This window comes from Neopsephotus bourkii, unplaced genomic scaffold, assembly GCF_033783945.1.
Source record: "Neopsephotus bourkii isolate Nb327-2 ecotype Australia unplaced genomic scaffold, CSIRO-AGI_Nbou_v1 NB_234, whole genome shotgun sequence".
Lineage (NCBI taxonomy): Eukaryota > Metazoa > Chordata > Aves > Psittaciformes > Psittacidae > Neopsephotus > Neopsephotus bourkii.
This window is the reverse complement of record NW_026900744.1, coordinates 15,810,962-15,932,857: the sequence shown is the minus strand read 5'-3', so window position 1 is coordinate 15,932,857 and position 121,896 is coordinate 15,810,962. Positions and strand designations below refer to the sequence as shown.

Below are 121,896 nucleotides of genomic sequence, written 5' to 3'. Positions count from 1 at the left end.
AGGAGGCCGGCTACCTCGGCTGCGATGACAGCATCTGGTCCCTCCGCCACTTTCCATGAAGCGCCGTGTCCGGGGGCACCCACCCGAACCCATGACAGCAGGAGGCCGCCCCCATCGAGGCGAGCGGAGGCGCGGCGCCCCGCCACCGCCACCGCCGCCACCATCAAAAGCCTGCAGCGCCTGGTGGCACTTTCCCCGCCCCTCGCTCTTCCCGCGCTTCCCTCCCAAAGCGGTGTCGACCAACCGGCGGCGGCTCCGGAAGCGCTAGCACTAGCTTCCGCCCGTTGCTGGGCGACCTGTCCCAGCAGCTTCCGGGTGGCGGGGTCCATTTCCGGGAGCTCGGTGGCGTTATTGGGGTAGGGGGGTGGTGGTATCATCATGAGCACCATGTTTGCTGATACTCTCCTCATCGTTTTCATCTCTGTGTGTACCGCGCTGCTGGCCGAGGGTGAGTGCTGGGCCGCCGTGGAGCGGGCTGCGGCCTCGCTTGCTCAGCAGGCTGATGGGGACTGTCCTGGCTGGGCTCTGGTGGGGCGGAGGGCCCTGTCGGCGGGAGGCCCGAGCGGCTTGGGGCAGCCGGGAGGGGACTGGGAGGAGGCTGCTGCTCCTCGCTTGAGTCGCGCCGCTCCTGAGCACTGGGAGCGAGCGGCTTAAAGGCCGGAACGGAACAGAAAGGAAGGGAGACCGTATGTAGGGAAAGGAAGAGGGCTGTGAGAGTGTGCAAGAGGTTCGGTTATTCAGGACCGGGGGCTTGGTGATTGGAGATGGCAGTGAATAACTTCAACAAAGCCGACCTGTGATGAAGAGCAGTGAGAATTGGGTTTGTTTCCTCTAGGAGGAGGAAGGCAAGGAGAGGATGAATTAACAGTTCTTAGTGTGCCTGAAAGAGGACAATGGTGATTTTCTGTAGCTGTCGTGGGAAGGATGTGAAAAAATTGTCTGAGCTTGCAATGATGGTGACTTAGTCTGCTTGAAAAGGCTTTTTAAATGGTAGGGTATTGAAATAGGTGCAGCTTTTTAAGGATGTGTTGCATAGGTACTTTTTGGGGTAATCAAAGTCAGAGGCTGCTCTCTCTTTCAGGCACTGAGCTATATCACTATATCTCCTTCATCCCAGAGCTGCAAGACACTATCTTTAGGCATTCAAGGGCAGGGAAAGTCCCAGGTGAAATATGATACTTGCTTTTTTAGGAACTCTACTGCATTGCATTTGGGTTAGATGGTGTACACATCCTTTGCTTTTCACAGGATAAAGATGTGTCCACCTCAAGTGGCTCAGAAGCTTCTCTGCAGCTGGTGATCCCTGGGACTCAGCAGCACAGCCCTGTTGGCATTTTTTTTTTACCACTGCTTCTGCACTTGTGATACAACTTACTTTGATCATGTTTGAGTGCAAGGATTTTGACTGTAGAATCTCTTGAGGTCTGTTTAGCTTAATATCCGTTTGCCTTTTCAAAAGGTGATACTGCTAACAAGCAGGTCCTGGTAGGAGGGGGAATTAATCCTTAGGCCTTAATTAGGTGCTATGAAAATGCAGAACAGAAAGATGTTTACTGCCTTAATCAACTCCTGATTTTAAAGTGAGTAACAGCTGGTAAATATGAGCATGAAGAAACTGAATAAGTCCCAAGGAACAACAGTGCTCAGCAAGATAGCTGTTAACATCTAAGGACATTTATTTTATGGGCATCGTTGCTACATGGAACTTGAGAAGGGGATTTGAAAGAAGGTGATGATACAGCTTGCTGCATTATAATGTGGTTTTGTAGATGTCATGTAGATATGACGTATTTTTTGCCTATATATTTGCAAACTTGTATTCCTGTTATTGCAAGAGGTCTTTATTTAGTAACTTGCAGAGTATTTGTTTCAGGTATAACTTGGGTGCTGGTGTATCGCACAGACAAATACAAGAGATTAAAGGCTGAAGTGGAAAAACAGAGCAAAAAATGTAAGTGCACTAGAGAACGTCTTGCTGCTCCTGTTACATTTTGCTTTAGAAGATATAAAGTTGATTAATCGAGTATGTGCTCTGAGAAATACCTGTTGCTTTTTCTGTTGAGTGACAGAACTTTCTTCAGCTTGGTTTTCAGAGCAGCCTATTTCTACACGTTACACAAATCTGTACTGAGGGGACATATTTCTGTACTTAATTGTCTTTTGTTGGAGGGGAGGTTAGTATAAAGACCTGTGGTATTGTCTGAATTGCCCCTCTTAATGGAGGACAAGAGGGAGTAAGAGATCAATACTGGCATCTTCTTTTCTGAACAAGTAGCCAGTGTTTGTGTGAGCGAGGTGTCCCTGCCCATGGCAGGGGGGTTGGAACTTGATGATCTTAGTGTCCTTTCCAACCCTAACTATTCTATAATTCTATGTAGGTTCCTTTAGAAGCTTGAGATCAGTTCAGAGATGCAGTTTCTGCTTTTCAAGGGCAGTTGAGAATTTGAGATCTGAGGTAAGAAAGTACCAGGGTTGAATAATGAATACGATGAGAGGAAAGCATTGTACGTAAAGACAGAAAGTGATGATTAATGGGGGAGAATGAGTAAAGACAAAGCCATGATAGACAGGTTTGGGCTATCAGCTGATATAAAAATAAATTATTCTAGTGTAAACTGGAAACAGATAGAATTGAATAGGAAGAAAGTCTCAGGCTGCTTCCATAGAGAAGAGATCTGGGAGTGGTTGAACAAAGAAGGTAGGAAGGGGCAGAGGGAATTGAGGATGAGCAATCAGAAGATATGCCTCGGATATTGAGAGTAATGGTAAACAGGAGGGTCTGAATGTGGAGTGTTTCAATTGACCTGATTGTATCAGAAGCCAAGGAACAGAGAAGAAATCCGGCTGACCTTTCAAACTCAACTGCACACACCCTACACGAGTTGCAGCACACAACTGGGGCTAAACCTGGGCTGGGGTTATCTTAAAAGTATTTCGCCATGGTGTCAGTGTGCTTAGTGCAGGAGAGAACATATCATCAAAGCATGCTTTTTCCAGTCTAGCTTATCCAGCCTTCCCCTGGGCAAAATAAACCAAGGAATTGAAGTATAGTTATGCTTGTATCACAGCTGCTAAATTAGGGCCTTTTGTCATCACAGCAGTCTCAATGGGGGTTGCGTCTCTGTCTCACTTTATTCCCACTTGGCTGACAAAAATATGTAGGTTAGAATTGGACCCAGAAGAGCAAGTTAGAGAAGTAATTGAAACCCAGCTGAAAACTTTGAGTTAATGTCCTTGTGTGGTTTTGCTGTGGAACTCTGAAAGCTGTTAGCAGGGCTTGCTCTCTAGGGCTTAATGGTTGCTGTAAGAGTTTAGTGTTTTGTTTTTATAGCTCTCCTGATACCTAACTATAATCTATGAAGAGAAAGATGTGAGATTCCTGCATCTCAATTAGTTTCTAACATCCTTCTTTGATTTTCCCACCCCAAATAAAAAAAAAAGGCAAAGCTGTAATAAGGAGTCACTAAAAATGCATTGTTTGTTTTGTGTTTGTTTTTTTTTTTCCTTCCTCTCCTATGCTAAGGACAGCTGGCTGACCTGATGGCTTACAGACAAAGTGAAAAGTAGACTACTTGAGCCACACCTTTCAGCTGTTATCTAACACATCTGAAACAGGAAAAAACACATCTGAGATCTTTAAGCTCTCCCATGAGAGTCCCAGCAGTCCTTAGGATTGCAAAAACAAATGGGCCAAGTAGTGTGCTGGAGCAGAGGTTATTAATCGCGGTTCTTGGTTTCATCTCATCCTGTCCCCTCACTTCTGTTGAGAGTCACAGTATTGTCTGAAACTGCTGTGGAGGCCTTAGTAAGCATTCTGGGGTAGATGCAGTAAATTTGCAAGGCTGAAGGCTACCTCTGGAATTGCTGCTGTGTTGTGTATGTTCCCAGGGATAGGTTTGTGAGACTGCCTGACAGTTACTTGTTCTGCTCTAACCGTAAGGGAATTAGGGCTGTAGAATTCCTCGGGGTTGTCTGAAGTGAAGCTTTGGTCTACAGGAGCCCTTTCATTAGCGCTGAGAGTAGATAGGCCTGAAAAGAGTCAGTGTTCTTCAGTAGTGTTTAGAGTGGAGGCCATGGGTTTATGTGGGCTAGGGTTGGGTCAGACTGATCACGATTCCCCAGTAGGATCTGGAAAAAACAAGGTTTTGGAGAGAGCGCTCTGTAAGCACTGGGTGTGCTGTGTCATCTGGCACCTCTCTCTGGCATTCTCTCTGAGCAGACTTACCTGTTTTTTCCACTTGTGCTAGTCTGTCCATCGGAGATACGCTTGTTCTTTGGAAAGGCCAATTGTGTCTTACTACATTACCATGGAAGAGGTGATTTTTAGGTAACTTGTCTGGGCTACTGTGGTTTTCTTAGCAGTTGTGACTGACTCAGACATTTCTGAAGGCAGCGCTACAAATCCTTGTGTGACTTAGAAGGTTGTCTTATTTAACCTGTGCTTAGAAATAAAGTCTAGCAGATCTGTGCTGAGCTAGTACTCCATATGGGAGAAGAGTCCTAGTGCTGAGGTCTCTAAGCTGATTCTGTGAGCTAACAAGGAGCCAGGTCTACTTAATAGAATAGATATGGTACATATACACAGAGTAAAAAGGGGCTGTTATCTGTTGCTAGACCATGGTAATGCTTTATCATCGTCACATCTTGTAGTACTCTTGTAATAGCTCTTGTAATGTCTCTTATTTCCTGGAAAAGCTCTTGCTGTCAGCAGAGCATTTGCAGGTGAGGAGCCCATTTACTGTGTTATGTGTCCACTATGCTGTCTTTATGTTAGGCTTTTTTGCTGCAGTGGTAGTCATTTACTGATGCTTTGTGAGTGTCTGATTCAGGGTTTTAGTAAGTTTGAGCTTAATCTTCTGCTTTAAAATATCGGAAATGCTTCAGTACTAATTAATTGAAGAATGGTGAGGCTGAGTCTGACTTACTTGGACAGCATCTCCCCTGAGAATGCCTGCTTGTGAAGAAGGGATGTATAAGAACAGAGTCTTTCCTGTATTCTGCTTCCCACTGCAGATAATCGCTAGCAGAGCTTGCCACAAAGCTCTTTTCATTAGACTTGCTGAATCAAAAGTACTGTCTAGTATTAATGACAAATCAGCAAGGGTCATTTGAGCCAAATTTGTCTCCAGACTGCTCAGTTAACAATGTAGTGGGCTCTTGACAGAGTTTATAATAATCCCTTTAAATGTTCTGGTATCTCATCCAGTGCTTTGAAATGTTGTTATTAAGTGTTTGGTGGGGTCAGCCTTGACGGTTTATAAATTGTTGATAATAAATATGTTTTTAGTCTTGCCCACCTTTGTTTTGTGCCCCTGTTATCTAAAGCAATAAAATACTTAGGTGTATTGAAAAGGAGGGGTGTTATCCTCACACAGAAATGACAGTGTATCTTTCTTTTCCCATGGCAGTGGAAAAGAAGAAGGAAACAATAACTGAATCAGCAGGCCGACAGCAGAAAAAGAAAATAGGTAAGACTGGGAGAGGAGTGTGGTGCCCCAGGAGTAGGGGAAGGTTGAAAAACTTCATGGAACTGATTATCCTTTCCTTTCTTTCAAAACTGTTTATTTAAAGTGATACTAAAGCCAGTTTGTGGCCCGATGACTGGAATATGAACATTTTTGCCTTACCCTTTCAAGACAGGAGACATCTAGCCTCCTGATGGTGTTAATCAGATGCAGAGAAGGGCAACATCACTGAGAGGAGCAGCATTTCTTGCTCAGCTGGTTGCCTTTCTCTCCAGTTTGAGTCCTTATATCCATGATTATTACTAACTTCTGTTGTCAGAGCTCTGCTGCAGTGCACTGTCAGTTTGCAACAGCTACATGACTGTATGAGTGTGACTTTTGAATCTTTATTTCTTTTCTCATTTGAGCACTTCACAGCTGAAGGTGTTTGCATGATGCCTGCAACTGCACTAGATTTATTGCAAGTTTGATAATTTTGCTCAATTTTAGGTAGTGATTTATTTTTGGGTTTTGTTGTTTGTTGTTGTGTGGGTTTTTTTCCACTGTAAATAAATCTAAGTCTTTTGGGGTTAAGGTAACTCTTAAGTACTGAACTACACAAGAATAACATCATAGATGTTTAATGGGTGTGAGCTTCAGAAGGTTCTATTATCTAGAGGTCTCTAAAGTAAAACGTGCAGCAAAGCTCGGTTAAGTTATTACAGAAATCATGGTAGGAACTCTTCTGAGAGCTCCTGGGAGTTGGTTTCCTCATTCTTCTGTAGCACTAGGTAGCTGGATTAGCCATTTGATCTGTACACAGCTTGGGAATAATTATAAACATATCTTCAAACAGTTCTTCCTAGGTATAAAACCTGTTATCATTAGAATCCTTAAGGGACAGGAGCCAAAATTCTTCCTCTTGTGCATTTTCAGTTAATCTTGAATAATCTCTGCATGAGATGAATACCACTTGGTGGATATGCACCTTTGCAATGTTATGTGCTGTTCTTAGGTATGGTCACTTTTGAATGTGTGGAAATGACTTTTTTTGTAGGGCACCATCCAAGCTCTGTTCCTAGCACAGAATATTTTACTTGTGTTTGGACTAAACTAATAAACAGAATCTGAGGAATTCAGATAGTCCACTTTTTTTTTTTTGACACTGAAATAATCTTGTTTTGCAAATGAAAAACAAAGCACAAAGGGACTAACAACAGAACTTAGGAAATGACCACTGATTCTGCTTGCTGTGATGTTGCTGGCCAAGCCTGAGATACTGAGGCTGTTTTTTGCAAGTGCTGTATAACTTCAGTGTCTCATTTGTTTTCAGGCAAAGCTGAATTTGTAGTGTTTCTGAAAAATAAGGCACTAAATGTCAAGCTGGACTTTCAGAAAAAGACTCTTACAGCTGTTAAATGGTTTGGAAATACCTGATCCCTGTAATTTACTGGATGTCAAATCATCCTGTAAGATGTAGCATTGTTGTAACAGCAAGTTTACTTGTGCTGGAGTTCCTTTAAATTCTACCATTCTAGGTTTAAAAAAAGTAAAAAAGAGCTGAGGCTGTACAGTTAAGTTACAGCCATGCCTCAACTTGCCATCTGTTCTGTGCACAGAATATGGCAGGAGGCGTGTGTATGATGTTACTTGATTGCGTAAGGGATGAATCATGCATATGGACAAGGAGGTATGGTGAAAGTTGCATGGGAAAGCTTAATTTGGTGTTCCCTACTTATCAAACTTATTTTTAAGTGTGAAATGAACCAACTTCAGTCATGTTGTGTCCAAATCACCTTTTACACTGCTGGAACAAGACACCTTTAACATCATGGTGCAGCCTTCTGTCATTTCAGCTGAAGGAGTGTGTTTATTAGCTTAAACTTTGCCACTCTTTTTTGCATCCATGTGCCCCTAGAAGAAAAGACAGTGATATTCCCAGCAGTCCAGGAGTGCTGGGTAGACAGCAAAACAAAAACCAAGTTAAAAAAATCCAGCACCCCACCCACCAAAAAAAAAACAACACCCCAAAACCCAAGCTGGCAAATAAGGTTATTGCTGAATCCGTGTAACCTGGTTGTTTGTGTTCTAATGAGCAGAATAAGGCAGGTTTGGACTCTAGGGTGATGCTTTTTGACCCACTCTTCTTTCTCTGTGCCTCTACCCAGCTCTATAGCAAAGTACTTAAAGGCTGCTTATGTACGACTTGGGGAGAAAGGTGGTAGGACACCTGGAGCCTGTTTGTTTAGAACTTGTAGAAATGGGTGAGAAACATATCAACTATATTGGGAGACGATGGCTGTATTCTTTCCCTGTGTAACCTTTAACCCATCTAAACAGATGGTTAGTTATGTAGTGGGGCATGTGGGGGAGCAAGTATTGTTGCCAAAAGTGATTCCTAAAGAGCTGGCCTGCAGTTGCTGAAGTGTCCCAGAACAAAACTCTCCACCTGGATCAGGAAGCAGGTGTCTGGAAAGTTCCTGCCAGAGTGGATGGTATGTAGCTAGGAGCAATTGAAAATAGGAATGAGGATTCTAAGAAATTGAGTAGGGATGTTGCTTTTTTCATAACACTTACTAGGCATCCACGTATTTAGCAGGGGCTTGAAAGATAACTGAACTGGGCTGTGGGCCTCTTGTCCTGTGGATCCCTACTGAAGTTGCAGTACAACTTGCATGCTGGATAGCCCTTGGCAGTCCTTCTGCATTCCCCTTCTCATTATTCACACTGTTCTTCATTGTCCACATGCCTACTGTCAGTTAGGTATTGCTTCTAAGCCCTGGCTGCCCCTCTGGATCCTCAGTTTGAGAGGAGCACAGGGCACAAGGGATCATAGAATCATAGAATAGTGAGGGTTGGAAAGGACCTTAAGATCATCAAGTTCCAACCCCCTTGCCATGGGCAGGGACACCTCACACTAAACCGTGTCACTCAAGGCTCTGTCCAACCTGGCCCTGAACACTGCCAGGAATGGAGGATTCACAACTTCCCTGGGCAGCCTATTCCAGTGCCTCACCGCCTTCACAGGAAAGAATTTCTTCCTTATATCCAATCTAAACTTCCCCTGTTTAAGTTTTAAACCGTTACCCCTTGTCCTGTCACTACAGTCCCTAACGAAGAGTCCATCCCCAGCATCCCTGTAGGCCCCCTTCAGATACCGGAAAGCTGCTATGAGGTCTCCATGCAGCCTTCTCTTCTCCAGGCTGAACAGCCCCAACTTTCTCAGCCTGTCTTCATACAGGAGGTGCTCCAGTCCCCTGATCGTCCTCGTGGCCCTCCTCTGGACTTGTTGCAACAGTTCCATGTCCTTTTTATGTTGAGGATACCAGAACTGTACGCAATACTTCAAGTGAGGTCTCATGAGAGCAGAGGGGCAGGATCACCTCCTTTGACCTGCTGGTCACACTCCTTTTGATGCAGCCCAGGGTATGGTTGGCTTTCTGGGCTGCAAATGCACACTGAAGCCGGCTCATGTTCATTTTCTTATCAGCCAACACCCCCAAGTCCCTTTCTGCAGGGCTGTTCTGAATCTCTTCTCTGCCCAACCTGTAGCTGTGCCTGGGATTGCTTTGACCCAGGTGTAGGACCTTGCACTTGGATGATGGTAACATGGGACAAGAAGGGTAACAGATGGTAGATAATGGAGCAGTCCTCCATCAAGGCACATGGAAAATGCCCTCTTAGAAAACTGGGCATTGTTGAAGCTTCTGGTGACTTAAGGACAGACTAGATTTCCAAAGTAGTGTTTCAAAGTATTCTCTGCAAAACCAGTAATACACACATTACTGAAATTCGTGTAGAAATATCTTTTTTGATAATCTTCTAGGTGTGACAAGGGGTTGAAAAGTCATTACTAAGACCAGGAGGATGTTAGTGTTGCTGAGGCGTGGCTTCCAGCTCTGTGTGTTTTCCAAAATGAAGTACTTTATATAATGTATTTATAATGCTGAGTCTGGTGTGCAGCGAATTGAGACTGCTCTTTTTCAGAAATGTGATATAGAATCACTGTCTCTGTTTTCAGGCAACATTGTTCATGCTGCTGTGTTGGTTGAGTTAGCAAATTTGACCTGCGGTTCATTTCTTTCAAAAGTGCTGAATCTATGATTCTGGCCACTGCCTTCTCTTTTGTGGCTGCTTTGCTGCATGTGTCTGTGGTGGAGAAGCAGTTGGCTATGTCCAGTTCTTCAGTTCTACTGTTTGACATAGGAAGCTGGAGTTAGTTTTGGAAGCGTTGTTTGTTTGGCGAGCCAGAAAGGTTGAGTCTTCCTGGAAATGAAAACACTCTGTTTTCTGAGTTGGTAAAATTGATTGTAAGTGTTTGGTGGTTTTCTTTTTCCAGAGAGACAAGAAGAAAAACTGAAGAATAACAACAGAGACTTGTCAATGGTAAGACAATTAAAGCAAGTTCTCAACTGCTGAAGATTTCGGTGAGCTTTCCAACAGAAAGACTTTATTCAGTTGGCAGACATAGCAGCTTGTGCTCCTGAAAAGTTCTTCTGGATTGCTTTCTAATAGCTGCAGGTTTTCATATGAGCCTCTGAGTTCTCACCAGTTATTCCTTGATCTCATGCCCAACCTTAGCGATGTTCACCTTTAAAAGTCTCCATGATGCTTTTGAAGTAGAATTAATTTTCTCTTTTAAGTTTTGTCTTCATAATAGTCCCCTGCTGATTGGCTGTATAGGCTTAAGGAAAAAGAACAACCTGTGGAAGGTTACAGGACAATTCTTGAGCACTTTTTTTTCTCCTGAAGCAGCTCTTCACATCAGTGGTCCATTCTGGCTGCCTTTGTACCCAGCTGTTGACCAAACTTCTCTTGGAAGTTCTCCAGTCACTTTTACAATCACTCTGGCCTTCTGTGTCATGTTTTCTTTCTGTATTCCAGTGGTGCTGTACAAAGCCTATTCTTAAGGGTATGAGCTCATAATCCCTCAGTGTAGGACTGTTTTGATTATTTCTGACCTTTCTGCTTGCAGGTTCGGATGAAATCCATGTTTGCCATTGGCTTCTGCTTCACTGCCTTGATGGGAATGTTTAATTCCATGTAAGTATCAACTTTCTGGATTTTTCTTCAGTTTTCATAGTGAATCTACCTTCCCTCTGTCACCTGACGTGTTACACTGATAGAGTTCATCCAAGAAACATAACTAAACTGTGTAAAATGGATCAGTATTTCATAAGAAGATGCAGTTCTTTTGCCGCCCACACAGGCATTCTGCTCAACAGGGAACACTGCATGCTGGATGCAATCATAGAATCATAGAACAGTTAGGGTTGGAAAGGACCTTAAGATCATCAAGTTTCAATCCCCCCACCATGGGCAATAACACCTCACATTAAACCATATCACCCAAGGCTTCATCCAGCCTGGCCTTGAACGCTGCCAGGGATGGAGCATTCACAGCCTCCCTGGGCAACCTGTTCAAGTGCCTCACCACCCTAAGAGGAAAGAATTTCCTCCTTATATCCAATCTAAACTTCCCATGTTTAAGTTTGAACCCGTTACCCCTTGTCCTATCACTACAGTCCCTAATGAAGAGTCCCTCCCCAGCGTCCCTGTAGGCCCCCTTCAGATACTGGAAGGCTGCTATGAGGTCTCCATGCAGCCTTCTCTTCTCCAGGCTGAACAGCCCCAACTTTCTCAGCCTGTCTTCATACAGGAGGTGCTCCAGTCCCCGGATCATCCTCATGGCCCTCCTCTGGACTTGTTCCAACAGTTCCATGTCCTTTTTATGTTGAGGATACCAGAACTGTACGCAGTACTCCAAGTGAGGTCTCACGAGAGCAGAGTAGAGGGGCAGGATCACCTCCTTCGACCTGCTGGTCACACTCCTTTTGATGCAGCCCAGGATACGGTTGGCTTTCTGGGCTGTGAGTGCACGCTGCCGTCCCATGTTCATTTTCTCATTGACCAGCATCCCCAAGTCCTTCTCTGCAGGGCTGCTCTGAATCTCTTCTCTGCCCAGCCTGTAGCTGTGCCTGGGATTGCTCTGACCCAGGTGTAGGACCTTGCGCTTGTCATGGTTAAACTTCATGAGGCTGGCATCAGCCCACCTCACAAGCGTGTCAAGGCCCCTCTGGATGGCAATCCTTCCCTCCAGCGTATCAACCGAACCGCACAGCTTGGTGTCATTGCCAAAGTTGCTGAGGGCGCACTCAATCCCACTGTCTGTGTCAGCGACGAAGATGTTAAACAAGACCGGTCCCAACATAGATCCCCGAGGGATTAGATCTAGACAAAACTCTTAACGTCCTTTCTTTGTGGGAACATCTTGTTTAGGGCAACTTTGGTAAATGTCAGGTAAGCAGCTGCAGGTGTCAGCTTTTTTGGCTTTGCTGTAATAGTGGAAGTGAAGAATGCTCTCGCAAGAAAAAACTGGGTCGGCTCCCTTGCACTCAGAAGTGAGCTGTAATCGTAGAATTCATTGTTGTTGTACTTAAGGTGATCAGTCAAGATAGTAACATGTTCAGGCATGGGCTCTAATCTTCTTTTGCTTTAAAAATGACCTGGGGTGGGTCTAGTATAAAAACAAAACCCCAAAATCCCACAACAACAAAAACCTCTGACCCCCCCAAAAAAACAGAAAACGCCCCAAAAACCACCCCTCCCCAAAAAATCCAAACAAACCCAAACAACTAAGCAAAGACAAAAATGCCCAAACTGGTTTGCATGTGTATAGACAGCTTTGTTTGAGATATGCAAAACTGAGGGACTGCTTGACTTTCTAAACTTGGTTCGGTTTTGAAATGCAGGCTTCCCATTGTCTGATAAATCTGAAGGTGACATGAATATAATAATTATAATCTTTGGAAAGCTATTTAATATCTGGGCAGTATACTTGTCCTGTCAACAGTAATTTATGTTCTTCGGCACCAAAATCTTTGGCCTTTGGGCTGGCAATCCACAGGATACAGTCAATTGTTATTTTATTGCAGATCAGCAGGTGGGTAAATTGAAAACAGGGGGTAACGTAATAACAAAAGTGGACTCTATTCAGTTGTGTGGACTCTATTTGGCTGAGTCAGGCTTCAGCATTTAGCATTCTCTGGAATGTTGTGAAACTGAGCAGAGAACACAGCACTAAAGGACTTCAACATTTGGGTACAGTCTTGAGTCATTGATGTCTCATTTCACTGCACCCATAAGCAGGGATAGAGGTGCATTGTGAGTCATATGCCCAGCAACATAGCATGTGGGGGAGACAGGGATTTATAGTGCAGCACCTGAGATCTGCAAGTGTTTCCCTAGCTATTTGGGTGCAACACAAACACCAGCAGTGCTTCTGCCCCTGAAACAGACTTTAAAAAAAGCTCTAAAAAACCCCTCACCCTACTCTGCACACTTTCCTGGACCAGAAGGAGGCAGTTCAGAGTATGCTACGACTGACAAGTGGGACAGGGTTATAAGTTCATTAAGAGGAGTAGTTAATTTACAAAGGAATTGAATTTGGTTAAATCCTGTGTGGCTCCTCCTTCTGTAGATACTAACCTAAAAATCACTTTGCTGGTTTCTTCTCTTTTAGGTCCACAAAGTTTACTTGTCTTGTTCTTCTTTTTGAGGATTCCTACCTACAGAGACCATGAGTTTAGACAAAAAATTGACGAAGCTTTTGGGTGTATCTTTCCTTTAACTGTTTAGGGGGAACTCGAACATGAACAGGAGTATTCAGAGACAGCAGTGATTGTTCAGATTGAAATAGCTTTCTTGCTAACAGCTGAGGCTATTGAATTAAAATCTAAGCATGTGGTTCTCTGGCCTTTGGGGCTAGATAGTTACATTTCTGCTCCTGGTCTCAGTCCAAGGTAGTGTATTTGTATCTGCATGACATCTTTGGTGGGTTGTGTCTGCACTGTCTGAAGCAGATAGAATGGTTTCATGGAGCTGGTTCTCACATACTGCCATTGTCTTGACAAAGCATAAAGAGCAGCTGCTTGTCTCAGGAGGAGAGTACTTTAATTATGAATTCAGTAGGCTCTCAGCTTCCACTGCCAGTCATTCATGGAGGTGCTGTGGGTGTGGTATGAAAAAGAGGAAAAGGATGGCTGACACCTGCAGTGGCTGTACCCTCGTTTGCTTGCCTCTCCTGTTCTTGAATGAGTTCATTTCTCTGGGGGACAAAAAGGGTTGGAATCACATGGAAGTAGCATGGTGCTGCCCTTTGGACAAGTGCTGTGCAGACGCTGCTACCCTGTGGCTAGGCATCTCACCTTTGCCAAGTATTAGCCAAAATGGAAATTACTGTGATGACTGCCTCTCTTTCTTAGGGTGCCAATAGTAATAGGGCAGCAGAGTGGACCATGCTGAAAGGATATATAAATGTCAAGAAGGCTGGTTTAAACCTGAAGTGCAAGATACTGAAAATGAGCAGCTGAATAATTGTTGTGGCTTAAAAGGTATATTAAGGCAGTGAGAGCTGTAGTGGTAGTGGCCTCCAAGCAAGTGGGATTTCTTCTGAAAAGAAATCGGCTTCTGTGTGTTTCAGTTTTTTCTTGTCAGAAACTTCTTAATGCAATCAATTCTTTGTCTTACTCTAGGAGTTGTGCATTTCATAACTGTGGAAACCTGCTGGAATTGAAAGCAGGTACCTCGGGTGCTACTGCTGAAATACTTGTCATTCTCACAGCAGGAATAACGCAGAATTTTAAGCCACTGGGGGGATGTTACAGGGAGATAAACATCCGTTCCTGGCTCTTCTGCCAAACTGCCTGTGAGATGTAAACAAAGTTGGTGTGTGTTTGAGCTGTAGCTGTGTGAGTGCATCTCCACAGGAAAGAAGGCTCATTTAGGATATCTTGAAACAAGAAACACCTGTTAGAAAATCAGCACATGCAGAGGAAATAACATCCAAATATGCACATGCTGATGGGGCATCATACGCATTTACTTCAAAAGATTGGGTCTGGGTTAGGAGAAATCTTTGGAACTGGCCAGAATTCATACTCTGTCTGATGTCCTGGAATGTGGACCTGGAGGAGTTCCAGGAACAGGACAGGCCACTTGGAATATGCGATATTATCCTGCCTCTGCACTGTCTTTATCTTCAGAGCTAATGCAGAGAAAACTATGGGTGTTAAAAATCATTCTGTTGATGGCTCTCTTAAGCATCTTTCTTGTGCCAAGAAGTACAGTTCCTCTAGGAAAGGAAAAGGTGCCTTTGTCTTGCAGTCTGCTTATAAAAAGTGCTCTTGCTTAAAGCAAAGAATCTGTTGCCTTGCAGTGAGTGCAATACAGCGGGGTGTTAGTCATCCATCTTTTATTCAAGTTCTGGGAAGTGATCTGGACTGGTAATAAAATGCATCATTAAACTGCAGAACACCCAGTAAGAGTTTATGAACCATCTTGTCCACCTGATCACTTAAATCACTTTGAAACACTGGGTAATCCAAAACTGTTACTGAGTGAAGCCTGCTTAGCCTGTGGATGAATGGGTGTGGGGGGCTTTGTGAGAGAGGTGTTTTTTTTTAACTTACTTATATGCTTATATATGGTGTATATAAAGGAGGTCTGGAGAAGGCAGCATGGCTTTTTAGCCTTCCATGTGATCTTGTCTGCTCTGGTGGCCTTTTGAAGAAGCTCACTCACTCTTTCTATAGCCAAAGGCTCTTCTACTGTGCCCAGTTTTGATTCAGTGCTCTTTTTTTCCAGATTTGATGGCCGAGTGGTGGCAAAGCTTCCATTTATTCCCCTCTCATACATCCAGGGTCTCTCCCACCGCAACCTTCTGGGTGAAGATTACACTGACTGTTCCTTCATCTTCCTGTACATTCTTTGTACAATGTCAATCAGACAGGTGAGTACATTGCTATGTCTAGTGCATGCAGGGAAAGCACATCTCAATCCATAAAGAGGAGTCTATTACTACTGTTCAGTTTTGCATGTATAGCTTTTGATCTGTTTTGGATTTCTGTGTTTGTTTGTTCTTATGCTTCATATCCGAAGCAATTTTAGGTTGGAATCAAAACCAGCCACTATCCTGGACTAGTGTGAAAGACTTGACTGGAGGTTTACACCAGGGCGCTAGGACAATGGGTTCCTTCCTTGTGTGTGTTTGTAATTGAACTTTGCAGATTACCATACCAAGAGATTGTCTCTATGAGCAGACAATCTAAGAACTGCTTCTTAGTAATGATGACTTTTACAGTAATGTGGGAAAAGAGAAGTGTAGCATCTTTAGGGGGAAATTCCTTTGTGGCTTGAGGTTCTGTAAAGGTTAAATCAATCCACAAAGCTGCTGGGAAAGTGAGTAGAGTTAAACCTGTTGTTTTGGGTTTGTCCTTCCTGTTTTTGCTGATTGCCTGATTTTTTATTTTTATTTTTTTTCTTCCCCCAGAGTCTTAAGAACTTTACCTTTGGTGTCAAGGCTTTCCCAGTGCTAGGAGTCTGGGATGATAAGCCAAGGAAGAGTAGGTTATACATAGCTCTCCACCAAAGCTAGTTAGTCCTATCTTTTCAAAAGAGCAGCATCAGTGAGATAAGGGAGGTGCCTGCTCAGGAAGGTTCCTGAGCAACTTAAGTGACATAATGGCCAGTGAGGGCAAGTGGATCTTCTCATTGCAACTGGATGTTTACTTTGTTTTCCAAACTTCCCCAGAGTGCTGGGGATAAGCTACTAGGTTCTGGGGACTGGAGAATGCTGGTGAAACCAGCTGAAAATTAGCTGGTTTTCTGTATTTATATTTTCTTTTTTCTTTGATTCACTTCCTGAGTTCTTGCTGCTTTTCTCCTTGACTGACTTGTTGCTTTTCCTCAGAGGGTAACAAGGGACTTTGAAAAGCTTAAAGGAGATACGTAGGGGGAAGTGACATGTTATGCCAGCTGCTAAGAGAAGTTTGGATGAGCTTGATGGAGCAGCTTGATACTAGAAAGTTTATTTAGTCGCAAAGTGCATACTAGTGAACATAGGTATGGGGTGGTTGTTTTGAAATTAATCTCTGCCTGGTCCTATGCAAATCAGATAACAAATCATAGAATAGTTGATGTTGGAAGGGTCACCTAGAGATCATCTGGCTCACACCTCACTCCAAGCAGGGACTAGCTTCGGAGTACTAAAGGCCAGGAACTTCCTCATCTGGTTGCTGCAAGGCAAATACCGTTTCACTTCCTAGTGGGAGTGCGAGTGAAGGGAGCAGTGTTTGCTGCTTTGAAAGTAATCGGACTTCTTTAGTTCATGGGATCATCTTCCTGAATTTCTGGGAAGCTGTGGTCTGATGCTGTTCCTTCAGGCAATCTAGTCTGGTACTGCTCTGTGTTACCTGTTAGTGGAAAGACCCTTCTTTGCAATGTTGCAGATTATTATATGAAGCTAGCACTGTCAGCAAGACTTTTCTGCACCCTCTGGGTTGGTCAGGGAACTCCCTTGCTGAAATCCCCCATGGATTTTTTTCTGTGTGTGTCCGTCCAAAAATGTAATTCCTGTGGTTAGTTCTAGTCCTGGGCATTTCCTGATGTTTCCTATTGTCAAATCTGTAGATGGCATGAACTGAGTGCTGATCCAGTCTGGCTCTGGGCAGAAACGCCAAGCTGTTTGCAGTGGGTTGGGCTTTCAAGAGAAATTCCAGGAAAAAGTTGCCCTTGTGCTTTAGAGTTCATGTGCCTGGTCCTGTGAAGGATAGAAGTTACTTTATTGCTTTGGAGAAGGGTGGTTTTGCTCTGAAGTGTTAGACTGCAGTCTTAGTAGTGCTGCCTTATCTGTGTGATCATGGCTAACAAACCTACCGTTCTCCAGCTGCTGGGGCAACTGGGTTTCTTCCTGCTACATGGAGGAAGGGCAGAGAGCAGCCACAGTTTGCGCAAAAGGGAAGAACTGAAGCTGTGATAGCTGGCATCTGCTCTTGTCTTAATTACTATATGACAGAACTTGGGTGATAACAGCATTGGGAAGAGGACTTTAAAGGGGTGTGAGAGGCCAGGGGAGAGGGGAAGAGAGTAATCAAGGGCTTTAAAATGGTTCCAAAGACTTGCTTTTGATGTTTTTGATGACTTAAAGGCTGAAAGCTTTGTGACCCTTTGTGTTTCACTGTGTGGAAAAGGAGAAATCACAAGTGCTCAGCTTTGAAACAGGTGTTAGCCCAAGGGAGGAGAACTGATCTGGGAGCTAGTGTCTGGCTTGATGCTGCTGACACAAGAGAAGGAGTGGACATGTACTTAAAGTCAGGGAACAGGTTGTGAACAAGCTAAGGAGACCATATATTCTTCAGGCTTTCCTTAATTCTTGGAGCTGCCTGTGAAAGGATTAAGGGCAGAGAAGAGAGACGTACCTTTGGAGCTCAGAAGTAGAGGAACTCGTGTGTGTGGGGGGGGATTGTCTGGAAGAAAATTCAGGGGAGTACATGAGGGTAGGGAGATTAACTGGACTGTGATTAAAATTACATTAGTGGAATGGGCAGTAGCAGCATCAGGCAGTCTCTTCATGCAGTCCTCAGGCATGTGGGGGTGATAAACTCTTCAAACACTGACTGGGAAGCTTGCTGCCTGTGACCTCGCCAGCATCTCCTGAAATAGTCAACTTGCAGTGAGTAACTTCCTTTGCACTGTTCCCAGCTCTCCCTGGCACGTAAATCCTGTCCCCTAGTTCCTCCTGCCTTCCTGTTTGGAGAGAGGAGGGTTGCTGGGAGAGGTCCTCCAAGGGTCCTTGAGCTATTGGGTTTCAGCTGGGAAAGGCTATTGCTTGGCTGTGTGAGAGGCATAATGTCAGGGTTATATCCTCTGTCCCTCCTTCTGTTTCTGAGCTCCCAGCTTTTACCTGTGCTGTTTGTGAAGGGGGATATGTTGCTGTTCCTTAGGCATTTGCTGGTCTTCATTTCCTTTTCACACATGCCTGAATTGTAGATTAGGCTGCTTCTCTCTGAATGTGTTCCCAGTGGGGATCCAGCAATTATTCCTGCTGCCAGGAGTGCACTTTCCCACATGGTCCGATCTTGCGGCAGGGAGACAGTTGCTGCCTTGCTTTTGAGGCCCTTCTGGGTTTTGAGACAAAATCAGAAGCAGCTCCTGTCCTTGCAGTCATTTGAGGAAAGATCAGAAGAACTTAGATGAGGAATTTGGACCCTTAAGTCTTGCAGTCTTCACTCCCTGTTCCTGAAGGTGATGGCCTTGTTTGTGTTGAAAGAAGAATCTACACAATGCCTTATGCAACATGGCCCACAGATTTCTTCTGGACCTTGACTCAGCCCTGGTGTTTCCAGTTGTGTAGACTTCAGGACTGCTGACTTGTAAAACTTGCTTTGCAACTGGTGCAGGAGCCTAGCTGTCTTCCACAGCAAGGAGACAACTATGGAAGGATAATGCTGGAGACTGTGGTCTTGAATCTTGTGGACAGACAAGCTGTCATTTCTCTTTCTCATGGAACTGTTCAAGCAGATGTATTAAACTTTTTAGCACTACAGTTCTCTTCTCTCTTGATACTTAAAGGAGCATGGAGGAGGCAGTGCACACTTCCTTTCTTCCATGGATGCTCTTCTAGGATCAAAAGTGTTCTCCACAAGTGAGGCACTACAAACCTGGTAGGATCCTGATCCTGTCTGCTGCTGACTCTGCAGCACCCTCTGGTGTTGCTGGCTCTGTCTTTCAGCTGCTTTTGGTTTCTCCTTTCTGTCCATCTCTCGAGTAAGTTAGCTCCGAGTAGAGGAACCACACGAAGGAGTCTCCCACAGCTAAATGCTGTAATATATATTCAGTTGCTGAATATCAACCAGTGGCTGATTGATGTATGCCATGGACTAGACCTGATGTAATTCTTTTGTAAAGTAAGTGTTCCCCTCCCCTCCTTTACTTTCATGCTTGTATGTGGACTGAAACCTTCCTTTCCATAGTCTCTACTGGGAACAATTCCTGGTTTTGGTTGGTTAGCTGGTTTATTTAGTTTGTTCTCCTTCCATGACTGAAAAGTTAAAGACTCTATGACCCTGCTGTCTGACTTATCCTGACTGTTATTTTTGAGATGACACTAGCCAGGACTCAGCTGGTGACATGAGGGGGGCACAGTTGTTTTCTTCTTTCTCTTGCATGAGATTTTGCCATCTTGCCAGCACTGCATGAGCAGCATCTTGAGCTGTAGTTACTTATATGAAGGATGATACTGAAAAAACTTTTAGCTCTTTATATTTTGCAACAGTGTAACTACAAAAAGAATTTCACAAAAAGGGAGAAAAAATCAAATTTAAATCTCTTGTGAATTTTTAGTTGATGCCTGCTGCTTAGTTCTTTCCTTGTTGTTTTCCACTGAAACACCCTGTTCAGATGCAGATGAGGTCATCTTAATAGTCAGGTTTTGGGTTTTGCTACGTATGCCCTGTTACGCTGCATGTCTCCACTGAACTATTGTTCAGTTTGCATCACTAGCATTCATATTAGTTCTGTGTCTAAGCTCCTGACTTAAACTTGGCACATGCTCTGGTTGCCATGTTGCTGACCCACATTCTGTCTGCATTAGGAGAGAGCCTTCCTCACCAGCTTGCAGACCCTCAGGCTCTGATGGCTGCTATCAACAGTGTTTTCTGGAACTTGTGAAAACTGAAAGCTGATTTGGTTCTGTCTGTGGGCAGATGTTGGGAGCCTGTTCCTGTGTGTACACTGCAGTTAAGTTGCAAAGATAACTGTTGTAGGTTCATTTTAAACCAACCCATATGCAAAGACATGAACAAGGTATCTGCCAACTGACTGTGGTGTGTAGCTGAAGGTAGAAAAGAACAGTCATCCAAAATACAGATTTAATGATCAGAAGGCAGTTGTTGAGGTGGGGTAGAGTGGCCCAGCTCTAACTGTAGCTGTTGTGGATGATGGCTGTCTGACTCTGTGCCAACCTTTTTTGCATACATAGGGATAGAGGTCCAATATATGTATTAGCCAGATTGATAAGGCTGCATGGTAAAGAACCTGAATCTCTTGAAACTAGTGGCAAGCTGTATTTGTGAGAGTTGGGATTTCTGCTTTGCCTCCTTTATCACGGTCTGACACCATCCTGTTCTTCTGCTCTTGTTTTTGCAGAACATCCAGAAGATGCTCGGTCTTGCTCCTTCCCGGGCTGCCACCAAGCAAGCAGGGGGCTTCCTTGGCCCACCACCTCAGGCAGGAAAGTTCTCCTAAAGCACAGTTAACAACCTTCATAGAAGGTCTGACCAGTGCACAAGACTGCCTTTGGGAGGTAACAAGATGGGATCCTGTGCCAGGCTTCACAGGTCCGAAACCAGCCTATGCAGTATTGGCCACAGTCTTGGAAACATCTTCCATCTGGAGTATTCTACCAGCAGTTGTTTGCTTATCAAACCAAGAAGGTTCTCAGAAGATGACTTGACCTTTTCTTTCTGGTGTTTCTGAGGAAATAAATGGCATGGGCATGTTTATTTAGATGTCTCTTAATTGTGTGGTAGGACAAGTAGAAATACATTGATTTAGTGCAGTTGATTTAGTTCACAGCATGGAATTCAACTTTGTTGGCAAGAGTGACATGGTTGCAAAGTAGACAGTTTGGAAAATTTGGAATGATCATGCTGTGAAGTGACTCTCTTGTCTTAGCCATACCGGCTACAGTCCTGTGAAGCAGGGAGCTGGACAAGTAGGTGTGCCCTTCACAAAGCTTCCATCGTGGAGGGTGAGGTATTTTTTTTGTTGGCTTAGGTGACTGCAGGCAGCAGAACCTGCCCTGGTGCCAGCTGCTCTTGGAGATGCAGGTATTTCTGGATGTACTGTCTGCATGTGTCTTCCTGGCACAGTACAGCCCCACAGCATCTTTCGTGGTGTTCGGTGGCTTCTGTAAAAGTTGCTTACTTAGGCAGAATCCGTTCAATTACAGAAATAAACCTGACCTGCAAACTTGAGCGAACTGTTAAATTATGTCAGCACCATCCACTGCTACTCAACTCTTTATTGCCTAAGTGGTTATCACAGCAGTGTTTTTGCTCATGCTCCTTTACTGCTAAACAGACTGATGATCAGTACATCTCTTAAAAAGCTTCACTCTTGGGCCAGGAAGTTCTCCACACTGTCTCCTGCTTCACCATATAACTGTCTGGATCAATCTTGTTAGCTGGAACCTGCTCACCTTGTTTAAAAAGGGTGAATAAATCTTAGTGTGACTGAAGTTAGGCTGTAACCTGAGGGGCTATTGATTTTCTTGCTTCGATGACCAGAGGTTTATCATAGGGTATGATAAATACTGGGAAGATTTTTACTAGACGCATGGCAAGGGGATAAATCTGAAACACCTTATACAGCGTCCAGCAGGTGCAATACCATGTTAAATAGTGAATATTGAGTTAATTCTCGCTGTTTTATAGAGTACGCGCGCGTCGCATCACACCACACGCAGTGTCTTGGGGAGGGGAGCTAATTGCACACTATACTCCGTAATACCTCCGAGCCGCCAGAGGGAGCCCGAGCGCTGGGCAGGGTCGCAGGCCCCGCCACACCTGGGCGCGCAAGCAGACGTGCGGGCAGGGGTGTTGCGAAACCCGCGGTCCAGAGGTAAAAGGCGGCGGCGGTGGTAACGGAAGGGGGTGTCCTGGAGGCTGTGGGTTCTTCTCCCGTGGGGTTTCCCCCACCCACCGCATTCACCCGACGGCCCAGCCGATGTTGGCGCGGACCTGGTTGTCGGCCTTCATTCCTTCTCTCTTCGTGATCCGATCCAGACTCGCCATGAGCAGCGCTACCGGCACCGTCACCATCCACCAGCCCCTCAACTACCGGGCGGGCGCCCGCGTTCATCCGACCGACGGTGGGCAGGCTGAGGACGTGTATGAGCCTGCCACAGGTACAGCCCCGCTCTGTCTGATCGGGGTGGGGGGGGTTGACCCTGCGCTGAGACGCGGGGTCGGAGCCCGGAGTTGCCTCTTTGTATTTGCTTGCAAGGGTTGGACGCTTTCCGCTTCTTCTGCCGTCAGATGCTGCCTGTGAAGGCGTCCTTAACGCCGTGGTGGTCTGATGGCTGCGTTTTGCCTTCTGCAGTGCAGGTCCATTGTCAGACTTCTCAGCATAAATCAGCTCTGACTTGCGGTCAAACAAATGATCGAGTGGTGCCTGATCTTGGCAAATAACACGATTTAAACATTTCTAAAATTAATTTTTATTTTTTTTTTTAACAGGAGGTATGTAGGTTTCAGCAGAATTATTTCAAGGAAGATAGCGTTTAACTATGCAGAACAATGTGTAACAGAGCCCTGAGGCTGGTAGTAGAAGTATAACAAGCTCCGGTGGGGAACAGAGGAATTTTGTAATGAGTTGCACTAATTAGTAACCAGAACACGACTGTGGAGAATTACAGATCTTTAAATCAGAGCAGCTGAATTGCAGCGCCTCTTCTATAGCCAATTAAAAATCAGTGGAATCACAGCATGAAGTTCTGTAGCCTGGTAGAAATGACTGAAGTCTTTGTGTTTTGATGTAATATAAACTGCATTCTTCAGTGCCCTTTTTCTGAGACTTCTGTCTTATTTATTTCCTGTTTAAAATGTTCCCAGGTCGTGTGATATGCAAGGTGCTCTGCTCTGGGGAGAAGGAAGTTGATCTGGCTGTGCAGAGTGCAAAGGCTGCCTTTAAAATATGGAGTCAGATGTCAGGCATGGAGAGAAGCAGGGTGCTGCTGGAGGCTGCCAGAATTATTCGGGTATGTTGTGGGGGCTCACCTCTTCTTTTGGAGAGGTTCTGTCCCTGAGCTTTCTCACGGGTTAATGTGGCTTTCAGCAGGACTTCCTGAGCTCCATAAGGAACACAAGAATTAAAACCCACCTGTGACCAGAAGACAGGAGGCTGTCTTTGGCAGGGCTTTAGTCTGTTGCTGTATTCAAGACCAGTGTGTACCTTCTCTGCTTAATTCTGTTAAAAGACACAAAATTAAAGCCATCCAGTTGACATCTCTCAGGGCTCTTACTTTGTTTCATAGCTTCAAAGATAAAGCTTCACTGCTTGCAGTTTCAAAGTTGAAATAACTTTGCATAACTGTTACATTGAACTTTTCAGCTTGTCAAGACACTGCTGTCACGTGACTGGAGCAGGCCTGGTTTTAGCACTAAAAAATGTTGGAATGCTGACTTTTAGATAGCCGATAACACACTTGGGAGAGGATACAAGTAAGCTAGCTTTATCACAAACTCCTTTGTGAAATAACATGTTCTTAGATGTTAACAGTAAAGCACAGATTTGTAATAAACCAGGCTTTCTTTCCCTGGTATGTGTATGTGATGAGAGAACTATTCTTTTTTTTTTTTTTTTTTTTGCCAAACTTCCACAGCAGGATACTGTTTCTGCCTGGGATATGGTCTGTTAAAGGACAAGTCACAGCTGTGTTGCTTTGTTTATACTTCACTAAGTCCTCTGGTTCCATTTTGATCTTGCTGTTTGCTCTTCTTCCCAGTCCATCATTTGCCAGCTGGCTTCTAAGTTCAGGTTTGCTTATCTTTTAGATAAACAGGGATGGACAGACTGGACAAGCAGGGAACCTCAGTGTTTGTCTGACATTCCCCTGCAGTCAGTTGGCCCAGGGAAACTGATAAATAGCAGTTGGGAATGTACATTTTAGAGATGACAGTTTCTCACAGCAGAGGCTGTGACTCTCCCCGGGGGCCCCAGATTCCTATTGCCTCAGCAGGAGTCAGGACAAAGGAGGAGTTTGCTTTGGTAGATGAGGATTGGGTTAGGGATCAGCTGTGCAATCTGGACATCTATAAATCGATGGGTCCGGATGGAATGCACCCACGGGTGCTGAGGGAGCTGGCGGAGGTCATTGCTAGGCCACTCTCCATCATCTTTGGTAAGTCGTGGGAAACAGGAGAGGTGCCTGAGGACTGGAGGATGGCAAATGTCACACCAGTCTATAAGAAGGGCAAGAAGGAGGACCTGGGTAATTATAGACCGGTCAGCCTTACCTCCGTCCCTGGAAAGGTGATGGAACAACTTATTCTTGACTCCATTTCTAGGCATATCAAGGATAAGGGGTTTATTAAGAACAGCCAACATGGTTTTATGAGGGGGAAGTCATGTTTGACCAACCTTATAGCCTTCTATGAGGAAGTGACTAGGTGGATGGATGATGGTAGAGCAGTAGATGTGTTTTTTCTTGATTTCAATAAGGCACTTGATACTGTCTCCCACAGCATTCTCATAGATAAGCTAAGGAAGTGTGGGCTTCATGATCAGGTAGTGAGGTGGATCAAGAACAGGTTGAAAGGAAGAAGGCAGAGAGTTGTGGTCAATGGTGCAGAATCTAGCTGGAGGTCTGTGACTAGTGGAGTACCTCAGGGGTTGGTGCTGGGACCAGTGCTGTTTAATATTTTCATCAACGACCTGGATGAGGGAGCTGAGTGTACCCTCAGCAAGTTGGCTGGTGATACTGAACTGGGAGGAATGGCTGACACACCAGAAGGCTGTGCTGCCATTCAGTGAGACCTGGATAGGTTGGAGAGTTAGGGTGGGGAGAAATTTGATGAAATTCAACAAGGGCAAGTGTAGAGTCTTGCGTCTGGGGAAGAACAGCCCCATGTACCAGTACAGGTTGGGGACTGACCTGCTGGAAAGTAGCGAAGGGGAAAGGGACCTGGGGGTCCTGGTGGATAGGAGGATGACCATGAGCCAGCAATGTGCCCTTGTGGCCAAGAAGGCAAATGGCATCCTGGGGTGCATTAGAAAGGGTGTGGTTAGTAGGTCAAGAGAGGTTCTCCTCCCCCTCTATTCTGCCTTGGTTAGGCCGCATCTGGAATATTGCATCCAGTTCTGGGCCCCTCAGTTCAAGAAGGACAGGGAACTGCTTGAAAGAGTCCAGCACAGAGCCACAAAGATGATTAAGGGAGTGGAACATCTCCCTTATGAGGAGAGGCTGAGGGAGCTGGGTCTCTTTAGCTTGGAGAAGAGGAGACTGAGGGGTGACCTCATCAGTGTTTACAAATATGTAACGGGTGGGTGTCAGGATGATGGAGCTAGGCTTTTTTCAGTGATATCCAGTGATAGGACAAGGGGCAATGGGTGTAAACTGGAGCATAGAAGGTTCCACGTTAACATCAGGAAGAACTTCTTTACTGTGAGAGTGACAGAGCACTGGAACAGGTTGCCCAGGGGGGTTGTGGAGTCTCCCACATTGGAGATATTCAAGGCCCGCCTGGACAAGTTCCTGTGTGATGTACTCTAGGTTACCCTGCTCTTGCAGGGGGGTTGGACCAAATGATCTCTTGAGGTCCCTTCCAACCCTTGGGGTTCTGTGATTCTGTGAGGCTGGCTTACCTGATTGCGGAGTCTTGTTTGGGACTTACATGCTTGGGAAGCAGCTATCTCATTGTGGAGTTCTGCTATAGGCTTCTCTAACATGCCACTGCTCTGTGCCTCTCACAGGAGCAGAGAGAAGAAATTGCCACCATGGAAACCATCAACAATGGGAAATCCATCTTTGAAGCCAGAGTGGACATCGACATATCCTGGCAGTGCCTGGAGTATTACGCAGGACTGGCAGGATCTCTAGCTGGTGAGAATGTTAGCAGAGCTTGCTCTTTACTCTCTGTCCTGCCACTCGCATTCCCTGGTAACTTCATGGCACAAGACCGTCTTTGCTGCTGATCTCTCTAAGAGATGGACTGTTGCTTCTTTCTGAAGATCTTGGAGGGATTTTCAGAGACCTAATGCTGCTGTGTTCTGTTGCAACTTGCGTATCTTCTGTGAACTTGCTGGGGTAAAAGCCACGTATCTGTTCCAAATTAAAGTGAGTTCTGGCCCCTGAAGCTCTGATGAGACAGGTAGGGGCTTTATTTTTCTTCTGGCTGTTTCTTTTCTTTGCAGGTGAACACATCCAACTTCCAGGGGGATCCTTTGGGTACACTCGGAGAGAGCCCCTCGGGGTGTGTGTTGGGATTGGAGCCTGGAATTACCCTTTCCAGATTGCCTGCTGGAAGTCTGCCCCGGCCTTGGCTTGTGGTAATGGAGACACTGCCTACACAAGCTTCTCCTTGAAGCCAAATCATCCTGTGGGAAAGAGTGATTTGGGGGATGAAGTCTAGGATTACCTTGAAGGAGTTGTTAAAGGATTAGCAAAACCTTTAAGCTGCTACTCTGGCAGGAAGAGAAAAGAAATGGAAGTGAAAACATGGCAGATGCCAAGAGGGTGGGAGTGCATAAGGAGAAAGGCTGATTGCATGGCTTTGTACCATATAAGGAAGGTCTCTGGAAATGTCTGCGGTGCAGGATCAGCAGCCCCATCTTCCCTGGACTTTCCCAGCAGGAAAGTGCAGTTACTCTCTTTTGCTGGTTGCAGTGTTCATCTGAAACTGTTTCCCATTCTCCTGGGGGGAGATCTTCTGGGTTAAGTTGAGACAAACTCATTGTGTGGGGTGGGTTTTTTTTTTTTCCTCCTTTTAAAGCATTTCAGGTGTTAACCCCACCTTGCCTCTGTCTGCATTCCCCTAGGCAATGCGATGGTCTTCAAGCCTTCTCCCTTCACCCCCATTTCAGTGGTGAGGTTGGCAGAGATCTTCACAGAGGCTGGTGTGCCCAAGGGGCTCTTCAATGTGGTGCAGGGTGGGGCAGCCACGGGCCAGTTCCTCTGTCATCACCCAGATGTGGCCAAAGTCTCTTTTACGGGCAGTGTGCCAACTGGCATGAAGGTAAGGACACCTTTGCAGTCAGGGATGCAAGAGGTCTGTAGTGCTGGCCTTCGTGGTGTGTTGCAGATGCCAATACCTTCTTGAGCTTTTGTGCATGAGACTTATAAAGATGGGGTGGGAGTCAGCACATTTCAGCCTGAGCAAGGAGCTTGCACATACAGATGACACAACGTTAACTCTGGGGCTCCCATTAGCCCACTGGGCACTGGCTTGGGCACTCAGTCTTTTTAGAGGAACCCCATGGTCATCTTTCCTTGTGTAGACACTGATTGCAGTGAAGTCTCTGAGCTGCTACAGTCGCTATCTATGTGGGGAAGAGGGTATGTAAAACAGCAAGGCTAGGAAATTATATGAATGTTTTTGGCAGTAATAGTTCACTTTAGCTGCTTAGAGTCTACTGGTTTTAAGCAAGAGGTTACAGGATGGGCAGAGACTGGATTGAGAGCAGCCCTGAGAAGGACTTGGGGGTATTGGTTGATGAGAAGCGCAACATGAGCCAGCAGTGTGTGCTTGAAGCCCAGAAAGCCAACCGTATCCTGGGCTGCATCAAAAGGAGTGTGACCAGGTGACCAGCAGGTTGAGAGAGGGGATTCTCCCCCTCTACTCTCATGACACCCCATATGGAGTACTGCTCTGGGCTCCCTAACATATGAAGGATGTGGACCTGTCGGAATGAACCCAGAGGAGGGCCACAGAGATGGTGAGAGAGCTGAAGCACCTCTGTTGTGGAGAGGTGTTGGGAGAATTGGATTTGTTCAGCCTGGAGAAGGCTCCAGGGAGACCTTAGAGCAGCTTCTAGTGACTAAAGGGGGCTTACAAAAGAATGTGGAGAGGGGCTTTTTACAAGAGCATATAGTGACAGGACAAGGGGAAATGGCTTTAGGCTGAAAGAGGGTAGACTTAAATGAGATTCTAGAAAGAAATTCTTTACTGTGAGGCCGGTGAGGCAGTGGCACAGGTTGCCCAGAGAAGCTGTGGCTGCCCCATCCCAGGGAGCGTTCAGGGCCAGGTTGGACGGTGCTTGAAGCAACCTGGTCTAGTGGAAGGTGTCCCTGCCCATGGCAGGGAGTTGGAACTGAATGACCTTTAAGGTCCCTTACAACCCAAACAATCCTGTGAAATGTTGCCCTTGAGCACACTACATGTGTGTCCCTGTGGGGTGCAGTGACAAAGATGCAGTTACAGCTGTCCTCAGCTTACACTGAGCACAAGAATTCCTGTAAATGACTCCTCAGGTTTTGTTGGTTTTATCTTCAGAAAATAACAAGAATCAAACCCTCTGAAACCATCCCCAGTTTGAACTACACACATCTAGGAAACCCAGCTTGCCCTTTGTGCTGCTTCTGTTGGTGAAGGGTCCTGCGGGAACTCACCTTTTGGGTCTCTCTTCCCTCCCTCCACCAGCCTTCCCTTTGCCAGTGGGTCACTTGTCTCTTCTGTCCTTGTTTCCCTCAGATAATGGAGATGGCAGCTAAAGGCATCAAGCCAGTCACCTTGGAGCTGGGGGGCAAATCCCCCCTTATCATCTTTTCAGACTGTGCCTTGGAGAATGCTGTGAATGGAGCCCTCATGGCCAACTTCCTTACACAGGGTGAGGTGTGTGTCCATGCAGCAGGAATGATGGAACAGTGGAACTTCTCTAATAACCAGCACTCAGCTCAGAGCAGCTGTTCCTGTGCTGGTGTCCTCTGGAGGGGCAGCAGGTTCTAGTCTCGTGTGCTAAGCCACGACCCTATGGGACTCTCTCTGTCCCAAATTTGGGATCTCCACATGTGCTGCAGGGTTTTTTGAAATCCTGCTGGCAAATGGGCTTACCAGGTTCATCTCTGGTAATTAAAGTCAGATGAAGTTCTCTTCTGCTTGTGACTTGATGCAGTTTTGCCACCTGGTGGCATCAGTACTATTACGTCCATCATTGACTGTTCAGTGTAGTCATGAGCAGCAGGGTAATGTAGTCTTCTTTGTTCCCAGGGACAAGCTACCTCGTTTAGTAGCTGTGGAGGTGATTTCTTGAGAACCTTTATAGCAGGAGCCAAACAGGGAAGGATTGTGGAGTGCTTGTTGTGTGTCATGTACTGAACCACCTGTCCTGTATCTCAGGTGTGCTGCAATGGCACACGGGTATTTGTGGAGAGGAAGATACTGGATGCCTTTACAAAGGAGGTGGTGAAACGCACACAGAAAATCAAAATTGGAGACCCGCTTCTGGAAGACACACGGATGGGAGCCCTCATCAACCGACCCCACCTGGATCGTGTCCAGGGCTTTATCAAGCAGGCGAAGGAACAGGTGAGACTGTGATGCTGCCTTGTGACTGCCCTGAAATATCACTGTCTTGTTAGACAACCAGTCCAGAGCTGCTTTCCTGCCCCATGCCTTCCAGTTCAGCTGGTTTTATTTCTCTGTTGTGGTTTAATTACTCGGTAAATGCCTTGGGCCACTAGATACATAAGACTGTGGGACCTGATGAGATGCATCGTAGCATCCTCAGGTAACTGGCTGATGTAGTTGCCAAACCACTCTCCATGAAGCCTGAAAAGCCATGACAGTCAAGTGACTGGAAAAAGGGAAACATTGCACCCATTTTTAAGGAGGTTATAAATGAGGACTCTGGGAACTACTGACCTGTCAGCCTCACCTCTGTGCCTGGGAAGATCATGGAACAGATCCTCCTAGAAGCTGTGTGAAGGCATATGGAGGGCAGAGCAGTGATTCAAGACAGCCAATATGGCTTCACCAAGGTCAGGCAAGTCCTGCCTGACCAACCTAGTGGCCTTCAATGATGGAGTGACTACATTAATAGACAGAGGAAGAGGTATGGATGTTATTTATCTGGACTTCTCTAAGGCCTTTGACACAGTCCCCCACAACATCCTTCTTTCTAAATTTGAGGGGAGACGGATTTGATGGGTGGACTGTTTTGTGGATGGGGAATTGGATAGTTGCATCAGAGTGTAGCGGTCAATGGCTCAATGACCAGATGCAGGTTGGTAATAGGGGTGTCCCTCAGGGGTCTGTAATGGGACCAGTACTGTTAATTATCTTAATCAGTGATACAGGCAGTGGGATTAAGTGCACCCTCGGCAAGTTTGCTGATGACACCAAGCTGAGTAGTGCAGTTTACATGCCTGATTGATGGGATGTCATCCAGATGGACTTGGACAGGCTTGAGAAGTGGGCTCATGTGAACCTCAGGAGGCTCAACAAGGCCAAGTGCAAGGTGCTGCATATGGGTTGGGGCACACCCTGGTATCAATACAGCCTGGGAGATGAAGGGATTGAGAGCAGCCTTGAGGAGGACTTGCAGGTACTGGTGGATGAAAAGTTGGACTTGAACCCACAGTGTGCACTCGCAGCCCAGAAACCTGACTGTGTCCTGGGCTGCATCAAAGTGTGACCAGCAGGTTGAGGGAAGGGGATTCTGCCCCTCTATTCCACTCTTGAGACCCCACCTGCAGTACTGTTTTCAGCTCTGGGCTCCCCAGCCTAAGAAGGATGTGGACCTTTGGAGCGAGCCTGGAGGAAGGCCACAAAGATGCTCAGAGGGCTAGAGTACCTCTGCTGTGGAGACAGGCTGAGAGAGTTGGGCTTCTTCAGCCTGGAGAAGAAAAGACTCCAGACAGACCTTATTACAGTCTTCCAGTATCTGTAAGAAAAATGGGGGCAAACTTTTTAGGAGGGCCTTTTGCAACAGAACAAGGGATAATGGTTTTAAAGCAAAAGAGGGTAGATTCAGATTACATATATGGAAGAATTATTCACTGTGAGGGTGGTGAAACACTGGAATGGGTTGCCCAGAGAGGTGGTAGATAACCCCGTCTTTGGAAACAATTCAAGATCAGCTTGGATGGAGCTCTGAGCTATGCCAGCTGTGCAGGATGCTCCTCTGCTTGGCTCTTTTCCAGGGGGCAAAGGTTCTGTGTGGTGGGGACCTATATGTGCCAGATGACCCGAAGCTGAAGAATGGCTACTACATGCAACCCTGTGTGTTAGGTATGATGCTTCCTATTCATGGTAGTGCAGTCTTCTACATGGATGTTGTTGAGTTTCTTCTAGAGAAAACTGTATTCAGTGTAACCCATCTCTGTGTGTGTCCACAGTGTGGGCAGACACCCATATGGGTATCCAGAGAAATCTCTGCTGTTGAAGGGTCTGACAGGAATCGTGCAGTTTGTGCCTTTGCTGCCTTGAGACGCAGGATGGAGCTTGCTTCTTTGCTAGCCAAGCCGAGGGGGAGGGGGGGCTGTGCAGTGCTGAGTGCTAGCTTGAAGGCTGTGTGGGTTGCTGAATGCACAGGCTGTGCAACCTAGATCTTCCTCTTAAAGCACATGCGCTCTGCCATGCTTCCAGGGAATTGTACAGATGACATGACATGTGTGAAGGAAGAGATCTTTGGGCCTGTCATGTCCATTCTGCCATTTGACACGGAGGAGGAGGCTGTGGAAAGAGCTAATGCCACCAAATTTGGCCTGGCAGGTGGAGTCTTCACCAGGTATGACTGGAAAGTGTGACTGTTGTGGAAGCAGTCTAGGGAGGGGAGAAGAAGGGAAATACTGTGACAACTTGATGTTTGTCTTGCAGTCCCTGGCATACACATGAGATCCTCTTCCAGAAAAGCTGGAACAAGGGATTCCCAAGAGGGAACTTTATAAATGACTATGCATCTCCTCCCATTTTTTTCTGAAGGGATAAGTGGGCCCAGCTGTCCTTCAGACTCCTTCCAGCCTGTGCTTAGCCTGCTGCCTGCCTTCCTGTATCTCCAGGTGACATGCAGCAAGAGCCTGCTATGCTGCTGAAAGCATGCAAAGACAGCTGTTGGCTGTTTGCCACAGTCTGCTTTGCTGGTGTCCTTGTCCTGCCTTTTCAAGTCAGTTTTCAATGTACTTGGGAATAGGTGATGTGTCCTTCGAGCTGGCAAAGACAGAGTAGGGCAGATCAGACTCTGAAAACCACTGTGACCTGCTGACCTTTCTCTAGTGGTATGTTGGCTGACAGAGAAGGAGGGGATGAATGGGAAGGGATACAGCTAAACTACCCTTTTCCTGCAGGGATATCCAGAAGGCTCACAGGGTAGTGGCTGCTCTCAAGGCTGGTATGTGCTTCATTAATAACTACAACCTCAGCCCTGTGGAGCTGCCTTTTGGAGGATACAAGGCATCAGGTGAGCTCTGTTTGACCTTCCCTGGTATGACTACATGCCAGTTAGATGGGGGTATGAGTGGTACCTGGTATTGCATGGAGCTGTGTTCTCACTTCTGGCTTGTCCCTGCAGGATTTGGCAGAGAGAACGGACGGGCAGCCATTGAGTACTACTCGCAGCTGAAGACCGTCTGTGTGGAGATGGGTGATGTGGAATCAGTGTTTTAGTGCCTCTGGGGTTGGCTCAAGGGAGCATCAACCAGGACTTGCTTGTTAGACAGAGATACGGATCCTGTACACAGCAATAAAGTGCTCTAAAATTGTATGTAAGTGAAGTGCCTGGGAGGGGAGACAGTGCTGGAGCAGCATTTATCCACCCTCCCCCTGCAATATAAAGGCCTGCCTGGTGCAGGATAGGAACCTCTGAGTAGGAGGTAGCAGTGTGGCTTTCAGCAGCAGGTCATGCAGCTAAGTAGGTGTTACCAGAGGTTTATAAGTAGCAGAGGTCTTGCACAAGTTCTTTCTAGTGCAGCATGCACCTCCCACATCAATCAACTTTTTAAAAGGTATGTCCCTACTCAATGCACATATAAGCTCCTGGACATTGATGCCCTGTAGCTACAGGCTCCATCTAGTCTCTGACTACATAAAAGTCTTAAAGGTAGGATTGTTCATTTCCTCTAGCTCCCATAACACAAGTTTTGCTTTTTATGTCTGTGCCTCACTTCCAAGGTGGAACAAGCTATTGTGGGGTTGCTTAGCTAATGCCATCTAGGACAGGCATGGCCCTGAGAACCATCCCCACAGAGCAGGGTGCACAACCAGGGTCCAGCATAGGTTAAGAGTCCTGCTGCTCTTAAACAAATGCTGTTTGACTTCCTTCCTATAGGCTTACTCTTCCTTATAAAGATGATCAAGCAACAACTTGCCAATAGCCTTTTTTTTTTTCTTTTTCCTTTTTGTAGCATTCAAATAAATACCAACTCTGGAACATGTTCTTGTATTGTGACATGAATTGAGAGGTCCAGAAATAGGGTTGTTGCTGTATGGGTTAAACAAGTTGCAAGATGGCTTTTCGGTCACGGAAATCATAAAAGCTAGAACATCTCTGTGTGACAGGCAGATTTCTGTGAGTCTGCAAAACCAGAGTTGTTCTGGCATTCTCCAGGCTTCTTAAGAAAACCCTCTGTGTCTTTAGAATGAAAGTACGGAATTGACAACTTCATTTTATTGAATGAGGAAAGGCAAAAAGAACCCCAACAATAACCAGGAAATGTTCTACAAGAAAACAAACTAAAAATCTCTTTAATTTCCCAGGTAGCCATTAGGATGTCAGTTAGTTCTTGCTGATCCAGCCGAGGTGCTGGAAAGCTGAATACATGCCTGTGCCCACCATCCCAATGAGTGCAAGTGAACCAACGGCCCCTCTCATTCGGTTTTTCGGTTCTGAAAAAAGAAGACGGCATGTTTGGTCAGTTCATCAGCCCATTACTGGAGGAAGAGCCCATACTGAAAATTACAGAGGAAGCAGAAACTCAAATCACACAAGGCAAACCAGCAGGCACCAGCTCAGGTCATGTACCTACCATCAGTCTGCACTATTATCAGACTAGGGCTCTTCCCATCAGTAGGAAGAGCATACTGCAGCATTAGCAGCCTCTGGACCTGCACCCTGTTCTCTATACCCTGACTGGAAGCTTTATGCTGCCTCTTTGATGTGAGCTGGAGTTAAAAGGCTCTGAGGCCACTGCAGGAGACTTGAATTTCCAAGCACCTGCTGCGTGCTGCAGACTAAAGACCTACCTCCTGTGTAGTAACCATAGGCATAAAGGAGTCTTCCAATGATCCAGATGATGCCAAGCCCTGTGGCAATCCGCTAGAGAGAAAGGAGAAGCATTAAGGTTTTGGAGACATGCTGCTTGCATGTGCTTAAGTGTTCTAGCAGCCCTGCTTCAAAGAAATAACCAGCAATTGCAGCAAGGGTCCTGACCTTGCTAGGACAGCTGGGAGTCAGCAAGGGGGAGGTGATGCACTGCGCTAGATTGAGTTTTGTATAGGAGGAGTCACTTTCATGACACCTTTGGGGAGAGAGCATGCAATGTGCTGCTGAGCCTTGCTCTTGCAGCATAACTCCCAAGCAAGACATGGATAAGTCATACAGGCAGCAGCACTGTCCAATTAATGAGCAACACCAAGTACCAGGATCTTGGAGGCAGCTGTTGTCCCAGGCCCCACTTCAGTGCCTACAGGACATGGACACATTTTTCTGTTTTGGGTGTTACAAATTTCCACTTGGAACTTGCTGCAATGTGACTCCAGTTTGTCAGATTTGCCTAGCCTACTTCTTTCCCTCTCTGGAAAACGGTATTCAATAAGGACCTGATTTGTCTCTTGGTGGCAAAGAAAGAGCTACTGATTTTGGCCTCTCCCACATGCCTGCCGCCTCCTGAGTTGTCTACATCTTTCAGTGAAAAATAATGCAAGCTTTTTTTGATCCTTCGGTGGTGGCAGTGAGTGGGAAGATCACAGTGTTCCCCATCTATTCTTATCAGATAAAACTCCTCATGAAAGTGTGTTTAGGTAGGAGGGGGAAGCATTCTTGCTGAGTAGCACTAATGTAAGCCCAGCAGGACCCTGCAGGCCTTGGAAAAAACAGGCAGGACTGGAGGAACCCTTCCACTCACGGACTGGAGGCTGTGAATGCTTCTCTTTGTCCAACAAGCCAGCCTTAGGTGTAGGCAAGAGGTCTAATACCTGAAGTAGCAGGAACAAGTTTGTTAAATACTTGTGATTTCTCTGCACAAGACCTCTACAACTACATTTTCAAAAGGGGCACAGCTGTGAAGCATGATGTGGCTAGTGAAGCTGCCTGCTGCCTCACACCCTTCCTAAGTCAGGGAACAACAGCAAAGTTCAGTCATGCAGACCTGCACTGCAGTGTCACTTACTGGGTAAAAGAATCCATCGGTGGCTAAAAAGAACAGGAAGACAGGGTAAACTTCCAACCTGAAAATAAAAGCAAGGAGGTTATGTTTGTGCTCAAGTTGCTTACAAAGAGCAAACTCCAGAAATGCACAAGCTGTGAGCATCACCTGCCAAGGTGTCTGTTGGACCTGACTGTTAAAAGTCTCCATGCTTGATGCTGCAGCCACAGATGGAGGAAAAAAGAAATCTGAGCATGCACAGATTTTCTGTGCCCTAAGTCCCTGCTAAATACTACTTATCATCAGCTAACCTAGGAGTTGTTAACTTCCTGGTCTAGCATAGCTGGGTGGACTTAGGCCTATCCCCAGGGAGACCTGGACAGCACAACAGATCAGCAGCCCCCAGACGGACTCTCCAGAAACAAGATTTTTAGTGTCTAAATCCACCCATGGAGGCAAAAATACAGACACAGGGAAGAGGAGGCTGCTTCACAGCCCTGTCTCATGGTTTAAGGCATGGTAAACAGCCAGCATGGCCTTACTGCTAAGTGTTACGCAGCAGTGTGTCTTCCTCAAGCACTGGGGATGAACCTAAGCGTTTGGCAGCAGCAAGTCTCTAGCTGTAGGGCCTGCTCCACAATCTGGGCTATGTCCAAGGCCTGCATGCATACATGTTACTTACGTGTTCTGGTGTGCACGCTGGATGCAGTTGAACATATGTCCATGTTCAGGGTCTGTGCTGTACATGGTTGGATACTGCCAAAAAGAATAAAGTAGCAAAACATGATCAAGTGCAGTCTGGGCTCAGGAGCCTGTTCTCTAGCAATGGAGCAAGCACCTCTCTCTGGAAAGCCCAGTGCTCCCTGACTGCTTGCAGGACTGACTTGCACTGGCAAGTTAGAGCCTGTCTCCTGCCCTGCATCCCACAAATGCTTTGTTGAAATTGCTTGCCTCAGGCTGCTTCTTGAGCTCCTTCAGCAATATAACTGGCCCCTGCTTTGAACAGAAGATAGCCAGGCACTGTGTGACCTCCCTGTTTAAATCCCATCTCTGGAGAGGAGAACAAAGCACCCTTACCAAAGATGTGCCCCCACATCTCCTCTGAGGAGCTGGCAAGAGCCCATCACCCAGGAACAGCCCTGGGAAGACACGTTTGCTGTAACCGTGACTTCATGCAGTAGGAGAGGTGTCACCCCAACAGGCACCATGGCCTGCAGCACATGCCCAGGGCTGACCTTGTGCCCACCCCTGCTTATGACTCCCCATAAAGGCGCATTTGTGCTGGAGCCAAGTGGCACAGAAGCCTCTGCATGCCATCATCCTGACTCATGGACAGGACTGGCTGCTCCCACCTATCCCACAGCCCTGCCAAGCTCAAAGGCTCCTCAATAGATGCTGAGGGAAGGTCACTTTGGAAGACTTCTTATGATAGGGCTCACATGACCCCGAATTTGAGAAACCCTCCAGTCACTTTCTTTCCACTGTTATCCCTTTGCCCAAATGCTGCATCAGCCTTCTTTGCAGGGGAAAAAGAGATGTGCAGTTTCCTGTTCGTGATTCCAAGCTCAAAGCCTTGTGCTTTCAGCTGTATTGGCTTCGTGGCAATCACCTCATGTCCCAAACCCCAAGCTCTATCGTGCCATCTGCTCCAGTCTGGAAAGCCAGAATGGCATTTCCCCTTCTATACCCATGTGATGGGGCAGGAAACGTTGCCAAATCACTCAAAATAAGCAAGGTGTCACCTAGCTTGTCTGCAATATCCCCTGCAGACTGGCTGCAACCTTCCTGTTCCCTGAGCCTGAGCACTCACCTCCACATTGTACTTCTTGCGAGCCTTGCCCACTTTCACCGCAAGGTGCAAGACCAAGAAGAAGCTGGCAGCCCCTGTCAGGATGACGTAGCCATACTCCTTGGAGAGAACAGCCATGCTGGTGCTGTCAGAGCAAGAGAGCTTGTTACTATTTCAGGGCACGACTGGAGAAGTAACAGCTCAATACATGCAGGTATGTGTGTGGATGACTTGCTGAATATGGACCCAAGACCTCCCAGCACAGACTGGCTGAAGGAAAACAGAAACAGTGAGTTGAGGATTTTTTCCTTGGTGCCTGCTGGCTATTAAGCAGCACAAACCAAGGGCTCTCTGAACAATTCCTGTCAAGTAAGCCTTAAAATGGCGTAAGTGTTGGTGGGAGGTGGTGTATGGAGCACCCGAGTTCTGCCTCTGGCTCAAAGCATGACTACAGCCAACAGTAGGTTCCATCAGCTCTGGCTGTGGCTGGCTAAGTCCTATCAACTCACTGACACTGTGCTGTGCCCACCCAGACGTTCTGGAGAGGTGGACGGGAACTGATTGTTCACAACCACTTCAACGCCAGGGCTAGGGACTACCAAATGAAGTCAGGAAATAGATCTGAAAAAAGCCAAAAAGTGTTGTCTCATGCAGTGAAAAGCAGACCTGTGGAACACCCTGCTGAGGGATGCTGCCAGTGCAGGCAGTTTTCATAAACTCAAGGAGAAACTAGGCAAGCTCTGGGAATAAGAGGTAAATTGGGAATTATAATACAAACAAACACACATTGGCTCAGAAATCCCCTGAGGTGAAAGGAGCTGGGCTACATGAATAGTTAGTTTGTACCACTAAGGTCAACAATAAAACAATAATAAGCCCCACCACAATAGCAATATCCACCAAACCTTTCTGGTAAAGAGGCACTGGCCAGATGAGTGATGTTCAGCCCCATGGCTTCAAGTGACCCTCTCAAGGTCACAAGTCAGCGAACAGCCTGCTACAACATGCAGCTGCTGGCATTTACCAACATCTGCACAAGCAAGCCTGCCAGCCAGGAGATGCCAGGGCCCATGTGGTTTTCATTTAATGGTTCTGCACTTCCTTGTGCAGGCCTCATGCACAAGCATGAAGCACAGGGGGCATCCAGCAGCCTCTCCCACGCTGCCTGCAGCAAGGCTTTGTTGCATGCTTCTCCCTCCTTCCTGCTGCCCATTCTGCTGGTCCAGCCTGTGCTGCTGGGAACTGCTCAGCACCAAGCGCCTTGCCACCCTCCCTGGCTGCAAGTGAGCACAAGGGTCCTTCCCCATAACCGTCTGCCATGGGTCCTCTTGCACAATCCCAAACCCCAGATCTTGTCTGCCTGTGTGACCCAAGACAGCGCTGCATAATGAGCACAGCAGAAAACAGCAGAGACCTCTCTCCAGCATGGAGGTGACTCCCTCTCCAAGCCAAGCCCAGCTGATGCCTGTCTTCATCCAGTGCCTCCATGATATAATCAGGTTTTGGTGTCTCCTGCGCTATCGCAACAGCACAAACTGTCAGTGTGGGGAAAAATGGGCCACCTCATGGAACCGGTGCAAACAGCCTCCCTACTGCAGCAGCACTGGCCCTCCTCCCCTCCAAGGGATCTTAGGAATCAGAGGGGTTTATTTCTCATTTGCAAAGGGATTATTATCAATGGAGCAAGAGGAAGACAACAGCTAGCTTTGTCCACATGAAGTCTGATACACAATTATCAATAAGAACATTGAAATCCTAAAGTAACAAGTCAGCTGAACTTACACGTAATAGAGGTTAGCACCTGACAGATGGCACACTGGAAATAGAAAGCATTCCCACTCAATAAAGTAAGTTGATTGTCACGTTTCTCTTTCCAGATTACAAGGCTGGTGGAGAACACCTGCCAGCCACAAGAACCAGGCACTTTATCTTCACAGTGCTAAATTACAGAATGAAGTTTCATCTTCGCAGCAAAGGCCACAGCAAGCATTAAGCCAGGTGTATTATAAAGTCGCTACTCTTACCCTGTTGGTATAAATCTGCACCTGAAACCTTTGCTCTAGTAATTTGAAGCTGCATTAAGCACTCCAAAGTCAACAGGACTTTTACCATTTCTCTGACTGCATGCCTAGTGCCTGGTTCTGGTCCCTCGAGTATTTCAGCAGCCTTTGTCTGCAGTTGCAAGGACTCTGCTGACAAGCACTGGCATGGCGCACAAGACTGAAGTTATATCTTCCATGCAGGGATGCTTCAAACCAGGGCCACATGACCAAGAGATTCTGGAGCATGACACCGCTGACCGGGAGCTGTAGCTGAATTGCTCCTGGGGATGCTTTTACTCCAGATCAAGATCAAGTTTGCCATACCCCTACAGTTACTATGAGTCAGCAAACCTCAGCAAGTCGCACCGTGCAGAAGAGCGCTTGGGTTCTGCCTGCACTACCCGACAAAAGCTGAGGCTTTCAACTCAGGAGAGCCTTTCGACCTCTGTCGGCAGGCGAGCACGCAGGTTTAGCTCCACAGGCAGTCTGCAAGCCCCGCGGCTAGGGTCCGGCTCTGAGCAAGCTGACCATGCTGGGGTGCAGACAAGGCCCCGCCGCATCCCGCTCACCCTGCAGCGCTTCTCCCCGAAGACTGCTCCCGGGGGTAAATCAGGGAGGAGGGTCACGGGGCCCGCTGTATTCTTTCTGTCATCAGTCAGGACAGTCACATAATAAATAAGCATGCATTCGGAGCGCTCCCTCCCCGCCGCGTTCCCCGCTGCTGGAGGGGCGAGCTGGGGCCGGCGGCCCGCACTCACCCTGCGGTGCCGCGCAGAGGAACTTAGCGAGGAGCGTCCGAAGGCGGAAACGCAGTCGCGCCCAGGGCCGGGTCTGCCCGCGGCACCGCCTGCAGGCGGGACTCCGCAGTGCCCGACCCCTCGCTGCAGGCGGCGCGGCGCGGGGCGGTGCTCACCCACTTCGTGGGGCTCTCGGCTGTGGTCTGAGGGGTGAATTGAACGCGGAGCCACGTGGCTCTGCGGAGGGTTCTCCCGTGCAAAAGCCATCATGAGGTTTGCTGAGGGGGGTACCTGTTCTACCCGGTAGTTCTGCATATGCGACCCCAGCACACTGGCATGCACTGCTGTGTCCACTCCTAATCATTTTTGACATACCGATTATACCCAAGACAAAGACCACAGCTTTGATTTGCAGTCTACAGTTTAACGTCCCTAAGAGAGTATACCATGCTTCCTGAAACCTTCAGCTTTTTCCTTTCTGTTTCACCAGATCCTGCTAGTACTGGATGAAGAAGCAGTATTTCACATGTCAACATACTTGGTCATGTAAATAGATACTTTTCTTGGCAATTGCCAGTGTTAAGAGATATGAAGGATCTTATTTAGCATTTTCTCTGGTCTGTGTATGGGACTTTGGCATTGAAACACAAGCCATTTCCAAGAATACTTAGAGTGTGTGTAAGTCATGTTTTTTTACATTAGTTTTTGAGATACATGATACAAAACTGAAGCTGAACTCTGCAGTTCTGTCAATGTTCATAACAACTGGTGGAGTTACAAGGGGTGCGGCTGCAGGGGGACAGATGATGTCTTTCGCTGTCACCAGTGTAATGGGCAAGCAAGACCCGGTGGGATCCTGGGCCCCTAAAAGTACTGGATTTAACCTCTTTGCTCACGTACTTGCCTTTCCACAGCAGAGAGTTCTTGGATTCCCTGGAGCTCCAGTAGGCTATTTAGGCTGGTCCCAGTAATCTCTGCTGGGCTTTCTGGCCAGGGGGGGCTTGGTGAACCCTGTGGCTAGAGCGCAGTGCTGGGGCCTTTCCCATGTCTCAGATCATACCTCTTCCAGCAGGTCCCTATGGCCCTGCTTTTCTGTGGCCTCATGTTAAAGCAGAAGTGTAAGTGCCTGGCACTGTCCACACCTCTCAAGCACTGCACCCAAATGAATATTTTGCAGTGTCCTGGTTGTGAGTGGAAGAAGACAAGTAGAGGTAGCACAGTGAGTGGAACTGGGGCAGACTTTCTTCTCTTGCAGTTTTATTTCACTTCAGGAAAAAACAAAACAAAACAAAACAACACAAAAAACCACTGAAGTGGGACATCATGTGAGAAATGAGGCAGGAAGGACCTGCCTTCAGTTCCCATGAATTCAGAAAGATTTGTAGGGTAATCCTAAGTGACTGTGTCTTCTTCCTCCTCCTCCTCCTCTCCCTTTGAAATGTGGACTTCATAGAAGACAGCACAGATGCCAGCCAGCCAGGCTGCCATGGTGCCGGCAAAGAATATGCAGAAGCCAGCGAGACACAGAAAGATGTAGTCTTGCTTGTACAGCTGGGTCAGACAGTTGAAATGGAGCTGTGCTTCCACTGCAGGCATTTTCAGAGCACGCAAGCTTTCTGGGGTATAGCAGGTGACATTGTCAGCATCTGCAGAGGGAAAAGCAGAAGCAAGACTCTTGCCTGTGTCTTAAGTGTTAGTGAACAGGAGTCCTGCCAGAAAAATGATGGAGGAGAGTGAAAAGTGTTTACAGATTTCACACCCCTCTCTCTCCATGGTTGAGGTAAAACCAGACAGGCAGATCCTTGCCAAGCCCTTGCCCGACCACAACTGCCAGATTGCCTGAATGATTTTTGTGGTGTCGTCTGCATACATAGGAACATACTGCCTGTTGGATTGTGCCACTGTGGCAGACTGCTGTCCCTGCATTGCTTATCTCTGCTGATTAAGCACTTTTATTTTAATATGAGAACTTGTGTGGGTTTTTTTAATCTCAAACACCTTCTGAAGGGATACGGTCTAAATTATGCTGGAATAACGAGGCTTGTGTGCATTTGACAATTAGAGTGTTTTGCAGTTAGGCATGAGAAACTAGTGGTTAGTGGTTTGCATGAGAAACTTAACGTGAGCCAGCAGCGTGTGCTTGCAACCCAGAAAGCCAGCCCTATCCTGGGCTGCATCAAAAGGAGCGTGACCAGCAGGTCGAAGGAGGTGATCCTGCCCCTCTGCTCTGCTCTTGTGAGACCTCACCTGGAGTACTGTGTGCAGTTCTGGTGTCCTCAACATAAAAAGGACATGGAACTGTTGGAACAAGTCCAGAGGAGGGCCATCAGGATGGTCAGGGGACTGGAGCACCTCCTGTATGAAGATAGGCTGAGAAAGTTGGGGCTGTTCAGCCTGGAGAAGGCTACGGGGAGACCTCATAGCAACGTTCCAGTATCTGAAGAGAGGCTATAGGGATGCTGAGGAGGGACTCTTCATTAGGGACTGTAGTGATAGGACAAGGGGTAACGGGTTCAAACTTAAACAGGGGAAGTTTAGATATAAGGAGGAAGTTAGGGTGGTGAGGCACTGGAATGGGTTGCCCAAGGAAGTTGTGAATGCTCCATCCCTGGCAGTGTTCAAGGCCCAGTTAGACAAAGCCAATATGGGGTGAGGTGTCCTTGCCCATGGCAGGGGGGTTGGAACCTGATGATCTTAAGGTCCTTTCCAACCCTAACTATTCTATGATTCTAAGGCTGAGCATGGTAAACCCACCATCTCCTTCTGGTGGCTGTGGAAGCACAGGGCTCTTGGCTGTAGCTCTCCCCTTGCTGGGCAGGTTTTGTGTTCCCCAGAGCAGACCCAGGCTGGTCACTACTTGATGCATGGGATAGATGGGCCTGAGGGAAAGGGAGCAGTGGAGAGGAGGAGGAGGGTTCAGTGTGTTATCTCTGATCTTACTGCTAAGATCAGTAACAGTACTTTATACTGTTCCGTAACTGCCTGAAACTTGCATGTGGAAAATAAGAAACTTTGCTGCCTATAGGGAACTTACTACATCTAATAAGCCACAGAGATGTCCTTAATTTGGTTCTGTCTTAAGATCAGCTTCCATTTGCCCTTCCCTTTTTTCTCCTTGGGCTCTTTTGTGGCCCCTTCTTACTCAATGGACAGACTTTTTCAAACAGTTTCTCTTTTGCTGATTTATCTCTATTGTGAAAGACATTTTCTGAAATGGCATTACTGAAAGGCAAGCTTTCTTCATCAGTATGTGCTCTGCTGTGCTCCTTGGTGGTTTGGAAGAATGGAGTTCATGTGCAGCTGCAGAGCAAAGCTTTGCCCTTGGGACCAGTGTTTTCCTGGGAAAGGGAACTGACAGTTATCCTGCCTCATAAACACTCAGTGTCTATGGCCCAGTTGCAGAATCTCTCAGTACGGCAGGAAACAGCTGATTTTGGGATCCCAGGTGATGCGAAGAAGTCTTAGAGACTCTCTTTTCAAGAAATAGCTTTTGTTCAGCAGCAAGCTGCACTGTGCTGCTGCAGCTCATGGGACTCAATGCTCACTTGCATTATGCATACATTTCTTATTTTGGAAAAGATAAAAGAGTGCAAATTTCCTTTGAGGTGCTGGAGGAATAGTGGGAACCATATGGAGCCTCCCAGACATAAGGATACAGATGTTTTTCTCAGCATAATTTGTGTTCTGTTTCACTCTGACCATGAAATGTCAGCAGGGACCCAGACCAGAGCTCCCATGGGAACAGTAAAATGTCCTTCTCTGACTTCCGAGCATTGGGTCACATTTGGTACAGAGAATCAGTCAAACGTACCTGCTCTGAGGGCTGAGGAGCACATTCACAGCTGGAGGTTGCAGTATTTGTAATTTTTATCTGTCTTAGCATAACAGCTGCTATGCTATTAAGGCAAAGTACTCTTCATGTATGGTAAAGGGCCATCAGGGATAAGGGTGTGATCACAGCACCATAAGAAGTCAGCAGCAAAATTCTCACTGGCTGCCACACTACTGCAACTTTTCCCAGAGACTATGTCAGTGAAAGATGACAGCACAAGAGCTGACTGGCTTTCAGCCTGGCTTTGTTTTCAGCATTGAGTGGAATTGCTGCTTGTAGACGTTGTGTGGATGAGGTCTGTCTGCCAGGGACACTGTGTGGGAAGAGGCTCGCAGAAGGTGTTTGGGGTGTAAGGAACACTGGTGGATGATGAGAGGTCAGGGCTGGAAAGGCTGCCCCGAGTGGATCAGAACAGAGGCAGCATTTCTGCAGAGAGAGGGGGCTTAACTGATCGTTACACACAGCTGATGCTGTAGCAGCACTAAGCGATCAGAGCAGGAGATGAGGCAGAGAATTCAGCACCAGTTTTCCTAGTGTTTATTCCCCAGAGCAGTGCTGGGTTTCTCATTCTTGGCACTGCTGTGACTTGCAGGCACCTTCTGAGGCTGAAACCAGCCATTTTAAAGCAACAACAATGTTCTAGCTAAAAGGTCCACTTTCCTGCCTGTCCTGAGGGTGTGAGCAAGTGTGGCTCTGTGGGTGGAGCACATGTAACTCAGCTGCTCTTGTTTCTGTTTTGTGCAACACCAGAGGATGGGACATGCAGCAGCACACACCTGAGCTGAAGTTTTGGGAAAGAGAACAGAGGGCCCTTTCCATTCCACAAAGATCTGCAGTAGGGAGAAGAGAGGTCCTGTTCACAGAGCCCTCACCTGGAAAATGAATGTTGCTCTCTGTCATCCAAGCGACGAAGTCCAGAAAGGAACAGTTGCAGTGCCACAGGTTGTTACTGAGCCCCAGAAACCTCAGGTTGCGCAGGTCTTGGACAGTGCTGGTGTCTAGGAATGTTAAGCCTGTCCGGCTCACATCCAAGTGCCTCAGCCAGGTGTTGTTGGCAAAAGCATCCTTCTCAATGGCCACAAGGCTGGGATTGTTTGAGATCTTCAGTACCACCAGGCTGAGGAGGTGTGAGAAGGTGCTGAAAGTGACCTGTGTGAGACTGTTGAAGCTGAGGTCCAGATAGACAAGTTTGGCCACACCAATGAAAGTGAAATCCAGGTCATGCCCTAAGAGGTTCTTCTTGCAGTCCAGATAGACCAAGTCAGTCAGGAAGCTCAATTCCACTGCTGGCAGGTAGGAGACATTGTTTTCTGCCAGAATCAGCTGCCTGGTATCCAGCGGGATAGCCTCAGGGAACTCCTGCAGCTGCTGCCCTGTGCAGTTCACTTCCAGGTACTGACAGCTACAACTTCTTGGGCAGTTGATCCTCTCTGATGCCATCCCCATCCCTAAAAGAAACATGAGGCTCAGGGGCTGTGGTCTACCTGAAGGAGACATGGTCTCAGACCTTGCAGACTGCTCAGCCTTTTGGGGACTGCAAGGAGCCCTATGGAAGCTGCGTTACTGTCACAGCCATGCCAAGGAGATGTCTGGCTGCAAGGCTGTCAGGAAGCACTTTGTGTCCGTGACTTACCTGACTCTTTGGCAGGGCGCCCAGCTGGAAACTGAGCCAGGTTTCTGGGGCAGAACAGTGGCTGGAGCTTCTCCATATCACCCTTGGTGCCAGTTGACACCTCTGTATCAACAGCTTGCAAAAGCTGCCTAGCTTCAGGGGCAGTGCTGCGACCTTGCTGGCTTAGCGGGTGCTGCTTTCAGCTGGAGCTGCAGAAGACACGTGCATTGGATGAGAGCATCAAAACTGCGCAAAACATGCGTGTACAGTGCAAATTTTGTCACAAATGGTGTCAAACTGCAAGAGCTGCTGACTGGTACTAATTAAGTGAGAGCCCTGTGCAATGCTGCACTGGATTGGCCTTGACTCCTCTGAGGAGTCGGGAGAAGGTAACTAAGGAGTTTTTTTCAGAAGCATTTTTACCAAGGACAAGTTTTCCCCAGGTGCCTCAGTTCCCTCTGACTGGCCATGCTGCTCCTCTGCCTGCCCACCCTTACGCAGGAGGACCTGCCCTGCCCCTGGGAGAAGGCCTCCGGTGGTAGGTACCCTTGCAGCGTTTAGCACCACAAGCCGGCTGCTGGCGGCCTTCCAAACCCCCTAGCCAGAGAGGTGCGAGGCCACCACCGCTCCCCCGGCTGCCACAGCCATGACAGCGGCTCTGCGGCTGCAGGGACCCAGCAGCTCCATTCCCCCCAACCGCCTCAGGCGGCCCCACCCCAAGCCACCAACGGCCGCCGCGCGCTGGGGCCTAACCAAGGCCCGCCCCCTCCCGCCGGCGCGGTCGCGGATTGGCCATCGGCGTATTGCGTGTGACGCGGCGCTGTGGCGGGGGAGTTACCCGCCATATTCAAGCTGAGGGACCGTTGGCGGTGTTGTGATAGCCCTGCGCCGGGATGGAGATGCTTACTTTCCCTCAATACAGCCCCGACGATATCATCACTTACCTCCGCGGCCTCATCCTAACCGGCGCCGAGGCCCGGAACCTGGTCAAGGGCGACGTGTTCGGCAACCCCAAGGTGCGTGAGTGTGTTTGGAGGAGGCTGCGGCCTGCGGTGGTGGGGCGGGAGTGGCAGGAGGAGCCCATCCGTGGTAGTGCTCAGGGTCGGGTTGGACGGGGCTTTGGAGCAACCTGGTCTAGTGGAGTGTGTTCCTATCTGTGGCAGGGGGGTTGGAACTAGATGATCTTTAGGGTCCTTTCCAACACAAACTATTATATGATTCGAAATAGCCAGGATGATAGGCTAGAAAGTTGATAATTACTTTGTTACGGTACCAGGTGCATGGGAATTTGCTCTGCCTGTTATGCACATCAAGAAGAGACAGATTACATCTTATATAGCTGTATTATGCACGTATTAATCATAAGTCCATGAAGTGCCCATCCGATTCTTGTTACTCATTGCATATGATAATTTGGGTAGATAAGGCCGTGGTGCAGGTGCTGTGAATTTGAGGAGTGGTCTCTGAGGATTGTGGTAGACTACTGGGGAGAAATATCCCCACTCATTTTACCTTTATTATGGAAACCTGTTAGTTAAGAACATTGGAAGGCTTATTTAGTTTTGCCAATTAAGGACATGTTCTTGTTTGGGTGTATTTACCACCCTGAGAGGCTCCTTTAGCTGTTTTCTTTTGCAGCTATTTATCTGTTTCTCAGGCCTTATCAAAAAGAGAAAGACCCACATTGATTCGAAAGAAGACATCTGGTCCTCTTGTTCTATGCCCTCATTACTTTGAGAGTCCTTACAGCCTTGCCCATATGTCTCTACACAATGAAGTACTTGTTCAGTTTGTTATTAGGTGTTTTCCCCAGCTTGCATGGTCTTTGGTGTGAAGCAATGCCTTCTAAGTGAGGTGATTTGCTTTTCTGATGCGGCAGGTTAGTCTTGTGAGAGTGCCAGGGTTAAACCTACAGCTCTCTTCAGCTTGAGAGAAGCTTGCTCAAGTCTCAGCAGGAAGGGGGTGAGGGTTTGAACATGGACATACATGGAAGTAAACAACCTGTCTTTCTCGGTTCTGTGGGAACTAGGTTAAAATAGCTACTGTTTAGTACAGTGTCATAGTTTCAACAGCTTAGTTGATCACCTAATGCTTTTCAACCAATGCTGTAAAAAAAAAAACCCCAAAACCTCCCCCAAAACCCAGCCCCTCCATGCTCCACCTTTTTTTTTTTTTCTTGTATCTGTCTGACTATTTGTGTTAGAACAGACTTCTAGTGTCCTCAACAAAAGTGAAGTGACTTTAAAGTTGAATTGATGTACTGTGTGATTCCTTGTGCTGTTAGGTAAGTGCTTGTGCCTGCTGGAGGAGGCTGGCCCTGCTTAGTTAGGGAATGATGGGGTGATTGTTTTTAAGAAGTGAAATTGATTTGAATTGATCATGGTGAATTCAGTGCTGTAAATGAATAACTGGTTTGTAGGTATTTTCTGCCACTCCATTTTAATAACATGATGAAGGGTGCCCTTGCTAGGGGATTTATACATGCTATGACCTTTTTCAGAATTTGGTGTCACCTGTTTTGAAAACTGCTCCGTGGGCAGCAGTATAATGAGAAACAATGCATAGCTGTGGTAGGTAGGGCTGTAGTTGTCCAGGCTGCTTGCTGTCTCTTATAACTGTATTATGAGATAGTAATGCTTGAACTCCAAACTATTGGAAGGTAAAACTTGTTAGTCTTGCTGGCTCTTGTCATAAAGACTTGTCAGTCTTCATGGCCTGGTCTGGAAGCCCTGAATAATAAATCATATGGAATAAACAGTATTTATTCATTAAGAACTGTAGTGATAATATAAGGGATAACAGGTTAAAACTTAAACAGGAGAAGTTTAGATTGGATATAAAGAAGAAATTCTTTCCTGTTAGGGTGGTGAGGCATTGGAATGGGCTTCCCAGGGAAGTTGTGAATGCTCCATTCCTGGTGGTGTTCAAGGCTGCCAGGTTGGACAGAGGCTTGTGTGACATGATTTAGTGGGAGGTGTCCCTGTCCATGGCAGGGGGGTTGGAACTTGATGATCTTAAGGTCCTTTCCACCCTTAACTATTCTATGATTGTAATACTGATTCATGTCTTCTTGCAGCTTGAAGTTTTACATATGATTTACATGAGAGTCCTGCAGAAAGTATGTGGAATCCGCCTGGAGCATTTTTACATGGTATGTTGGTAGTGGCAGGTGCAATGAGATGTGAAAGAAATAATTGCACATAATAAATTAAATGTTGGCTTCATCTTCTCACTATCAAATTGGAAGTAGTTTACTGTTCTGTATATTGTCATTGCATGAGTGGTATCTTGGTATGGGTTGTTTACCATTGGTTGTTTACCAGGTTGTAAACAAACCTGGGAGCATCATGTGTGGGCTGTTGCTGGGGCCTTGCTGATCATGTCTGAGAAGTTGCTTTGATCATTGTTCCTGGTGTAGAAGTTGGCTTCAGCTCAACATACTTGTAGAAATAGTGGTTTTGTGGGTGTGCTGCCTCTGGGTTGTTTGTTTATGTATTATTCATGGAAAGGAGACTCCCTTTTCCACTAGCGAGATTAGTGGGCATGAAAAGGAGCTCACTTACACTGTTGGCTATAAGGACAGGCTTTGTGGAGACCCCTCTCCTGCAGTTAAGCTGTGAAGCGGGTGCTGGAAATGTCTGTAATGTCCAGGAGGGATTGGACAAGCTTATGAAGGAACACCATCTCTGGCCTTGAAAACATGTACTTGCTCCTTAGGCATCTGCCTTTAGTTCTGGCTGGAGGGAAGATCTTTGCTTTGCTTAGGTGTTAGACAGGTATACGAGGAAAGTAGATATTGCTTTTAATGTTTTATCATGTCCACTTTAACTGAGAGGAAAATAAGGAGAAGTGCAGCTGGATGTTAACTGTTACCTTGTTGATTAACAATTTATCTTCTGTCTGTGTTAAACAAGAACTGATTCCTAAGTGAGGATAAATAGTAATGTCTTACGCCATTTTTGAATAAACTGAGAGGAAAGATAATATATGCACAAGATGTCATTGCCTCTAAAGAATCAAGTTATTAACTGGGATACTAATACAGTATGAGGCTTAAAATATGAGAAATGGGTAGCCATGTACCACTCCTGCTGCCTTCTGATTTCTTAATAAAACGGTTGAGTGTGTGAATTTCAGATGCTTAAGGGAAGAGCTTTTTGGTGTTAGGTATGTAATGCTGAAATTGTTCTTCTGCACCAGTTTTGAACAAAATAAAATGGAGGGTTTCGATTGAATTCCAGAGTTTGTAATGTTGCTGCCTCAGTTACTATTGTCATCTTACAATTTGACCAGCCAAAACTGACACTTAAAATAGTTTGCTGGTTAACTTGATGGCGTTCTTCAGCCTCTAACTTGTGTTCCATATGGAGATGGGGAGACCATCCTTGGTGTTTAACCTCTTTGAATTATCTTCTGTTTTGTAAACAGACCTGTGTAGTTTTTGTTTAAATATTCTATACTTATGCATTGACTCTTCATTTTTTAGATGCCACTCAACACGGGTGTAATGTATCCACAGATATTTGAAGGCTTTCTACCCGTTTGTAACTTGTATATTCACATGTAAGTAGAAGATGCTGCATCTGTTCAGTTGCAATTCCTTTTAAAGGTCCAATTTACCAAAAGTAGTGGGGCTTTATGCCTTTTTGCTGATGCTGGTTCCACTGTTGGTTCTGAGCAATGTGAAATTTGCAGATGAAGAGGGGAGAGCAGTATTTAATAGACTAAAATTCTCAGCAGGCAGCTACCTTGTCAAAATGAATGTGTTAACTAAATAATCCGGCCTTGCCAAGATGGATATACTTTGGCTAGAAGTTCATCATTACGCCTAGAAGAGGGATCTTAAGTACCTATTGTTTAAACTTGCTGCCTGAATCCTGTGTAGATTCTTTGTTGAAATGAGGTGAATGTTAGACTTTAAGCTTAGTTTCAGTTGTAAAGGGAGAATTGACTAACAGTTAAGTGTAGGAATTCTTGATTAGTGTAAGAACATGTTCTAAAGGCAAGTATTTTGTCTATAGCAAACTTTGTGAGATGATATACAAATTTTTAATGCTGATCAATGTGTGGAGTTCTACTGTGTGATTCTTCTGAGACTTAATGTGATCTGTGCTTCCTGTATGTATGCTCTGGGGTTAGAGGGACAAGATCCATTTTGTAGTAAGTGGATATAGCACAAAAGCAGAATAATGGTTATTGCAGATAAAGTTATACTTTGTTTTCCTTGCAGGGAGCGGTTACTTCCAGTGTGCCAGATTAATGATTTTCAAATTGCTGATGTGTTAAACCCAAGTAAGCAAGAGCACTGTAATCTTTGTGTGTCCTGGGGTCTTAGGTGTTGCTTGATCTCCAGTTGCTTTATCTCATATGGCATAGCCAGATGGGCATCTAGTATGGGGAACTGTTCATGGCTTCCATCTTCTGATGGTTGCTGTGGCCCTTAGACAAGCTGGTTCTAATGAGCAGTTCTTCTCTTTATGTATGCTAATCCAGTTAAGTAATTGAGGGGAGTTTTGAACGCTAGAAGTCTGTTTAACTGCTGGCCTAAAGAGTGGACTGTGACATACTTGAAATGCTGTAAGAATAGATGATAATTAAAATTACCCTTGCAGCTATGGAATGCCATAGGATTTATTATGCTGATGCTTGTGTAGGAAGCAACTGAATTTTTGTTTCACCCTTTTCAATATCCAGCTGTGGTAATTCAGGTACAACACAAACAAAATAGAAAAGGCTATCCTGAGGAACTTCTGGCTCTGTACTGTCTAAGACATCCTAGGCCATTGTAATCATATTCCACAAAGTTTGCTTGGAATAAAGCCAAAGAGTTCCTGCAATTCAAACTGCTGTCTTTGGTTAGCCTGAGAGTTACAGTGATGTTCTGTCTTCAGAGTTGTAGTTGAAGATTGACACTCTTTCTCCCTAACCTCTGTTTTAGTGGGAGGCTGTATGTTAATAGGTAGGGCAACTAAGATGATTAAGGGAGTGGAGCATCTCCCTTATGAGGAAAGACTGAGGGAGCTGGGTCTCTATAGTTTGGAGAAGAGGAGACTGAGGGGTGACCTTATTAGTGTATATAAATATATAAAGGGGGAGTGTCACGAGGATGGAGCCAGGCTCTTCTCAGTGGCAAACAATGATAGGACAAGGGGCAATGGGTACAAATTGGAACACAAGAGGTTCCACTTAAACTCGAGAAGAAACTTATTCTCAGTGAGGGTGACAGAACACTGGAACAGGCTGCCCAGGGAGGTTGTGGAATCTCCTTCTTTGGAGACATTCAAAACCCACCTGGACACGTTCCTGTGTAACCTTATCTAGGTGTTCCTGCTCCGGCAGGGGGATTGGACTAGATGATCTTTTGAGGTCCCTTCCAATCTCTAGCATACTGTGATACTGTGATACTGTAGTTTCTAAGTTGCTATTTCTGTTAAATTGCATAAATTGCTAGGACACTGTAAGTTCATAGCTTGGTGCTAGGTTTTGTGTAGTCTATGAAACCTTTGCAAGGTGAGCAGGAGAAGAACTAATTTGGATTTTATTGTTCTGTAATTTTTGCCTCTTTGAATTAAGTTTTTCCAACTTTTCCTAAGCAGTTGCAGTGCATGTGAAAACCAGCATAGTGATGGCTTGCAATTCCTATTTCAGAAACAAAGAGAACAGTTCGCTTCTTGAGTGGTATTCTCAACTTCATGCATTTCAGAGAATCCCGACGTGAGGTCTACTTGGAGTTACAACAGAGCTATGTAAGATTAGGTGCCATGTTGCTCTAGATACCTACTTAAAGATAATTAATGTTAACCGAGAGCTGGGAGCATGAAGGCTGTGCTTTCTAACTGCATGTTTATGTAACACATTGGAATCTTAAATATAGTTAAGTAATACAGGAAGGTACCAGTTTAATATTACGTGAAATTTGTACAACTATATTGCATATTATAAGCATACACAGCTATTGTAAATGGTTAAAGAAGAGCCTTTGCAAAGCTCCTAAGGAAACTTGTAAGTTTAGAAGAGTGGATGAGCTTGTCAATGTTGTAACAATTTCTTTATGACCATGGCTAAGTTATTTCTTGAGCTATTATCTGATTTTTATTTTTTTTTCTGGTAACTTATTTGATAGTTTAGCCTGATAAGCAAAGGTCTCATACCCTGCATTATTTTGAGAAAAGATAGATGTACAGTCAGTGGCCTGAGTTGCTGATGTCTCCTCTTCTGAATATCTCAAAATTTCATAGATGGTGCATTTCATGTGAAATAATGATGAGCAGGGCTCTAATAGAAGCCCAGAGAAAAACTATATTCCTGTAAAATAAAAAATTATCTCTGAATATTTAATTTGCAGAAAGCAGCTATGGAGAAACACCAACAACTGGAGACTGCAAATCGGGAGGCAGCAGCAAAGCTGGAGAAACTGAAGTGAGTAGGAGGAATAAGCACTGTGAGATGTACTATGTGACTTTCTTCTTCAGTTCACACTTCCTGGGCATGCTGGATAGGTGGGCTCAGGCCAGTTGTATGAGGTTCCTTAAGTGCTGATGCTTGCACTTGTGTCCTAACAACCCCATGCAGTGCGATAGGCTTGGGGAAGAATGGCTGGTGGAAAAGGACCTGGGGGTGTTGGTTGACAGCTGGCAGTGTGTTCCGCTGGCTGAGAAGGCCAATAGCATCTCTACTTGTATCAGAAACAGTGGCCAATGGGACTAGGGAAGTGATTGTCCCCCTGTGCTCGGCACTGGTGAGGGTGCACCCTGAACATTGTGTTCAGTTTTGGGCCCAGGTGCTGTCTTGTACTGGAGCAGGTCCAGAGAAGGGCAACAAAGCTGATGAAATATCTAGAGAACAAGTCTTATTAGGAGCAGCTGAAGGAACTGGGTTTGCTTAGCCTGAAGAAAAGGAGGCTCAGGGGAGACCTTATTGCTCTCCACAACTACCTGAAAGGAGGCTATAGCAAGGTGGAGGAAATGGCCTTGAGTTGTGCCAGGGGAGATTTAGATTAGGTATTAGGAAAAACTTCTTCCCTAAAAGGGTTGTCAGGCATTGGAACAGGCTGCCCTGGGAAGTGGTGGAGTTTTAAAAAATATGTTAGATGTGGGGCTTAGGGATGTGGCTTAGTGGTGGACTTGGCAGTGCTAGGTTAATGGTTGGATTCTATCTCTTCCAACCTAAATGATTCTATATGGGGTGCCTAAAAAGCAACTGAGTACTTAAGCTGTGTGATTTGACAGAATTGTTTGATAACTACTGGAGGAATGTTTACCTTGAGCAAACTTGACTTGTCTGTTGCCCCTTTTCTGACTGTGGTGGTGGTTAGCCTGCCTGGGAAATAGGCTAGAAAAGATAGAGGTGTTGCTGTTGGGTTAGTTTAGGGTTAATGGAAGTAGCTCTACTGGCATTAGGCTAGATGAGTTGCTGGCAGAGAATAAAAATATGACTTTGGGAGTATATGGTTTCTTTGAGAGGATACTGTTTTTTGGGGACTATGGTGAAGCCTTTTGCTGTTATAGTTAGTTTTTGCTGAGATGTCTTTTTCTGCAATAGCTGTAGGAAGGCCATCTCTAAAAGATGCATGAAGTTCTCTTCCTTAGTTATTTGACATGTTTGCCCCATTTTTCATTTCAGGCCATTTAGTTCTTCCCGTGTATTTGCATTATGTTGTTGTTTTTTTTTGTTGCTTGTGGATAATAGGATGATGAAATGGCTAGTTTCCAAGTTAACTTTCAAAACAATGAGATTTTTCTCCTATAGCTGTTCTTGGTATGTGCTAGACAGGAGGTTCTCTAGCTAGCTGTAGGTCTACTCTAATACAAGCTGTTTCAATGGCAAGTAATACGCAAATTTTGTAAATGAAAATCACCACAAAATTGGTCAAAGTGTTGTTCTCTTGTGCTTTGTTAAACATGATCTTTAAATTTAGTTGTATGTTACGCTTTGTCGTGGTTTAAGCCCAGCTGGTAACTTGGAACCACACAGCTGCTCATTCACTCCCCACTTTCTTCCACCCAGCTCCCAGAGTGATGGGGAGGAGAACTGAAAGAATGTAAATCCCACTGGTTGAGATAAGAACAGTCCTCCAGTAACTAAGGTATAATACAAAACTACTACTACTACCACCAATAATAAGGGAAACAATAAGGGAGAGAATAAAACTAAAAGGAGAAAAGGGAAAGAAAACAATAAACACAAATGATGCACAATACAATTGCTTGCCACCTGCTGACTGATACCCAGCCTGACACGAGCAGTGATCTGGACCTTCTGGGTAATTCCCCTCAGTTTATATACTAAGCATGACATGCTGTGGTATGGAATACCCCTTTGGCTAGTTTGGGTCAGGTGTCCTGTCTCTGCTTCCTCACAGCTTCCCCCACCCCTTCTCACTGACAGAGCATGAGACTGAAAATGTCCTTGGTTAGAGTAAGCATTATTTAGCAACAACTAAAACCATCGGTGTGTTATCAGACTGAAGTTGAAAATACAGCACTGCACCAGCTACTAAGAAAGAGAAAAATAACTGCTACTGCTGAACCTGGGACAGTATGTACCACTTCTTGCCAAAATAGCTCTTTAGATTATGCTTCAACTATGGAATCTTCCAAGTAAAGGAAAATAAAATGTGTTACTTGGAGACTGTCTTGACCTGTTTACTGAAGTTACTGGTTGTAAACTATTTGGAGAGAGTGATTGCTTTAGCTACTGTGCTCTGTTGACCTGACTATAATTGTGCTGAAACTGTCCAATATCTTCCTTTTTTGCTTAGTACTGTTCCAGTTGAACATCAAGCAGAGGTCAAGCAACTAACAGATAACATTCGAGAACTGGAACAACTACTAAGGCAAGACTATCGTCGAAAACAAGTATGATCTTGTTATACATTTCTCTCAAGTGCTGCTATGGCTTCTGATCATGGGTGTTCCTTATTTCTGTTGAATTTTTTTTTTTTTTTTTTTTGTTTCCTGTCCTTTACTTTAACAAAGAATAAAGGGAACTTTTCTGATTTAAAACAAATGTCATTGCAACTCAGTGTCTTGTCTAACACCTAGCACCAGCCCTTCATTTCATTTTAAGGAATGTGAAACATTGTGGAAATTGGAGTTAGAGCTGAATATATACTTTTTGTACTCCCTTTCTTTTTGGAATGCATAATTGCAATGACTTGGGAGATACATGTCACACTTCTGAACAATAACATGAGTACATTTCCCTTTGTTTTCCCTATGAATTCAAAGAATTGGATCTGGAGGTGAGCCATGGCAGGAAATGAGGCCTAAGAAGGGTCACCAAAGGAAATACCTAGCAAAAAGAGTAGGGTTGATTGCAGGGTAACTTTCCAGCAATGACAACTTGCCTCTAAGGTCTAATATGTAACTTTTTCATCTGCTTCAGAGAAAACAAAAAAAAAAGCCCACAGAACAAAACACTAATCGCAGATATTTTTTGTTTGTTTGTTTCTGTTTTGTGGGTGGGTGTGGGTTTTTTTTTATTATTTATTTTTTATTTTTTATTTTAGTTTTAAGGCATGTCTCTACTATTAATGTTATTAAGCATGTGACCTCTATATTATTTGGGACCTTGTATTAACTTAGATTTTTCTCAGGAATAGTGACTCTAGTGAAGAAGATTGTGTGTATGATGCTGTCAGGGTCAGCATAGACTAGAATGAAGTAGTACTCTGTCTCTTATCCCTGTTCCTAGTTACCTACTGTTGGCTGCATCCCTAGTGCTCCCACTGGCTTTTGTGACAATGTTCTTTGTCCCTGTCTTTTAAACCTTACAGGCTGCATTTTTGTTCGCCTGGTTAAACTACTGCAACGATACCATAAATGGGATTTTACTTGTAGACAGCTCTGTGATAGAAAGGTAAAAGAGGCAGCAGTTGTAGAGATATTTATTTAAAGCTTGTTGATTAATTTTTTTTATTTTTTTTTTTTAGGCAGCTTTGCAAGAAGTGATTGCACAGAAGAAGTCAGCTATTTCAGAGAGTACCCGAAAACTGGTAAGTACACCTCTGTGTGGGGGTAGGCAGTTGCTTGCATCTCAGATCAACTAGTAGATCATCTTTCTTTCTAGGATCAAATTATTCTTGGAGCTAGGTAATGTTTAGGTGGTGACTATTACTATATATATATATATATATATATATACATATATATATATTTATTATTTTTTAAACTGATTTGGTGTCATACCTCCCTGCCCTGAAGTTTTACTGGCTTGTTTTTTTGGTAATTTTAAATGCACATCTCTTCAATGTAAAGCTCTGTCTGTGTTCAGGAAGCTGACCTGTTAAAGGGCAAGAAATCTGGATTTCTAAGATGCTATGGGCTTACTTTCAGTGGATAGAATGGTTAATGAGGCAGCCACTGACCTGGTGGGGATAAACCAGCAGGTTTTTGAGAGATTGCACAGGAAGCTTGTAGCTCTTCTACCAGATTGATATAGCTGTCTCTGAAACTATGCATGGGCTACCTTGATTGCCCTAGGTGAGGGGTTCTGAAGGAGAGCACTGTTGGTAATGCATATTAGCTGGCAGGCCTTTTGTGGAATATTAGTTAGGCACTGTGCTTGTGACTTAGTTTTGCACCTGAATAAGCATGTTCAGGGAGCAAAATGGACTGTTTACTGCTTTGATCTGAAATATTAATGCTGTTTAGGGGAAATTAATTTTTTTTAATTTCTGGAACTAGATGATCTTAAGATCTTTTCCAACCCTAACTGTTCTATGATTCTAATTAAAGAACAATTTAGAGAAAAGTATTTGTCTCGTTGCAAGACCCTGGCAAACCATGCGTCACAATTCCTCTTTGTTCACCTAGTTGCTGATATTGAAAGTGTGTTTCTTGTTAACTAGAATGAACTTAAAGTGACAATGGCTACTTTGAAAGAAGAACAAGAGCAGCTAAAATCAAAAATTGTGGAGAGTCCAGAGGAACTGAAAAATTACAAAGAAATGATGAAAGAGACTGTTAAGAAACTGAAGAGTTCCAAGGTGAGGTTTTTCTCTGTCCACACAAGGAGGTATTCTATTAGAAAAGGCACTTTTTACTGAACTGTCATAATCTAGAACTGCTGCTTGAATGACTTATACTTTTAGTGACAAATCAACAGTGCTTAGTCTGAAATTAAATCATCTTCAGAGAAAACTGAAAGTTGGTTGTGTGTGTGGCTTTTTTTGTGTTGGTCGTTGGTTTGTGTGGCTTCTTATTTTTTTAATTTTTATTTTTTTTTAGATTGCAGTCACTGCTGTTTTGTCCTCAATGAGTAACTATTTATTTATGAAACCAGGTGTAGAACTCTTGAATTTATATTGTATCTGTCTGGCTGTTTGCTCTCTAGAGTTGACAATATTTTGCAGCTTACAAACATCCTTGTATTTGGATTATATTCTTCATAGTATTTCTGTTGTTCATTGTTTCTAGAATTCATGTCTGTCTTCACTAGTATGCTGAACACTGAGTTATCTTTCTAGTTGCTTTGGGTTTTTTGTGGTTGGTTGTTTTGTTTTGTTTTTTTGTAGTAATGTTCGGTTTTGAAATGTTTGAAGTTCATGATCACTCATACATCAGTGAAGCTTGCACTACTTTGTCTCTTAGCTAATTTTGTTCCAAAGGTGGAAGTGTTATTGCTTTAATTCCAGACATCTGTTTTTACGATGCTGTATGTAACTCTGGTTTTACCAGTATAGAATTTCTTTACTGTACTGTGTGGTTGTGCTTTTTTTCTTTTTTTTTTCCTTTTTCTTTCTTCCATTCCTGAAAGCTCTTCTAACAAGCTTGTTAGTTCAGTGTAAAACACTTGTGTGTCACTTTGTCTGTGCTTTACAAATAAACGTTTATTTACAAACTGAAGATCTTATTTCAGGAACTATTAAATACTACTTCTAGTGTATATTAAACAATGAGGGAATGGATACAAAAGTTACTATGCATTAATACTATACAGAATAATAGCTGAGCTCTAAAGCTATTTGTTAATAGTCTTTTCTCTTTAAAGCAAGAAGTTATTGAGAAATATGAAGGTTATAGAGACTTAGTTGAGGTTCTGCCATCATGCCAACTGGAGGTGCAGTTATATCAAAAGAAGATGGAAAGACAGGGAGCAAATGTGGAAAGACTGACCAGTGTATTATCAGAGGTTAGTATTATGCAAATTTATGTCAGGGTAGGGGAAATTAATGACTAAGCAAGATAGGTGATTGTCAGTAAATGTCTGTTTCGAAAGTCCCCATCTCTCCTCTTCCCCAAAAAGGAAGAATTCGGATAACTTCAAAAATCTCATTCTCAAAAATGTCAGTAAAACATAGCTGTGCTCGTGTACTATTGACCACTTTTAATAGTCAAAAGCCTTTGTTGCCATAGAAACCTGACCTAAAATAGTTTGAACTGTCTTGGGATTATTGGTAGGAAATGATGGAAGAAGAGAACTGAGATCCAGTTTCTTCTGCCTAGAAACTAAGAGCAAAAAATTATTACTTCAGAAATTGTTATGGCTTAAGTGCTTTTAACTTATTACTAAGCCAGCCTTTCCATGATGAAAAGTTTGTCACAGTACAGTACCTTGCTATTTGCTACTCGGTTTTGAAAGAATAAAATTGTTAGGAGTATTTGAAAAATGGTATGCAGTCTTTTGGGGTATTTGTGTAGCTTATGTTCAAATTGCCCTTAGCTAAGAGCTATAGCAGAACTCATAATTTCTGAAAATCATTCTAAGTGATGGGATCTTGTCCAGCTGAATGCATTTAAAGTCAGATAAATACTAGGGAACTGGGATTTAACTGAGAGAATTTGTTAGCATCAGTTATTCCAAAAGCAAGGAGTTAGTTACAACCTTAGTAAACCAGTAGGGTACGCGATTTTGATTTCCCCTTCCCCTCCCCGCTACTCAATTCATTACAATACTTCTATACTCTAGGTCAGAGATCTGGAGGACCAGCTTGAGAGTGCTCAGATGGAGCTGAAAAAGGGGAAGACAGATGAAACGTCCTTAAAGAGACTGGTCACTGCAAAACATGAGAAGCTGTCTACAGCTGAAATAAGGATAAAAAAGAAGCGTGAAGATGTTGAGCAATATAAGCATACTGTATTTGAGTATGGATGAGTTGACATTTCTGTATGATGCTTCTTTATGTCTTTGTTAGGTGCTACTAAAGTTCACGTCTGATACAAACATGTACTTTAACAGTGAGAAGAAAATGAGTGATGTGGGATAGCTTTTCATGAAGACCAGTAATGCTGCAGGCAGGGAGTTGGGGTCTCAAATCAATAATTGCAATGTGACTTGACAGCAATTCTTTTATTGGAGCACTAATTTAATTTATAATGCTTATTCTTGATTCTTTTATCTTCTTAAAGAGAATGTCACATTGGGATAATTTTCCAACTTATCAGACTTCAACAAAGCCCCATTTGCCTTTCATGAATTTTTCATAATTTCCCTTGCCACTTTTGCTCATTATCAAAGATGTTCAAGACCCATGGGGAAATGGGGCTCATATCTCAGAGGAGTATTATCCTGACATGATGTGTCTAAAACAAAAGGGGAAGTGTCATTTGATCAAAGCCTCTTAGCCCATCTACCTTCCTATCATATGCTGAAGGCAAGCTGCAAGGCTGTGTTTACAGCGCAGCAGTTACTTTCTGCAGCAGCAAACTGTAATGTTGTGGCTTCAGTGCAAGATTAGAGGTGCTGAACTGTTACAGAGAGCTTATTATATAACATTTTTTTGTGCATAGATAGGAAAGGGAATATAGAAAACTATTGGCTAGGTAGATTAACTGTAGTGGAAGAGAGCTTTTTCCACAGAGTTAAGAGAGTCGACTAAGATATAGTCACACTAATAAAACTTGTATGATGTGTAGAATGGCAGCAAGGTTCCCAGGCTTTCTTTGCTCCTCATCTAGTGTATTGCACCAGCTAAATAAGGTCGATTAAAAGCTACTTTTCCTTCAAAATAATGAAAATAACAATCTAATGCTCTTTTATGTTAAAAGTTGCTACAAATTTATCTCTTTGTAATGTGTTAGATATTTCCCTTAAGTGATAAAATTGAATGTTTTTGATAAGAGGGGAAGGGAGGTAACCATGGTTTGAAAACAAGGGATTTTACTGGTGAATGTGAGAATATGTCCTGACTGTTCCCTTGATTTAAGAGGGTATAAGTAGGCTATTGCTATATATGAGTTGAGCCATTCTTTAGCAAAAGCAGCTGCTGGAGTTTCAACTGTAATTATTGTACAAATGCTTAGTATAAACTGGTAGGTCTTTTTGCATTTGAAAAATAGCTCTCCTGTTTTCACACTAACAGCTTTGCTGATTATATAGCAGCTCACAGCTGGAGCTATCTGAATTTACCTATAAGATGGGGAAATATTATTTAGTCTTTGTTTGGAATGCAATTAAATGATGGACATACGTAGATGCATGGGCTTAGAGCTCTAATTTGGTGTGAGGTGATCTGGGGCTAAGGAAAATGTGTGACTTTTAATTATGCTGAAATATCAAGTTTAGTTACTACCCTAATGTGCTCCAGTGAGTTAGGCAGGGCTCTTTGTTGACACCTGAACTGTATTGACCTGTACTGCATTAAGCTAAGGCAGGAAGATGCAGTGTCCAGCTCTCTCTTAGGTTGTTTCCACTGGAGTCGCTTGAGCTGCCTTGATTGGCAACAACTGAAGTTCTTCAACATGCTCCTCACATTGTTACACTTGCGCGTCTTGTAGCTGAGTTGTTCTAGTTTCAGAACTGGACAAATTTCCAAGCAAGTAAATTATATATAACATTGCTTCTGGAAGCTGCTAGTTTCATGCTCATAAAATTTAAGCTTTATTTGTGGTGGGGTTAAGTTTAATATGGAATTAGTCAAATAGCTCAGTACTAACTTCCCCCCGCCTCCTCCCCTTTAGATATTGTAACAGAGTTCAGGAGAAGAGGGATGTTGTATATGATAAAGTGTTGGCCATTCAAAAAGAAATCCAACAGACAAGATTCAAAATCCAGCAACTGAATGATAATGCTGAAAAACAAGAAAGAAAAGCTAAGGTGAGTTTTTTGTTTTTTTTTTTGTGTGGGTTGTTTTTTTTTTTTCCCCTAAAGGAATCCTACTTGGTATTATCAAAACTGATTTTTAACTTGGGCTGTATAGATAAAGGATCACTTATTGGGCCTAAAAATGAGTAGGCTGTGCAGGTGGCAGTTTGGATGGATAGTGGGAGGAAGAGTGCTTCTTGCCTGTGGTCTCCCTGGGTTGCAAGGGCTTGTTCTTGTCTCTGCAGGCTGTACAGGTGGCCCACAGAATTGAGCTTTACAGACCAGAGAGAAAAGACTGGAATGTAGTGATAGCCCAGTATTTTAGGAGGCAAATTTTAAACTTGTCTTCCCAACGGTGCCTATAGCAGATATTATGCTAGTTGCATGATGCCAGTTTTTGTATCATGGTGCTCGATTTTTTTATTTTTTTATATTTTTTTTTTTTTTTTTTACCTTGTCTGGGACCTGACCTGTGAGACTTTACATTTGTGTTGTAGTGATGGGCAGTACAAGAATCCTCTCAACAGTCTCCCTCAAATACTGGACCACTTGCAATGTCACAAACACTTTCTCTAGGCTTTCAGGAAAATGACTGTCCAGCTCAGCTTTCAAAAGAGACAGAAATCCTAATGGGTGTGGAGTAGGGGATCATAGTCTGCCTATCTCTTCATTACTGAAGTACTGTCCATGCTGGGAGGACAATGGTGTCAGTCACAGTAGCAAAGACCTTGGTGGCACAGGTTAATGCAGAACGGGGTGGTAGTAGTGTGAATCCTGAGCTAGTGCTAGTTGTTTGACCATGTTAGTATTTTGACTGTTTGACTTACAACAGAATCATGATATTGGGATTTTGCTTGTGGCTGCTCTTATTCTTCTGGGGTTTTGTAACTTTCCTGTGCTCTGTTAATGCTGTTTCTTAAGTAAGGGATGAAGTATGTTTGAAGTCACTTGAGACCAACAGGCCACTCTCACTTAAATCCTTATAAAGCATAAATACTGACTTGGCTTGTGGATATTCCATCTACCTTTATCTCCTCTTTCTAGGAAATATGCCTGCATCTGAAGGCTTGTTTGGAGAAGCATCATGACTCTCTCATTAAGACAGCAAGGAGTTACACAGCCTCACAGGAAGATAAAATTGCTGAACTGGAGAAGGGGCTGCTTGGAGTTCAGACTTCTGGAAGTAGTTCATAGACCTGTTGTCACTTGTATTCCACTTCCATTATGTTTATCCTTGTATCTGAACTGAAGGGCTTGTGCTTTGTGGCACGGATAATTAATAACTTGATTTTTTTTTTCCCCACAGTGTTTATAATTATTTCAAAAAATAAAATGGTAATTTTTTTAAATAGTTGATATAAGGATATTTAACCCTCTCTCTTATGTCTTTTCTCCCTCTCCACTCTCTCCCAACTGACTTTGCATAACGTTCCAATTGAAAACTTTGGTTTGGACATTTGTAGGAATGTGTACTACTAGAAGGGGTTGTTGTTGTTGTTTTTTTTGTTGTTGTTGTTGTTGTTTTTAATAGCGAAGGCTGGATGATTCAAGCCTGTATAGAGAATATCTTTCTGGTTTTATTCTTCAACTTCTCTTATTAGCTAGAGGTGCTAGCAAGTCAGTTAGGGCCAGCAGGTGATCAATGCTTCTAAAGCTTTTACTGAGGCATCACAAACTACTAAGGTCTTGCTTTGAAGATTTTTCTTACATTGAAGCATGTGAGACATTTCAGTGAAAGTCTGTGTTAATCTAAAAGTCTTAACCAAGTACAAAGCTTCTCATACAGATTCTCCATTTCCACCAAATATAGTTTGTGTAATGATGGGGTGTGTGTATCATAACTTCATGTTTTTCAGTGAGTTCTGTTATCCCAACAGTCTTGCAGTGTTGTGCAGCAGCATCTAGTGTAGAGATCAGTCAAAGTCCATCTGCTAAGGCAGGTGATTTTTCCAAGAGCTAAAGATGTTAAGTACATGCAAGGCACAGAAAAGTTCTTTATGGATTCCATACTCTAAACCACACATAGAGTAATTTGTGGTGTTTGTTTGTTTGTTTGTTTTTAATGAATGTCTCCTTTTGTGCTGTGTTAAAGCATTATGTTCTTCATGTGCAGTGTACTTCATTCCCTTTGCCATAGCATGGATTCTAGCATGATACAGATATTATCTATGGGAAGATGTTGCTTCTCATTGGCAGTACTTGCTAATGAGTTTGATGTCTGTTTAAAATGGTGTGATAATTTTCAGGTATTTCCAGACTTGCAATACTACAGAATTCTTCAATACAGATGGCAAGGGTTGTAAAGAATTTTCCTTGAGCTTTCTTGAGATACCCCTGCTTCTCATGTCAGCCTAGCCTATATCCCAGCTTGACAAGATACTTTCTTTTAATTTCTCTGAGAATTTTGGGATTGTGACTTTTTTTGGTGATGCATAAAGATTTAAAGTAAAATCATGTGACTTGGTATTCTATAGATATAGTAGTAGTATCTGCTCTTTCATAAAGACTTGTTGGAGGCTGTGCTCCACAGCCTGGTCATTACAGCAGCTTTTTGGGAAAGGGATTTCCAAAAACTTCAAGTAGTTACTGCAAGGGATTACTCCAACCAACAGATGACTTCGACAGGATAAACTTTTTTGCCTCAGGAAAATGCATGTAAAAATTCTTAGGCTAGAGATTATGCTTGTGAGGTCGGTGATTAGGAACTTGCAGAATAAAGAAAATGCTGGATTCTGATTCCTGCTCTCATTTTTGCAACACAGTCTGTTGGGTAAAATAAAAGGCCACAATTCACGAAGAAATGAAATTTCTGATTTCTGGGGACAGGTTTATGTGTTTCAGATAGATTCTGTGCCTTCAGAGTGGCCTATTGGTTTGTACCTAAAATACCTATAAATAAAAGCTAACAAAACCTAAATTTTATCTAGAGATAATTGATTTCCTAGGTGTGAGTCTACTGCTGCTTTTCAAAAACTTCTCATCTTGAACCGTATGGCAAGCCAGTGGGGGAGTGCAAGTATGACCTGAATAGGAGTGAAGGGATGATGGCTTTGCTGAGGTGACACAGCTCAATTTCCCTCAAGAGGGCAGTGCCATTCAAAATCTTGTTTAGGTGTTTTGGTAGTACTTCTGTACCAGAGCCCTCTGCAAAGGCCCAAATCAAACAAAACCCTTTATTTTGAGACATAGTTGTGAAATAACTGAATTACAGGTGGACATTTATCATGAAGCTGATAGAGGAGAATAGCCAGGCTAGACTTTGAATGAAGAATAAAGCCATCACACCCTTCCCTATAGTCTACCTGTGAGAATGATTGAATGGCAGTAGCTGCTATACAGCTTGGTATAACACTGTTTAAATATGTGGTTTGATTTTTTTGTTTGTTTGGTTTTGTTTTCATTTTTGTATGTAGTATATTAAATACACTGAAGTACATAAAGTTTGTAGCAAATCTGCATTGTATTGCTTGGGCTGGTTTCATCTGTTTAGTTACTAACAATAATCTGTCAACAATGATGAATGTGGGTCAAATGATATTTTTCGAGGAGTTTCAAACGAACCCAAAACTCAAGAAGTGTCCAGCTACCAACCAACTACCGCACAGCTGCTCCTTCATCTCTCTGGTGGAATGGGGAGAAGAACTGGAAAAAGGTAAAACCCCATGGGCTGAGATGAGAACAGTCCTCACTGGCAGAGCACAAGAAACTGAGAAGTCCTTGATGAGGGTACACACTACTTAGCAACAACTAAAACATCAGTGTGCTATCAACATTGTTCTCTGACTAAATCCAAAACTCAGCATTGTGCCAACTACTGTTCTGGCTGAAACCAAGATAACAGTGGTCTTCATGACTAAATCTTACAGCCAGCACACTGATTAATTCAAGGTGAAGTCTTTAGCAGTACAGAAATACAGACTGTATTTGCAGCTAGATATTATGTTTAAAGAGTAATATGAAAAATATTTTTAGCTCCCAATCATGTAAGCAAGCTACTGAGGTGAGAGTGCTCAATATAAATGTATTGGTCTAGTTACATATGTAAACTGTCTCCCCTTTTCTGAGTGCATATGGCATTAAGTTAATTTTGGTTGGCCACCAGGGCAAGAATAATTTGTTGTAGCAGTTTCAGTGAAGTTCTTAACTCTCTTATGGTATTGATGCTGCTTATTTGATTTTTAACCTTGCTACTCTTGCCGCTTACTTTTTCTAGCAGAATTCAGATGAGGAAAAGGTACCTTGTTCTCTTTTGGTCATAAAGGCCTGTTGTTCCCTACAAACTTCTTGGGGTGAGGAACAATAACATCATGCCTCCTTTCCCCCCCCCCCCCCCAGTGTTGAAAGCAATGTAAGTGTTAGGGAATGTGCTATTTTGCATATTGTTGAATTGAAAAATGTTTAATTATGATAGTTGCCTGCTAGGTTTTAGTTTTTTTTTTTTTTTATGGTCTTTCTTTGGGGGTTTGGTGGTTTTTGTTTATTTTTTTTTCCCTAGCTAAAAGCTCCGAGGGAAGCAGGAATCTTTGCAGTGGTTTCATGAGTTGATCTTGGTTATTCACTCAGTCTGGCAAACCTCTGTATCAGCCTTCACTGGCTGATATCAACCTTACCACTGGCTGTACTTCCACTTTTGACCTTTCATCTTGCTGTAGTCCTAGTGTCTGTTCTTGGGGAGATTAACAATCAGAGTATTTGGATGATGTGATGCAGCATCAGTAACACACCACATTCAGTGATTCATGTGTAATCATGTGGCTTTCTTCTGTATCTGTATTCTAAACATCTAGTGCATACAGGAAGTCCTGGTTCTGAATTTCTGTAGCTAGTACCAGCAAGACCTTTTCTTTGTTTAGTTGTCATGTAGATCCAGTTATAAATGCTTGTCTCAGGGTCAGCCTGAAGATGCCAGGCCTTTTCAGAAGAATTAGTTCTGTTACAGTCATACGTAGACAATATGCTACTTATTTCTTCTGTAGAGCAAAAATATTATTGTAGCTATATAATGATCCAGAATGTCTTTTTAAGCAGTACCACTTTCCCTCCGATGCTAATAATTGTTAGATATTTTACTCTAAGACAGGGTTGTTTAGGATATGTCTTGTTTATAACTCTTTTGTTGGGCCATATGTGTCTTCCATGGGTAGAAGGCCGTATGTGTATTGCCTCTGGTGATCTTTGGGAAACCAGGGCAGGATGTAGCTGTGATAGCAGCATGCTAGCCTGTGTGAGAGATTTAATGCCTACACCATCTTTGTATAAATACCCTGTAAACTTGGCTTTACACCTCTGCTTCTATGCTAGAGTAACCCAGTAACTCTGATGCCAATTCAGGTTAATTTAGAGCAGAGCCCAGGCACTTTCTTTATGCTCTGATTTATCAAGGTCTGGGTCTTACTAGAACTTTTCTTTAGGGAACCTGCATAGATCAGCCAGTAGCTTAGATCACCCAAAAGTTCAGTGTGAATACAGGGTATCACTCAGAAGGTCCCTTTCCAGGAGTAGGAAGTAGAAGATGGGGTTTGTCCATCAGGTTGTCCATAGCCTATCCCCAAAACTCCATTTTTTTTAGGGTAAACAGTTTTAGCTTAGAATTGTAAAAAAATATGGATGCAGGGGAAGTGGGTGGAGTAGAGGAGGGGCATGGAGTTTATCAGAAGGGTTGTGCAGCTGCTGTACTGCTGAGAGAATGTACATTGACACTGAGATGAAAGTACCTCCACTTACAAGCTAAGACATGAACATCCAGAATATATGTATAGACAGCACAGCTTGAACTTCCAATTGTTTGTGACTTTGAGTATTTGCGCAGACTCTATGCCAAAAACTACTGAAAGGAAGGTAGGTGTCACCTGCCCACAGGAATAAGTTGTCCCAAGAGGGAGGCCAGGGCTTTGTTCCAGTATTTTTAAGAATTTAAACCAACTTTGTTATTTTTGCAAGTAGAAAAGATAGTAGTGTGTAAGATGAGAAATGGGTGGGCAACTTAGATTATGGCTTAGCACAGTATGTGAACATGAGCAAAAACTGTAAGAGATTTTTGTGACACGTCTTTCCCTGCTTGTATGCCTTGCTGCTTCCTTCCTTGTGAAGGAAAGAAGCCTCTTTTCCATTTCCTTGTTTTGCCTTTAGTCCACAGTCTTGCTGGAAAGAAGATCTTCAAAACTGTCTCAGAAGCCCTCTTTCTTTTAGGCTTTGGCATAATGAGTAGGGTTAGATGAGTAAATTCTGTATTTTTTAACAGAGCTTCGTGAGACGTTTCTGCTTTGGTTGCAGTTATGTGGAAGAGAAGATCTAGCTGTGTTTGGCCACTTGGTGGGGCTGTTTGCACAGGTAGTGATGGTGAACGTACGTTTTCTTTCCGTCGCGGCTTTGCTGAGGAAGCCATAGGAAACTGGCTGAATCTGCAGCCCCAGAATAACAACTTTGAAGCTTGACATTCATATATTCTAGTACTAGCCAGGACCAGGTAAACGAAAAGGTGTTTTTTTGGTGTTTTTTTTTTTTTTTTTTTTTAGTATTTTTTTTTTTTTAATATAAAGGTTTTGGACAACTGCTGATCAATTTTGAGGGAAGACTATCCAAACAACTGCAAAGCCTTCTGTGTCCTTCTTGGTGTCGTCTTCCAACTGAAGGATATGAAGAGTGTTTTGAGGTTGCTAGTACCCATGAAATCATGTTACATTATACAGAGTGGGACTCAGTTTTGAAGTGCCCTTTTTTACCTTTAAAAAAGCTTGCTTAGGCACTGAAGCCACCTTAACTGGTGGTGAGTCTCCAGAGCTTACTGACAGATGTTCCCATCTAAGGATGCAACCATTTATGCTACTGAAGTAAGAGCTAGTCCAGAGAAAGGAGATAATAAAGCCCGCACTTGGTAGTCACTTTCGTGTGGTTTGTGGAGGTGATTACTCTAGGTGAGGCAAAGCACAAGTGTGAAAGGCATGTACACGTGGAGCTGTGTTTTGATGTTAAGGTGATGTGTGTGTGTAAATTACGAGGTTGTGAGGTGCAGAACAGAAGGAATCTGGCAGATAAATGCTTCTGTGCATCAAAGTCTTCTATCGAGAGGGACATTTTCCTTTTGGAAAGATTCTCTTGATGTTTCCATGAAACTCATTAAGGCTAATCCTTCTTATTGTTATAAGAGTAAAATGAATGGCCAGAGATGCCCAGAAATAAAAGCAAGGAAAACTTTTGCAGAATATCCACGTTCTTGTTGCCTGAAAAATGCTTCCTTTTCCCAATGCTAAAAAGGGAACAGTTTCTTGAGACCTCTTAAAATGGAGATAACTACAAGTGACATGGTGAAACTATACTATTTCATGCTTAGCTAATCTCTTTTTTGTGGCATTCAATGGACCCTCTTAATTTGTGGTACTTAAAGTGCTAATGTTTCCATGAAAATGCTTGCAGAATATTGTTAATGGTGGACTTTCTTGATACCAGGGGATACAAGAAAACAAATAGTAGGCATGTATCAGCACTACTGCAACACACTTCTACGTCTTCAACCCAAAAGTTTGGGTGCTCTCTTGCTGTTCTACAGCCTATTGCTCAATAACAGTAGGGTCACTCCAGAGTGACAAACCCAGTAGCAGTTCTGAAAAACTGCACTATGTCTTGCAAGGTAGAGACCAGGATTTGTGCATGACTTGCTGGGAATTGTGTCAGGTTTGTTCCTCTTGGTTTTTATCACCTTGTGTCACTTTCATTTCTGTAATGGTAATGGGCCAGAATCAGGTTTGACTCTTGCAGTCCTATGCATTGTGTAACAGCCCTGGTAGTCTTTGCCTCTATAGTGCTGCCAATCTAAAAGAGACAATGTGACAGGTAAGCTGAAATTACCTTTCCAGTACCCCTTCCTGTACACAATTCTTTGCCAGTTTGTAGTAGTATTGTTTGATTTTCAACTGGCATCCTCAAGTTGTACGTGATGAGGCCTGGGCTACCTAACACAGAAGAATCTACATGATTCTTGCTTTGTTTCTTGCTATGTTCTTTGCTTTGATGTGGCTGGGTGACTATTGCAAATATAAAGTCAATTTCTAGGGGTTTTGGGTTGCTTCTTGGGTTTGGTCTCATTTGCTACATGGAAAACTTGTGGGTAGAGCTGTTGCTCTTCGGGAGTAAACACCTACAATGCCTAGAGTGAGACAGGTCCTTAACACTGTACTAAACTTACACTGTACTAAACCACAGTTGCTAGAGGTGCATGTTGCTGACTCTGTGAGAAGGGAGGTTGTAGGTATGGGGTTTTTTTCCCTTGAATGAAGTCCAAAAAAGCTCAGTTTATTGCCATGAGGCTTTTCTCTCTTTTCACCAAGCAGAAAGAGAGTGAAGTGTTCAGGAGCTGAGCTTCCAAATCCGTGGCAGATTATACAGTACTTATTGCAAAAGAAGAGGTGAGAGTGGTCAAGAGGTTGTGACAGTGATATTGTGCAAGGCGATGTACAGAAAAACATGCTTGCCAAGAGAAGTGGACATCATGGAAAAAAAGTCATTTTTGCAAGCCCAGCTACACAGAGTGGGAGAGGCCAGTGCTTGTAGAAAATGAACAAACAAAAGGAGGGAAAACCCAGGTTATGTTGAGGTTTCCATAGCAACATAATACTTTTCCTGGAAATCTCAAATGATAAGATCTAATCTATTCGCTATTTAACTCTTGCATGCAGAGCCCTTTCTCAGCTTACCTGCATCCTTTTTAGTGATGGGTATACTGTCAATATGCAGTGGTGGTCTGCATGGGGAATGGAATTCCTGGGACAAGGCTATACCTCTTCTGTTCTCCCTTTTCTAAAGCACAGAAAAGGCAAAGCTTATGAGGCAGAGGCAGTGTGTTTATGATGGGCTGTGTGTAGGAATGACTTCCTGTCTGTGCTGATCTTCTGTTTCCCACAGATCCCAGAGAGGATGTGTTATGCTGAGACTGAGGGCAGAGTTGCCAGACAGGTACGTTGCCAAGGTGTTCCATGGCTTTCAGTGTTTATTGCATAAGGATGTGTCTTTCTTATTGGAAATGACACGGCTAAGTACTTGTTGGAGATATACAGACTATGCGGAGAGTTCATCAAAGTAGCCTCACTTAAATGTGTACTCAACAGTCTGTTGAGTCTCAGATCTGGGGAGCAGAAATTGTTGATAGCATGAGAGGGTTCTTGTGGAGGAAGGTGGAAGGCTGGCAGTTTTTACCTGATAAAAAGGACAACTGAGAGAGCGGGCAGCATGACAAAAATCCATGGAATTACTAATGGTCTCAAACATGTGGAAAGGAAGTGTCTGTTCTTCCTCAGTTGTAGAGAGAAGCCCTGAGTATATGTGAAGTTCTCCATCCCTGTAAAACAGAGGAAACAGATTCTGTTCTCTGCCTAATGCTCACAGTAGCAACACCCTTTGCTCCATTCCCCTTCTTACTTCTGACATAGCCAATGGCAGGCATGACAGAACAAGCTTTCCAACAGGGGCTGTTGGAGGGGAGAGATGTCTGCGGTGGGAGGTGGGATGGTGGTGCTAGTGGAAGGTGAAGAATTCCCCCCCCCCCCACACTGTATCTGAGGTCTTCTGCATGGTAAAGAGTTGCAAGGAGAGGGTGGCAAGAGAAGGCAAGTATTTTAACTACCCCCATATTTGCTGGAAGACTTGCACAGCAATCATTTACAGTCTAGGAGGTTCCTCCAGTGCATTGATCATAACTTCTTAATGCAAATGGTAGACAAACCAACTAGGAGAGGAGCGCTGCTGGATCTAGTACTCACCAACAAGGAGGATCTGGTTGAAGTGGTGATGGTCAGTGGCAGCCTTGGCTGCAGTGACCATGAGATGGTGGAGTTTAGGATCCTGTGTGGGAGGAATAGAATACCTAGCAAGGCCACAGTTCTGGATTTTCGAAGGGCCAACTTTGGCCTCTTCAATCAATTGCTAAGGGAAGTCTCGTGGGAAAGGGTACTAGGTAGTAAAGGGGCTCAAGACAGTTGATCAGCATTCAAGGACCACTTCTTCCAAGCTCAGAATCAGAGTGTCCCAATGGGTAGGAAGTCAAGTAGGGGAGCCAGGAGACCAGCATGGTTAAACAAGGAACTGCTGGGCAAACTCATGCGGAAAAAGAGAATCTATGGGTTATGGAAGGAGGGGCTGGCCACTTGGGAGGAATATAGGACAGTTGTTAGAGGATGTAGGGAGGCAATTAGGACAGCTAAGGCCTCTTTGGAACTTAATCTTGCAAGTCAGGTTAAGGACAATAGAAAGGGCTTCTTCAAATACACAGCGGATAAAACTAACACAAGAGGCAGTATAGGCCCACTGCTGAACGAGGTGGGTGCCCTGTGGACAGAGGATTTAAAGAAGGCAGAGGTGCTGAATGCCTTCTTTGCCTCTGTCTTTACTCCTGCAGACTCTCCCCGGGGGACCCAGATTCCTGTAGCCCCCAAAGGAGTCAGGATAAAGGAGGAGTTTGCTTTGGTAGATGAGGATTGGGTTAGGGATCAGTTAAGCAATCTGGACATCTATAAATCGATGGGTCCGGATGGAATGCACCCACGGGTGCTGAGGGAGCTGGCGGAGGTCATTGCTGGGCCACTCTCCATCATTGGTAAGTCGTGGGAAACGGGAGAGGTGCCTGAGGATTGGAGGATGGCAAATGTCACACCAGTCTATAAGAAGGGCAAGAAGGATGACCCGAGTAATTATAGACCGGTCAGCCTTACCTCCATCCCTGGAAAGGTGATGGAACAACTTATTCTTGACTCAATTTCTAGGCATATCGAGGATGAGGGGGTTATTAAGAGCAGCCAACACGGTTTTACCAAGGGGAAGTCATGTTTGACCAACCTTATAACCTTCTATGAGGAAGTAACTAGGTGGATGGATGATGGTAGAGCAGTAGATGTGTTTTTTCTTGATTTCAATAAGGCGTTTGATACTGTCTCCCACAGCATTCTCACAGATAAGCTAAGGAAGTGTGGGCTTCATGATCAGGTAGTGAGGTGGATCAAGAACAGGTTGAAAGGAAGAAGGCAGAGAGTTGTGTTCAGTGGGGCAGAATCTAGCTGGAGGTCTGTGACTCGTGGAGTAACTCAGGGGTCAGTGCTGGGACCAGTGCTGTTTAATATTTTCATCAACGACCTGGATGAGGGAACTGAGTGTACCCTCAGCAAGTTCACTGATGACACTAAACTGGGAGGAGTGGCTGACACACCAGAAGGCTGTGTTGCCATTCAGTGAGACCTGGATAGGTTGGAGAGTTAGGGTGGGGAGAGAGATAGGGTGGGGAGAAACTTGATGAAATTCAACAAGGGCAAGTGTAGAGTCTTGCATCTGGGGAAGAACAACCCCATGTACCAGTACAGGTTGGGGACTGACCTGCTGGAAAGTAGTGAAGGGGAAAGGGACCTGGGGGTCCTGGTGGATAAGAGGATGACCATGAGCCAGCAATGTGCCCTTGTGGCCAAGAAGGCCAATGGCATCCTAGGGTGTATTAGAAAGGGTGTGGTTTGTAGGTCCTTGGTGAGGCCGCATCTGGAGTATTGTGTCCAGTTCTAGGCCCCTCAGTCCAAGAAGGACAGGGAACTGCTTGAAAGAGTCCAGCGCAGAGCCACAAATATGATTAAGGGAGTGGAACATCTCCCTTATGAGGAGAGGCTGAAGGAGCTGGGTCTCTTTAGCTTGGAGGAGACTGAGGGGTGACCTCATAAGTATTTACAAATGTGTAACGGGTGAGTGTCAGGATGATGGAGCTAGGCTTTTTTTCAGTGATGTCCAGTGATAGGACAAGGGGCAATGGGTGTAAACTGGAGCATAGGAGGTTCCATCAGGAGAAACTTCTTTACTGTGAGAGTGACAGAGCACTGGAACAGGTTGCCCAGGGGGGTTGTGGAGTCTCCTACGTTGGAGATATTCAAGGCCCGCCTGGACAAGTTCCTGTGTGATGTACTCTAGGTTACCCTGCTCTTGCAGGGGGGTTGGACTAGATGATCTTCTGAGGTCTCTTCCAACCCTTGGGATTCTGTGATCCCAAATGATGCCATGTATATTAAGTATATACCTTTATAACTGCATTTAGGGTGGAAAAGTTCTTAATCTTCGAAGTAACGAAACTTGAAAACTACCTTGCAAGTGGCTGTTGTTTTACCCCTTTCTGGCATGGTATACAAGCTGAGGGCATATAATGATTTGGAGAGACTTTTATCTGTTTATAGAAACACTGTTCTGCATTTCTGTTGGTGAAAGCTGGTTTGTTGGTGGTGCTTTGTCACATGTTGTGGGTTTTTTGTTTTGTTTGTTTTCTCCCCTGCAGGTCTTAGGACTTTGGGTGAAGTTCTGTGGTCTGTAGTGTCTGCTATGCAGGTAATGTAGGCTATTTTCAGTCTCTTCTGTTAGAGACCTGTTGCCTCTCTGGCCATCAGCACAGCATAGGAGGTTCAATAGCCTGATGTGATCTCCCTGGTTCTGTGAGTCTTTGTGACTTTGAGGAAAGACCAGTGCCTATAGGGTATGATGTACAGTATGACATAGGGTTTCTGTATTTAGATGCATTATGTTATAGCCTTGTTAAAGGCCTGACTATGGCCAATTTCTGCAATATTCAGCAGAAGCAATATTCTGTTTTAATAGGTGGGCTTCACTGGTTTTGGTTTGGTTTTGGATGTTTGTTTTTTTTTGTTTGTTTGTAGTTTGTTTGGGGTTTTTTTGGCTCTGACTGTTGTTTTGTTATTAACCTGTTAATGCTATTGAGCCCTGAAGATTTGTGGATAGAAAACAAGCATCACTGCAATATTTAGAAGAAAACCAACTTGGAGGGGTTCAAAGAGCAGTAATCCAGGTATGTGCCAATAAATAGGAAGCAGTCCTTTAATATCCCTTAGCAAACCATCCCCCATCTTTACACATTTATTATATTTTCTCATATTTCTCCTGACAGCCACCTGTTCAACTTTGGACCTGTTTGTAAAAATCTGCACACCATCTATCAGAGGGATACACACACTTACAAACTTCTGTTCTGTGGGCACTGAGTAAATTATTTCTTTAAGATCATATGGCAGATCTATAATTAATTAAACCCTCCATGATATTAGCGCAAAATAATTTAGCCTTTCTAAAAAGGTAAATGTAATTTGCCGATCTGGTATTTGGAAGAATGCTTTCCCCAAAATCAATTCCTTTAGTTTCCAGAGAATAGAAATGAGAAGCAATCTCATTTTAATTATATCTCTTTATTGCTAACAAAGGAATGATTTATGCAATTAAATTAACTGGCTAGAAAATTATTCTCAGCTGGGCTGTCCTAATTCTTTGCTTTCTGAATTGCAGGCTCTTACAGTTCTCTATGTAGATTAATTTTTCTGATATGCAAACAATGCTCCTTGTGTTAATTTTTAACATTTTTTTATTCACAGCTCCCCTTTTCTTAGTGTCATTGACATGAGTAATATTTGTGCACTGCTGGGTTCTGATTCAGGCCTTTTTATGTAGAAAGATTGGGAAAAAAATCTTTTCTTTTGAATCTCATTATTGCCAGTGCAGAGCAAGGTTTTGAAGTTTTCTTATCTATTACTGAGAAACAGCAGCAGGAACATGGAAGGACTGCAAAGATGTCAAAGGATGCAAACTTCTGAAGGAGAATATATCAATATTGAGGAGAGAGGTGAATTTACAGTTAATGTATTCTTCTTAAACCCTTGGCTTCTTGCAGCCAGGCAAAAAGCTGAAGTGCAAGGGAAAAACATATAAAAATCTTTTATGTTGTACACAGACTTAATAGGGAAAGAATTTCAATCTTCCAGTCTCTAACATACTGTGTAATTTGGGGTTTTCTTTCTGCCTGGGATTACCTTGCAGTGGCTGGCCAGAACATTAGCTGGTGATATTTGGGCTGAGGGAAAAATTACCATGTAACAACACATTGTGACCATGTGCCAACGCAGTCTGACATCTTCTGAATGGGGCACTGGTGTAATCTCCTGTTTTAAAACAGCAGTGAACATATTGCGGAGCACGTGTTCACTCTGTCTGAGCTGTCCTGCCCAGTATCAGTAGAGATGTGTCAGCTGGTCAGTGTTTGCTGCGTTGGCACTCTTGTGCTGCTATCAGATGGTTTTGGAATTAAAAAAGAAAAGAAAGAAAGAAAAAGCAGTGTTTTGTCCTGGTTGTTATACAGTGCTTTGTGCGTGGAAAGGTTTATGCCTTTGGTATTCTGAAGGCTTTTGAACTGTCAGATAGGAAGGGTCAAGCTATGATGATTTTGATGGAACAAAAAAGCCACTCTGAGCCTTTTTCTTTTGTGTGTGTATCATCCAAAGGGAACCTTCCTCCTGGACTGGGTAGCTGTTGGGTGGGGAGTGGTGGGGTAGCTAGTGCAAGGCCTGTTGACTGCAGTTTGTGTTGTTCTTGAGGATACTCCCCTAGAAACAGCACAAATGGAATTTGCTTAGAAAGTGGGATCACACTTATTGGAAGAACCTTTCTCAAAGAACAGTCGCCCTTGGCTTATGTCAAAGAGTGATTTTATTTTTTTTCCCCTCTTCCCTAGTCCTGCAAACTCTGCACTGGCTGGTACAGTTCTGCCCCATGAATACCTTGGCTCATACAGGAAAGGATATAGTCATACAGTGCCTGAGAAGGATGCTGCCATTTGGGGCAAGTTTACAAGCAGTCTGTAGAGCAGCCTTTGAGTTTAAAATGATCTATGCTGAAGGAATGGTTAGAAATCAAAATGAGATTAATGACAAACATTACCTTTAGGGAGGATACATCTGATTTAAAAAAAAAGAGAAACAACTGCTTAGGCAAGCAGTACTACAGGATTTGGGTTCATAGTGACACATAGGTAAGTGAGTTAGTGATGGTCCTTTAAAAGGAAATCTCATTCTTGTAAGTATTAATAGAAGTGATGTGTAAAGTGTGGGCTTGGAGGAGAGATACAACTCCGTGTTACTGGGTGAACTCTAGTAAGCTGGATGCATGCTAGCTTTTCATGGTGCATTTCAAAAGCTCAAAATGGAAAAGAACTGGGAAATCATGGCCTGTGGGATAAGTAATGACAAGTCTTACAGAGGGAGAAAAACAAACTTCACTTACAGCAAGGGGGAATTAACCCAATACCAGGAAAACCGTAATGATAAACTTCAATGCCTACCTATCAGCCTGCCAGAAAATAAACCTTGAGCCCACTGGATGTGTCCTTTGGTACCCCACCGTCACCTGCTTTTGTACTTAACAGCTTTCTCCTACTCTGTGGTTGCCCTGTGTTCCTACAGTCTATGTGCGTAGATGCTTTCATTCTTCTTCCTTATCTTCACTGAACTCCTGTTCACCACTAAGTATTTCATTCTACTTTGCCAGAGAATTCCAGTGGTGCTGGTGCTGAAAGCTGCCTCTAGTGATGACTAAGGGAAAGGTTTCACTTCTCAGTGCCAGAAATCTTCCATTCTTTTTGGATTAAGCAGTGCAAGTAAACATAAAAAGAACAGAGTAACCAGAAAAATATGCTCGTAGTCGAAGGGAATGAAAGATGAAGAAGGGAAATTAAAACCAAAACCAACACAAATAAAGCAGCCACAAACATGAAAACCCAACCAAATCAGAAAACAGCTCCTTAACAGCTCCTTTCCTACATCTGATAACAAGATGATGCTTCAATGGCATCTCTGATTCCCTTACAAAGGGCATACTTTGGACCACCAGAAGGCTTTTAATGAGGGCCAGTGTAAGTTGCAAAAACAGAACAGTCCTTTGTTTCATCGTATGGAAAGAAAGGAGGTGAATGCTGCGGTATCAGGAAATGTCCAGTCCCAGGTATGAGATCTCCATGAAGCCACTATGGGTGGAGAGCCAAAGCAAAGCCTTCAATGTTAGGAAATGCAGAATTTAAAGTGCACTTCTTACAGGTGCAGCCACATGGTGATAACTAAGTCAATGAAAGTGATAGTTTCAAGGATAAGCTCCAGAAGAAACCGTTACCATCTGAATTTTTGACTCCTTTTCTGTTCCTCAACAAAGAAAATAAGACTGAGTTCCCTCCAGATCCTCTAATAGAATTAATCACCTCTCCATGGACCATTTCCCAAATGTGCCAGGATTTAATTTTGCGGTGAGTGGTATCCAGAAAAAACCCTGCCTTTGTTAATACATAGGATTTCTCCTTCTGTAAAGCAGATCACTATTACAGGTGGCTGTTCTTGCTTTGAGATCCTTACCCCTGTGCCTGGCTGACAGGAGAATGCCTTTTCTCTCAGATAACATTTAGTGCTTTGTGAAACTACTGTCTGCATGCGCTGTTCTTCCAGATGAGATACTGCTGAGATATTAGTAAAATAAACAGGGGGTTAACCTGGTATAAGACAGGTGTGTGGTTCAGTGAGAGGTGTGTGGTTGGGATTATGTGCTCGGGAAAACTGGGTGGAATTTGAGGACCTTGTCTGTTTGTCCACATTCTCTTTAGAATAGGAGAAAAATCACTAGAAGGCCCAATTTTTCTCTTACTTTGTTCTTTATTCTTTGCTGTTATGTTTGCCCAGGTTTTTTTTTAAGTCTAATATCTTCTAATTTTATTTCTGCCCAGGTTCTTGTGAAGCAGGTCCCAGACAGAAAGACTTTGGACTTGCTAGCATCAGAGTGGGAATGGTATGTGAATAAAAGTAATTGTCTTCCTTTTTTTTTGGCGTATAACATTAAAAATTCATGAATATTTTAATAAATATTTTAATAAATATTAAATGAATATTTAATATTTCATTTTAAGTAACATTTGTTTATATTGGATTCCAGGTATCTGAGTGCTAAAATTGGAAGTTAAAATAATCTGGCTTGCTATGCTGAAAGAGACTAGTACAGCAAAGCTTTATGTTGGCCTTGCATCCTCATTTTTTCTGACTTTTCATTATTAGTCCTTCACATCTCACAGTAAATTACTGAGAGATACCTCCTAGCTATATCTTGTGAGCAGCAGAACAGATGAAGCAATGTAAAATATAGGTAATATATACTGAACAGTACTGTATGTAATTAGACTATATAACTGTGTATGTATGTGGTCTGTCTTATTGCATTTCAGAGAGAAACAGTGTAACAATAAGATCAAGGGGTTTATCCTGTAGCCTGTCCTGTTATTCTTGTAGTCTTAAAGATGTAGTTTGGAGCTGGGTGATCATCTTGAGGTCTCTATGAAGATCTGTATGGCTACTGTGTCCAAATTGGCAATGGCTGCATTGCTTGTGTGAAGCTTTGTACTGAAAGACAAAAAATAAAACAGCTTAGTAGAGGTATTTGCCTCCAAATGTCAGCCTCACTGGACTCTCTGAAAAGCAGTCCCATCCTCCAGCATATGGACTTGCCCCCACTGTTCTGGTGTTGTCCACTCCCTGCTGAGACAGCTTTGTCCCATCATAGAGGTTGCTAATAACGCCATTAAACAGCATTGATCCCAGCATCCATCCCTTAGGGATGTTACTGGTAATGGACCATGAGTTGGAATTTATTCTACTGATCAGTCCCAGCCAGTTTTCTGCCCACTTTATTTCTTAGTTCTGCTCATTCTGAATTTTCTTCTTGATTTCCCCACATTTTGATCCAGATGAACTCTTTCCACAGGAATCTCAGTGTTTAGAGTTGTATCAGCAAAGAATTGGTCACTCCACTGATTCTAAAGGGGTTTTGCAAAATTTTAAATATGCAAATAATAATAATGATTATTGCCCCTAACAATGTGACCAGCAAGGGAATTCTTTATTATTATTTTTAGATTTCTCTGTCCTCTGCAGATGCTACTTTAATGCAAATCAAACTTTGTGGATTGTGTTACCTATTGAAAAATAGTTTCAATTAGAAATTCAATTACACTGTCTTGGGGGGATGGAACTGACAGTTTCTTTGAATTCTACATGTTATAGAGGGCTCCAAAGTGCCATAAATCTGCTAATTGATTTCTGTACCTGTAATGTTTGATTAGGTGTATTTTATTGTCTTCTTGGTTTTAATTAACCCCAGGCTTGTCAAAATGCTTCCACTGACAAAGGATATATGATGAACTGAGATAAACTCTATTAACAGAGGCTGACTTTTGTCAGTAATTGCTATCATGCATAAGAGTTATTAGAAATTATCGCACACAAAAAGAAACTGTACTTTTGGTAACAACTTTTATGGGCTGCTATAAATCTGTTGATTGCCCCCTACATGCAAGAGATAAGCAACTGTGAATGACAAGGGGTCTGAAGGAAAATCAATCATTTGCTAGATGTCTTATAAATATTAAGAGTGACAAAATGAGGAGAGTTATGAAGTCTAAGTGCTGAAAATTGAATGGATGCTAATGTGCCTAAACTTGTACCCATTACAGATTGTGAAGGCTGTTGAGACAAGGGTATGACTACCTCAGGAAGCTTTTGGTTTTATTGAAGCAGAATATGTTACCTTGGCTGTGGATTTCTGAAAGACTGAAGTGATACTGAGTCTTTGGCTTCTAGGTCCTTGGTTGGAGTCCAAGTCTGGGCTGTTAGCACTTGGCTGTCCATTGCCTCAGAGGACAGGCACCCAACAGGGTCACATCACCAGCGTTTGGGAACAGGCAAGCAGAAGTAATGGCTTGATGGGCTGATGATAGTTGAGACATTTTTGCTGAGCACAGAGGTACTTGGTGATGCTGTTTATATGGTCTGGTGTTAGAAATGTTCTATCTAGTAGTAACAGACAAACCATCTCTTAAAACAGGAAAGAAGGGTTGATATCTTCATTTTTACTGATGTCTCTACCTTTAAGGACTTGGCTTATGTAAGATCTTCAGATAGCAACATGCGCACAGACTTCTGCATATGTTTATATAAGTAAATTTCACCGAACTGCAACTTCATAGTTTGCAGATCTCTGCCCTTGTTTGCTCTCTGGGCCCTGTGTTTGTCTGGAGCTCTGTATGTGTTGATGCAGGTATAGTCCTGTGAACACAACTGATATAATATTGTGAGTATAAGTAGAGCAGTAATTAAGCCATACAAACTTGTAAAAGTATAAGGCAAACTTTCTGCACCATAGTTGTTAAATTTGATATGACTATTTCCTAGAAACTCCACGCAACCTGATGTTTTATATTGGTAAGGCAATGTTTGTAAATGCCTTTTTTTATTATTTTTTTTTAATTTTAAATTATGTGTGGGGAGAGTACAGATGAAGCTCAGGAGCTGCAGAGACCTGTTCTCTATTCTCTGAACAATTTGTGTCTGAGCTTTGGACGCTCTTGGCTGCTGCAATTTTAAAGTTGCTTAACAGATCTTCTGTCTTACTCAAAACCAGGTAATTTCAGTTAGACTTTTTTGTTTTCTTAAATCCACAGCTGAAATAATATTTTATACTGACCTTCATTTCCTTTGCTGCTTGTTGTAAGAATTGTCATAATGGCTTAACGGTACAGCTCCGTGAGTGTGCATGGAGAACGAGCGGAGCCTTCCCATGTAGAGGTTACATGAAGTCCTAGAAGCTGATTGATCTAGTTATTGGGATATTTAGCTTATTATTAACATCGTTTTTGGAGCTCTAAGACATCTCTGGAGCTTGGAGGTGCGAAATTCTCACTTAGTTTTAGTTTAGCCCAAACCAGATCTTCAAACGCTTGGGGCTTTCTGGAGCAGGGCACTGGGCACCATAGTGTTCAAAGTGGCAGAAGCAGCTGGAGAGTGGCTCTACTGCTGTGTGTGGGTATGCTGGGGTGGAGAGGCACAGCTGGTACCAGGGAAGCACTACCATGGGCACATGCATCTTTCAGTTGCCAGCAAGAGAAAAACATTTGGCCTGTTGATCCTCACTTATGAGCCAAGGAAGCACATTGTTCTTGAATCCCAGTTCTTGTGGAACATTTCCATGCAGGACATAGAGGGAAGGTATTCTGTAGCATGCTAGGTTCCTAAGGACCATGTGTCTTTCAGGGAGTTTGCTAGGGTGAGAACTGTCACTGGTTTCTACAGCCCAGCAGAGGACCTTGGTGCTAGACCCCTGGTGATGGTATAGGTGGAATTGCCTGTGGGATTCTTATCTCTCAGCTGCTGTGAGAGTAAGGAATTCTAGTAGCAGAGTTGTGATCTGGCTTGATGTTTTGTGGACTATCAGAAAAGTCCTAGACATCCCATAACTTCTGCTGTGGCAATGTGAATTGAGACTAGCACTGGAGAGGGGTACAGAGAGTGTTAAGGATGCCCTATATTGAAGAGCTGAAACAGACTTTTTAGGCTTGATATATTGCAAATGATTCTGTTGGCTGGACAGTTCAAGCTGGCTTGGTGTATGTGGTGTCAGAGTGTTGCATTATGGTATTGCAGCTATCCTACCACACTTGCTACTTCTGCCAGATTTTAAGGAGCAGTTGGTATGTTTAGTAGCTGAGCCCTTCTTTTTGTTTGTCTTGGTTACATAGCTCTCTTTAAGAGTTTCCATGCAAGTCTCGTGTGTGTGATAATGCACATATATCTATATTCCCTCTTGGGTGTGCTGAAAACAATACATTTAGAAACCAGGTGTCCTTGTCTTTCTTGGCATCTGGTTAAATATCAGCCAAGCAGGAGAAGGTAAATCCTAGGATGCTTTAACAACTGCTGGGTCTGTAAAGCCCTCGGCTTCATCTGATGGGATTTGAAGGTCATGGTGGTTGCCCACATGTGAAAGATGTGTCCTTACTCCCCACAGATAAAACAGACCAAAATGATCTATCTTAAGGTCCCTAAACTAAGCTAGTAAGAGACTTTTGCGTTTCAGTCTGCTGAGACCAGAGGTCGCTGTTGAACTGGAAATGGAGACACCCTTGCTCCTCCACAACCACCTTTTCTTTATTTTGCCCAGTGCTTAACCTGCTCTGTAATAGCTTAGGCTTCTTTTTCCTTACAAAAAGATTGTGCTCTCAAAAGCAAAGCACAGCACTAGACTTCTGAGTATAAGGGACTGAATAGATACAGCTAGAGGAGAAAGTAGGATAGTGTGGCTGAGCTCTATTTCTCTGCAGTTCAACTCTTGCCCCATACACCTACCAGTATATGCTGTAAATACCTCTCCTAATCTGCAGCTCTTCCATTCATTCCTGATCCGTGGCATAGCCTTGTTTATAGCAGACATTTCTTCTTTTAGCCATGGTGGCTGTCTGTAAAAAGAGAAACATACACAGTGATGAGCAGCAGAGTAGCAGCCAAGGCAGTGTGACAGTGATGGTGTAAGGACGAGAGGAGCATGGATTTGTAGGAAGTATGATTTCTCTTCTGTCTGCAGGTCTGGAGGAATGAAACTGGTCAGAACTAGACATACCTTTGGGTAATATGGCTATCCTGAAAATGAGTAGCTGTTGGAGGGGAGCACATACAGGAGCAGTGCTCAGTGTTTATGTTCAGGTGGCCATACAGTATTTTCTGACTCTGGGGTATGGGCTGCCTCCTTCACACTATTGTACTGAACTGACTGCGCGTGAGGAAGAGATTTAGCGAGGCTCAGAAACCTTGCATATGGACTCTGAAAGTGAGTCTATCTCGGTGATACTCTGCTGGAACAGCAGCATGTCAGGCATGTGTTGTCACATGGACAAGCGGTGGTTGTGTAGGTCCTGGTGAAAACTTGGACTGAGTAGTAGCACTGCAGGGAACGATATTTTGAAGCTCATTGAGCCCCTTTTGGCTGTACTGGAGGTTAAATGCTCTTTCAGACAGGTATCATCCTCTTCTGGGTAGGCCTTGGGCAGGAGACATATTGCTGCATCTTTGTGCCCCAAGGCTGAACCACTGAGCCCAGATGATCCTGACCGGCCGTGAGCACGTCTGCACCAAGTCCATTCCCAGACAAGGAGAGCTGGCTGAAAATCCTCAGTTCCTTTTATGAATCTCCGTGAAATCCCATAGGTCATAATATCCTGCAAGCTGCACAGGTGAATTAGCATCTTATGTTAGCATTCCTTACTGCTTGAAAACCCCTTGGCTTTTAACTTCATTGCTTTTCTCTAGAGAAAAAGCAAATGAGAGCTTCCTTCAGAGATGATGAACACTTGTGCCTTTCTGCAGGAGAATGGTCAGGAATGCCTAGAATTCAAAAGATGGGACATCTATGGCAGCAAGAGCCTGGGAAGCAAACAAACTGTGCTTCACATCACTCCAGTAATTCAGTATTCACAGCAGACTGAGATCCAGCAGTATATTCTCAATTGGTTTATTACAGTCAATACTTATTATTAATAGATATGAAACAGACAAGATCTGGGCCTTTTGATGTTGTGAATCGATATAGATCTGTTCACTCCCTGAAACTTCAGGCTATTCTCAGCAGAGCCACAAATCCTTAGTTAAAACTTGAGTCTTTTGCCCAGACCTGTAAACTTTATGGATACCTTTGTCTTGGCAGAAACGGGTCTTTCATTAGTCCTGCTACTCCAGTATGCATAGGCAATAAGCTATCCAGCAGAAGGCACTATTTGGCTAGAAAGATTAGTGTGGTGTGGTTGTTTTGGCAAATGCCGTGCAGGTAGCCAGTACAGTCACAGCAGCGTAGCTGTCAGGTTGAGCATTGCCTGGTTATGTTTGGACTTGAGCTGTGCCGCTCTTCGCTTGAGAGCAGAACTCTGCATTCGAAGCTGTGGGAGTGTATGAAATACTACAGTGTCTAAGTAACTTGCAACATCCTGTAATGTTACTACACAAAAGGTCTGAGTTAATGATCCAGTTGATTTACAAGTCAACTGTGTGACAATAGAAATTAATATTCATTGATGAGCCAATCTGAAAAGCCTTGATTTTTATTATTTTTTCCCCTTTCTAATAGTTTTGTGTCAAATCTTGAGTGAGTTTATATACTAGTGTATGGATCAGAGGGTACCTGGGGATAAGAAGCATTTAATTTTTTTCCTACCCTAGAAAATACAGCGCAAGATATCTTGTCTGAAACTGCTCAAGTAGAGTGCCATTCTGAAATATCCTTCTAGCACCAGAATGAATAGATGGAAAAGGAGATTCCTGATCAAATGTGACTTCATTTAGGGGGCAAAATGTAACTAGCTGAGGCCAGATTCTGCTCTCTTTTTCTTCTGATTCATACGCAGTTAAGCTTGCACCACTGTAAAATCATAGTGAGAAAAAAAGCTGTGGTACAGGGGAAGAAGGCTGAACTTTAACTGACATGTAGTTAAAAACAGGCTTTCTGAGTGAAAGATGCTGGCTGTAGCAAGTCTGCTCCCTGCAGCAGAAGGCTATATGGAGGGGACTTCTGTCTAGCATGTTGGTAGTCAGAAGTGGCTATTTAAACTGTTTATCCCAAAGAGCCATAGTGTCAATCACCTGCCCAATACAGAGGTGGGTGTTGGCTGGCTGAGAGCAGTTCCTTGGCACCTTTGGACATCTCTGCTTTTGTTTCTGACTTCTTCCTTTTCTTTTTTTTTTTTTTCTTCTCCCCCTTCCTGAGATTGGGCTGAGCTGAACTGACTGATGTCCTATGCTGTGCCTGAAGCAAGAGGTTGCATGAACCTCATCAACCGTGGGATCAACCTATGTATGAGGTAAGGACCTCCAGGGGTGCACCATCTTTCCTCCCTCCCTGATGAACATACCTTTTCCTCAGAGAAAACAAGCAGATGAACTTGTCTGACCTTTGTTCTGTTGTTCAACATTAGCAGGGAATGGGTGCAGATAACTTGTCAAAGGGGCATACGATATGGAGCTCCTCGTCCTGCTTTTTGCTCTCCAAGGCCCAGTAAGTTCCGTAGCATCATCAGGCTGTCCCTGTCTTGTAGCTTCTCTCTTGCAGAGCCAGTACGTAACAAAACTCCTCTAATAGCCTTTATGGTCTTAACCCAATTTCCTTCAAAACTGACATATGCTGTGAGCTTTGAGAGGCATTAAGAACTTCAGAAGGCTGCTTATTAATATCCCATGGAAAGGAGGGATTGTGGCATTCTGAGTGCCTGCAGGCAAGCAATAGAGAAATCCTATCACTTGTTTTGGGGCAGAAAAAACTCATGCGTTTATCAAACTTAAGACTGCCTCCTTCAGCAAGAATATTCTTAATTGTGGAAAATGTGAGGAAGCCTAACTTCCTGTTTTGTTGTCATATTGGCGGGTGCTCTGAGAAGTTTCTAAAGCTTGTGAAGAAATGAGATCATGCAGAGAATGATGAACTCCAGAGAATAACTAGATGCTGCAGAGATGGAGCTGAGCCTCCTGCTGAGTAACTGCTTCTCTCCATATCAGCATGAGATCTATCTTGGCTGTTAGGAAGACTTTTCAGGGTGCTAAGCCAGCCAGGTGCTGTCTTCTGGCACTGCTAGGTCAGAGGCATCCTCCCATCAGCCACACTAGGAAGTTGGTGAGCTCAGCTTTAGTCTTGGAGGGCCTAAATATAATAGGCTCAACTTTTTCAGGATTTGGAAAGCAGTGATAAAATCCATTGGCTGTCATGGAGTGGGACACCCTTCTTTCCAGATGGCGCAGTGCTAATGTGTGCTGGTCCTCAGTACCGATCAGCATGTTGAGGCTCTGGTGACTGCCATCTGGAGCTAAGTCCTGCCTGGATCAGGACAGGGAGCAGTGCCCTATGGCCAGAATGCCTCCATATGGGTGAGAAAGAAGAGTCTGTCTGTAGCTACGGTAGATTTTGTGCAATAAAGCTGAAATGCCAGAAGGTGGCCATTTCATATGCATGTGTGGATTATCTGTCCACAGTGCACAAACAGATTAAAACTGGAAGTATTTTTCACCTAGAACACCTGATCTTTGATTCTGTGGGTTTTGCGGCCCTGTGCAAGGGGTGTTACATCACAGCACTAATGAGTGTGATAGACCCTGTCTCCTGATTTGGAGGTCTACAATTGAGTTTATTCTGCATTTGGAGAGTTCCTGAGATCCTTTGTTGCAAGCTGTGTTTGAAGGACCAAGTGCAGCGATGGAAACTGCTCTAAGAAGCAGGATCCAGAGGTCAATTAGTGAATGAGCAGGGATAAGAAAACGAAGGTTGAAAAATAGTAAAAGATATTTACAGCCTGCATGGTCTTCCCTCTCCTGATGCTTTATTTTTAATGGCTTGCTGCTTTTACCTCTCTTTGTTTAATGAATATATTGCTGAGTTATTGGAAGCGCAAACTGCATCCAGAAGCAGGACACTCAGGGTTTATTATATTCATATAACTCAAAACCAGCCAAATTGATTTCCCCTCCATCCTTCTCCACTTCATCTTTAAATTTTGCAGTGTATTTACAGGTAGTGACAGATGTGAGACTGACAACACTGGAGACACAGAAGCTGTGTTTAGGTAATGACCCCAGCAGTGAGTGGGGAGAGCACCTCTCTTTGCCTGATGCTTACTCCTTGCCCAGCCACCTCTCCTTGTGGCTTGGGGCAGATACAGTCCTTGGCTGCTTGGTTGATATGCTGGTCTCCACTGCTGGTGGAACGGCTTTGAGAAGGTGGGCCTATCTTTTCCATCCAGTTACCAGCCACTTTCATGCCAGTGTGATCATCTGCTCTCATATAACCAGAGAGCTGAGGTAGCAGACATTCTCAGTTATGACAGCACAGAGTGTGAACTTGCAGCTCTGCAAAGGCAGCTGGACTTGAACCACTGAGGGTGACTTCAGCTTCCCTTGCTGTGGGAGATGAGTGGCTTGTGGGAAGAAACATAGGCAATGGTTGCTTGGGGTGGACTTTTTATCTAAGCATCTCTAGGAGTTTCCATTGATTGTCAGGCTCACTACACATAATCCTTTCTGTAAGCGGCAGAGAAAATAGGTGGTGGTTTCTACCTTCTTTAGGGCAGCCTGCATAGACCTGTAGTCTGCCTGCCCGCCCCCTCCTTGGGGTATTCTCCTCTTACTGGAGCAGAGGTGGACATGGCAGCAAAGTGTAGGGCAGTTCTTGGAGCCACGCTAGCTACTGGGCCCTGGGACTTTGTCCTGCAACTACCTCACCTATCTGACAGGAGAGTAGCACCAGTGGGCTTCAGAGGCACCCCTGCCCTGTCTTCACAGGATGGCAAAGGGGCAGATGAGAAAAGCAGGAGGTAGGGAGATCTCTGCTCCTGAAGAAAAAATAAAGGACTTCACCCTCAGTATGAAACAGCAATCGGTTTTCATCTCAGCCCTGGTTAATGAGGGCATTTTGATCTACAATTGTTGACTGCAGAAAGAGCCTCCCTGATAAAGAGGGAAGGGATGTCCTAGGGGAGAGGGTCGCTGAATATGCATGGCCCTGAGTCTCTTTGTTTAGCTGATATCTGACTATATTTATTCTTCTAGATTACACATTCTGACTGCGGAACAAAGGGCTGGCAGGAGCTGCTCTCTTGTGCTTAATAATTTGAGTAAATTTACATTTCAATGCAGCCCTGTGCAACTTCCCACCCCCCATGGAAAGAGCAGAATTTCCCTGTTGTGGGGAGGGGGAAAAGAAACTACCGCCCCAGCGGCAAGGCTGGGAGATTTATGGCTATTCCTCTCTGAATTTATTCCTCATGAATCCTGTATGTGTGCCCACCTGCCTGATGCAGAGGTGTTTTCTTCCCTGCTACCTTTCTACATGACTTGCTCAGATAACACTGTTTGCCCCACCTCCCTGCTGAGCAGTGTGATTCATTGTCAAGTAATTAACCATCAGCGGTACAGAAAGTACCTGGCTAGGCAGAAGTGTGAAAACACATCTACACCTAATGGGAACTGAACTAGAAGATTTCCAGTTTGAGTGACACCCAGAGAGCTGCAAAGTGACAAAAGCACAGTTAGCTATTGCCAAAACTCCACAGAAGTGGTCTGGTTTCTATGCAACATTCTTTTCACTCTACTTTGAGGCCTGAGAGTGCAAGAAGTCTTTTGCTGAGTCGGTCATGGGTGATTTAGAGGTGGCACTTTCTTACTTTTCTGTCTGTCCAGGCTTGGATCCTGCCCATAGCAAATTGTTTGACTAGTTTCATCTCTTGCTTCTAAACTGAATGTTTCTGGTTTGCATCCCCAAATCTATCCATGAGTATCATTTTGTGTCCCTGCATAGGTTCCTGGGCCTTGTGTGCACGAGTGTCCTGTGTTAGCTGCCACCGGAGGTCACTGAGCCACAGTCCTGCCGTTTAATGTTAGGACAGCTACATACTTTGTTTCTCACGTGCCTGATGGTAACCTTGCAGGGACAGGTACACTGATGACCTCAGCATGCTTCACTGCATTTGGGTCTCTTACCACTACTGCTCTGCATTAGCCCATTATAACAAACATGTAATTATAGGAACAGATCCTCAATGCTATTTCTTTGCTTTTCTCGAGCCCCTTAAGAGATGATTGTGAGCCCACGAGCACAAGAGTTTCTTGGGTGGGATCTGTGTGTTGAGGTGTAGATCAAGTAATACCTTTCCCATTAGCTCTCCTGCCTAGTTCAATGTGGTCTCACGTGATGCAAAATGAGATGAGCCCTCACTGCTCTTGAGACTGAAGAAGCAGGGTGATGGGAGGAGTAGCCTCAGACATATGTGAGTCCAGCAGCAGCCTCTTTTAGAAGCTTATGATATCTGCACTGGCTCCTTTGGGCAGCTAGAGAACACGTAGTCTTGTCTTTAATACTTTCCTTGCCAACCTTTTCCTTCTTTTTTAATCTGTATGAAGGCCTGCGTGTGGGAGATGTGAGTTCTTGAGCTGAGCTGCAGGGTGCTTCTATGTGCAAGGAAAACCTGTTTCTAGACAGCTCTAGATATGTCATCAGTGGCCTTTAATACATTCAGTTCAAGCCTTCATTCCAACCTAAACTGCAGAAGAACTTAGAAATGGGTCTTATAGCACTTCTATATACATTGAAATGTGTCAGTCTTTCTGTGGCTGTGCTTCCCTATGCTGCTTAGAGTAACAGGGCTGAATCCTTGGCTCTGCAGAAAGCAGTGCAATGATCCTCACCTGACCAGTGCTTATTAAGTAAGAGCTTGTACATGTGTGATGCTGCTCTTCTTACTACTACCATTTCTAGATGTAGTTTTTAAGTATTACAGAATGCATATATAATGTCCAAGGAATGTGGGCAAAACCAGGACCTTGCACTGTGTCATACAAAGGAGGGAATTTCCTGTCCTGTGGAGCTTTGGTCTAATGGGTGAAACAGTGGGTGGTTTTCAGAAATTCTGTCTGGAATGCCTGCTGGAACAGGTACCTGGGTTTATTTTAATGGATAAACATAGACATTAATGATTTGTCATTTATTTTGCATTGTATACATGCATAAATGTGGAAACATACATATGTATCTTCCATACCACATATATACACAATCTGTAATATACATGAACACAATGCAGCATTAAATCAGGGGTTTGCACTTCTCTTAATTACCTAATTATATTGATTTTTACATTCTGTACAACTTGGTTTTATCTGAACTTTACAGAAGGTGTAAGCAATACACATCTTGTCACATCCCATTTTCACACTAGCGCTGTTGCTGTATGAACCATTGCTAGAAATAAAACATGACTAGAATAGTCAGCCATCTGTCTGGAAAGCACATGCGGTCCCAGATGGCAGTTTCTCTCCCGCTCGCTGGTAGCAAAGTCCTCTGTCTGAGGAACACAGCAAAAATGTGTAACAGTTCAGCAGGGAGATGTATAATGAGCAGCCCTCCCCCAGGCTGGGGCTGGGGGCCCTCCAGCAACAGAAGAGGAGGGAAACTTTGAGCACAGAGTCCATCCCTAAGGGGGGCATGTGCTCACCTCCTGTTCATCTCAGCATCCCAAGTTAGTTAACTCCACAGCAACCCCCTCCCATCTATCTCTGTGCATGAGTATTCTTTTACAAGGGTACAGTGGTGAGCAGACAGAAGAGTCAGTGGGACCTTGGCAGGTCTCCCCAGCTGGAGGGAGATGAAAGCCCACGAACTGTTCTCTCTGGCATTGCAGGGTTGTTCATAGGAGAAAGGAGTCTCTCTCTGCTGGAGAGCTAGGTGCTTGATTTTCGGACAGCTTGGCCACCTAGAACTGACACTTGCCAACCACAGACCTGCTTAGACTACCTTCACAACCAATTTCCCTCATCCAAGGAGCTCCTCCATATTGTTCAGAACAATTGCAGTGTGGCTTTGCTGCCTGCCCTTCACTGGTGCCACTTGTGAAGAACAGCATAGGAATGTCTTTCCTACCAGAAGAGGAGAATGGGTGATAAAGCACTTCTAGTGAGCAAAGCATGGTTGTTTCTGCTAGACTGAGCCTTTAAGGGTTGCTTTCACTGGTCAAACTAAGCAGAAAAAGCCAAAGAATGTGAAAATCACCAAAGTTGGTGAGTGACTCTGTGAGAAAACATCTTTGATATTCTTTGAACTCTTCAATCCTTTGTGCAGTTTTAAATCTGACCTGTGGGTAACAGAATAGGTTTCTATGGAACTGAGAAATACAGAAGAAATCATTACAAAAAGAATTACGGCACTCCATGCTTTTGGGAGAGGCACCCAAAGCCACCAACATCTTGGCTGTGGCTTTCACTCCTGCCTTCAGAAGAGCTTAACGGTGGTCCTCTGAAACAATGCTGAATTTGAATGTTTTTCAAGCCTGTCTCCACTCCCAGAAAAGTCTTTGTACCATTTATGGACTTTTTAACTTAATGATACATGTCCCCACCCCATGTTTTCCTCATGTGTGCTGGTGTACTGCAGAGGTTGGTGCAAGTCCCTTTTGTAGGGGGGAAGCTGCATTTTGGGCTTTCTGAAACCTTCAGGAGACAGCAGAATTTTGCTTCAATCCCTGTCCTGTGCTGGGTGTTCTCTGTCTGGACATCAACTAGTTATTTGCTCTCAGTGCTGAGCAAGAGCTGGCAAGGTGCCCTGTCACTTCAGTGGTATGGTGATGATGGTGTGTGCAGGAGGCGTAATGAGTTGTGTGGTCCTCTAATGCAGTGTTTCCCACCTCCCTTCTCGGGGCCTTTGCAGGAGCACCAGAGATGCCCAGCCTGCTGCAGCTACAGAAGACAGCAGCCACTGGAGCTGCAGATTTCTGGCTATCCCCTTTGCACTCACATGGTCAGGAGGCAAGACAGTACATCAAGAAAAGGTCCTGCTGAGACTGTGCAAAGGGTCACACTGTTTTGGAGGCAGGAGAAAAACAACTGCTTTTTGCTTCCTCTCAGAAACAATTTTGCCTTGGCCCAATTTTTGCAAAATGAAATTAGAAAGCCATGTGAGATTTGGGAGCTGGCGGGAGCCATCATTCAGCCAATTCCTCATACTGGGAGCCTGATACCTAATAAATGCACTAAGTGTCCATCTTTAACTTGCTTCTGTGCCTCCCCACAGAGTAGACCCTGGGCTGCAGCTTAGGAGAAGTCACCCTGCCTGATAACAGGTGATGTCAGGCCTGCTGGAGTGATAGCTGTCTGGCTTTCCTCTCCCGATCAAGGGCATGCCAGGGGACAGCACAAGCTCTGCAGGGCAAGGCTGGGGGGAGTAGGTTAAGGCATGAAAACCTCATCCTATGTAAGTCAGCCCTCGAGGCAGTGTGGCCTGACTGATTTCTGCAAGTCACACAGCAGGTTTTGGTAGGGAACATCTAGGGTTTCACTTTGTCATGAAAAGCTTCACATCTTTTCTTGACATGCTTAAAGTGTGATCTTTCCAGTTTCATTTTAAGTGCATGAGGTGATGGACAAAACACAGCTAGAGGGAGATGCTTAGGAAGTACATGAGGATGCTGAGTAGTGGAGCATAGGGTGATGTTCTCCTGCACTGAGAAAACAGCTGTGATACCAAGAGGACTTGGGGCTAGGCATGGGGTCAGAGAAACTCAAGGGAAGTGTGTCCCAGGGAACTGCCCATCCCACCTCCCCTGCTGTACTGCAGTGGGTGGCTTTTCTTACTTAGGCATGTGTGGTGAGAGGTGATCCTGGATGTGACAAGTCCAGAGGAACGGATCCTTTTCTGACCTCAGGGAAATGCAGATCCCACGTGGCACTCAGTGGGAAAGCATGGACTTACAAGGGCCTTTGATGGCATCAGGCAGCAGGGACTGAGCTAGAAGCTCAGTTTCTCTGGTGGGACTGGGAACAATCCCAGCTGGAGGAGAATGCAGAAGGGCAGGAAACAGGGACTCCTGTATACCCTGAAAGCAATAAGGACCTGCCAGGACATAAGCTCTGGGACCACCGTCTGGGACAGATAGCTCCCTGCGCTAACCATCTTCTGTCCTTCTGGGGATCTTTCCAGGGCACCCACCAGAACATGGGGATACTGCTTTCCATTGTCTCTGCTGGTCCTGCCCATCCAGGCTCTGAGCACCCACTGGCAAGGAGGTCATTATCACAGGGCCTTGCTCAGCAAAGCAGGGAAGCCTGTCCCTATTTGTCACTGAGCGTCAGGGCCTTGGAGGTGAATCAGATGCACTGTATTAATAGATCTAATCATCTCAAGCCTTGGTCGTGCTGTATGTAGCAATCTGTTTCCTGGCTGACAGCAAGTTTGCTGCTAGCAGCAGGGAGGGATGGAGGAAGAAGCATTGCCCGTCTGCAGCTCTGCGGGGCAGGACCTTGAAGGTGGCTGAACAGAGTTTCTTTTCACATGCTGGGTGGGTGAAATCCTGGTCTTGTGTTTGTTGATGGCAAATCTGCTGAAGAGGGCAGATCACGGCTGGGCACACTTAGATTTTTGGAGAATTTCCTGTGCTTTCTGCACATGGGCTTCTCTTTTCCTTGGGTATCCTTGGACAAAGAGGTCTGCTGCTTCTTTTAGCTTATTGGCAGCCTCTTATTTTTTATTCATCTTCCTTGCTTCCTACCATTTGCTGCCACTGCTGGCTGCTGTTCCAGACTAGCCTGAGATCAATAGGGGAGCACTTGCTAGCATCATATTAATTGAGTCTTATGCTGAGAGCCCTTGTGCTATTGATTGTAACAGTAACTTCAGCTGGAATTTGGGAAGCACTTACTTGAAGTCTAAAAAATGAGAAGAAAGCAGAATGCTGGGTGATTGGATTGACTTCATTTCCAGTGGATTACACTGTAATAATTGAGTATGTCCAGTCTCCTCTCATTACTTGTTCCTCTAATAAAAGTATCAGGAATGCTTTCAAATTTCAATATGCAGGATTACAGGGCTTGCTTGGAGCAAGCACCAGAATATAGTGGATGGGAGCAATATGAGAGACTTTTATCTTGATAACCGGTAGAAGATACCCACTCACCCTGCTGTCTGCCCCATTCACATCCTTTTCTTTGCTTTCCTCCCTCTAAAAAAGGGAAACAAAAATGCCAATTACTGACTGAGAACATGAATTTTTCATTGGCCTCCTGTAATTCCCCACAAAGCTGAGGAGCCTGGAAGGTAATGAAATGAGATTTCTTTGAAGAACAAATAAGAGAAGATGCCTGAACCAAAAGCTTGGTGAGATGAGAGCATCACAAGGGCCTGCCTGTGGTGTGGGGCAAGGACAGAGATACTCTGGGGTCAGAAGAGATGAGAAAGGGGTGGCTGGAGGTACGCCACACATCTTTGTTTTTTACCTCCCAGCCCAGGGGTAGCCCTCTCTAAGCAACTGCTGAGACTATAGGATGATGTGGGATGCCCTGAGAGGTCAGGGTACCCTTAGCATGAACATGAAGGGCTGTTATATTGGTTTTTTTCTTTTCTTTTTCTTTTTTTTTCTCCAACATACAGCCTCCTACTATTGATCTTGGTGTGGGGCAAAGTGTCCCAAATGAACCCAGGCTCAGTGCACCTTGGGTGTCAAACATCTTGGCTTGTTTTGCAGTGCTTTTTCCAAAGGGGGCCTGCTTGGTCAGGGCCCCAAACTTGCTGGGGTGTTGCCACCATGCTGGGATTTTCTAGGACTTTTGTTGTCTTTAATATGCAGCTTTGAAAGAACACAGCAGAACCTGCTCTCAAACTCATTTATTATTTTATTTCATTTTTAATAAAGCTCCTTCCCCCCACCTGTTTTTAAAAGATGCTGTCAAATTGCACTTCTTAAGATTCATGGTGGATCTCCTCTGCCTGACTCTATTACCCAATTTAAATACACAACAGCAAGAGGGGTTGAATGCCACTATGTTAACATGGTGCCAGAGACCTCTGTGAGGTTGTTTGTTAAAAGCAAATTGTACCTGTTACGGGGCCTGGGAAGGGGAGCACAGCTGCTGTTAACTGCTTTACCAAATTGACTCTGACTCATTCGTTTCAAATGAAAATTGAAATGCTTTTGACTTCTTCCTTTTTCTTCTTTTTTTTCATCCTTCCAGTGGCAAATTTGCTTTACTTAACGCTAAGTGGGGATCATTTCTTGTGATTACTGAAAAATGCATCATAACTTTTGATTACGCTGCTATTAAGGATGCAGAATGGCAATTGCTGCTGCTTGCAGAGAGGGGGAGAGAGGAAATGCTGCTGGAAGAGCTGGTGTAACCCTTTGCTATGCTGAGTGCTGTGGACAAGGTGTAACTGCTGTTGGTCTGGGGCTGTAGGCTGGTGGGGCAGGATCTAGGGGCTGACTTTGTGCTGGGTGCAAATGAGCATGAATGCAGATGATCTCAGAGGGACAAAGTGGGGGCTGCAGCATCGCTAAACTGCTGTGGCTTCCCAGAAGTTTGCCTTTTGCAGTGGCTAATAATCCTCTCTTTAAATGGGAACACCCTGGGACAACTGTTTAGAAGAAGGGAACATCTTTGGGAACGGAGAGGGAGTGCACCTAGCAGTGAGATAAAGGACACACATCCCAGAACTGTAGAGACCCTTTGGTGTGATAGAAGTTTCTGGTAGGGGGATTCTGATTTACAGTGGTGGAATGGTGTAGACAGCCTGGGAGATGCTGCAGCAGAGAGACTGTGGAATGTTTAAGGACATTGCCTACAGTGATTGGGAAGCTGAGGTAGGGAAAGAAGGTAGGTGGGTGAATTGGTTTACATTGCATTGTGTTTTTCAGCAGCAAAGACATCACCTCAAGAGGAGTGCCAGTGAAGCTGGTGTATTACTGGAGGTAATACCTGCTTGGATAGGGAAAATTCTGGGCCACTGCAGAGAGCCCTTTCCTAGCCAGGAAAGGTGTAGTCAACATTTTACTCCTGCTGTTCATCATGGTGGGCTATACAAAGAGCATGTGTGAACTAGTGTAAACCTGTGTGTGTTCAGCGTTGCACAGGATTTGGGCAGTTATCTGATTTTGGAGTTGAGAGGTGGGGAGATACTGATTTTGCACTGTCAGCCTACAGGCAGCTCATCAGAGGGGCCACTAGGAGAGAGGCAGGGAATTTCAGTAGCTGGTCTCTTAGTCACTTGCTCCTTTGCAGCCGCTGGAGAGGGGTCTTGCTTCACTATTTTCACTGCCTCTTTTGTAGCTCCCCCAGGACACCACGAGCCCTCTGGGGCTGCTTTAGCCCGGTTTTTCCACTGGGAACTACATTTCCCAGAGTTCCTACTCTTAAAGGACTGAAGTGCTGGACAGCGCTGACCTGCTTCTGGTGAGACAAAGAGAACAAGAAATGCTGGAAGTAAGGCTGCCCTTAATTAAATAATAAGCATAGAAGAGCAGTTATAGCAGACATTTGTAACAAATTGGGAAGATGAGGCTCTCTTAAGAATAAGGGAAGGAACCCTTTCTACTGCAGTCCTTGTTGCTCTGGGTCATGCTGCCGCCAGCTGCAAACAGCTGGTTCTGTCTTTTGCCTTGGAACAGCAGAGCTGTTAGTGGGAGTGAAAGCACAGGCTGAGTTACCACTTATGCTTGCAAGTGAGCACCATGAGGCTTTGGGCACACTCAGGAAGTGGATTCTGCCCTAGCAATAAGGCAATAATTTCACTCTCTCTAAGCCTCCTAAAAACAGGAGCGGTGCTTTGCTAATACTGAAAGGCTGGAAAGTTAAAGTTGTATTGAGGACAGAGATGTGTGGAATGATTGGATGCAGAGATCAACCTGCAGAACTACAAAGGAAGAAATGTAATAGCTACTAGTATTGATGAGACAGCCAGTGCTCTCCATGGAGAATTATGATTTCTGCTTTTTCTTCCTCTTCTCTGTGCACCAAACTGAGGTAGATAACGGAAAATGCTTGCCTGGTCTGTCCAGTGAAATCTGGTTACATGAATGGGCCTTCTTAGGAAGCATTGGCAGCTGTGTGAGTTGGATTTCTTGGCTATAAAGCTCTCAAAGGATCATACGTTTACCAGCTCACCACTAAGCCTATCCCTAGTTGGAAGGGACCTAAACCAGACCTTGCAGTCTATCTACCTCCCAAATCTAACACGGACAAATAGGGGTTGGCTTTGTCTTAGGAGAATGGTGATCCTTGTGGCCAGAGGCTGTGGTTTGATCATGCACCAAAAAGGTCAACCAATCTTTGCATTCCCAAAAGTATATGCATGCATAGTTATACATATACATATATATGAATATGTGTGTGTGTATATATATATATATAATACGTATATATTTTTTTGCTGGCAGCTGAGATAAAAGGGATATAATGAAAATGTAAACGAAAAACTTTACACCAGGCATGGCCTGACAGAGGGAAGATTGATATCCCATGATGCTTTGTCTTGATGAGACAATGAAAAATAACCACCACGGCAGCTGTGTCAATATCAGACTTGGTAATGCACCACTAGCTGTGGGTTTTTATTTAATCCGCTTTGCTTTAAGATGATAACGGTTGTTACTTTTCAATGCCTGTCTGTCAGCACCCTGGCATTGCAATATTCCTCCGCAGCTTTGCGAGCGGGTTTCATTTATTTTAAAATACCATTTCACACACTGCTGACTTTTAACAGTGTTCCATGTGAGTTTGGGAGATTGAATAGTGACAGAAACAACACTTTTTATGAGAATACAGAATATTAAAAATGGGGCACAATATACAGATGGCAGTTTTCACTACAGCTTGTTTTTCCCCCCCCCAACCTGCTTCTGCTACTCAGCTTCCCACTGAATGCATTTGTAGTAACACCATAAATGTCACTTTCGCTGACTGCCTTTTGGCATTTTATTTAAATGGGAATTCGGCTCTTGCTGCTACTGCCACTGCATTGAGCTTGTGTTTTGCAGGAGTGCCACTGTGCACGGTCCTCTTGCATCCAGTGCATTTTCGATCAGCTCAGATCCAGGGACTGCCAAAACAGCAACCCCAGCTGTGGGAGAGCCATGGTGTGTGCAGCTGTGTATACACACCTGTGTATCTCTGGCAGGACTCGGAAGGTCACTGCAAGCCATCCAAGAATGGTGAAGTACTTTTCTTTCTGCTTGGCTTTTCTAAGACTCTCATCTTGCCAGCAAAATGCAGAATCATTTGCTACTGTGATGGCACCAAGAGGCAGATGATATCTGGAGTTAGTAACTCTTGGTTTCAACTCCTGGGGCTCTTTTGGCTGCTTTCTGCCTAAAATCTGGCTGTTGCTTTATCTCAGTTCTTGTATTGAAAAAGCCCTGTTTCCTCCAGGTTTCCTGAGGCAAATAACAGTAAAGGCTTCCCACAGGGTCCATATAGTCCTGATATAGCCTCATGACACATCCGTCTGTGGGCCTGGCTTGTGCTACTGTAGCTGTGTAGATCTCAAAGATCTGAAAAGCTTGGTATGAAGGACCTTGATGGGTAACAATCCTTGGCAGTCCTGATCTGGCTCCTGCCACGGGGCTGGACACTGCTGTTGTTCTGCTTTCCTGGGGGACCATATAGATTGGAAAACATCAGGGCGGGGAATGAACTGAGGACTTGCTTTGATTTGCTCTCCAAAACATTTGTGTCTTAGGGGAGCCGGACATGACCAGTAACCTCCTGAAGCATCCCTCCTCGTTGGGAACAGGCAATGGTTTTTCTGGCTTTTACCCCATCGTGGCCCCCAAGGGAAGAGAGTGTGAGCCACTGTGTGATCTGGATGCAATAGCTCACCTTGCTGACTCCTGCAGCTCTGCTCCCTCCCTTTCCTGCACTTAGCTTTTTGGGCTGTGATCCTATAAATTCAGGAGGACTCTACACCCACTGCTGTACACAATCTCCTGTTGACACACAGTTCTTTCAGCATTGGGAGGAGAAGCTGGTGCAAACCTTATTCTTGTATTTCTTGTTGCTGTTCCTCTGCCATCAGCCCTATTGATAGTCTACACTCTGTGATAACTTGTTTTCCTCTCTAAACACAGCTGTGGGAGGGATGGGTTACAGTCCTATCTTTGTCTTACAGTTCTACAAGACACCAAAGTGTGTTTGAAGACTGCCTGGTTCCCCTGTTCTTTGCGTGTCTTCTGAAATGTCTGATGTCCTCTTCACATCTAGGCTGGAACGGTCTGACTGAGTTGTAGGGGACAATTGTGGCAGAGCCAGGAATCCTGCAGCCTTATGACCAGAATAAAATGTTTTTGTTTTAAAATGGAAATATTTATGTTGCTTAAAATGGGAAAAAGGATTATGTAAACAATGTTTTTGGGTCTTTGTCATTTTGAAGCAGTGGCTGATTGCAGAGAAGTATTTATTTGTTTCCTAACTCTGTACTCTGTAGAGGTCCTTGATGTCACCAAATGCTTCATAAAGTTCTTTTAGTGTATTGGAAAATGGTAGGCGTAGGATTATTACTTTCATCTCCATAAAATGCTTTTATTTTAATCTTTGAGCTGGGGGTTCATCGTACAGGTATACAAGGATATTATATAAAATATAATGACCTGAAACAATGTAGTTCCATCCTTCTTGTGATATTTTTGCAGTTCCAGATTCTGTTACTGCAGGACTAAGTGCACCTGAATACCTTGAGCCCTTCTGGAAGCCTGGAAATTTGTCCTTTTTATATGCCACTGGGACAAAGCTGCTATTTCTGGCTATCTAGGTTGCAATGGCATCAGACTCACAAGCAGTGATATTTTAATGTACATAAAGCTGTTTTCCAATGCAGGCTGAATCTTCTCCCCTCTTGGCCCCAAGGGAGTGTGTAGTAGGGGGTGGGAGGAGCAGAATGAGCCATTACTGAACAGGTTGACTTTCTAAAGAAAATGTGAGCTGTTTGAAAATGCTCTTACATGTGCAATGTTCCAGGCAATCCTGGGAGATGGATGAGCAGTGAGAGTGCAGGTGAGGCAGGCAGAGGCACTGGAGAAAATGTTACTTTTGTGCCTTTGTCCCAACAGGAATGATTTCCACATAAATAGCATCTATCTGTTATTTAACACTTAAATCATCAAAGTGTCCATCAGCATGGGGCTCTTTCATGCTGGGTGCTCTACAAGTATAAAAGTGTGTGCATGGGGAAGTGTGGAGATAGTTTATGGCTCCTGTTTTAGAGCAAAAACGTAGTGCAGGTGACCTCTTCAGAGCCCTTACACCCTATTATCTATTCATCATCTGTTATAACTCTTCCTTGTTGCACGAAGTTTATCCTATGTTTCATCAGGTAAGAGCCTGATGCACACAAATCAGTTCTCTATGGTCTGGTTTCCTTGAATTAACTTAGGGAAGCTAAACTTCCCTCCTGGTGTCTAGGTAAAAATCACTCAGCTACACTTACCTACGTGTTGGTTTGTATAAATCAATAGTAATGCTCTATTTGCATGATCCTTCAGGTTAAAAAAAAAAAAAGGGAAAAAAGAACCATACTTTTAGGCTGATTCTTTCTGGGCTTTTGGATACAAGGCAAGAGGGGAACAGGGAAAACAGACTTCATTAGAAGAATGAAACAAACCCAGTCTTCATTAGAAGAATGAAACAAACCCAGTCTTCATTAGAAGAATGAAACAGCTCTGCATGTTTTGGCCCTACTCTAGCATTTCCTAAAAATGTTGCTTTCCTGTTTCCCAGATCCACAGTGTTTGCATAGTGCAATTGGTTGCCAGTGGTTCCCCAGCCTTACCTGGGATAGGTGTGCTAGGGGATTTCACTGCACAGCATGCCGTGTGTAGTGTATGACTTGCTCCTCACAGCTCAGCAAAGCAGCTCCTTAAACAAGCAGAATGGAATAGTTAATCTGAGATAAAGAAAGGAGGTTCCTTGACATCTACCTCCATCTAAACATTTATTTTCTGTGGGGGTGGGCAGTGACACTTCATGTAAAACAAATGGGGAAGTGCACTGGGTAAGGGGATATTGTTAAGGCCGGGTGAATTATAGTGGTGTGGGAATCATGGGTCACATCTGTGTCTCAACTGTGCACCTAAGGAATGTGTCTTTCTAGTGACAAATGGCATGCCTTGTGAGCCCTGGAAACCTGTCTCTTAGCTCACACTGTGGCATTTATTGAGCATCAAGGAAGCAGGAGCAGCACCAGACAACTGGATTTTCTAGGACTGAGTGAAAGGGATGCCAAGGCCATCTACTGGTTTGAGGTCTCTCTGTCAGTAGGTGCAGTTTACATCAGCGAGGTGGTTATAATGGGTTCCCTATATGTTAGGGATGAACACGGTTTTGCTGTGTTTTGCTTGTCATGCAAAGCCCTGTTTCATCTCTGAGGACATTTGTTCTCCTTGGAGGAGCCATGGCAAGTAGCAAAGAAGTTTGTCCCTTTGCATTATTTCTTCAACAGGAAACAGTTTTTCTAGCACAGAACTATTGGTGTTAGGATGGTAGGTTAGGATTTGTGAAAGTGGGTCTTAGCATTCACTTCTGCATGAACTGCTGGGTTTGTGGGTACAGGATGACCCTGACAAGCTTCATTAGGCACTTCTGATGCCTATCTGAACAACACTGTGCCTCCTGCAGCATTCTGGCTGCCTACTTCTGCTTATCCATCCCAGCCCCTTTAGCATAGGTCCTGTGGGTTGTTATTTTTCACAAACATAGTCCAAGACCATTTAGAGGTCCCAAGCCATCTAATGACAGTGTCTGCCCGGGTGGCAGCAACAGGGATAGCCAGCAAGCTCTACATAGAAAAAGCCAGCTGTCTTCCTATCATGCAGGTATACAGCTGCACGGATGGCCTCCAGATTTTACAGGTGATCAGAGGGCAGTTGAACTTTGTGGTGTTTCTCTTCTCTCTTTCCAGCAGAATGTGTTCAGGTGCACCCACTGAGACAATTCACCACTGCTTCTAAGGAATTAGGTTTGCATCTTCACAAAGTGGAAGGAAGGATTTGCTTTCAAACTTAGTGTTTGTAATATTAACGTAATGCTCCTGTGTTTCCACTGTGAGCTGGCAGCTAGCTGTTCGTGTACCTGTGTTTATTGTGCCTAAGGGAGATGGGCATCTTGTTTTCTCTATTACATCACCTAACCAAGCTGTCTTGTTTTGTTCTTTTCCTGCAGTTGAAAGTATCTCATGCCTGCTGCTGATCTGCTGTGTGCTATAGGGCATGGCAGGCTTTTCTGCTCTGCAAGCCTACCTATATGCTCTGTTGAGGTATGTCCCTGCTATTGCTGGGAGAAGACAGCTTTTTCAAAGGCTGTTGTTTCTTGGATCTTTGGAGAATCTCAAAAGGAAGTGTGTAAATCACAAGTGTGTGTGTATTGATAGCATGGTCTGCCATGTTGGCCTTGGTCTCTGCTTTGTGGCGCTGACACTGAGTCTTCTCACAGTAATAGTAATCTCTGCTTTTTTTGGGAGATGATGATGAAACTCCTGCTGGCTGAGACGTTTGCAGAGCTAGGCTCTCAGGGCAATAGACTTGGACATAACTGGCCTTCACTAACTTGGGTGCTGAGGTAATGTCTAGTGAGGCAGGGTGGTATATGGAAGAATGTCCTTTGTAATTACTGAGAACTGGAGAAGCCAGGACGTCAATTCAGTGTGCATGTTGGAGTGGATCTAGGATGGGATATGATTCTTCCTAGCCCCCAAGCCTGGATCTGTGCTGGGATTTCTGGGCAGACGGTGGCAATTCATTCCACGCCTCATGCTGCAGTTGCTGACTTTCCATCTCTTCTTCATTTATGCCCACTAATTTTGCTTGGGCTATATAAACTATAGGTGCTAAGCCTTGTGCAAGGATTCTCCTTGTGAGGAGATTATTGAGTGAATCAGCTGGTTGGGTGGGTGGGAATAACCCTACTCCTGCAGTTTCCATGTATTGTGTTTGCCAGGTGAAAAAGTGGTAGATAACTGTGCAACAGATCCTCGCTCTGAACGGTTGGAAGATTAGCTGCACTATGGTCCCTCCACTGCACCTCACCCCCCTAGCATCCCATGGGAAATTCCATGCTGACTGTCAAAACCATAATGTGTGGACAAAGGCAACCTGCAAGGGTCCTGAGCTGTATTCAGGGGTTACTAGCTCTCTTTGCAGAGAATTCAATACCATCGGTGGTTTCCAGCGCTTCTGTCTTCTGTTGCAGTACTGTTGTTATTATGGATAGCAATATTGGTACCCAGTAACTCTTTGTGGCAGTTGCTGTTTCAGAGGCTATTAAGCTTGCAGCTGAACAGTTCTTTGTCTAAGGTAGCACCTAATCTTTCACACGACAATATCTTTACAGCTATACCCATCTGGAGTCTGAGTCAAAATCAGATGCACTTTCTGTTAAAACTGCAGATTTGGAGATTTGCACTGTGTCAGCAGGAAGCAGGGAGAGATTTTTTGGTACATAGATGAGCAGGTACAGGTACAAAATACAGCTGGTTTTGGCTAGGATACAGTTAATTTTCTTCATAGTAATTAGAATGGGGTTATGTTCTGGATTTGTGCCGAGCAGTGGTGATAATACAGGGATATTTTTGTTATTGCTGAGCAGTGCTTACACAGAGTCAAGACCTTTTCTGTTTCTCACACCACCCTACCAGAGAGTAGGCTGGGGATGCACAGCAAGTTGTGAGGGGGCACAGACAAAACCGCTGACCCCAACTGACCCAAAGGGTATTGCAGACCATATAGATGATGATATAAAGCTGGGGGAAGAAAAAGGAAAGGGTGGAGGCAGGGGATGGTTTTGGTGATGGTGTTTATTCTCCCAACTAACTGTTAATGCATGAGGTAGCCCTGCTTTCCTGGGCATGGCTGAACACCTGCCTGCTGATGGGAAGCAGTGAGTGAATTCCTTGTTTTGCTTGCGTGTGCAGCTTTTGCATTGCTTAATAAACTGTCTTTAGCTCAACCCATGAGTTTTCTCACTTTTACTCTTCCAGTTCTTTCCCTCAGTCCCACTGCGGGGAGTGAGTGAGTGGCTGTGTGAAGCTGGGGTTGCAGGCTGGGGTTAAACCACAACAAATGTCAGCATTAAATCTTTGTCAGGGGATATTAGGAGACATAACAATTGTACCACATAAAAAGAAAACCAAACAAGAGATAATGGACATTTATGTGAAAGCAAATGATACATGATTTTTGAGCATGCTGGAATCTGGGTAACGGATTACTTGATCAGATGTCATCTTTTAAGTTCATTAGCTTTGTTCTACCCTCTGCTTGGTATTTTAATATATTTTCTAAAACACTACTTGCTTTATATTTCTATTCTTCTGTTTCAAAATACTGGTTAGAACAGCTTTAGTTCATATAATCATAGAATGGTTTAGGCTGGAAGGGACCTTACAGATCATGTAGTTCCAACCCCCCTGCCATAGTCAGAGACACCTTCCGCTAGACCAGGTTACTTAAAGCCCAGTCCAGCCTGGCCTTGACCACTGCCAGAGATGGGGCATTCACAAGTTCTCTGGGCAACCTGTTCCAGTTCCTCACCACCCTCACAGTGAAGAAACCGTTGTATGTATCTGTTGCTTGAGACCTGAGTATTAATGTGATTTGGAGGATGAAATACAGGTTCACGTATCTTCCATGCTGCTCACTGTGGAGCTAGGAAATTACTAACTTGACACCTTCTGTTTGTCTCTGTGTTTTCAGTTGTGTGATGCTTCCTGCCAAATCATGGTGAGTTATAGATGGGAACTGTTTGGGTTTTAATCTTTGATGCTACATGCTGTAGGCAGAGTTTTAAAAGGACTCTGATCATGTATTTCTGATGAGAATTTTGCTGTTCACGTAGGCTCGTGCCGAACAGCCAGGACTCCCTGGCTCTCCGTAGGCCTCCAAGTTTCCCTTTCTCTCCACATATTCTTTTTTTTTTTCTTTCATTTTTTTTTTTAACTCTTTCTCCTGCCTCATGATCCTTTAGTTGCAGCCGCTCCCACTCCCCAAAACAGCCTGCTGGAAACCACACTGATGTTCCTGAAAGGATATGTCTGTGTTTGCTCCAGGCACGAAACTGTGGGGGTGCATAGATGGGGTAGCAGTGGCAGATTGCAAACAGTTCCTGAGTATGAAAAATTCCTTCTCCTTCCCTTTGTGGTTTCTTTTTTTCTAGCTTGATTGTGTTCAGATTACTTAAAAAACCCCACAACATTATACCTCCCGAAATACTAGACTTTATACTCCCACTTGATCTCTTCACTCATGAATCCTGGTTTTTATCATTGTGTTTTTGTTGTCTATTTTAATTTCTAATTTAAATGGTGTAGCAAGGTCTTTTTAATTTTTTTTAATGTGCCTGTATTCGGAGACAACTTGTAAATGCAATGTGAAAATACCCTCATATTTTTTAGTTATGCTTTATTTGTCTTTTGCTGTGGACCCTCTGACCAAATAATATCCTCAGGCACGTCGACATCCTCATTATAACCATTAGGTTAAGTGCTGAGGACAAAATGTATATACTGTACCTTAAGTTTCTAATCACAATGGCAGAGTTTAGATTGATATATTTTTCTTAATGACAAGCAATTCAGTTCCTTGCATGAGGTACTTAATTGGCTCTTTACTGTCTATAGCCTTGGCAAAGCTTTGTGGTTACTTTTTGTTTGTGAAAACTTCTTATCCTCTACTTTTAGTGTTTACCTCTTTTGTGAAGAAAATGCAAAAAAGGTCCACAAAAGGCATGGTGGGTTTTGGGTTTTTTTTTGGGTGGGATTCTGATCTGAAAATATTTTTTTCCAATCCAATGAAAAATCCCAGCAAAGAAAGCATCCGTAAACAAGTCTGAAACTCCAGCTGAGCTCTGAGTCATGACTCTAAGTCATAATGGGAGAGAGGGGCCATTGAGGTTTATATGCGGGAGTGAAATTTAAGGAAAATTTCATTTGAGACTTTCCATTTGTTTGGCTGCTGGTTTCAAGGACTTCACAGCCACAGAGGCTAGAAACTTATAATTATCTTTTAGCACAGTTATTATGGTTCTCCTGTGATCACTTGCTACCAGCAGCTCAAGCTTTGGAAAAAGCTCCTAAAATATTTTAAGACAAGGAAATCATGAGGATTTAGGAATATTGCATTAGGCACCTGAGCTTTTATCTGTTTGGAAATGTTGGAGAAGTGCTCTTTCATGGATCTGGCCTGGGGTGCCAGGTGAGTAAGAGGGCTGAGATGTTTGTATACCTGGAGTAACTGCAAAGCAAGCTATTTCATACTGAAATATGAACTATACTGGTACACTTTATACCTAGATGTGGGATATGCTGTGTTGGCTGTCTGAGAAAAGTCTTGTAAGCAGGGGAACCTGCAGTCAGATGAACTGAACATGATCTAATGTTCCTGCAGAGCTGGGGAACTGAAGACAGGTAAGGGCATGGCAGTTAGTGAGCACGATCCCAGTTTAATACCCGAATGCCAGCTTTGTAACTGGTGGTTGCCAAAACCCTGTCTGATTTCTTTGGGCAGAGGATGAGGGTTTCAAGTGTTGAAGTGTCCGTTTGATTGAGGAGGTGACGCTGGGGAATCCAGTTCATTATGGACTGCTGAGGGCAGGAAATTCCAGGGCCGCACTTTCACCTTTTGGAATCGAGGCTGCTTTCCTTTCTAATCAAATTGAGGCTGTCCAGGTCTACTCCGAAATGTGGGCTCTATCCTTGAGAAACTTATTGCTTGTGAGACACTAATTTTGGGGAGGAGGGAAGCCTGACATCTCTCTTCTGGGAGATATGGTGGAAAGGTCATGAGCAGAATGGAGAAATATATTTGTTTCCTCTGCCAGGTAGTCATTTGGTGTATAAGCACTCTTGTGCTCATTTAGCGTGGGTTTTTATTGATGGTGAAGCTAGCCCTTGGAAATCTGTTCCTGTATTACATTTTTGGAAAGAGTTGTGATGGGTTTGGTTTCCTGCAGACACAGACAGCATAATGAAAATACACTGAGTTCTCAAAAAAAAAACCAAACCCCAAACCTCAAACCAAACCAAAAACCTTAATTCAAGCTTTGAAAGGACTTAGTTTGCTATGAGTCTAAATATTGATGCTGCAGATGTAATGAGTCCTTGTAACCAAATGAGTTTTTCTTGGGACTTGTTGATAAAGTTGTATTGGAATAAAGTGACAAGGGAATTGGTGTAAGACAGGGAAAATCACTACATATTGTTGCTTTACTGGGAAACAGTGTAGGATGAAGTGTACTGTGAAGCATCAGCATCCTGGGGCAGGTTTTGAGGAGGAAAGTGTGTGAGGGTGGTAGGCAGGGGAAGAAACCTTGGAATGTTAGCAGAAGGAGCCTGCCTTTCTGGGCTGCCTGTGGCAAAGGATCTGCCTGATCATCCTTGTGTCCTGGGTCTAACATGCAGGGGAGCCTCATGTCACCCCTCCCTGCCCCCCCACTGGAGTAATGTCCTTGTAGCTGTGGGCAGGTCTGAGCCTCAGAAGGGAGCAACTATGACATGGAGAGGACATGCCTTCCAGCCAGACTGCTTCCTATGTGGTCTCTGTAGGAACTTCTCTTTGCATATGTAAGCCTGGGGTGGAGAAGATGGTTTGCAGTCATTCTTAGCCCCACAGGGAGCTATGAATACTTATGTTAGCTGTGCTTCCAGCACGTTATTCCTTAGCTCTGCACTTACACAGCACCACTAAGCACCTGCTAATGCTCTGGAGGATTTTTAACCATACGTAGCTCGATTAAATACAAACTTAGCCAGATACACAAAGAAAATGTGGCTGTAGTCACATAAAATCTGCATGCCTGTAGTCAGATGTGGGTGACCCTGAGTGAGTGTTTTGTATCCAAGCAAATCCTTGGTGATAACATCACATTTGCTACCTGTGATTCTCATCGCTGGAACTGGGTAGGGCAAATGGTCCTTCCAGGCATTAAAAATTTCCTTGCTGCTTTACAGAGATTAAACAAAAGCAAGGGATGTGTTTCCCGATCACAGGCAAGTCCCTCTGATTTACAGCCATGCAAGAGCAGAGGCACTTACACTTGGAGAGCAATTTATAGAAGGAGCACAACATCAGTGAAACAGCTTTGGACTCTGCAGTGTGCTGATGAAATGCCTCCCTTGCACTCCGTTCCCACTGGGATCTGCTCCTATAGCAAGTGTGGAAGCTTTTTTAAATTCTTACTGGATTTGTTGAGGCTTAAGACCAGGTATCTGCAAAGGGCTGGTGGCCCCAGGCTTATAGGGAAAGGGGTTGTTTCACTGGAAATGCCCAGGTGCTGTGTTCAGTTTGCCCCTGGGCTCTGCTGAGATGGCAGGTATTGGTGAGGCTGCATTGGGGATGTTCCTCCCTGGGAAGAAGCATTCAAATTGCATGTAAGGGCCAAGGCGAGAGCAGAGCGTCGTTCTAAGTAAATTGTCAGCCGCCTTTCTGTGTGTCCTCCCCTCACTCCTGCTTTCTCCTCACCGACATATCAGCGATGTTTATTAAGAGATGACAAGTCTATCAGGCCTCATAAGCAGCCTTTCACAAGGAGGAGATCTTATATCCAGAGAGCATCATCAATCTTGTCTCTGCTCTGCTCTTCTGAGCAGCTGATAGCGAACAAGGCTCCATCCTCTTCCCTCCACCCTCCTTCCCACCCCTTCCCCTCTCCTTCCCTCCACCAACCCTCTGTAGCACAGCGGGAGCCAGCGAAAGAGTGATTTGATTTGCATAAAGTGTTTCTAGTAAAGAGAGGGAAGAAGCGGAGAGAAACTCAGCTTCTCCTGAAATGCAGCGGTGCTCTGGGAAGGTTTTCCCAACTGCCTGGATTGGGGTGGTTCACGGGTGCATGGTGAAATGCACCCCAAGCTGCTGCCTGGGCTGGTGAATCCTGTTCAGATCAGCTCTGATAGGTAGAGACTAGAAAATCTGTACCCCAGCTGAGGCTGATGCTGTGTCAGTGTAGGTCAGCGGTAGGAACGAGGCTGTGATCCAGCTGTGCCCTCATAAGCGTCTATCACTGCTGCCCAAGGAAAGCCATGCAGACCTCCTGTGGCACATTTCTGCAGCTCAGCAAGCTCTGCTGAGGGCTGTGGCTGTTAACTGGGGGCATGGGCTGGTGGAGAAGGTAAAATGTGGTAAAGGGGAAAATGGGTAGAGCAAATGTGCTGTCGTTCAATATGCAAGAGGAAGGGCCAGCTCCCAGAAATAATGTGCAAGGGGTCAGAAATCCCATCTCAGAGCAGGCATCATCGCTTTTGTTTCTATTTTACAAAATTCATCCTGTCTTATAAATAAACTGGGCTTTTTGCATGATCTCCTCATTTGACACTTGTGGTGAGCTGAAGAGCTGGAAAACCAAGGTTACTTTTTCTCCCTGATGAAATTTAGCTTCTAGTTCTTCCCACCCTCCTCCCATTTTTCCATTTCTCTGGTGTTTTTTTGTTGGTTTTTTTTTCCTGCTTTTTAAAATTCCCTTCCTCGCCTCTGCTTTTATTTAAAGACCTTGGCTGTTTAGGACTAGACTTTGTGCAGATCCAGTCCTGTAAAGTCATGGTGGGTGAAGAAAAGCCACTTTAGTCCCTCTTTGCAATCCTCCTTCCATGGCTCTGCTTATGGAATCATAGAGTCAACTAGGTTGGAAATGTTTAGGTCTCTGGGGAGAAGACATGGATTTGCTTTGGGGAGCTTGTTAGGTAGCATAGCAGCGAGCTTATTCAACAAAGACTTTTATTCCCAGATGTTTCCAAGAGTTCTGCAGTGGTGTTTATGGCAAAGGGAGGAGGCTGAGTGACCTGTGGGGGAGTGGGTTTTAGCCTGTGGCAGTTCTCAGCTGAGCCCTGTATGTCCTCATCTCCCTACCTCCCATTGCTGAAGACAGCTACAAAATCACTTTTATCAAACACATATAATCCCATGACCAAGGATTTAGGCTACCAGGCTTGCAAACATGGGATAAATGTTGACACATTGTGGTTAAAAATATTGCTAAAATTTGCATATCTGATGTGCTTTCTTTTTTAACCTAAAAGCTGTAGACAGTACCCCAGATATAATCAGGATGCACCTCACCAGGTTTTGCATAGACAGACAATTTCTGAAGGTGTATCAGAAAGCTGGCAATTTCAGAGTTCCCATTAAAACTTTATGATGAGAAACTGAACACAAACCTCACAGAATATTCAAAACGTTAAACCTAACTCTGTGTGAAATTTCCCACCGATCCCTCTAGTAGGATGTGTACTTCCAGAGGAGCAGGCAGGAGTTTATGCTCCATTTTAAGACTCCTCAAGCACAGCCCCAACCAGGATGGCAGCAGAAGCTGCCTGTGTTAACAGATCCTCATGGGACATGCAGTGGCGAGAAATACGAGGCTTTCGTGGAGGCATTTGAAGTCTGATCTCATTCCCTTGAGTTTGGTGGGAAATCTGTTAGCACACATAGTGTAGACTTGAGTGTGATGAGAGCTGAGGGTGGAGGGAGGGCTGTGCAACTTGGCATATGTACCTGTGTGTTGGTGCTTGGACCCTAAGCTGCCAAATTAAATTGGCTTGTATTGAAAAAATGCTGAGAGAAAGAATTGGGAGGAGGAGAAGAAGAGGAAGTACATGGCTCTCAGCTTAAAAAGGCCCATGAGAAAGAAAATTATTTGCCATATTTATTATTTAGGCATGAACGGATGGCAGGATTTGCACTAAAATCTATTTGATTCAGTCCATCGTTTGTGATGGCTCCAGCACTGGGTGTTTCAGTGTAAGGTGGGTGAAATCGCAGATGGCTGTGGGTGGTGGCATACTCCTATTCTTGTCTTTCAAAGGTCATTTGAAGCCCAAGGGTTTATGTCCCTTTGAAAATTCTGTAGCATGATTAGGTGTCATTAAAATTGGTGCCTATAATATACCAACGTTACCCTTTTAATTCATACACATTCCCCTTCTGTTCTGTTCCTCAGGAGTGGGGAGCTGAACTGCCTGACATATCTTTCCTCTGTCTTATTTTGCCCTGCACTCCCTGGATTCAAGGGCAGGCAGTGCCAGCACTGCAAGTTGGGATTTGCTTGCTGTGCTAGGCAGATGCCACAGGCTTTGTTTTTGTGAGGTCTTTATTTTCCCCAAAAAAGCTGCTAGTTAATAGTGGACTTTTTGGAGGGAAAGACAGTCATTCCTGGCCTTGTGGAAAGAGCTAGACTTGCTGCAGTCTTGCAGCATCATTTCACTGAGAGATATGCTGCAACCCCTGGCCCATGTCTCCATTGTGGCCCAGCTTGGATCACCAGCTAGAAGGGCAGTTCGCACTGAAGGAACTTGTGTACTGAGAGTTCTCCATCACTGTTGCATCTCTGTTTTGGTATTCAAGTGGCTTCACATGCTTGATTTCTCTTTCCCTGGAGTAAAATGGGAATAGGGCTGTTCTTACAGCTGTACAGGATTTGGCCACTTAGGTCTCTCTCCCTACTTGTTTGCTATTCAGGATATTTATTTCCCTGGGCCAGCCCTTGCTAGGAAGAGGTTGAAGTGGCTGGAACAGGTCAGCATTTGCTGTCTGGGTCTGTAGTTCATGTCCAGCTGGCTGTTTCTGGGTGAAATGGGCTCAGTGGCTCAGCCTCTCCCTGGGCAGCAGTCCATCATGGGCGTTTCACAACCTCCCTGTGCAGGCATGGCTGGGTGATGGGCAGCAGCAGCTTGGGAGAATGGAGCTAGAATTACCTTCTTGTCCCCTGAGATTGACAAGTTGGCAAAGGTCACTGCCAGGAGAGGCTGTTAGAGAAACATGTGAAGGAGACTCCAGCCAGGCCTGATAGAGACAGAGTCTGAATCACTGATGCTGCAAGTCCTTTGGCTGCAGGCAGATGGGTTGCTGCTGTGAGCTTGGGTTTCCCTTGCTAAAATTGGAGGCCTGAGGTGCATAAGGGTCATCACTGGAAACGTCCTGAAGACACACAGTGCAAAACTGCGAAAGGGCAAGGCTGGGCTGTGAGCATGGTGGTGGGAAAAGAAGAGGTGCCAGTATGCTTGCTTTCATCAGTGGGCTTGCAGGACACAAACAGGAGTTCTGGGTCAGTGCTGAGGATAGCACTAGAGGGCTTGGTAATGCAAGATAATCCAGCATCTGTCTGTATGGCAAGAGTAACCCTCTGGCCAGGGGCTGAGTGGGGGACGAGCTTCTTCTCTAGCTAGTGTGATAATGGGTCAGTGCGGGCCAGATGCTACCATGAGGCCAGCATACAATACACAAGTCCAAAGTCCTTGGTTGGGCAGAGGTTTATCTGCCAGTTAAAAACTGTGCTTTACTAGTCTCAAGGCACAAGAGGGGCTGTGCCATGCCAGCCAAGTTGTCTTAGGCTGTGGACTTTTCCATTTCCACACTGTTGCAAGCTGCTTTCCTTGGTAGCTGCGTGGCAAAAGGCTGTCCTACAATGTGGGAGGAGGCTCTGTGGGCCGCAGGGAGACCCTGCCGCACGTAAGCAAGGGCTGAGGAGCACGTGTAGCAACAGGGAGACCCTGATTTTTGTGAAATGGCAGCTCTCTTGGGCAAAATATCCTTTTCCATGGGAAGTACAACTTCTGCAGAAGTTGGTATGGCTTCTAAAGCTACTTCTGCAGCTACTGAGTGGAATCTTGCAGGTTTTATCTTGTCGCCATTAGTGAGGAAAGGGTGAGAGTTTGCTCCATTACTTTCTGTTAGTTCTAAAACACTCATCAACTCAGGAGAAAGCCCCTTATCGTATTAGAAATGCCCCAGTGAAGAGTAAGCCAACTTCATGGCTGGTTTTTGCTCAGTCTCTAAGCTTGAGCACAGTGCTGGGGCTCCAGCTTCAAACACCAGCATGGCTGTGGTTGTGCTATGGCGCATGAACAGCATGGCCATTAATGAGCTTACTCTCTCCTCTGAAACACTGTGACTCACGTCTGACCGTGGAAAGGAGCAGCTGCAGCCTCCAGGAGAGCCCATAATGAGGCCAAGATCTCCAGCACAGGGCCTGCTTTCTGTCAGCTCTTGGAGGAGACCGTAGGTAATTACCTCTCCTGTCTGCTCTTCTCTGCTGCCGGCTTCGCTTCAGGTTCAAACACTTGCTGACAGGGAGAAGGGTTTTCAGATGCATAATTTAAAATTCTGATGGCATGTTGTCAGGTCAACATGCTGCAACATGGGAAGAGATTTTACATCATAAGGACTCTAGTGTCACTCTTGGCTAAGCTGCTCATCTGGTGCATTTCTACCTGTTTGAAAAGTACATTGTGGGTCGATTTATGTGTGCTTTTGGGGTTTTCCTGCAGTGGAGTTATAGCTGTGTGTTGTCTCTTCGGATCAGACCTTTTGAGGTCTGCGATTGCCTCATCACTCTGGTCTCATGTTGAGGAGCATGTAGAATGCTTTAGGTTATTGTTCTGTATTGGTCTGGATGAGCTGGAAATGGAAGGAGCATCTCTGAAGAAAAAAGGTAAAGAAAAAAGGTAAAGAAAGAAATCCAGGCTAGAGATCACTATAAATTGCTGTAACCCTTCCTTAAGCTAATGTTAACACCTTTACAGTGGGGAAAACCTTTTGTGAAGGTTCAGTATGATGTTTTATCAGGGTTTTTTTTGTGTGTGTGCACAACGTTGGCTTAAATTTAAATCTTCAATTGGCATCTGCCTACAGCCTGTGCTTCCAGAGTTGTGTAATGTACCCTTTGTCATGCAAAGTAGCATCAGTGTGAAGGGCATTACCTGGGCATCAGAGAGAAGGATCTGGTGGTAATCTCTTCAACTGCTTTTGATAGGACTGGGGAAGAACACTTCTTCCAGCAAAGTGCATTTTGCTCTCCTCTGGATGTTTTGCACAGACTTGTTGGAAACCAAGCCTTGTCAAATAGCAGGGTCTCGTCCTGTGAACTGAGAGAATTTTTTTCCTGTTCTGTGTTGATGGACCAAAGACCTTTTTTTGGGGTAACTGTTTCCTGTTCTTTCTTGTGGTCTGGAAGGGAGCAGTTCCTGGCTCTCCAAGTGTGACTTGAGCTGATCATACATTGCTAAAGGAATGGCACAGACCTTCTGCAAAGAAGGAAGAGACCTGGTGTAAAGAGATGCAGAAGTAGCTGAAACATGAATATTTTAAGCTGGGGGAGTAGGGAGGGTTCCGCTGCCCATGAGGCAAGTGGGAGATAGAGGAAGTGGTGGGGAGAGTGCCTGCCTTTGCATGCTTGAATACAAAGGTTCAGCTTCTGTCTCAGTGTTTTACCTTGCCTGATGCCAGCCACCTTCCATGCCTCTTCATGGTGTGTTAGGCACACACTGTAGCATCTGTGTCCAGTTGCCTGTGACTCGGGGCACCTGGATGAAAGTCAGGGGTGAGCACACCTACACCAGCCATGTCTTCACTGGAGCCAGAGTGGCAAGGCAGGCAGCACTGCAGGCAAAACTGTCTCCAACAGTAAGATTCCTGCACTTTCCCAGGTTTTGGGCCATAGTTAGGAATGGGAGCAGGGCAGTGTCTGCAGAGTGAAGTGATGTTGAAACCTGATATGGAGGGGCATCACAGCTGTAAAAAAAGACTGCGATTTGGGGCTTAGTGTTTGGGTTTCTTAATTTTATACACCCCCCCCCTCCCCCGCATTCCCCCCTCCGCCCTTGTTTTTCTCCAGGCCTGTTATCCTTTCAGCCAGGAGGTGGCTCTGGAGCACGCTGTGGAGCTGGGCACAGCTCAGCGTGCAGTAGCCAAAGCGACGGGGAGGATCTGCGACCGCCACCAGTTCGCAATGAAAGGCAGATGGCCTTTCTTCTAGCTTCCAGACGGGATGCGTGCGTGTCCTCTGACACACATATGCAGAGGCAGCTTCAATGCATTTCCAAATGCTTCTGACACTGTATGCTCTGATGCAATGTTTAGGAAGTGGGGAACATGCTTCTGGTGTTGGGAACATAAGCTTGGCTCAGAATGTCCTTTGGGAGCGGGGCTGCCTCCAAATGTACTGTCATACCAGATGTAAGCTGTTCTCAAGAGCTCCTGACCTGCAGAGAAAGTTGTTGTGCGAGGCAGCCGTTCTGAGCTATGGAAAAGGGGAGCTGTCTTTATCCTTGATACAATCCACAGAGAGAACGTAGGACATGAGGGCCAAAGCAGGGAAAGCTTTAAAAGCAGCACAGAGGAGCATGACTGCTATCTAGGAAGATATTGGCATCCCAGATTTTGGAGTCTCTGCCAAAACTTATGCCTGGGACATAGGCCTGCCAAGTCTAAATGACTTGCTCTGTCATCCTTGGGTAGCACTATGCAGAGGAACACCTAACAAATGGAAAACTCTAGGCCTTAGTCGTCCTTTGTGAGAACAAGATCACAGTGGCCCAGGGGTCTTCTCATGGTTGAAGCTTTGGGATGCCCTGGAAGGAGGGAGATCCTGCTTTTCTGTTAGTACTGTGATAAGACTCCTAGTTGTCTCCTCTACATTGAAGACTGTTGCCTGGGAAGAACTTGGCAAAAGAAACCCACAAAACCCACCAGACACACACGTTGATATGTACCCCCAGATGTGCCACCCTTGGATGTGCTGCTGCAAGGAATTTAGAGGAGTTAGCCCTGGAAATCTGATTTTCTCTGTACTTTGATTCTCCTTAGGTGCTCAGAGAGGAGCTTAAAGGACCTTTATCGGGAAACCTGAAATTCCCATTTTGAGGAGCTAGAAGGATGGTGCATGTCAAGCAGACCTGGGCTCATCAAAGGACATTTGAGTTGGCTTTAGAGAAGAAACAGGCCTAGAGGGTCACCTGGACCAGAGCAGAGATGTGTTCACTTCAGTTTGCTTTGCGGAAGCAGTACCTGGGTTCTGTTTGGAAGGCCAGAAGAACCAGAAATCCTAGTGCTGGTGCAATCAGTTTCCCTCATCCCATGGGGAAAGAGGGTTATTAGGTGAGAAGCTTGATCCCATGACAAAAGGGAAAAGGATTTTGTGGGGACATGGGAAGCCAGAAGAAAGAATGGCAGCTTGAGGCTGAGGTGTGCTGGCAACAGCTGAGCTTTCAAGGATTTTGAAGTCCCCACTTCCAAAGTCTTTTGATTCTGGTGACCTACAAATATCAAGGCAAATCTTGGTATTTGCTTGCACGGGAAGCAAAATCTCCTGACCTTGTGCTTGGTTGAGTGGGAGGGGATGGGAGACTTTAAGGACATGTCCCTGACACTCACTTGGCATGGTGGCTGTCGTGTCCCCCACAGGGTCTGGCCAACCCATGTATCGTAAGTGTGGCAGTTCATGGCTTTCGGCTGTGACCTTGGCTTGTGTGTGAGATGCTGTTGGTGCTTTGTGTGTGCTCTGAAGATCTTGTCTCATCTGACAATGGTGCTGGGTCAGGACAGTGCCTTGGGGGAGCTGCCTTCACTGGCAGAACAGTTGCTTGTTCAGATGGGTTCAAGTTGTGCTCAGCATTGCTGTCAGGTGGTTGTGGGGAACCCTGTGGTGTGGCATCAGTGTCCTTACTCCGAGCTCCAATGTTAGGCTGCTGTAATTAGCAGCTGATCTGTGTGTGTGCTCTGGTCATGGGAATGGCCAGAAGACATTGGTTCTGTGTTAGGTGGCTCTGTCATCAACAAAGCACAGTGATCCTTTAGGCAAGATGTACGAGTTTGGCTAGACTTGCAGGCTGAAGAGACAACTTGTAGCAAGCAGAGGAGGGCAGAACATGCTCACTTAAACCACACTTATAAATACAGTGCTGTTACTGAAGCAATGGGAATCTTGCATGCTGGTTCAGAGCTTGTCAGACTGCACAGGGAGACCATCCTGCCCAGAAGGTCTGACAAACTTCGCCTCTTTATCTCCAGTGGCTCAGATGTGCTGTTGGCAGAGCAGGCCAGACATTTGGTCCCCTTTCCAATGTCTGGGATTAATGGGGAGCCTTGAACTTGACTTTGTGGGCTTGGTGATAAGTTCAGAATGATTTGCCTATTGACCTGTAGAAGTGTGTGGCAGGACCAAAGACTGGAGCTGAGCCTCAGCTTTCTCTGCTGATTGCTCATCTGCAGCCAAACTAGGTTGGCTGGGAGCCAGGGCCTGCAAATGGGCCCTGCTGTGAGCTACTGATTGTTTGCTCTTCATATCCTATTTACAGAAGTGAAAGTTGAAGGAAGACTAAGGGCTTTAATTCAGGTCTAGAATCTCTCCTGTCTACTGACTTGTGCTTTGCCAGTGCTGCACAGACTGGAGAAGGAGGGTTGTTTCAGCACCACTGGTCCTAGTCTTTCATCTGGGAGAAGAATTCTGAGGATAGACCCCAACCTCTCTCTAGCAAAATGAGTTCAATCTAGAATTACAGCTATTTTGTTTTATACCAAGGTCTGTAGGGTGAGGCCTACCTCTGTGGTCTGAGATAAATTGCAGGTATTGAACTGAAAAATCCAAACTCGTTGCCATATTTCAAAATGTGCAGTGAAGCCTGTCTGGTTTCAGCTTGTCTATTTCTTCTTCCAGAACTAGAAAGGGAAGAGATTCCCCAGGCTCCATGTGAGGTGCAACTGTAATTCAGTCTGGGCTGCAGGACGCAGGGTCCATTGTGGGCTGCTGGAGGAATACATGCTCTGCTAGGGTTAAATGCTTACATGAAATCAATAGAAGTTTTATTGCCACCACGTGATATTCAGCTGGAACTCTGCCACTCGTAATAGAAGCTGTGTTAGGTCTCCCCCCTCCAACTGCAGGACAGATATATTAGTCTAGACAAGTGAAAAATAGTGGTATATTGGGAGGCTGCGTTTTCATTATGTAAATGGAGCTCTACAGGAGGATTAATTGATTATTCAGTTACTGTGGATCTGTCTTAGATGTCCTGGCAAGATGAGAGAACCTGATGGAAGCTCTCCAGTGATGCTACATGGTAGTACAAAGGAGTCCTTGAGCATACCCCGCTCCCTTCCAGACAATGCACAGCATGGGCATGTTGCACATTGCTCTCCCTTACAAGGGGACTTGCTTCCCAGAATGATGTATGTGTCTTCGTGATTTATGACTGGTGACTATAGCCCGGTACAGACACTAAAGACTTGCAAGGGATAGCCAGAAACAACCTATTTTAGCCTACAGCTATGCTGTTTGGAGACACTTACCTCAGTCTTGACTTGGTCTTGCTGATGGGAGCTGGAGATCATCCAGAGGGCTCATGAGGAAATGCATTGCTGGGAGTTGTGTGATGTAAATCCACTTACGGAGATTAGCTCTTAGCTGAAAAGCAAGTAGTGTATTCTCTTAGCCTCTGCCCAGCAAGTGAGAAAGATCAGCTGGGGGAAAGAGGGCACCATGATGGGGACAAGCCTGAAGGTGTGTTTCGTTGGCAGCTTGAGACCTCTTAAGAGGAGGTGTAGAGGACAGTGTGACACTTTAGGTGAATGTAGTACCATCTAAGCATCAAGGTCAGATGACTATTTTGGAGCAGGGATCAGCTGTCAATAGGAATGGCTGCTGAGTGAACTGTGTTATTGTTCTGCTTTCCTTTCTACATGGCCTCCATACGTTGCACTTTGAGGTCAAGAAAAGGGTAGATTTCCTGTATGTATGCCGAGGTCTCCACTGCTGTCTGCATCAGGCAGGGTGTCCAGGTGTAGGGACAGCTCTGGAGCAGCTCTGTTTCTCTCCCTGTGGCCCTGGAGGGGAGACTTTTTTTGTAGGTAAGCAAGCAGGGCTACCACACCTTTATAACTAGATATGTCCTTTCTGGCCAGGATAACACATTACAGCATAGAGAGGGTTTTCTGAATCAGAAATACCTATGGCACGTTCTACAGTGGTGGGAAACAGATTTCTAGTCTGTTGGACTCAGGTTGCTGGAGGAAGAAAGGACAGGTGTGGTTAGATGGATGCACTCACTTTCTGCTGTCCTGCTGCATGGGATATAATTGCTTTATCATTCTCTGTTCTTCCAAACCCATTTCAATACTGCTGCCCAGATCAAATTTTGTGAAGAACATTTTAAAACAAATCTTAGCCTTTGGCCTGAAATATATCACCTGTGGAAAGTTTTAGAAACAATCCTGACATTTAGAGACTGGATGTGGAAAAGCTGTGATATTGGGCAAATGGAAATTCAGATTCTGTTTCTTACGGGTAAGTGCAGATACTGGAATTGAGGGCAATGTATCTCCAGATTTGGGTGGGGTACAACTCTCTGGGAGCTGAAAAGTGTTGAAAAAACAGTGTTTTCAGGAAAGCCTGCTTATGCTGGTGAAAGATGAAAACTTGCATTTATTTCCATGCCTGCAAAATGGGGGAAAAAAATCAATTCACTATCTCATTAAATATAACACACTCTTCCAGGTAATTTGCAGAGTATCTTACAATCCTGCTGAAACAGGGCAAGAAATATTCTGGAGACCAAAGTAAGGACCGCAAGTGATAAGATTCTCCAATAGAAGAGAATAAACTACCTGAACCTGTGCAAAGCATCGGGCACTGTCCCGCATGACAACCTTGTCTCTTAACTGGAGAGACATGGATTTGACAGATTGATCATTTGGTACATAAGGAATTGGCTGGCTGGTCATACTCAGAAAGTTGCAGTCAAAAGCTCAATGTCCATGTGGAGACCAGTGACAAGCTCCTCAGGGGCTGGTATTGGTACTGATGCTGTTTAACATTTTTGTTGGCGATATGGACAACGGGACTGATACACCCTCAGCAAATTTGCCAGTGACACCTAGCTGAGTGGTGCAGTTGACACGCTGGAGGTAAGAGATGCCATCCAGAGGGACCTTGACATACTTAAGAAGTGGGCCCATGCAAACCTTATGATATTTAACAAGCCCAAGTGCAAGGTCTGCACCTGGGCTGGGGCAGTCCTAAGCACAAACACACACTGGGAGAGAATGAACTGAGAGCAGCCCTGAGGAGAAGGACTTGGCAGTGTTTGTTGACAAGAAGCTTAACACGACCCTACATTGTGTGCTCGCAACACAGAAAGCCAACTGTGTTACTGGGCTGCATCAAAAGGAGCATGACCAGCAGGTTAAGGGAGGGGATTCTCCCCCTCTATTCTAATGACATCCCATCTGAAGTACTGTGTCCAGTTATGGGGCCCCCAGCACATGGACCTTGTGGAGTGAATCCAGAGGAGGGCCATGAAGATGATCAGAGTGCTGGAGCACCTCCTGTGAAAACAGGCTGAGAGAGCTGGTTTTGTTCAGCCTGGAGAAGAGGCTATGGAAAGACCTTCTAGCTGTGTTCGAAGCCAGGCTGGACAGGGCTTTGAACAACCTGATCTAGTTGGTGGCACAGAAAGATGTCCCTGCCCATGTCAGGATGGTTGGAACTGGCTGATCTTTAACGTCCTTTCCAGCCTAATCCATTCTGTGAACTATGGTCACCTACTCCCTTCTCACTGGCCACTGAATTAGACCAGGCTACTGATCTAATAGATGAGATGGCTTTTTACATGCCTGTCCTGATGATGTGAAGACAGCAGAGGAGACTGATTGTTGGACTGACAGCTCTTTAGGTCAAGACTTCCACTGAAGTTGGAATTAATATCATTTACTTCATTTATACTTGCTGATGCTTTGTTCAGTATTGGCTATGCAAAGTCAGTTCAGTACGTGCTCTGTGTTGCTGGCATGTCTTGTGCATCACTAGGTGTCTTTGCTCTTTATTTGAAGGCACCAAACACTGGGAATATAACTGCAGTACAAAACTTTGCAGGCATGAAGCTTGTTTGCAAGACAGAGATGCATTTCCATGTCCCGTCTCATGGATTCCCGAACAAAGATGTTTACAGGAAAAAGAAAAAAAAAATAAAAAGCACTAATGCTATAGTAGGAGGGGGGAAGCATAATGTATTCTTCAAATGTTTGTATGTCAGCAAAATGCCTGCAAACCATTCAATAGATTAATCCTGTAGCTGGCCTAAAAGGAATGGATTTCTAGCCGTAACTGAGATTGGGGAAAATTGATTTCCATGTTCTTGTTGACTGAATAAGATAAAAACAACTGCCTTGGCACTCATTACTGGGCCAAGAATTTGGATCTCTGCTGCAGACCTCCAGAGTTGGATTGCATACTAGAACCAGTCCAGCCCAAGGACTGATGAAAAGGGACTTTTCAGGAACCAATTCTTAAACCTTTTCTATTGTGAAAACGGGACTTGTATGGCTCCTAAAATGCCTGGTGGCTTTGTATAGATGTATGGCTGGATGCTTTGGTCTTTCAGCCAGAACTATGAAGGCAATTCTGATAATCAAAAATGTGAGAATGGGAAAAGGACCTTGGCTAATCTTTCAACATCAGAGAGCTGCTGCTAGAGATGATGCATGCCTTGTCACCTGCAGTCTGGCTATTAATTTGCGCTCTTGAACTATGTCTTAAATTCTTTGGGATAACTACCACTCTTTGACACTCAATGGTTCATCATGGCCAGAGTTGGAAGTGAGAAATAGTGGCTGGTCTGTGTTACTGGTGAAAGTAAGACAGCGATGGTATGCTAAAGTGCGTATCATCAGACAGACTTCTCTGAAGTTATTTCCTTCAGCTCTTGATACACAAATTTCATTTCAAAAGGCAGTTCAAAAGAAGAAATTTAAAATGTGTTCAGATTTCAGGGAGGATATTCTACTAATTTTACTGTTAAACAGCTCTTAGCAAGGGGAGTAATGCCATAACTTATGAGTAGGTTGGAAATGCTGATTGTTTTTCCCACCTCTGACAAAAGACAGTAGAAAAGGTGGCAGAAAATACTGGTTAGGACAGGAGCTGACATCTGCAGGTGGGACAGCAGTGACCCCCTCACTCCAGGCCCATCCATGTTTACCATGTGTGCAGAATTGCTGGCTGTGCTGGCTTGATCTTTCCAAAGTTCTTCCAGGCTAAATGGGCTGCATCCTCCTGCTAGGATCTGTGTAGGAGAGCTGACCTCCAGCTCAGGGAGAGACGTGGGAATCCATGGTGCCTGCATGGTTCTGTATTGGCAGGATGAGTTGGTACCATCATATGAAGGAACTCCTGTACTCAGGAGAAGCATAAAGCCCTGCAGTGCAGGAGATACCACCTGGGGAATGCTTGCATCTTCTCTTTAGTTTACCACAAATGAGCAATGAACAGGACCTTTTCAATTAAGCCTCATATCCAGTGCATCAATTTTGATTGTTCAGTATCCAAATATGACCAGGGATGACCAACCTGTTCAGCTTGGCCTAATTACTTTTCCCACTTTTCCCACTGTTGATTTTAGTACAGTTGGAGCAGCCTATAAAAATTAATCCAGCCATCCCTTGAAATGCTTTGGACCAAGGTAGATCATCTATGCTTTGTTATTACCCTGTTTCAGCAGCCTTCCTTTCCCCCTGAGGCTGGTTCCCTTTGGAGCACACTCATGCAGGAAGCTGAGGAGGTAAGCAATGCAAACTTGGATTTCCAGGACCTCAAACCAAACAGATGTCTCTCACATCCACAGTCTCCTGTGTTGTAGATTAGGCCCATGTGAAATAGTAAATCCCTGTCCTAAAATTCCTCAGGCAAACTGGGAATCATGGCAGCTTTTGACTGACTGCAAACAGATCACTTGATAAGTCTCAGTCTTATTGACAGAACTCTAAAAATACACTGCAAAGTGTAAATAATAAATGTGTAGTATCTGCACTGGAGCAAGTAAACACTGCCTGATGTTGTCTGATATTTCACTGGCAAGGTGTCCTCAGTGATGCTCCAGCAGAATAATTTTCCAAACGAGTGACTTGCATGACAGGTGGATGTTCTGAGCTAATGCAGCCGCTCACAGAGCTGGTTCTGGGAGAGGAGGCGCGTTGGGCCGTCATGGCTCTTTGCTGGAGACAGCAGTGAGCAGACCACCGACGGGTCTCCTCCTGCAGGCTC

General features: G+C 44.6%; 5 protein-coding genes and 1 long non-coding RNA gene across 7 annotated transcripts; 4 read left to right on the top strand and 2 right to left on the bottom strand.

Annotated features, from left to right (window-relative positions):
* The first annotated feature begins 284 nt into the window (after positions 1-284).
* Positions 285-20,785, top strand: TMCO1 (transmembrane and coiled-coil domains 1). The gene is made up of 7 exons (XM_061345589.1): positions 285-448; positions 1,874-1,951; positions 5,409-5,468; positions 9,784-9,830; positions 10,420-10,487; positions 15,090-15,234; positions 20,430-20,785. The coding sequence occupies exons 1-7, from the start codon at positions 379-381 to the stop codon at positions 20,526-20,528; spliced, it is 567 nt and encodes a 188-aa protein (XP_061201573.1). The 5' UTR covers positions 285-378; the 3' UTR covers positions 20,529-20,785.
* Positions 20,786-21,917: 1,132 nt separating this feature from the next.
* ALDH9A1 (aldehyde dehydrogenase 9 family member A1) lies at positions 21,918-32,483 on the top strand. Its single transcript, XM_061345528.1, has 11 exons — positions 21,918-22,191; positions 22,898-23,043; positions 25,758-25,887; positions 26,199-26,333; positions 26,823-27,019; positions 28,475-28,615; positions 29,120-29,308; positions 30,925-31,012; positions 31,370-31,511; positions 32,068-32,180; positions 32,292-32,483. The coding sequence occupies exons 1-11, from the start codon at positions 22,011-22,013 to the stop codon at positions 32,384-32,386; spliced, it is 1,557 nt and encodes a 518-aa protein (XP_061201512.1). The 5' UTR covers positions 21,918-22,010; the 3' UTR covers positions 32,387-32,483.
* An 875-nt stretch (positions 32,484-33,358) lies between these two features.
* On the bottom strand, positions 33,359-37,043 carry MGST3 (microsomal glutathione S-transferase 3). Its single transcript, XM_061345591.1, has 5 exons — positions 36,893-37,043; positions 35,765-35,838; positions 35,107-35,164; positions 33,962-34,034; positions 33,359-33,604 (listed from the first exon to the last, which is right to left on the bottom strand). Exons 1-5 carry the CDS (start codon positions 37,007-37,009, stop codon positions 33,495-33,497), a joined length of 432 nt encoding a protein of 143 aa, XP_061201575.1. The 5' UTR covers positions 37,010-37,043; the 3' UTR covers positions 33,359-33,494.
* Positions 37,044-40,929: 3,886 nt separating this feature from the next.
* LRRC52 (leucine rich repeat containing 52) lies at positions 40,930-45,750 on the bottom strand. 2 transcript variants are annotated; one of them, XM_061345526.1, is made up of 3 exons: positions 45,116-45,750; positions 44,355-44,930; positions 40,931-41,296 (listed from the first exon to the last, which is right to left on the bottom strand). In XM_061345526.1, exons 1-3 carry the CDS (start codon positions 45,189-45,191, stop codon positions 41,043-41,045), a joined length of 906 nt encoding a protein of 301 aa, XP_061201510.1. In that variant the 5' UTR covers positions 45,192-45,750; the 3' UTR covers positions 40,931-41,042. The 2 variants fall into 2 exon arrangements, with proteins under 2 accessions (XP_061201511.1, XP_061201510.1); XM_061345527.1 differs by lacking the exon at positions 45,116-45,750 and having other exon boundaries at positions 40,930-41,296; positions 44,355-45,109.
* A 79-nt stretch (positions 45,751-45,829) lies between these two features.
* Positions 45,830-62,442, top strand: NUF2 (NUF2 component of NDC80 kinetochore complex). Its single transcript, XM_061345525.1, has 13 exons — positions 45,830-46,110; positions 48,171-48,245; positions 49,581-49,657; positions 50,325-50,386; positions 51,743-51,840; positions 52,440-52,513; positions 54,855-54,951; positions 56,028-56,090; positions 56,946-57,083; positions 58,088-58,228; positions 59,006-59,181; positions 60,997-61,132; positions 62,165-62,442. Exons 1-13 carry the CDS (start codon positions 45,988-45,990, stop codon positions 62,312-62,314), a joined length of 1,410 nt encoding a protein of 469 aa, XP_061201509.1. The 5' UTR covers positions 45,830-45,987; the 3' UTR covers positions 62,315-62,442.
* A 5,028-nt stretch (positions 62,443-67,470) lies between these two features.
* LOC133207666 (uncharacterized) lies at positions 67,471-85,117 on the top strand. The gene is made up of 3 exons (XR_009724117.1): positions 67,471-67,586; positions 83,077-83,261; positions 84,524-85,117. It is a non-coding gene; the product is annotated as an uncharacterized LOC133207666 (long non-coding RNA).
* The last annotated feature ends 36,779 nt before the right edge of the window (positions 85,118-121,896 follow it).

Coding starts and splice junctions, on each gene's coding strand:
- LRRC52 (XM_061345526.1), bottom strand. CDS start 45,191: ATGGAGAAGCTCCAGCCACTGTTCTGCCCCAGAAACCTGGCTCAGTTT. Junction 44,931..45,115: donor GCGCCCTGCCAAAGAGTCAG/GTAAGTCACGGA, acceptor TGTTTCTTTTAG/GGATGGGGATGGCATCAGAG. Junction 41,297..44,354: donor GAGCAACATTCATTTTCCAG/GTGAGGGCTCTG, acceptor TTCCCTCTGCAG/ATGCTGACAATGTCACCTGC.
- ALDH9A1 (XM_061345528.1), top strand. CDS start 22,011: ATGTTGGCGCGGACCTGGTTGTCGGCCTTCATTCCTTCTCTCTTCGTG. Junction 29,309..30,924: donor TCAAGCAGGCGAAGGAACAG/GTGAGACTGTGA, acceptor GCTCTTTTCCAG/GGGGCAAAGGTTCTGTGTGG. Junction 31,512..32,067: donor GCAGGTGGAGTCTTCACCAG/GTATGACTGGAA, acceptor CTTTTCCTGCAG/GGATATCCAGAAGGCTCACA.
- MGST3 (XM_061345591.1), bottom strand. CDS start 37,009: ATGGCTGTTCTCTCCAAGGAGTATGGCTACGTCATCCTGACAGGGGCT. Junction 35,839..36,892: donor GCAAGAAGTACAATGTGGAG/GTGAGTGCTCAG, acceptor TCTTTTTGGCAG/TATCCAACCATGTACAGCAC. Junction 34,035..35,106: donor CCGATGGATTCTTTTACCCA/GTAAGTGACACT, acceptor CTTTCTCTCTAG/CGGATTGCCACAGGGCTTGG.
- NUF2 (XM_061345525.1), top strand. CDS start 45,988: ATGGAGATGCTTACTTTCCCTCAATACAGCCCCGACGATATCATCACT. Junction 59,182..60,996: donor TATAAGCATACTGTATTTGA/GTATGGATGAGT, acceptor CCTCCCCTTTAG/ATATTGTAACAGAGTTCAGG. Junction 61,133..62,164: donor AACAAGAAAGAAAAGCTAAG/GTGAGTTTTTTG, acceptor TCCTCTTTCTAG/GAAATATGCCTGCATCTGAA.
- TMCO1 (XM_061345589.1), top strand. CDS start 379: ATGAGCACCATGTTTGCTGATACTCTCCTCATCGTTTTCATCTCTGTG. Junction 449..1,873: donor TACCGCGCTGCTGGCCGAGG/GTGAGTGCTGGG, acceptor TATTTGTTTCAG/GTATAACTTGGGTGCTGGTG. Junction 9,831..10,419: donor ACAACAGAGACTTGTCAATG/GTAAGACAATTA, acceptor TTCTGCTTGCAG/GTTCGGATGAAATCCATGTT.